Raw genomic sequence first — 130,734 nt, 5'->3', positions numbered from 1 at the left:
TTTTTTTTTTTTTTTTTTTAATTTAGATAGAAGACTGCTGTTTGGGTGATTCTCCTGAAAAGAGGAGTGATAAGAGACATTTAAGAAGCTAACAGCTATTCAAAAAAAATAAATAAATAAATAAAAAATAAAAAAGGACAAAAGCCAGATGAACAATGACAAGGTGGGGAATGCAGCCAACCTAATCCCTCTGAATCAACTACTCCCCTGGTTGAAAGACTCAACCATTTGTCCTTGTTGCAAAACCTGCTAAAAGTGATTTAACAGAAGAAACTTTTTAGACTCCGTGCAAACTAAGGGAAACTACTGCAATAAAAGGGCATTAAATCTTATTATGTGGTATTTTGAGGGRGAGGATTTGGGGAATGAACAAGATAATTTGGGGACTGGCAGGATTAGAAATGCTTGGGAAGGAAACCGATGAAACAACAAAACATGATTTTCACAGTCCTGAGATGACTGGCAAAATTGGGATTAGGAAAGGTTTCCTCTGTGCATGTAACTGCTCCTGAGGATCCCTGTATTCTGCTCCGTAGTCATACTGKTTTCATCAGGCCACTCTTCCAAGTGGACCGTCTTTCCTGCATCATTTCAGAGAATTAGGAAGCCATAAGAGAACATGTTTACTTTGGTTACTTTGGACTAAATGGTCTGCAGAGGTCCTTTCCAAAGTCATCCAGTCTATGATCCTATGACTGTAACTGCATGTTCAGAATCAGGATYGCGGAAATGGAGGGATCAAGAGGTATCAGAGATGAACAAACAGCAAATAAGCATCAGAAAATGAAAAGAAGGCATAGACATAGAAGGCTGGACATATATAAGCTGCCTCTAGTCAGTGTGCTTGTCTGGACAAATTCTGTACCCAATCACCACATTTTGTATTCTTTGTAAACTATTTCTAATTAGTTCATGTGTAAATGTGCTCTCTATTTTGTGTGCATTTATGTGTGATCTACCAGCAAACGTCAAGTCTAACTAGCCAAACAATAGAGTGAAAGGTTTGGGGGCCAGAGACTCCTGGGGAGGGGGTGTTCTTTGTGTTTGATCCTTAGTAACCAGATTGGGTTATTCATGTTTATATGTTTATTCTGTGTTTATATGCGTGCTTTAAAGGACTGTCTGCTGCCTGTGTTAATCTATGTGTCTAGCCATGTCTGTACCATGCGTGTGCACGCCTTTTGCTTRTTTCTGCTCCACCATGCTCCTGGTAGGATATGAAATGGAGGTAAGCAGCCACTCAACTTCATCAGTCCAGGAAAGAATGAATGCTCTGGGACTTTTAGTCCTCCAGATTTGGCTGCCTTTAATATTTTCTGGGCAGATGAACTTGGCCGCTATCTGCATTCCAATACCTGTGTTTGACTCCAGCATCCAAGCACTGTGTTAGGGATGTTAAGAGCACATCACTGTTACCTTTAATATATGTTAAGGGACAGATTTTCCATTAATTTGTGTAACATCTTTTTAAGTCCCTACTAGGCTCAAGAAAAAAATTACAAACATTTGCTAAATTTTGGTAAATCTCAATCCCACATCAGCCTGCTGTTAAACAAATAGTAGAGTCCCAGCCTTTTCAGTGTCTCCTCATGAAGCATTTCTTCCATCCCATAATTATTGTCATCCAGTCCCACACTATAATTTGTTAAACTTGCTTATAGAAATTTGGTGGAATCCTCTCTGAAAGTGTGCATAAATATAAGCCAACAGTCATTTCACTGGTAGCAGTTCTTGCTAAACCTTTAGGAGCATTCTTTAAATTTCCATAGCACAGAGTGCCAAGGAAACAAGTTGCAGCTCTGGGCTTTTGAGCAGGCTAGGGTTTTTGAACCTATTTTAAYTTCGAACCCGTTTGGACATTTACTGGAGAAATTGCTTAATTAGAGAGCTAGCCATGGGGTGATGGTGACACTCAGTGGCCCTGCAGGAAAAGTGCACCTTCTGAGTTCATGAGCAAAACATTTTCCAAGTTATCAAGCCTAGAGTGGCAGGGAATGAACCTCATAGGCAGGTAAGTAAACAGCATTACTTAGCATGAGGATGAGTCTGCACTCTCCACCCTACAGATTGTTATAGCGCAAGCGTGTAAATGGACATCTATGCATCTGCATTTGCATTTGGTTTCTTATAAAGCATGGCTTACATGTGTGAGTCATAGAGTATCTGGACATACAGGTAGCTCAGCACAAGCATTTTCTACCTACTACAATTGCTTTAAGGTAAGATTAATGATAAAGGACTGACCGAATCCATCTTCCTGTATGGGGCTGTTGAGATGAGTCAGGAAACCAGTTTGATTGCTCCTGACAAAACTGGCTTCCTGCAAGGTGTGGACTAGCTGTCAGTTTCCACCACACCTCCTGCTAGCACTGACCAAGCTGGCCTATCACCAGCTTCAGCAGGAAAAAAATGGACAGGAAATATTCCTAGGAGCCCCAGGGTTTATTGCCATTATGTCCTGTCTCTGAGCAAGAAGGTTTATCTGACTGTACTAGCATCTACCACTTCTAGTACTCATTCCTGACCTCTGCAACTTCACGTTTCACACAAATTTGAAGATACCATCATGTCCTCCTTCCCTTCTCTGCATTCTCTTTCTTCTAAGAATGATCCTAGTATGAATCAACACTTCTGCGATGACAGGACTTCTCCATGTTTGCCATCTGAGAAAGGAGAAAGGCTTAAACATCTCCTCACCTTTGTTTCTGCTCCCTCAGCATACAGACTGATGCATGCCAGATAGCCTCTGATCCCTGCAGTGAGTGGGGTGTTAGAAAACATAAGAGGGAGATTAGAATGCTTTGTCTATGTATAAGGAGCCAATACCAGGCATCAGTTACCTGCAATACCCTGAAGGCGCCTTTCTCCTCCCCATCCCCCTCTAAAATGTGAACTGCATCAAAAAAGAAAATCAGATCAACAAACAAGAAAATAATACATAGCAATCTACATTCCAGAGCTACTGGGTCTGGCCAGTAAGACAGCGTGAACTACTTTGACTATCAACACGAGAGAGTCATTTTAATGGTCTGACCCACTGWTTAGCATGGGAAAAGGCTCATGTGAGAAACAATCTGACAAACTGGACAACTCGGTCACAGATGTCGGACATTTCTGAGCCTCAGGAAAGAAATCTCTTTGGGTGTCAAAGATAAACCACAGCCCATAACTTTTATCCTTAAATTAAAACAAACTAGCTGAAGAAGGAGAACACATGCGTGCTTAAGAAACACTTATTTATCTCTTGTCTTGACTGAGAAGTGAGACAGACATCTTGATGCAACTAGTTGAGCTCAGTAGAAAACTAAACTCTAGAAGAAGATAAAGACTAGGACTAAGATAGAGACTAGCAAGTCATTGCATGTGGGTCTACAGGTATGCTTGGTGTGCATAGAGGCCAAGCAGATCATGAGACAGATGAATGGAAATCCACATGATTCTCAGTGATAGCTATAGAGTAAGCCTATTATTGCCCTACACTTACTAGAGAAAAACCTAGGTCACCTCAAAAGAGGGGAGGAACACTTGGAACAAATCTGAGCTTTGGTCCAATATTGTCCATCATTCACAGATAACACCAAACGTTACTATTCCAACTTACAGGCCTATAACATCACATTTCTTTTCTGTTTGGGGAACTAAATCAGAAAAATAAGAGATTCACAACACCTTGCTCTGTCTCCAAACAAACAGCACACTGTTTGAATGTATGATAAAAGTCATGAAAGCGTGAATGTATGATAAAAGTCATGAAAGCAGACACATGTCCAAGCTTTTAGGAGAGTTAACAACTGAGGGAGCCAGAAAAATAAAGTGACCAGGATCTTCAGAGATCTGGAGAGGTTTCAGATGCTATAATCTTCAGAAACAAAAGGGGAGATGTTATCATTCATTCACAGCTTAGCATTTTAGGTTTCCATGGCTGTACAAGAAGCTCAACTTTCAAGTAGATATGTACCTGAATATTCTAYTAGGATTAGAAATGGAGAGTTTTCTAAGCATAAGTAGTTATTTAGAGTACCAGGACAYAGGTAACTCATCCATCCTGTATCCTAATCTCTCTTTGCATGAGGACTCCATTCAGTTTTCCATGTGACCATTTTGAAGACTTTCTGAAAACCTAGGGAACTGATCTCTCCTGTACTCATCAGAAACAGAGCAACCTTCCAATCCTATTTGCACACTGCTGGCACTTGTCCTAATAAAACATAGTCTGCATTTTTTTTTTTATGAGTACTTCATCATCTTCACTCCCATTCCTTATAAAAACTCTCTTTTTCATATATAGATTACAGTATGCTATGTACTTGTAAGATCAGCTCCATAATATGTTCAGAATCCTTTTGGGACCATCTCATGTGTTTCCTTTACCATCCACTTCCCAACTCAAACCAAAAAGCTCGTAGAAGCTTTATTATTATTTTTGCGGAATATATATTTTTGGTATTTAAAATGCCTGTTAGATGCCTTTTGGATTGTGTTCTCCAGGAGTTACTTTTGCAGTCTGAAGCTGCAAAACTTTTCAAGAAGTTTTGCTTTCCCCATTGCTTCCAGGCTGTCTGGACAATCAAGACTTGCATAGGTGTTGTTGTGAGGTCATGGGAGGAAGTCTCCTGGCCACCTAACTGCTACTCATACTCTAATTTACATATAGCCAAGGTCMCCTTCTTGTACTGCAGTGAGCAGAGCCAGGCAGGCTTCCGATTGCCGACCTAGCACATAGACTAGCTGCTTATTGAATCTCCTAACATTTACTTCAAGAGACAAAGACCACCTTCACTGCTAAAGTAAACTTTTTTTCTTAAGAAAGCTTGCTGCAGGTTAGCTCTTTTTCAATGCTTTTCCTTCTCAGCTTCCTCAGCTCAGCTCTTATCACTTAAACAGCTGAACAATATCCAGTCCTTCTGATGTAAAACCACAGTCCAGGAACATCTGTTTGTAGTCTCATTTCACACACTGCAATCTCTTTCCAACCTAAATACCCAGGGAGGGCACCTTGCAGGGARGGCCACTCTTTTGTGGTCCACTTTTGCTCCCTTATCCTGTTCTGTCTGTGGGCAGAGCAACACAGAGGAATATCTAATACTTCCCAGGATGTCTTGGGAAGTGGCAACAACATTAAAGTAAGTTTGCTTGGAGACCTCTTTCAATTTCCTCATGTCTTTGATCCTTGGAACTAAGTCTTTTTTTTCTCCCTGTCCTCTTGGAAAGTGCAAGGAACAATCTTTGCCCATTTTCTGGACAGACGCTACAGGTGGTCAGAGCAAAATCAGATTTCTTGTCCTCCTTCAAGCTGTGTGGATCAAGCAAAAATCTGTTGAACAGGTACCCATCTGTCAAAAAACCCYGATCACATGATCTACTTTATTTTATATTCTCCTTTTAATCTTTTTTTTTTCCTCCCCTAAGTTTTCCCATTTAGAAGCATCATCACTTTCCAAATAAAAAGACCACCTTGTTCACTTTTTTTTCCCCCATTGGTTCTGGTCCTGTTGATTTCATACCCTGCTTTTATGGTATGGCTGCCCTGGTAATTTCTCCCTGTTCTCCCTTCTCTCTTGAAGTWGCACCAATATTTTTGTTAACTAATGTCCTTTCTTTTTCATGTACTCCCTTGCTAATGGCACTGTCTATTCCTATGGGCCATCTGCATATACTCAACTCTGATATTGTAAYATGTTGCATCCTGAAATTCCTCAGATTCTTATCTTGTGAGCAGTGATACAGGAAAGGATTAGCTGTCTGACTGAATGCTTTAACAAAAGGGAAGTGAGTATTGCCAAGTATAAACAAGCACAACTGCTGAGACTGTTGAATGACCCATTCCAAAGGCCTGGGCATGGGTAGCTGAAATAGGAAAAATTAATCATATTCATGAGAAGTGAGGAACATGGTCACATAGGTCACAATTCTAAGGAGGAGATTATGGGCTTTAACCGAAATGGAAAGTCATAGATTAACAAAACAAAGACAAATCCACATCCAAGCCCATTTTTCAGACCAATGCTGGCATTAAGACCACCATGTCTGGACCACAGGATAAACTCCACACAGCACAGCCCTCCTGGTAAAAAATATACTTCCTTTCCAGCACTTTTCTAGACCCACTCCTATACTGTTTCTAACCTTTCTCCGTGTGTTGACTCTAACCCAAGGACTAACCCTAACCCAAGCAGTAAGCCTAGCCCAAGGGCTAAGTTTAAATTATTTTTCAGTCCAATGGTGACACTAAGGACTTCATTCCTGGACCACRGCAGAAATCACTAACAGTACAGTGCACTTGCCAACACACACATTCTCTTGTCAGACTTTTTCAAAACCACTCCAATGTAGCCTCCAGTTTTTCACTTTCTCAAAATTCCAGTGCTTATGCTAAAACATTTTTCAGGCTAATGTTGACATTAAGACTCCCATGTCTGGTCCACAACAGAAACTCCACACAATACAGCTCTTCTGATGACACATGCCATACCCAGCCAGCCCTTTTCCAGACCCATTGCTACGGAGTCTCTCTCCGTTCTTTTTTTCCTAACCAGACCCTTAGCCAAAGCCAAAGCCTAGAAGAAAGCCAAAACCCAGTGCAAAGCCTAACACTAGGCCTAACATGTCCCTAACCTTTCTCTTGCCCCAAACCCTAACCCTACCTGTAAATAATTTCTAGCCTTTCCCTTTCTCCAAGCCATAATCCTATCCCTAACCTGACACTAATGTTTCTATTTCTCAAAACCCTAACCCTAATTTATCTACAGCCTTCCTTTTTTTTTTTCTATCCCTAAGCCACTGTTAACCCATTATGGGAGCATGCCCAGTGTGTGGAGTCAATAAGCACAATGAGTTGGCATCCATATAAGGGTCATTATTTAATTCTGCACAGAATCAAATGCTTGGTGAACCTATGCAAAAGAAGTACACTCAAAAGAGTTATCTTGTTCTATTTATTTTGAGTTGATTATGCACATTTCTACTTTTTAGTGCACAATTAGTTAGATGGTTTTATATTTTCTTGTCTATATAATTATGCACATTAGATAGGTTCCAGCATTTCAGGTACTGGGGAAACACTCATTATCATATCCATAGACGTGTATTTTACTATGTCAGTGAAGCTTAAACAGGCCTAGATTACTTTGGGTTGTTTGCTGCTCAGTTCTGCTTTGTCTCTGGGAATATGCAGTCCTTGTCTCCTGTATGCATTACTAGGTGGCATGTTTTGCTTTTTTATCTCAAAGCTGCACAATTTCCAGGCTTTCCYTTTCTCAAAACCCTGATGACCAACCAATAACCTCTACCATGGAAAAAGGCTCAGAGGAGGTGGACAAAGGGTGAGGTGAAACTAGGAAATACAACATATTAATCACACCTATTATACAGAGAAGTTAACACATAGGGCACTAGARGATGTTAGATAAGCAGGTGTATCTGTTGAATGGATTAACTGGTGTAAGCTTTTCTTTCTTTCTGAGGAAACAAGTGGCTCCCTGAGATTAGCCAGACCAATATGAGGAAAGTGTATTATATGGCTCAGCCCAGCACAGGGTATATAACCTGAACAATTAAGTAGTCTCTAGAATTTCTCTTTCCCCAACAGCAGAGCCAAACCCAAACCATTTCTACCCTTTCTCTTTTGCCCAGCCCCAGTGCAAAATCCAACCACAATGCTTAGTCCAACCTGAACACCAAGCCCAACCAAACTCCATCCTTCCTATCTTCCTCCAACTTCAAAGCCAAGCCCAACTGCATTGCAAAGGCCAACCCATCTTTCAGACCACGTCAAAGGCAACCTCAATCCTTCTCTCTCCTTTCTCTTTTGGCCAATCCCAGAGTCAGGGTCCTAGAACCACACCAAATCATCATCCTGTGTTGTTTTTCACTCCAAGAGAACATGGGACCGTGTAAACATGATGATCATGATGATTGGTTGATGATTGCGCTTGCCCTTAGCAAAGACCAAAGAGTCTGGGTGGTGGGCTTTATTGTCCCTGCTGAGTGAGTGGGTTGAAATAGATGATCTCTAGAGAGATTACCTCTCAGCTTCAACCATTCCGTGATTCTGTGACTTTGACATCTGTCATGACCCTACTGAGGCCCTTTTCATTTCTCGCCTTCTGACACAAGAGGTACCTCAGGAGCTGCCGAGCAGAGGTGGTCTTTGTGATCTGCAATTTGAACCTCTATTACCTCTTCAGTGTTGCTGGGGAAAGACAGGGGCAAACAGAGCCACTGCTCACAGGAGGATGGAGGGCACAGGGACACCTGTGTACCTCCTAGACATTTTGTGATGTACTCTGTGAGAACAGTGCTGACTCTCCTCACTCTTAGGGCTTTAAGGAGAAGGGCAGTGGGTTCATCTGACTCCTAAAGTAGTTTTTCCTTTCCTAAGAATCACAAATCACTTTTCTCCAGTGACCTGCCTACCARTAATGTGTCTCACATGATGCTGGGACACCAACTCCTATATGTGCTGGCTGTGGAAGGCCTCAGCATTTATTACTGAATAACTTAAAGGAGAAGGGACCTCAGGAGATCTCTAGACCAAATGCCTGCTCAGAGTYGTCAGCTATGAAATCAGACTAGGTTGCTCAGGGCTTTCTCCAGTCAGTTTTTGAAAGCCTCCAAGGATGGAGATTGCACAAGTTCTCTAAGCAGCCTGTTCCAATGTTTGACTGACCTCATAGTGAAGAAGTATAACACTATACCCAGACTGAATCTCTCATTTCACATGTGTTCTCTCACCACCCTATCCTTATAGGTACTGGAAGGCTTCTATCAGGTTCCCCACAAAGATTCCCTTTTCCAGGCTAAACAAGTCTGTTTTCTTCACTCTCTCTTCATAGAGCAAATGCTTTAATCCCCCTGAATGTCTTGGTGTGCCTCTGCTGAACTCAGTCCAGTTTATCATCTCTCTTGTACTAGAGATGTGTTTCAAAACTGCACAGTGTTCTAGATGAGACCTAAGGAGCAATGAGTAGACGAGGATAATAGCTTTCCTTGATCAACTGACTATAGGGCAACTGCTGGCTCATGWTCGACTTTCTGTCTACTAAGACTGCCAAGGTCTTTACAGCACTCAGAGGACAGATGTCCTTCTCAGCATGTTCCACATGTGAGAGAACTGGTATTATAAGGTGATGACATACCACAGTCTTTTACACAAGTCTTAGTCTACTTTATTATTCATGGTATTTGCATGTGATCTTCATCTATTAGCATTCTGAGGTTGTCTTAGCTAGCTGCTTTATCCAGTTATGCAGGGCAGATATACTGCAGAAGCTGTGAGGGTATCAGTATTCAATTTGTCATGTTATCAGGAAAGTGCTCTAGTCTTTCTTTGATAATGTTTGGCAGATTTATTTTTAAAGCAATAGACACTGAAGTAAAGTCCTGTAATACTTGATCTAATGTCAGTGAAATTCAAACCTGAGATGTACAGGATCATGCCCTTGTTGGGTTTCTTTAAAAAATATAATTCTCCCTTCATATAAGAAATGGAAATTAAAAAGAGGCGACCTGAGACGTACAGAATCTGGGTAATATGTTGTTTTGGTCTTGTGGCTTCCTGTCATAAGGCACTGTTTCACAGTCCTTATCTCTGTGGAAGAACTGATGAAGTATTTCTCCCTCAGCATTCCCTTGCTTTTTCTGCTCCTCCTTTGTGATAGTAAGACGGTTCATGGGGTTCGTATAGTGAACGAAAGCAAGGCTTGTCACAGATCTGTGATTACATAGGGTTAAAAATGCCTTTTTGTGTTTGGTTAATGATAATCTGTGTTATTAGCACAATTGAGAGGATAGCCCAGTGATGAGACTTCAATAGGAGAAGAATACTAACCTGATAGAAAGACCAAACCCAAAAAGTTTTTTTTTCTCTCCCTCTTTCAGCCAACGAATTCTGTGCAGATTTCATTAGCAGCCACGTGACTAGATGCTTTTCATGTTCCACATACTTTATTTCACTTAATTCCAGACTACTGCATATCAAATCAGGTTTCACATAGAAACAATGCCCATAGGTCAAATGAAGCACGGTGTATCTAACAGAGAAGAAGCACGTATAGCAGGATGGAAAGCCGAGACACTGAAGGTTTCCTTACAGAAGCAGGAAGCTCAGATTATTGGTTCCAGGGAGTAAGGATCTTTCATTTAGACATCTACAGAAAGAAATAACAAGAAAAAGGAATAGTGCATGATGAATTTTTAGGAACAAATCTAAAGGTCAGGATGAGTAGCAACATCTTTTGTGATCCATGTGATCATCTGCAGTTGCACTCAGATTTGGGATGCTGTGCAGACTGCACAGCTGAGAAGCATATGGAAATGGAATAAAAACAGACCCTGTTGTATTTCCATGCTATGAACAAGTCTTGGTCTGTATTGTGATCACACTGGGGTTAGAAACAGTGGCCATGATTGTAGTTCAAACTGCAGGCCTGCAAGGCTCTACAGCACATGGTGGAACTAAATACATAGCAGAGGTAGGCTGCCTTGCTGCTTACAGGCCAAAGAACTGTGCAAACTGCCCCATCCTTTCCTTTGTTTTAGATGTTCCCACCCTGCAGGTTCATTGACACTGACCTGAACTGCAAGGGGAGAAGTATTCTTTCGCTGTGCGGTCATCTGTAAGGAAGGAAAAAAGAATGGGAGGTGAGTTGAAAACTACATAGTAGATTAGTACCAAGCTTCTTCTCCTTTAACCAACTTTAATCCCATTTTCTTCAATTTTAAATGTCTAGATTGTGATTGTAGGGACAGAAATATGTCTACAGTGGGTCAGGTCAGAGGTTCATCTTCCCAACATGTCTGCACTACAGCTGTCTGAACCCTCATACAGATAGAATGTCCTGCAATTAAATATCTTTTAATTCAAGGACATTTCTTTAAATAGAAAACATTTTAGGTTTTTTTTTTAACTAAGAATTAGTATTTTTATGTCAGATGATTTTAAAAATATATGTACTGAACTCAAACATTTCTTGTAAAAGATGGTATAGCAAAGAGAATATTAGGTAACAGTATTTAGATATGTAAAGGCTGCTGTTTTTTTGTTTGTTTGTTATTATGTGTTCCCATGCTTCCCCAAAGGGTAATTGCCAGAGAATTAAGAATTCTCCACTTTTTGATATGGGATGAAGAAACAAAACAAGAAAACAATTAAGTATAAAACATGTAGGCCTGTGGTGCACTGTCTAGATCTCCAGTGATTTTTTTTTTCCATTTTGTTATCAAATTCTCATTTTGTTATCAAATTCTTTTCTAATAACTGCGAATATTGCATTTGTTATTTTGGCTGATATTGAGCACCGAATCATCTGAGAAAGCCCAACAATGACTTCAAAGTCTCTCTCTGTGGGATAATAGCTCATTTAGAGCTTTAAAGGGTAAGAAATTGTTTTCCTATTATCCTCTGGGGTATGAAAACATCCAACAGATGGTAGGATCACATTATACCTGAAAAGCATAAAACTAAATTCTTCCATCTGACGGATCCAGGTGGCAGTATGTAATTTGATTCTAAATAAATGCAGAAATATTTTCAAGAGAGCCGAGGAGCTGGAGAAGATGCAATAAATTGACAGAGAAGCTTATTTTCTACAGAGATCTGGCTTGAAGCTAAAACAGTCATTTTGAACACATCACAAAACACTCTCAGTGCCAGGTGGTTTTGTCTCATGAAAGATTTAGGAACAGAAAACAAGTGATTCTGTAATTTGTAGGTAGAAGATTTTGTACATAGAGAATTCAAGCCTGGAGCTGTAGAAGGAGGTTTACTGGAGTCAACTTTCAGTTTACTGACTTTAAAAAAGGAGTACTTTTTAACTGAAAAAAAAAAGGGCAGAGTTTTGTCTGAGTGAATTAAAGGAACGATAGTGGCTCTGCCTACACCAGTTAACTCCCACCTGGCTTATAGTAGTCATAGACATGCACTGTGGCTGGTTTCAGGTTCTGAACTTCAATATCTTGTTCCACTGAGATGGTGAGCTTCACAGAACTCTTATTCAACTGGAGAAAACAGAAGCAAGCAGAAATGTATTGGCCTCCTCAAAGTCACTGATATTCCAGCTTTATTCTCTCTGTGCCAAAAATTTTCTTCTCTACTTCTTCAAGTCCCTCCACCCTCCTCTTTTGCCAAGATTTTAGCTTGCCTCACCAGCCTAAAGCTTTTTATATCTGATCTCTAAGAGCCCCAGTGCAAAGTACTGTTGTTGCTACTCTTTGAATGGGCAGATTCTATGGTCTTCCTCTTACCTCTTCCAAGTAGACTGTGACTTYGTCTGGTTTTATCTCTGTCTTTTTCACCAGGGATATCTCTTCCAGCTATAGACAAGAGAAGAACATGAGTTTGCATTAGCTCATCAGCCTTGTTGTTTGACACAGAGATAGTTGTTTTTAAGTTCACTGTTGCATTCAATGAGACAGTGGTCAGGCTCAATGACCCTAGTTAAGGGAGGGCCTGCAAGGTGGGCACTGAGTTTTGTTATAAGTGCACAAAGTGCTAGAAAAAAAATATCAAATTAGGAACAAATTTCCTTGAGCCTCATTCCTGCTTTTGGCACATGTAGCAGAGGACAGCATATTTATTAGAAATATATGCASATATTCCTAGCTATCTCATGGCTCACTGGAGATTTTCATCAAACATATCTACGGGATTCAACACTGCCTAATAGAGTWTCCCTACAAATAGCACAGCCAACATCTAAGGATACCCCAAGTAGTTCTGACTAGGTGTTTTTCAGCTCCTCTCTAATCTCTTAACTCACTATTAAATACAGAAAAAAGTGCCCAGCCAATTCTTTTCCAAGGAAAAGCTCCTTCACAAGGAAAGCTGCCTTGTGAAATAGTCCAGTAGTACATTCACACTTGCTTAATTTAGTTATCTGAACCCACCACCTTCCTGTAGCTGCCATTCTTCACCAAGATTTCATAGTAAGTTGGATATCTATGACGAGCTACATCTGCAACATAAATCTTTACACCTTTAAGGAAGGACAGAGGAAAGGGTCTCTTACTGTTTTGACCGAACTCTTCATAGGAATGAACCCTGACAACATCTCCACTTCCACCAGGGCCATGTTACTGGTCTCACGCTCACCAACATAACTGAAAAAAAAAAAAAAAAAAGATAGGAAAGGAGCACATTTGATGTAGAAGACATCACAGCATTTCTGTAAGACAGTGGTGAATGTTTCCAAACTCCAAACTGCTTTAYACAGATGTAGAAGTTCAACAGATCTCTTTGGGAGATGTGGAAAAGGAGAGAGTGTGTCTTTGTTACCACAAATGGGGAAGTCTATTCTCTGCTGCTGGCTCCCACATCTTTCAAATGAAGAAAGAGACCAAGGGACTGTCCCATACCTGACAGACACGTGGATGTCAAGTTGTTTTCTAGCACTACCACAATCCCTTGGCACTGTTTCCACATCCAGGACAAACGCCTCTCTTGCTTTTGATGGTGGGGTGTTGTAGTACAGAGTGGTCTGGTGGAGGAGAGCATATAGTTAAGTRCCCCAGAACATGTCTCTATGAGCTAAAGGGCTATTTGAGCCTCCAGCTTTCAACAAGTTAGCTGTCAGTGGCTAACATAGAAGGCTCCAGGTGTGTTTTCTGTTCAGATCTGTAGTAGCTAGTAAATAGGGTCAGATATATCACCCAAATGTAATTCTCAGCCTAGGCAGTCTGTGATCCAAAGTTTGAACCAGCACAGTTGGATGACATTTGCCTCAATTTTATGAAGAAAATTATTATTAATGTGTGAGAGAGTGCATTAGCTAAAACCCTCTCTACTGAGTAGAAAGAAGGAATATAATTGTTAACATGGTCTAGGACTCAAGAGGAAAAACATTAAGTAAAGAAAAGAAAGAGCAGGGAATCAGAAGAGGACCACTCAGCAAGAGGGAGGATCATTCCATTCCAGGGAGGATCATTCCATTCCAAGGATCAGCAGAGGCCAGCCTTCCACCATCTGTCTAGTGACTGACAACCTGAGCAGCAGAGACTCACCAGATCTTTTCACATTCACTGACAATATTCAACTGTCAAGTAGCATGTTAGTCCTAGCTGCTTTCTTCATGCATTAGCAATAAATATTTTTTATTTCTTGCCGTCTATACACTGTTTGTGAACTCCCTGTGAACTTGGTAAGGAAAAGGGGAGATTTACACAGGGAGTGACTTGACTCCACATTTTTTTTGCCGTATGAATGGTTCACAAGCATGCCTCTATCAAAGTTGCCAGAAAAATAAGATGGCTTCTCCAAATAGCTCAATGGAGAYGGCTTCTCCAAATAGCTCAATTATATTGATGTACTGGGAGGGGAAAATCCTGATACTACATCACTCTTCATCTCTGCATAAGACAACAACCCAAGGAATATCATGGCATAAAAAATTTACAATCCTAAACTCCAGAAACAGTGACATCACTAAAACATGCTAGATGTAGAAGCAGGTGCTGTTCTGTATCTGATCTGCCTTTAGATTTACTGATCTCTTAACAGCGCTTGTCTCTGTAATATAGGACCAGCAAAGCTGAAACATTTCTGAGAAGATACCATGGATGCTAGCACAAAAACCATGTCAGCAGAGTATACAASAGCTTGCTCAGGCTTGACAGGATTCTACTCAGAAAGCCAAATCCTACTGAGAATTTGACAGTATGGTGCCTATTTAGAGTCAAATCCTCACTTGAGGAATGAAGGGTGAAACCCTATAGCTTTGTGCTATGTAAACTTACCTGTACATAAACGCATCCACTCCCAGTTGCCTGCACCATGTACACCCCCGGGACTGCAAGGAGAGGTGCCTGATGCAGAACAAATTTGTTGTTCTTGTGCACGTGGAACTCCAGTGGAGAAGTATCCTTGCCCTTCACCATCACTTTTACATCTCTGGTCTCATGAGGAATCAGGGCTGCATACTGAGCCAGGGCCTGCAGGCTAACAACTGTGTCCTGAATACAAAGAGAAAGTCACTTTGCTGTAAGCAAGGGGTACAAGATACAGCACACTAAGTCAGGTAGTATATAAAGAACCTTGGCCCAGATTCCCATTCCAGCACAAGACAAGCAGGGTCCATGCACAGGCAAGAGGGGGATATCTGGCAAAGATGGTTTCTGAGCTTTGGGGCTACCAATCTCAGAAACCGATAGATKSCATATATACCACCAAACAAGGATTYCCCCATGGCTTTCCCTACATAAGCAAGGATCATGTACCTCTCTACTCTAGATCTGAAGTAACATTGCACAAGCAAGGCACACAGTATCTCTGTCCTTCTCCAATACTTTTCCCCAGCTTGTTACCTGGGTGGAAGCAAAGCCCCCAAAGGCATTTCTTTGTCCGCTGAGCCAGTGCACAAGCTTGCTCATTGTGGTTTCATTAACTGTCGCATCTGGTTTGGAGACATGAGCTAGGAGGGTGTAGGCTACTATCTCAATCATAGAGGAAGAAGATTCTCTGCCACTTGAGTGTGATGACAACAGCGCTGCTGATGGAGGGAGGAACAAGCAGAAGAGAAGAATATTAGCTAGCTTGTGAACATTATCTCATCCTGCCCTGCCACCCCTACASGGCAGGCAGTTTGCTTTACACTATYAGAAATGGCTGTGCCTTTCTGGGGCATCTCAAAGTGCAGGAGTCAAACCYGCCTGTTGTTGTGCTCTGAAAGGCCAACCGAATATGTTATGCTCTACTTTTTCTAAAGAGTACATGCAGAGAAATCCAGGCGGCAGATGTGGCCCCAAATCCTCAACAAAATCCAGGAAATAGTGGCCCCAAATCCTCATCAAAATCCAGGAAATAGTTGGCTCCGAACAGAGACTATTTGCTTAAAGTATAGCTGTAGCTGCATTCAGTTCTGTGTATGTCGAAAGCTATTCCATTTTTGTGGTGACAATGATGAACTATTTTTCATTCCCTTCAACCCAGCCTAGCTTAAGGAAGCCACACTTATCTTTTTCTTCTCTGCCTTCAGGAACTGTTTCTTCGGTGACATTCCACGAGGAAGAGCTTATGCTCCTGGATTGTTACTGCACCTTTTAAGTTCATTAAGTGGTCTAGCTTGGATTTGAGATCCTAGGGATACTTTAGGATTCTGGTGCGAAAAGACAACTACTCAGTGCTCACTTGTAGTTTCMCAGATACTGGATACACTTGAATCTCTTTAGAGGCTTTACTGTAGCAAGAGCAGCACTTAGACAAAATTCAAGTGAGAAGTTAGGTTAACTGTGCAGTATAAACATCTTCTGGAACTGTACATTTGTTGAAACCTGTAATACTTCTAAATTCAAAGTCAATTTTCAGAACTTTTTGAAAATAAAGAATCACAAAATTACTCATTTGCATAAAAACAACATAAAGACCTTAGAATTTAGCTCTCTATGGACTAGTATTACCTCACTATGTTTATCACAACAGAAGGTTTTTGCAGGGCACATTTGTTATCTATTACTTCCAAGGTGATATAAGCAGATTTTTTTTTTCTCATGAAGTCATAGAAGTTCTCGGAGATGCATCCACAGATGACCTACAGATTATCCCTGATTCTCTAAGAAGTGCCATATTTGTTTTTGGGATCCAACTGTAACATCATTAACAAAGTCAGCAGAATCCCAGCCACCAGGCCAGGGAAGATAGGCATTGTCTCTGGGCAACAGAAGATAATCCTCTCAAACTAAGATTCTTTACCAAGCAAACTATCTGCAGCTGGTTGTTGCACTCACATTCTCACACACATTAGGCAGAACACAGACACATTTAGATGTACATGACTACAACTTTCTCTCACAACTCCATTTCTCTTGCCAAGTCATCAGTAACTATACCAAYGGAAGCAAGAGCCAAGGAAACATGTCCCCTGAATCACAGGCACTTTGTGTTGTCCCATGCCCTAGATTCTCAGGGTGACATTTTTGAAACTGCTTAGAGAGTTAGAAGCATTGGTCTACCTGGTCAGTGGGGCTGGTTTCATACCATGCACACTTCCTCAACAGCAGCTATAGTATATGCATCACTACTCCCTCCTGTTTGCCCACCAGCCACCCCATGAAGTCAGCTTGGCAGCCTGTGTAACTATACAGTGGACTATAGTGGTAACTGATCTAGCTGAAAAACAGCTCTAGATCTTTTTGTTTCCTCTGTGAGGTCTCTTTGAATGAATTGCTGAGGAATGATGAGGGCAATATTTGGATCAAACTCTTTCATAACTCCATACAATGTTTTGACCACAAGGATTAAACATCAATCACTTGCTCCAGAAATCTTCTCCTGGGCCACAGAAAAAAATATCATTGAAACCAGAGACTTTCCACAAATCATTGTTTTCTGTCCCAAAAGCCAATTTAATAAAAGTTAAACTTCCCAACCCACTCTAACTAAAACCTAACAAAGTCAGGCCTTAAACACAGTCATTTCTAGAACCCAAAAATCTTCTTAAAAGCAACAACCTACCAGTTTCCTTCTCTAGATAATCAAGAAGCTGCTGTCTCATTTCCATATTCTTGGTCAATGTGAAGACATAAGCCATCAAGGCCTTGACATAAAGGCTGGTCTCATTAAGTGATGCATCTTTGAGGCAACGTAAAGCATTATCCAGCATGGTGTCCTGCAAAAGAAATACACACTCAGTGAGTTTCCCTTGACCACTTTTCACTGTGAAAATATATTCACAGTAATCAGTTATCTAAGCTGCAGTCTGAATGTATTTCAGTGCTAGCATCTCTCTAATGACTGCAGAGCATGAAGTAGAGCAGACAAAATTCCACTGTGGGTTGAGAATAAACAGATCACAAGATAGTTCATTGGGGTAAAGTGTTGTCACTACACTGGGGAAGCCCAGGAAGGTCTGATAACAGGCTGGCTCAGAATTGTTAAAACCATATACTACAGGTCTAYGCTTCAAAGCGGACACAACATTGTTTTCAAACCTGTACTAATAAGTCAGGGATATCAGTCTATCAATACTAAAACAATGCACCTTCTGATTGAAGATCACTRTTTTTATTTCAGGTCTGAAAAGGGAGGCTGCATAAGTGAAATCTTGTCAGGGGGAGTTGTTYTTGTATCAATTGGTTTAATGAAAGCTATTAAATCTCTCAGAAATCCCTGAATCACTGTCAGAGACAATTGTTTCTCATGAGATCAGTGGAAAATGGGAGATTCTSTAGGTTGCTGTAGGTCAGGTGATTTATATTAAGAACTCATTACCCACACAGATCTAAAATTTCCTTTTGAACATATCATACTTGTGTGGGACATGACAGAACCTTTCATTAACTCAGTTCAGGCACTCCTTGAAAGCACAGACCCAGAGAAGAAGAATGGGGAAAACATGCTCATAAGCCATGCAAAAGTTCAAATGCAACTTACATTCTTCTCCAGATGGAGCTCCAGAAGTGCAGCAGTGATATAGGCTGTTAATGAGAGTGAATCATCCACACCCCCCTGCAAGGCAGAGAGACATCAGACAGGGACTAAAACAATTCCTTGTCTGCAAACAGTGTTGACTGTCATTTTATAAGCACTAAAACTACCAAAGGAAAGTGCTACCTTTGAAAGTACAGTAGCTTACCACTAGCAATTCTTGGGCATGTGAGGATTACAGGAAAGTGCTCCAGGCTCACTGTCTGAATATCACAAAAGCTTGGTCTCACGSACAGTATCACGGCTCTTTGCATGCAGCCTCAACTTATATGCTCATAAAAGGGCATGAACTGTGGGCTTAACTGTGTTAAGCTGTGTATTTTACTAAAGATGTTACAATTAGAAAGATTATTAAAGCTTTTATGATACAGAATTACATACAAGAAAATTTAAATTTATATACAAATCTGCTGAATGTGAGAAGCCACAAGTTAACTTGGGTAAAGAGGTTTCAAGGAGCCTTTTCACCCATCAAAGGATATTTGTTCTCAGGGGATCCCATTTGCTAGCTCAGACATCAGACAGTCTGTTTTAAATGAGGCAGTGTCTTAAATGAGAGGGAATTCAACTGAAATGCTAGGAAGCACCATTCACACTTAATAGCGGAAACTTCCCAGAGTGTAACAGGGGACCAAATCCTGCTCCAAAACCTGTTTCAAARAACACCTCTCTGGAAGTGAAGAGACAGTTATGACTTCAGATAGTTTCATGGTAGAGCACATAAACAGGCCTGGAGAGTCTGTATTCTGGGTGATAAGGCCTAAAAGGTAGAATCCAGACAGGRTATTCTAGATAAACACTGGAAAATAAAGTTGCTTCTTCCTCTGCTCCTAAGGCACCATGCCACAATTGGCYATGGTCCTGTTTGGCTACAGAGATCTCAAAGAAGATCTAGCAGAGATTAAAATTTGATGTAGACAAAAGGCCTGTTGTTTTAGGCTATGTTCTTTCCTTCTGCTCTGGGAAGCTGCCTTGACTGTGCTGGGCCAGGGAGACACTGCTCTCTGTTACTGTGCACAGTGKAAGAAACTGAGGCAGCAGCTCTCTCCACACATAGTGTTCCTGCCACACCTTCAGCTGTGGCCAGGAGTCCTACCTTCAAGTCGTTGTTGAAGAGCTTTCCTACACTCTGGAAACAGCCACTGGGCAGCTGGTGCTTCTGCAGCCAGAGCAGAGCATCCTGCACATGACGCTGGTTGATGTAAATGTGAGAACTGGCCTGCCCAAATGACCTAGCTACAAAAGCTGTCAGCCTGTGGACAGAGCACAGAGGAATTCCATGTCACTATGAGGAAAAGAAACAGGAAGTACAATAAGTTTGGGGTGAAAACACCAACTCTGGTCACTCACCATGTGTTGCCCTGGGTGTCAGTCTTCCCAAAAGCACTGTAGGAGCCATCATGATGTTTGTAAAGCAGCTGACGCTGGTAACCTATGATAGGTACAAGGACACAATGCAGTATATAGACTGTAGCTTTTCAAGATGCATCTTTGCTGTGTGAAGAAGACTCTACAGCAAGAGACTTCACCAGGTCCTACAATGCATCCCACAGCATCAGAGTAACAAGGAACAGTTGTGCAGAACCACTGAAGTGCACTGCATCATTGCTTTGCATTSTTAGAGCCATTATGTGAGTGTCCTAGCGCTTTCACAGAATGGTTATACTTGGCCTTTTCAGTTCCCTCAGGAACCCTCATTGGCACCTATGCTGTGAATAAAAAGAACTGTAAGGGTGAAGAGGAAGGTTTTTCCTGGGGAGGACAAATATGAAATCCTGTTTATATGAGGTTTTTTTTTTTTTTTTCAGTAATTCAGGTGGTGTTGGAAGTTAGGAAGATGCTTTATATGGGACACAGAAATTGAGAAGGCCCTGTCTTTAAGCTCTGAGGCAGAATGTTGCCTGTATCTGTTTTCCTCCTTCTTCCGCATGGTCTCACTGTTCACTCTTGCCATCCTTCTGCTAGCATTCATTTTAATAGACTCCTTTCTGTCCACTTATAGTACAGGAAAGAAAAAGAGGAAGAGGGGGAGAAAATTGCCAGTTGTCATGTTTTGTGTGGAGAAGGCTTCTAAGTATGTGGAATAGCAGAATAAGGAGTCTGCTGGAATGTCAAGTGTACTGCAAAATGAGAGACAAGCAATAGCACTATATTAAATTCAGAATATATTTGGGCAGAACTGATGTGCTCCAAAATTACTGTCCTAAAACATAAAGAAACATCAAGATACCAAATTCCTATCCGTTCCCTAAGGATCACACTTTATTCCAATTAGTATCAGCTGATGCCTTGAAAACAAGAGACTTCTCTCTGCCTCTGACAAGGGAACAAGCCAAGTCAGAAGACAGTTATAACAGAAATTTTTAATTATCCACACCCCTTCTCAGAAAAGGAGGCTTAAGGCCTCAATAAATAGACAGAAATCTTGCTTTCTAAAAAAAAAAAAAAAATCCTTCCTTGATATATAATTCTATCATTCTTTGTGATATTTTCCTCTTTCACAGCTCTGCCGGTGCTCTCTACTTACAATTTATAGCACCTTACTTTTTTTTCAGGMAGAAAAAAAGGACAGTATTTACCTGTTTTCAGGAATTCCAGGGCTTGATCTTCAATTTCTGGCACCAAGTGTTTTATCTTCTTCAAGTACTGGAGTATAAAGATGTTTGGTGCAAACTTTACCATRTTCTGTTCCCCACATCCAAAGGGCATTTCAAGTAGCTGGTCTAAGTTTTGAAGTGCTGGGCCCATGATATCCCCTTAAGTTTAAGATGGGGGTTGGGGAAGATGAGAGAAAGGAAAAGAACAGGCATTGAGCAGTATTAAACAAAAGGACAATAAAACAATTTTAAACACTATGGGATCTGGAAAAAAAGCCCACTATTCATGAAACTGGGTTGATTTAATATCTCTGCCCTAGATTTCTTCTAACCCTTTCTGTATCAGCCCAGCACCAAAAGGGAAGACTGCATAGTTCTRGGATTAGGGTAGGAATGTGGTGCTTGAAGGAATCTGAAGAGGATTAAGAGAACCATCATTTCTGAAACAGTATTAAGGAGAGGAAGAATTATAGAGGCAAACTAGGTGGAAACCAGGAGAGAAGCTTTTGGTTTCATTAGGTGGATGGCAGTGACAGTCATCAGAGAAGACACCTGTTTTTTACCTTCTCCAGCCACATGGAGATTACCCAGCATCAATCCTCATGAGAGGAATTACTTGTGAAAAAGATGATTAATATACATTTTAGAGGCTCATATCACTCGCATCAAATTTTATATAGTGGAGAAATTGGGTWGATGCAACATTAAAGCCAAAACATTGTGAAAGCTGTTGCAACAGGAGCCCAAGAATAAGGAAAACCTTTCTCACCAATCACAGAGAAAGTGGCTCTGCCAGATCCCTCCAATACTTCTTCAGGCAGAGTCAGGGAGAATTCTTGAGAGACTGTGTTCTCTAAGGAAGACAAAATACATAGATTTATTCCTATCACACACAAGAATAACATCCAGAGGAGGTTGGGATGGCTCTATTGGTATGCACAGTGTGACATTGAAATATAGCAGCCCAGACTCTGCAAACAAATGCTTAAATACAGGAGTATTCAAGAAGTAGAAGACAGACATAAAAACAAACTATAGTTTGTATAATAAAAGCAAGTTTGGTGCCAATAATGCTCTCTGACCAATCCTCTCCACCTGTGGGTATTTGCAGTCTTCTTGCCCYTTCCACCCTTCTCTCATGATGGACTGCAGTTAAAGATTTATGTCACATACCTGTAGCACAAAGAAAGGCATTCTGTGTGTTCTCTTGAAGGACACCTCCTGGCTGCATTTGAAAAAAAGAATTGTTCAATGAAGGAAGAGAGAAAAGGAAATAAGCATCCATAAGCAAGCCTGTCTGTTTCCAAGATGAAGGGGCTAAGTTTTCTCTTAACATCTTGCTAACTGCCTTGAGGGACAACCCGCTGCTCTCAAGAATTCTCCACCACAAGGTCCAACTAACCTTGACGAGGAGGGGTTTTATCACTGTGTCCATTTCTCCTCGCAAAGGTGTCACAGTAATCCTATTACCACACAGGTTGTGTGCATCTTGTGCCACACTACTCACAGTGACATTCACTTTGCCTGCAGGGAACACAGAGGCACATTGAGGCACATTGCCAAGCAGTTAGAGCAGAGATCTGGATATGCAGGAAAGGGGAACAGACACATAGGGACAGGCAAGTTCTACCCCCCTCCCACTAACTGCCGTATATCCCTTTGTCCAACTTTGTACAAGCTCACCCAGTTTGGTAGCTGTCACATCCCACACAAAGGTTTTTGCCTCATTGGCACAGAGGCAGCTGGTGAACTGGCAGTCTGAACAGGGAAGCACCTCTAGTTCTGGGGTCTCTGTGAGGGTGGTGTGAACCTGAGTGTGGTGGGGTATACAAACATATTGGTATAGCGTTAGTACAAGGCAGCGTCCAAAGAAGCAAATTCCATGGGTCATAAAGTGTGAAACTGCTTTCTGGACCAGATGGGCTCCTTAGAAGCTCACAGATCTTTCTGGTCTCAGCTTCTTGATATGACACAGACTGGTGGTTGGGGGAATACTTGCCTGTATGCAAGTCTTTAGGTAGTTGAAGACAGTAGCTTTTAGGCTGAAGGACTCCCCTTGTACCACAGAGTATGGCAGTGTCAGATCCACAAAGAAAGGCTGGAATACTGTAAGAGAGGTCAGAGCAGACAGCCCAAAGCCAGTCTCAGCAACACAGAAGGTGTTGGCATTCCATTCAGTAATAGTGTCAGGTACAATTACTTGGAGTGATGCTTTCCCTTCCTCACTATAGAAGGAGAAGAGAGAGAAAAGTATTTTCCCAAAAACGCTCAGAAATCTCAAGGAATCTCTGTGATAGAAGCCAGAGGCTTCTACTCACCCAACTGAGACCAGATCCCAAATCCAAGTCTCTGGGAAATACGTCCGCGGTTTTGGCTTCTCTGTGTTATCAGTCTGAAGCACATGGTTATTATAAAAAGCAGTACTGTCTGCAGAAAAGCAAATGATATATCAAAAAATAGCATATATAGTTACAGGGGAAATTAGTTCTTTCATTCACAGGCAATGTGAAAAAAACATAAATGTTTTGTGCCATAAAAGAAGAGCCTTCAGGATTAGCTTTTCAAAGAAAGTCTGATACAGAATATGCGTCTTTGTGGGACTCAGCCTTAAGGCAGCTTTAGGAGTTAGGTAACTCCTACTTTTTAGGAGTAAGGCAGCTTTAGGAGTTAGATGAAGCATAGTATGAAGCTCGGTTTTGACATATCTATCAAGTTTGTTCTGGGTCTAAGAAGAAGAAACATATTCGAATGGAAGTGTATTTCTTTAAGTAACGTGTAAAAGCAGCAGCAGAGCATACTACATTTTGTAGGAACACTGCACAGTCCAAGGACAGCCAATGATGCACAGAGACTAGAGCATTTATCTACAATTTACAAAATGAGAACTTTGAACTGGACAAAGGTTATCTTCCTTTTACACACTCACAAACAAGAAATACAGCAGGATGGCAGTTAGCTATTTCAGCAGCAGAACGGACATTTCAGTCAAGGAGATGGCCATATCTATTACTTACTAGCAAATCCGTGTTTTTTCAAATATGCCCTTCTCTGAAACCCTGGTTGCATACAGGAAACTGGCTTCTTGATTTTCATGTTGGTTAATATTTTCATGCGCAATAGCTGAGAAAACAGTGAAGAGAATAAATGAATGATGAATAGAAGGGAACAAGGAATGTTGAAAAAAATCTCACAAAACAAGTATTAATCAGTGGTCTGGTGCAACTGAAACTCTTTAAAGTGCTGTTTGTTTGTATACATACATATAGATTCACATGCTCAGATTCTGAGCAGGGTGTAAGGAGTGGAAATCAATTTCTGATGAATACCACGGCCAATTCTTATCTGTCATAAAAGTAAATTCCAACCATTTCTGTTCCTCATATGTCTGATATGTGACTCCAACAATGAGTTGGAGTCAGATGCTGTACCTCTCATGAAAAACTTAGGGAAAAACAAGTTTTAAATATATGCACAAATTTAGAACAGAGAGATCTGACATTGGTCACATAGAACTATGTGTTCTTACACAAGTTACTACACAGTCTTGACTTAGAAAACTGATAAGAAACTAGGTCACTACTTTATTTGGATTTTACTTTCATTTGAATGAAAATTCATGCTTCCTAAGGGTAGAAATATTCTGCTGAATGCCATGTCATGTGTTTGCCCTGAGGAGAGAATTCATCATCACAGAGTTTGGTCCTATGCACTTTTTGCCATGATTTTATAGTCTGCTCATCACTGAGAACTCTTCTACTTTCCTAAAGTATCACGACCTTCCATGGAGAGTCATGGAGGATGTACATATGTGTACACTTAGACTTGCTATTTGATGTACAGTCATCTGTCACAGGTTAACAAATAAACAATACAGATACACTGGAATCTCTTTCAGAGATCCAAGCATCCAACTTATTCTAGGAGTGAGAACTTAGAAGACACCAGAGTACCGTGCCTTTGTAGGGGAAGCAGGATCTGTGACAGGGTATTTATAAGGTAAAGTCCCATCAGAATGAGAAGCCCATGTGAGTCAGCATCCATTTGGGATTGCTTTCAGAGTATTTCAGAGTAATATTTTTAAGTGTTTTTATTTATGTATGGTTCTTTATGGAGCATCCTGTCAGGAACAGCACCTCTTGGTTTAACTTCACAGCTGGGCTCTTATCTTTTTTACAGCTATCATGACTATTAGTGTATTGGTTATTTTGTCATTAGTCTTGACAGTTAGCTATAAAACCAAGTTGTGTGAAGGGCTTTTTATTAAAACCATTGGAGAAGTAAGAGCAGACTCAATGAAACACAGACTGAAGAAGTCTACAAATATAATAAACCAAATAGAGATCAGTTAAAGTAAGGTGCTCCAGTCTTACTGGGGCATTCTTGCCAGCTGCCCTTTGTAGACACTATAGCGTAAACTAAGAGTTTATGCTTAAACCTGATTTTAAAAAACTTACTTACTTAAAACCTTACTTAAACTTAGAGTTTATACTTTAGACTCATCGCAGGTCTTTCTCTAATCGAGGAGTTTGCACTATGTTTACTCTGAAATTCCATCCGTCCACAGAGTGCTCAAACAAGTGTGACCGCACTGGAGAAGAACAAGGCAGAAAGGACCTGTAGCAGGGAGTCATGGCAGCTGAAGTTTGCTGGGAGGAAATTCTTTTAAGTATTTAGGATGGCATCTTGACAATCACTGGCTCAGAAAAATCTTGTTGCATGTGTAGAGACTCACCTTAAATAGATTAAAGACATCAGCATCACTTTGGTACCAGGGTGCTGCCATCCAGATCTTTTTATTTTGAGGACTAGATTGCAGATTTAGGCAAGGGTATGCCTCAAAGTCTTCCAAGTGATAAGGAAACCCTCTTGTTCCAATTATAAAGCTGTCATCAAAAAATTTTCCATACAGCTGCAATGGAAAAACAGAGATCATTGTAAGGAACTGGCTAAGAAGCATGTGTATGRATGAATAATTTGGATTGTAGACCTCTATTATACTTCATAATTTTTCACAGTTATACTTTATAAAGCTTTACAGTTGAAGGAGTTGTTATTACCAGCCCAGCTTATGCTAAAGAACTTAAAACCCAAAGAGTGAACATAAATGAGAAGTTTTCAGTCTATAGACTTTAGTCTGTGTCAGTTCAGTTTGAACACATTCACTTATTTAATGTGTACTACTTTATACCTGTTGTTAGATGATTTAAGAAGTTTCATGTGAGACATACGCATACGTATTACCTGTAGAACAGATTTTGGAATTGTGTCAGGATTTTGAAGTCTTATAGTTATTTTTTTCTAACTAAAATATCTTAAATTTAAGGCTTCTGAAGGGCCTTCGAAGTACACAGATGTTTAATGCAATGAACCTCTCTAGATTATCAGTATGCACCTGCATGCCAACAAGATCCTATCRCTTTTCACCAACCACTGTGTGCCTCCTGGGGACACAGTGAGTTCAGTCCTCTCTGGCTATGCTTTCCTAAAGAATTTCCTAAAGCAGCTATTCAGGTGCTCAGTGTGATCTGTGACATAGATACAATGCAGCAGTGTTTGGGGCAGGGGTGCAGAAAGACTTTACTAGGACAAACCACTTTTCAAGACTTGGCTTCATTGCCCTGTGAAAGACAGGAGAGCAGAGAGGCCTGTGGATATGAAGGATGCTATTAAGGAGTCTGACTCAGTGCAGAAACTCTTTAAAGCTYCTGTCTTCACCCACTCATGCAGTGCAGCACCTACCTGTCTCCAGGCAGAGGCACATAGTGCAGGGCAGATACACGACAAGACATGAGCACCACATATCTGCTCAGGGGTGGCAAAAGACTGGGAAATAACAGGGTAGCCACATCGTAACACTGCAGCATTGTCCTGGGATGGACTCTGGTCTTTCTCCTGTCAGGAGCCTCCTGCCAAGGGAGACAGAAGGCAGGCAGAGAGTAGGGTGTGAGTCATGGCAAGCTGCACTTACAGTAGCTGCTGTAAGGGTATTGTTCTTCAAAAGGAGTACACTCTTGTCAACAGCTTGGACAGAGCACAGGGATCCTGGTGCAGCCTTGAGGTCCAGAGTGACTTTTGACCTTGGGACTTCCTCCTTATGTAAGAAGTTCAGTGTCACCTACAAAATGAGACAAGATYGGGGCTTAACACTGGGGAGTGGAAGGCTGAAATTCATAGGTATCTAGGCAGCTGAGGGAGAGTCTAAGGTAGAGTTAGAGAGTAAGGTAGGGAAAAATGTTAGGATGCTGAAACAGCCCCTTATGGGAAGATAATTGGGATTACTATGCATACAGCCCAGCCAGAATTCCCTTACCATGATACAGCCTCATTTATCTAATTGGGGGCTATCACAGGTAGATAGACGGATAGGATTCCCCTTCCCATTATGGATAGTGTTTAAAAAGAGTTCAACAGAATTCAAGGTGCCTGATCTACTCCCTGGGAAAGGACTGTCACTCAGCAATGGGGAGGACAGAACTAGAAATTTATGAAGGAAGGAGATTACTGTGTATTTGTCTTGGCATGTGTCCAGAATACACTTATTGGCTGAGGATAAGGTAAAGCAGATCTTTTATCTAAGATGTTATCATATTCTTTCTCCACATTCACTGTGTTTTGTATTTCCACTCTCACCTTGTGTCTGAAGCACTTTTCAACTTCAAACCCTTCCACATCGGCTATAACTTCTCCATCTGAGAAGACTGCATATACTAGAAGCTTGATGTTAGGCAGAAAGTCATAACCAACAGTCAAAGTCAATGAGAAAGAACCCTTTAAACCTGCATAAAATAACAGCAGGAAAGAGGACAGAGAAAGCATTCATTGCAATTTACAGCATACAGAATCATCTCTCTGGGGCAGGACACTCAGGAAGAATCAAAAGAAGGAATTCAGTAATTTCTACCTTCAGTAGGTAGTACCTTCAGTATCTTTTCTACCTTCAGTAATTTCTACCTAAGATTAACAATAACCCCAGGACACTGGACATCTCTTTGGCTCAAAGTTGGCAAAAGAGGAATCTCTTTCCTATTGCACCTTAGACAAGTAGACAAACTACAACAAATTTTATATCTTCTAAAATGTACAAGCCAGCAGTCAAATCATAAGGTTGAGTTTCAAACTAATTAGGCAGGAGAAGGGCATTTGCCCAGGTGTCTCCTGAACTGATCTGAATGAAGGCTGTGCTGGTCTAATGAGGTGGACCACCACAAATTTCAATAGCTCCTGCCTCTGAATAAGAATAACATTGAGCCCTTGTCACTGGATAGCAATCACACTTCTGAGATGTGTTACAGTGCACTTCAGTTCTACTTACTTTCATGCTGGAGAACTGGCACTTGCTTCTCTCCACTGAAAAGAATCCTGCCTTTTGCTATCACCTGAAGAGCAAGAAGAAGTGTCATTCAAGGAAATGAACTCTGCAAGCACAATGAATGGGTAAGAAACATGAGAAGAAAGAAGAAAGTTTGTGACAGATGTTGTCACATGGCAGGGCATGACATAAAGTACTCTCTAGCCAGAGATGGTGATAGCACAGCTGGGAAGGGACCTTAGAAGTAACTGCAAGGCAATAAGAAGTGGCCACTTACAAAGCCAAAGACATATCTGAATCTACAGCTAGCTTAAGTGCCACAGAAGCACAGAAGCACAGAAGCTTAGAAGGTACAATACTTTTTGCCCTTACAAAAAAAAGAGCCCAATTCAGCAAGCCAGATACTCATAACCTCTCAACGAGGTTACAGACACTCTCTTCCATTAGACTTCTCTCTTTGAAAGTGGGCTTCATCAACACATGTTTATGTATCCCTGCTGTGCATCTAGGTCCTGGGAAACTTCAGGCTCTTTCCTGGACAGATACAGGACAGGGAAGTGCAGCTGCTCGAGAAATATTCTCTGAGTCCATCCAGATAGAAGTCAGGGGCACATGTGTAGGGCAGAAAGCAGACTAGCCATCCAGTGTCACCCATGTGAACATACTAGAAACTAGGGTTAGGTACCTAGGTACTAGGGTAACCATTCGGTAGCTATCTGTCTTCCAAGTTTAACTCATGGCATTCCTAACAAAACAAGGCAGCTGGAAACTAGAAGGACAAGGAGATGGGGAATAGAAAGTCAAGACAGGGGCAGAACAGAACTCACAAACTGATTTCCACTGGCCTGAGGGTAGTTTACCCTTTACCATGAGTATCTGTGAGCTATTGTGAAAAGGATAAAATATCAATGAGCAGAATCTTGCCCTCAGATTCATCTGTCTTCTGTGCTCACCAGGTAGTAGAAATCCACACGATCTTCCTCAGAGCTGAGTTTATTCTKGTCAAGGATATAATCCACTTGCACCTCCTGCTCTTGATCACAGAGAAATATGTCATTCCTGCCTTGGATCTCCAGGAAACTGTTGCTCTCGGAGTAGAAAGGTTTCAACCAGTATAAGCTTTCCACTCTTTCTCTTCTTGAGTCAAAATTATTCTTCTCAGTGTCATTTGCAATTAAGTAGCTACCCTTCAAAACATAAAAGCATAATTAAACCATCAGTATCAAGTGACAAGGGAGCTTGCGTATTTTGTGTTTGCTGAAAAGACTAAGTCATTACAAGAGCTGCTAGTCAGAACATATATCTACATGTTTAAAAAGTTCTTTTGTTTAAATAGTACTTTAAAGGCAATAATACTTTCTCTACTGAAGCTTTAGCGAAAGTCTAAATCTAGTACATTCATCTCTAATCCCATTTTGTCTCCACTCTTTTTCCATGGAAACACACCCCACAMCAGACTTCAAACTTCTACCATGTAAACAGCATCCATATTTTCAATCTGCACTTCTTGTTGGATGTCGTGAAGATGAGCAATAGCAAATAATCTTTTGCCTAGTGAAGTTCTGTTTCTTTGCAGTGACTTTAGGGCTCCGTGGACAATAACCATGGGCCTGGGAACACACTGGAGCCTGTTCCCAGGCTCCCTATGGATGGGAAACTACATACCAGACTACACATCCTCTAATCATAAAATCTAACCCAATCCAAATTAAGGACCACCTTTCTGGATAGTATTAAGTCTCTAAAGAAAACAGCTGGAGCACCTGTTACAGTCTGTGGGGAACTGGATGACAATAGGAGATCATATTGCTCAGGCATGAATTCAGTATCAGTTGCTAGAGTGCAGATAGTGGGTGAACTACCAGACTGGCAACAAAAATTTTCAGGTATAAGATTATAAATTTGGATGACCAGAAGACAAGTACTTCCAGAACTGGTCTGATCTCATTCCTCATTCTCTCCTTACTTTATTCTCTTTTTTATGTGGCCCATGCTCACCTTCAAAGAAACCATCGTGCTGTTCCAACTGGTGGTATCCAGTGAGAAGTGGACTTCCCCTTTATCATCTGTAAGGAATGACAGCTGGGTCTCCTCATCATTGATGTCAACTGTTAAGTAGACTGTTTCATTTATGAGAGGAGAGTGACCACTATGGCAGTACATCTGCAGAGAAAGGAAAGTTAATGCCCTCTTCTGCTGTACTCCTAGTGCCTGGCATCCTGGGAGATATATAAATTGACTAATTTCCTGGAGACAAAGTTTAAATGCCAGTGCTTAATACTGATTTGTTCTATCATTAGGTTTCCTAAGTCCTTTCAGCTTTCAGATGTTGTGGATCCAAGTGAAAATTGAATAAATACACAAGAACATGAGTGCAGAGCAGTTCAAAATCAGAAAAAAGGGTGATACAACTAAATGTCATACACATGCTAGGGAAAAAAAAAAGGTAATTTCTGTGGATCCTGAGATGTTTCTTGAACAATGCTTCAGATTCCCTGAAGATTAGAAATAATCTTGTCTCTCCAGCAACTTAACTCCTTCTGTTCTCTGCTCTCCCCCATGCTGGGATTAGCACTGGCCTAGGTAGACAGGTTTCTAATCCTAGCACAGCACTCTTAGCATAACCCAAAGTACTTAGGTCAGGAACGACAGCCAATGAATGGACATAGAAGGCTTCAGTGATTTCTGCCAAGTTGTCTGAGCATTTGAACAACTGTCTAAATCATTTCCCAACTCCCACCTCATATCCCATATGCCTTCAATCACATAGACTAGTTGCAGGAACTAATCTTGGCAGAAGCCTTCAGATACAGCAGCTGTCTCTAGAATTCCTGTCCACATAAGTTATAGTTAAGTGAAGAAGAATTTTCTTCTCAAGGAGGTTTCATTCACAGTTGCTGGGTATCAGCGTATCATTGTTTACTTTCCTTAACACCACTGTTTTCTGCTAACAGAAGGTTAGACCTATAATGTATTCTCAGCAGATCAGGGACCAAAGTGTATTACCTTCCCTGCGTATGGTAGTCCACGTTTGTAGAATGGGTGGAGACTGATAAACTCTATAGTCTTCGTTCTTGTAAGAATAGGAATTTTAGCCACATTACTACTCTTTATTCCTGGATGGAGAGACAAAAAAAGCTGTCAAAAACTAGCAGTGCTCTTAGGGAAGTCTAAAATGAGAAGATCCTTATGCACTATTTAGAGCATCTAAATTGAGGAGAGATACTTTTTGAGGAGACATACTTTTAAGGTATAATTTCTCCAATTTGAGCTCTCCAGTTCACAACAGGATGCATTATAGAACATGGGTCCTATAAGTAACTATTTCTCTTTATGGTAGATTAAGAGAAACTAGATGACTGCCAACTTATAGTCAGTTACATATCCGGTCCTCCTAAAAATGACCTGAAGGACCACACTTACACTGTCTTACTTTGAAAAAGTAGATGGCAAGTTAAAGGTAGCTACGCACACATTAACACTAAAGCTGAAAACTTGCTTCCTTATAGTTAGAGTTGGAGCACACTAAAAGGGAACAGCTTGGGATTCTGGACAATAGAATTATACATATGCAGTACTGCCTCAATCTTAGGAAAGGAGATGACAAGAGACACTGTGCATAGGGACTTCCTCTCAGAGTGCTATACTAAAATTAACAAGGACTGCAATAGTTTGTTGCAACTCGCTGAGAGACATATAAATGCACAGGCAAACATTATAATGACCTCTTCCTGCTATCTGAGATGGAGCAGGGAGACAATTAGGAAATATAGTAATAATACGTGGRAGAGGAGGAGATACTAGAACAYTGTCAGGAGAGACGACTGGAACTTTCAAGCTACATTTCCAAAAGGAATTTAATTGCCACAGAGAGGCCAGAAACAAATATGTATACGTATACGCATACGTATACGTGTACGTGTACGTGTACGTGTATGTGTATGTATAAAAAAAAGAAGAAATTGACTGCAAAGACAGGAACTTTCCACATATCCTCCAGTACCTGTTCCATCTTCCTCCATTTCTCCTTTCACAGAAATATAGCTGTCAGATTCAGTTAATTCCAGAGTCTTTGACTTCATTGTAAAAGTAGCACAGCCATTCTTGTTTGCTTGGAGAAATACCTTTGAACAGAGCAAGAAGGAGCATTTTCTGGCAGATGTTAGATAAAAGTTTTTCCAAATACTTTTGCAAGGTCAAAAGCCTACTTCTGCAGAAACCTATAAGATGCATCTAAAGTATCTGAGAAAGGGTTTGGGGCTTAACCACAAAAATGTAATGAATACAAATGTTCTGAAAGTGTAGCCAGTACCGGACACACTCTCATCCAGGACACTAGCAAGCTTAAAATGATGCATAAACTGTGTGGTTGCTGCAGTGAACAGTAAGCCATAAAGAACAACTGATGCTCTGATATCCTTATTCACTGGTGAGAGAAGTTACATGACTGAACAGACCAGTGATCTTATTCTATACAATATGATACCCTTGGGAAAGGTACTGGCCACCACTACTTATACAGAGCTTGCCCCTTCTTTTGAAATACTGCATTAGATATGGCACTATGCACTAGATAGGATACTATGACAGTCAGAACAGTAACTGGAGCAGTAGAGTTTCAGAAGAGGAATGAACAGTCTAACCAGGTCTATCAAGTGGGAAGATATCTGACTAAGCAGATTGATGCATACCAGAGGTGCATCCAGGCAGATTAAATGTACAGCAGGTGTTATTTTCTACCCTTCTGTTTGGTCACCTACCGAGCTACTCTGCTGCATCTTCTCAGAAGAACTTGAAGTTTCTTCTCCAGAATGTGAACTCGGAGCAAAAGAAACGCTTATATTCCCCTGAGCAGGCTTCCCATAGGTGTATCTGTGTTGAAGGGGAGAAACATCCAGCTGAAGATGAATYACTTGAGCAGAATGAGTAAACAATGAGACCAGACCATCTCCCTAACCAGGAGGATGTGAAGCCTGGGAGAACTCTGTACTTTGTTAGCTCAGAAACTTCAGCTTCTCCCTTGATGTCACTTCACCTCCTCAGGCTATCACCCCAACTGTTCCCTTTACGCAGAATCCTTAGTGTCCTTCAGCCACACAATAAATGTCCAAGGTACAAAAAGAAGCGAGTTCCACAGGTCTGGCTTCCCAGCCATTGGGTACATCATACCTGAATGCCGCTTCTCTGCTATCCACAATCTAGAAGTGATCGTGGAGCCAAAGGAAAGAGATCCCAATGGAATCATGTACTCACTTGCCACAGACCTTCACCTGAAATTCCTCATCCACTGCAGTAATGAAAGGAGGGTGCTCAAGCTTCATTTCAAATTTTATCAGTTCTGCAGATAGAAGCATTGAAGGGGGAAGGATAGGACTATAGTGAGCATGACAGTGATTGGAAGTTCTGTTATAGTTGCAGTTCAGATGAAATGAAGACAATAACGTCCCAGTTGCCCATCATCATGGTGTAATAGAAGTTACTGCCTTTGTCTCCACCTCCTTCTATTTGTTGCTACAGTTCCTCATGCAGCTGCTTCCTACTGGCACTCAGCCAAGCATAATCATTTTAAAGAGCACAGAGTTTTCTCCTAATCCACGTTACCACAACTGAACTGGGACAAGGTGTGTTGCCAGTTCCCGTTACGGGAGCTGACAGAGCAGATAGTAAATTTAGCCTAGAAGAGGATGACAATGAGCAGCAGAAAATGCTCATCGCAGGACCCAGCTACAGCTAGAACAAGATGTCAGACCACAACTTCACCATTGTACTCTACACACCTGGAAAAAAATCAGCCCAATATCAGATGTGTACACAGAGCCCACATTTCCCCAATCTCTGTTTCCCCAGGACATAGGGTCTGACAAACATGGTCAGATCACCCTGCTCTCTTCTCCAGCTATTCAAGCTGCTTTTCCCTTCTCTCCCTCTTCCAAGTCTCACCATATTCTTCAACTCTAAAGCTTTTTTCAGTCCTGCCTTGCACTGAGATGCTATACTCCCCAATGGCTGCTTCAGAGGCCAAGGGAAAGGACAAATCCACGATGCCATGTCTTGGCTTAACATTCTGCCACTCAGCAATACGATTATATTCAGGATCCTGTTTGAAAAAAAAAAAAAAGAAAAAGCATGCAGAGCCACCAAGGGGAGACCTGGTAGGTCCAGCCACATTCAGGCACAAACCAGGGCTCACCCTGTGAGTGCCCCAGCAGAGAGGATGCCAGAGCACCAGGGGAGATTCATTTCTGTGTGCCCCTCTCCACCTCCCCGCCAGCTTTATTCTTCTAGGAAAAATGTGAAGCCTGCAAAGGATATTCAAGCTACCAGGGAAGTAATAATACAAGGACACTGTTGGAAGGAGAAGCATCTGTTTCATCTACAGAGCACTTTGCCTTCTCCTTTGTGCTCTGTGGAGGTAAGATGTTGGGCAAAGGWGCACTTCTGCTCTACCTCTGTACTGTGTCCTGACTGACCAAGGAGAAAACATTTTAGCTATCTTATTTCTGTAGATATATTTGTGGTACAGTTCAGTCCAGGACTGAAAAGGCATAGGAGAAGAGAAAGAGGTCTCCCTGCAGTCAGGTGTTAGGTCTTTATCACTTACCTCCAGCCATATCTTGGAGTACTGTAAAGAAAAAAGAGAAAAGAGAGAGAGAGAGAGAACTTCAGTGCTGTACATGTACAAAGCAAAATGGCATCCAGGTAGCTCAGTATTAATAACACTATCTGGCATGGGCCTTCGGTCAGAAAATTCTGCCCTATCCAGACTCCATAACAGGTCTCCTCCCTCTAAACTATCTTTTACTGTAGTCTTTCTCCAAGACACCGATAGATGAGTGGTTTCCTTTCAGAAATCATTTGTTCTTGTAGTTTAATGGGAATGCAGGGAGTCATGTTGAGGCTCCTTCTTGTTGAAAAGCACATGGTGATACTCACTATATTTTTAATGACGTTAAGGTCATCATCAATGTTAACAATTCGAAACTTCACTGCAGAGGAAAAGAAGAGAATAGTAAAATATTCTGGCTGCAACACACCATTACATAAGTCTGCTTCTCCTTTTTTTGTACTCCAGTGTCTTTTTCTCTCTTTGCCCTGAGGAATTCAGGTTTTTCCTCAACAGCTCTCTTCAAACACAGTTTTATTTGTGTGGAAGATTTATACACAGTGTGAGACTGTAGAAACTCACTGCCTCTACTTGCAAAGATTATTCTGATGGGTAAAACAGTGGATTGTATCTGCATGCAGCCTATTTATATGGTGACACCTGTGCAGTACAGACTTTATCTCTCTGTTCAGCTCAAGCACACTAAAGCCATTGCTTATGCCAWGATTTTAGGTGTTCCTCAAACACAAGCAATAGTCTTCAAAAAATGATGAGATTGCCCATTGTCCTGGCTTTTCTTTTAGGTCTTATTTGAGATACTTTACTAAAACAAGACCCAAGAGCAGCATTGTAGGCAATTGGTGCGGCTCATAAGGGTACATCCTGACTCATACCATTCCTGGAAATGCCTGCTAACAAAAATTTGCTTTCTTCCAGTTGAAAYGAGCTTCGCTTGCTGCACTTCATGAAATATTCATCTCAGATGTGGCTGTTACCCTGACCATTCCCTCTATATTTCAATATGGCACCTCTTTGCCCTACCTGTTTCTCCAGGTTTGTAGAAGGCCTTGTCTGTCTCCACCAGAATTACATTCTTCTTTGGCTTTATCAGCACTTTCTTGCCACCTTCAAAAAGCACACTGTCCCCGCTGCGGATCAGGGCATGCACAAAAACCACCTCCTCTGGCTGTCGGATGAAAAATTTAATGGTGTCTGAGGCTGTAAGTAAYTTGATGGGGAAAGGGAGGCACCCCTCCTGATAAATTAGGGCAGTGCTAGGAGGCTGAGTGTTCCTTTGCTCCAATGTTTGTTGCTATATTCCCAAAACAGCATTCAAAAACGCTCCCCTCCAACCTTCCTCATCTCCATTCCCTTTCTTTGATTTATTTCATTACTTTCCCTAGTCATATTCTTCTCTATGATCTCCCAAATCCTCTTTCTCCTTCTTTCCGTTTTTCCTTGTTGTGTTTGCCTTTTTCCACATTTCCCTCTCCCTTTTGCTATTTTCTCCATACTATATTTCCACCACTTAACATTGTTTTGACATAAGAGAGGCTGAAGACCTTTGGTTTGTAAGAAAGAGATCAAAGAAAARTGTCTTACATGTGAAGTGGAATCGTCCGTTTCCTTGGGAATGAACTCTGGGATCTGGATTGTTTGGGATAAGGAAATAGAAAACAAATTTATTAGGCTATTTGAATCTTATCCTARATATGAGAGACAGAATCACTGTTAAACAGCCCCCAAACTTTAGAGTCCAAACTCCACTGCATGATCCTGTTTCTTATCCAGTTGGCATTATAAGGAGAAGAAGCAGCCACCTTCTGTCTGTGATTCATGAACATAAGAGTGATGCATCTGATGTGATTCTTCTACTCAGAGAAATAAAAGATTTTTGGTCAAATCAAGGAAAACAGTAAGAAAGTCAGACCTGGACCAAGGTAGCAAAGGGAAATGAGATTCTGATCAGATGAAAACTGTGTACATCTCAGTATCAGAAAGATATTAAGAGATTCTATATATAAGTAGGGAGCTGCAAAAAGCTGAAGTGTAGCTCTACTACAGAAAACAACCTATCACCCAGACACTCATCTCACCTGGAGAAAGGTACTTCACTTCTTTGCTAACTGCAGACTTCCCTGAGTTTCCAGAGCCAGGACTGGCTCCCTCCTAAGGCTTGGCACTGAAAATGTAGTTTATGATTTTCTGGTTGATGCAAGAACAAAAAGTGACTACAGTTTCTTCTTGAGTTGTGCTGAATCTGAAATGCTAGTGGGGCACTAACATGTATAAAAGTCTGCAAGAATGACACAGAGATTTAGCACAGTGCTGATAAAGACAAAACTTTGGAGAGTCTCAGTATCAGGCACATCTCCATGGCTCTCCAAAGATGTAGCTAAAGTTGCTGTAGTTATGTAGTCTCATGTAGTAGTCTCAGTAATGGTTAGCTTAGCTAACTACAGCAAGAACAGGACACCCAGGAAATATCCAGGATGCCTAGGTGAAATCCAGTTCATTATGGGTTCAGCACCAACACCATCCAACATAGTTAAAGTTAGGTCAATAGCTAAGCAAGCTGTAACTACATCTTGCACTACAAATAAAGCTTAAGCATTAGAACCAATCTCTCAGCTGGAGGGTCAGACCTCTGAGGAAATAAGAATGAAAAGTATTCCATAAGCAGTGCTCTATGATATATAAACATTTGCATGGACTAATCAYGGATAACAGAATAGAAAGGCATTTTCTTTCCAGCATGTTTTAAATAGGATAAAATGGTCTAACAAAGATGAAAAGACCAAGCTCTCATCTGCACAGGGAAGTATTTCTTACTTTGCTAGGTTATAGGACACAGCCACATTTTGCTTTGCATGGGTAAGAGAATACACTTATATTGTCTGCAGACTCTTACTAATGTCAGCATGTCAAGGCAGTGAAGGATGGTGTGCCTGGAGATGTGCTGGCCTTCTGTCTGAAGTGAAGGTAAGAGCATTCTCTGCCAAATCAGCAATCACAGCTACACTCACCTGGAAGCCGATGCACTCAAAAGTGCCTGGCTTCTCCACATTCTGTTCCACTAGTGTGTGATTCTGGTCTTCCCTCTCCAAGGTGACAGTCAGGGAGACAGCCTCAGGGAGAGACCTGAGGTGGATACAGAGTTTCTCTTCTTGGGAATGGTGAATGACAGCAGGAAACACCACCATATATTGACTAGAAGAAAGAAGGAGACATTCAACGATAATTCAGATTCTGACGTAGGGAGGCCAGAATCCATCTCTGCTGCACTCATGAAAATGTAGACCTAGGATTAGAGAGGTCTGGAGGCCTACAGTAAAGGAACTGTAGGGCAGCTCCCTTTGCACTTCAGGAAGAAGTATCATACTCCATGAAAACCAGTGGACTCCAATCATATGCTTGCAACTACCCTTACATCAACCAGAATCAAGCTGCCTGGTGTAGGATTACAAGTACAGCAACAGTAGTTAGACTGCTGTGTGAAAAATGAGGACAAAGACTTAAAGACTGAGGCATAAGACTTGAACTCCACCACTACCACAACCAAATTTCAGCTCATYATTAGCAAGACACAAAATGAAGAAAAAAAAACAACACACACAAACACACACAAAATGTTGCTTATGTAGCTTTTCAGTGTTAGTCCTGCACCATGGTCCTTATCTGCAGTGGTGCTGAACACTCACAGATCTAACTGAACACAATAAGAGCTGTTTCTGCTCAGCCTGCCCAGAGAAAAAGGCCATTTGTCTCTACATTGCTAAACGATGCAGCATTTCACCACCACACCCTTCAATGATAACCCCTTCTATCAAGCCCACCAAGATCAAAAGAAGAAAATCTCACGGTTCCAAGGTTGCTGCAGCCGTGGCTGGGAATAGGGTCAGAGCTAAAAGGAGCACTTGTGCTCCCATTTCTTGGGCTGGGACAGAGAGCTGACARGATCCGCATAAGAGCAGAGAACAGACTGTACTGAGTCCAAAGAGTGGGGAGAGTTGCAGTATGGAGACTGCATCTTTCCTAGGCTAATGACATTAACTAATATTTACTTACTTCCAATAACAACAGAGTAAAGGCCACACAGCACAGTTCTTCATCCACATCCAAACTTAGGTAGCTGTTGAATTTCCATAAAACTATGCACAAGCTCTTATCCTCTGTTTGAAGAAGGCATCTTTAGTACTCTATCTGTACATCATTAGTAATACTTCCTTCATTCAAATTTTAATTGAAGTTGGAGTCAAAATCTTTCAATGCATGTCCATTTCCTTTCTACTTTTCTAGCCCCACCACATCTGGACCCTCCTCATTACAGAACCTTCTCCATAGGCTGCTTCTGTCTATCCAGCATCACTTTTCCCTCATTGCTCTACTGTAAAACCTTTGCACATAAACCAAGACATTTTAAGGTCCAAGACACCCACACATTTCAGGAAATCTCTACAATCCCCATGCCATGCACCCTMGTTGTCCAATCCTCTGCCAGCTTCATCCAGCAATAAGGTATTTCTACCTCACCACAACCACCAATCTCTTCCAGAATTCATCTAGTCACTGCAAYCTTGCATTTCATTTTCCTGGGTGGCAGCAACTGCAGCTCATATGAACATTGTTTGGACATATTTGCCCTCCATTTATGACCTTATTTGACGGTGTGCATCCTCACCTTGCCCTGGTTTCAGCTATGTTTTTACAGAGCATAGCCAAAAGTACACAAGATAGAAGGGATTTTTTTTGTCTGCCCTCTTTTCTCCCGGCTGAAGCAATACTCTGGATTTGCTTTGGCATAGATTCTACATGTGCTCGACATCCACTCTCTTAAAGCAGAATRTGATGAAACAAGAATACACTAGCCTTTAACCTAGCACCAAAATGCTGATAATGTGCAAGTTTAAAGCACTGCATGTCACTGATCTGTGAACATATTTAATTCTCTGAAATCAACAGATTTTTGAGTTAAAGCCTAAACTAGAGGGAGAAAAAAACAATCAGACTTCTGTCTGATTTCAGAAACATTACTCAGACTGTGCATCTTTGAATGGTCAGGCAGATGCGAGTTAAATGTGAACAAAAGGACAAAAAATATACACTAATACGCTCAACTTCTTTCCAGGCTGAAGTGAGAACATGGTCAGAACTATGTTGGAAGCTCCAGGATTGTTTGTAAGAAGGCTGCAAGGCAGGAATGAATTTTTAGTAAGAAGTAAATAATACATACAATAAAATTTCAATCCAGTGACATCATAAAGAAAGAATTTGGTCAAGGATGTTTCTAAGATATACCAGTAAAGAAGCTCCTGATGATGATTGAAATTTCTTTTACCATTTCTTTTGCATAGGAGCGCAWTAACTTAGCACACCTGCTGCCACCAACTGTGCTGCATAAGAGAAGAAGGCAGAGTAAATWCCTCTCAGAAAAGCAGGAGCAAACTTCACTAGGCCTTATGGCAAGTGGTTCTTGTGCTTGGGCAAATAAAAATTGTCTCCACCCCTTCTCTCCGCCCACATAGCAGCTCCAGCCATGCACAGTTTGAATTCCATCTTCTTGGTTTTGAAGCCAAAAGAGGGACAGATACCCTATCAAGGCAGGAACTGCATAGTCCTTTAGGTCTGGAAGACGGAGAGAGGGAAGAAAGAAAGCAGCAGAAGCAGGGGTGAAAGGAGGACAAAAAGGGGGCTCATCTTTCTGTGGAGGGATCTGACCTGCAATCAGCTATGTGGAGCCGCACTCTCCTCTGGAGCAGCATCCTCCTCCTGCCTGGAGTGGTTGGAATACCTGCAATGCTGTAAGAACCTTGGTTGCTTCACATCTGCATGCTGGTTTAGGGGGAATCATCAGGGTAGACAGTGACAGAAACAGGTAAAAAGTTCTGAGACAAGAGATATTTCTAGAGGGGCATCACTGTTCGTATGCCAAAGGTTTTATTTCTACTTCATATGACCCTGCTTGCCTACCCTGCAAAGCTCCTTGGCTCTTTTTCTAGTACCTTGGGCTTAGATCATGTATTTTTGCAARGATTCAGGTCAGATAAGCCCTGCCAAATTTCTCCATTCGTTTAATTCTGACCTGCCAACATTTGCATGCATGTCTAGTTTTAAGTCTAGTTTTAAAAACTTGTGTAGTCTAGTCTAGTAGTCTTTTCCTCTTCGGTATGTTGTATAGGCTGATACAGCTCACTCTCAGATAAGGATTTACTGCTGTCCGTTTCTTAAAATTTCCTTAGGACAGCTAGAAGAAGCTTTGTTTTGTGATAATACTGATTGCTTTGATATATGGTCTGTGTGATAATGCTTTCTCTAACTTCYTCAAAAAGTAATCTAGCCTGGATCTTGGGATCCCTGAAAGATAGCCTTGGAGATGATGTCTCATACTTTTATATCTCATAAGACAAAAGCAAGGGTGAATTATAAGAATTGGAAAATGTGTAAGACAGTTTTCCAGAGTAGAGAGGGCACCAAGAGATCTTTAGAAGCARTGGAGATCTTGGAAATTCAAGCAGTGAGTCTATAGTGCACCTTATGGCCCTATGGCAGGGAGAAGGTTCTATGAGATATCCTAAGAAAATTCAAAACATCATTAACATCTCTTGTTAGTTCCCCTTGTACTAGCARTAGACAAGGTGCTCGAGGCAGCTTGACAGGCTTTAAATGTGACCACCCTCAAGACTCCTGCCCAAGCAGATTTGACTCTACCAGAGTGTTGAGCTCCAGCAAAGAATTGCCAATAATTCATCTCCTTGTCTCCAAGTGTTCTGATCATTCTTGGTCCTGCCTACAAAAGTTGTCACTAGCTGACTGTCTACCATCAATAGGCAGGAGGAATCAGTGCTAAGTCTTTTGGGGGTATTCAAACCCCCAGAACCTCTGTTTCCACCAAAGCCAAGGGCAAAAATGAATTTCATTTGCTACCAATGCTGTTTACATTGTCAAGCCTGCTGGGTTGTGTGTTTTCTCCTGATGCAGGAAGAATTGGAAACTGCCATGAATAGGCCTCCATATGGTAAGGTCCAGTAATTACATCTGTGTGAAGAACACAGAGAGACAAAAATCTGGATGAAAGAGAGGATACTAAAGTCTGACCTGCAAACACATTTTGATGACCTGTAGAAGCCAGCTGCTTCTTGAATGTCGGCTCCTCTTTAATCCTAGCTGCTGCTGTACTTTATAATGTGATGTGACAGGATAAAAACAGTATCTTTGTGTTATCTGTGTTCACAGCTATGCTAGTAGCCACAGACATGTGAGATGTGAATTGAGAGAAAAAGTAYATCAGGAGTTGAAGAGCAGGTATTCATGAGACTTTGTGTGCAGGATGTGAAGCTATGACAGTGGGACTCATACAATGTGTGGCATTGGCCATGAGGTCAAGAATAGCTCATAAGACAGAAAGCGGATAATCAGGCAAGTAAGCTGCTACTGAGACATACTGTGTTGCAGTGAAATGGCCAAAGTTTCAGGAAACTTGCAGTGTAATCCAAGCCTTGCTGTGGGCCTCTTTTGTGACATGAGGAAGCCTTTTCACCTTACGCCAAGCTTATTTTATTTCCTCCGCTTTAYCTTGATATTCAGTCTTAAGATCAGTGGCTGTCTCTTACCGTATGTGAATGGAGCATGTAGCACAGACTTAGTGGTCATGATGTAGTACTCAGGGATGGGAAGAGCAGTGTAATCTGGTCTCACTGGTATCATGATACTGCAATGGTAGGACCAGAAGTCTTATTATCAATTATCTAAATCTCATGCTCAAAATCAATCCTCCTAAACATCAGCTTCACTTGGGGTCTTTTACTTTTTGTAGGAATTATGCTGTGGCAATACCGTCTCAGCTCTACTACCCCTTCTCAGAGAAAGTGTGCCTCCAGCTCAGCAGAAAAGAAGCAGTCCCAATCAATGTGAGAGTAATCTTGCAAAGCAAAGCTGAGAACAAGACTCTGATCCTGCAGTCTATCTCTCAGCTCACCTTCTTTCATTGCACAAGCTTCCAGGTGAGGAGATGATTCTCAAGAGCTGTCAGCAGGGTGAATACCATATGAGTTCTGATGTTGCTGGACAGGAAAGACAAGGATTGTGCCTTCCCTTGGGCAATGAATCTTCTCCTTCAGTATATATATAGCACTGACAATGCCCTTCCTGCTCTGGACCTTATTAATATTTTGCTCTTCTGGATTATTTTGAAAAATTTTGAAAATTGTTCTGAGATCTTTCAGGGCAAGTAAAAGAGCAATATAGAGTCTGTATCAAAATCATTATTTGAAAAGCCTGTGGATCCAAGATCCTGAATGATGGTTTATTTACAACTATGCCTGCAGGTCCCTCCTCCTGTTGGAAACCCATATGAAGTGGCTTTTATTGTCATCACATTCCTAGAAGCCAACTCAGAGTTTCAGAAGAAACAGAAAGTCCTAATCAAGCATGTAGAAAAGAAGACTTTTATCCAGACAGACAAACCCGTGTACAAACCTGGACAGATTGGTACGGATAGAATTCCATGTCTTATTAGAAAGATGGTCAGACCACAACAGATTGGGTAGCCRCTATCTCTTGGAGCAGGCAGCTGAGTGGTGTCTGCTCTGCAAGGAAGACAGGCCACAGCCTTCATCTCCCTCTGCCATTCCAGGTTGTGCATGTTTTGAAAGATTTGGGGACATTTCCCACATATGCCTGTAYGGCACATGTTTTCCCCAGTACTATTCATGCTCAGACAGCATGCCAGTGTGAACAGGGTTTGTGTGTTTTGGCTGACCTATGAGAAAAGACTCACAAAATAATGTTGCATTCCTGAGAGCTCTTGCAGATACAGAGTATGTGACTGCCCTAAATCCTTCTGTCCCACAGACTGTCTGCCTAAAAAGATCATTGACCTGCAGACTTCATCACCACTCTAATGCAGTTCAGAATGCCACAGGGCAATCTGAACAAATGCCACAATTTTTATGGCACAAAAATTATGCCACRAATATTTTCCCTGTGTCTCTCCATCATCCCTGCTGGCATGACTCTCCATCATCTCTGCTGGCAAGAGTGATGGCCCTATTTCAGGTCCAATGTCTGTAAAATGTGCTATTTCTCACCAGCACAGTCAACCTTCCCAAACCTCACATTACCACTCCATCCCCTCTTTTCTAGAAGGGATGAGATCTCATAGTAGATCTTTGAACACAGGGCCAAGAGTCACTGGCTCTGAATTCTGTCCACATCTTCTGAAGGAAGCAACCTGGCACATGTTTCTTAGGAATCCATCTCTATTATTATTAATGGGCTTGATTTGATTTCAAATCATCCTGTTTTTCTTTTGCTCTGTAGTTAAGTTGAGAACCGTAACCTTGGATCAGAACTTTATTGCCAGCAGTGAACCGGTAAGTCAAGAGGGGCAAAATCTTGGTAAGTCTGAAAATGGCATGGTCTGACTCCAAGAGTTCTGGATCCATTCTTGGCACAGTCAGAAGGCCATCTGTTGACACTTAATTTCAGTCTTATTTGGAGTGTTTACAAACAACATTGGGCATCTCCTGCTACACAGATACTGCTCACAATGCTGGGGCAGCACCTGTGAATTGTTTAGGGAAGATTCATGGGTGTCTGGGAGACAAAAAAAATAGGGATGCAAATGGTAATTTACATGAAATCATCTTACCAATAATTTTGTTATTTCTTYCTCACAGCATCTCCAGGTGGAAATGAAGGTAAATATCTACTTTTTAAGAAAGTAGTGATCTCCTTTTGCTTTGGGGAAAGCAAAGGGTTGGAGATAGTGGTGGGGAGAAATAGATGCAGAAGGCTATTTACTTCAGAATGAATGAGAAAAGCCCTTGCCTTCTTGCCCTTCTTTCCATTAATGTCCGCACAAGTTTTGTAGTTCAGTGTTAGGATATCTATAAAATATCTCTATTTTATAGATATCCTCTATCTCTATTTTATAGATATCCTGAGATTTCTATAAAATAGAGGTTTCTACAATAAATGTTACCTCTCCACCAAATTTACTGAAGGGGCACAGCATTAATCCCTTGAGGCTGCAAACTGGAGATTTGTGAATACCTTAGGCAGTTCTTTAAAAACATTCTTATATTAAACATATAGAAAATAAAAGTTTGAGCATTTATGTTGTGGCCACAAAGCTAGGGAAACTTCCCAAAACAGCTCTGGTTATTTTTTCCCCTCATAATCTCTTAGTTTGCTTTTAAGATTATAGGTAAAATATACACTTCAGTCATTTGAACTGAGGAAACGTGCCCAAAAGCTGTGAAGGGTTTGTAAAACCCCACATAGCAGAGTCTCAGTTCAAATTTGTTAAGGCACATTTGCCCACTACATCCACCAAGCAATCAATACAGAAATAAGTTTCTCAGACACCTAATGAAATGCTTTATGCTAGTTTATACAAATGTAGTACAAGGATCCATCTTCACTGTTTCAGGCAATAATTCTCATTTATTTTAGAAGTTTTATAAAGTGCCCATTTATTTCCAAGAACCAGCAGTTAGGAGAACACTGTCCACCAAAGACTGAGCATCACAATCAATAATGTCTCCAAATGCCCCTGCAGTCTCACACTCCTTGCTCAGCATCCTCAAGTCTTTGTATCCTGGCCTTACAGTCATCCTGCACAAACTGCTAAATCCATTTCCACAGACCTTCTAATGGATTTAAGATACCAGATAACACTGTAATCACTTTAAAGTTTCTTATGCCTTAGAAAGTATGTGCTGTCAGGACTGACCCTATCTACATTGACCCAGGAGCAATGCCAGCTCAAATCACCACAGGATCACAGAATTATAGAATCTTTAAAGTTGGAAGGGAACCTTAGAGATCATCCAGTACAAATATCTTTATATATCTTTACATCCAGATCTGAAAGATACTGAGGTCCCTCTTGCAGATGGACCACTTGGACTATCAGCAGTTGGTACATCTTAGTGAGACAGGCAGGCAGCAAATCAGGGCTTTGCAGCAATCAGTGGGATGATGGTTTYAGCCAGAGAACAATAATATGATAGACTGACTTTGAGGATCACAAAGAAAGGGAAAAGCTGGAACCCACCCAAGCATTACAGCTGTACCATAGACTTAGGCTTTCAGAAAAAGAGAATATAGACTTAGATCCTTAGAGTCCTTGGAAATAACCACTCTCCACTACTGCCCATGCAGGACCCCAAAGGAAACCAAATCGCACAATGGCTGAATGCTACTCCTGTGGGAGGCATTGTGGATCTGTCCTTCCCTTTGTCTGCGGAAGCACCAGTTGGAGAATACATTATCAAAACATCTGACCACACTCATGCCTTCAGGGTAGAGGAATATGGTAAGCATCTTAGTAAGCAACAGCAGCAAAGACACATTCCTTCCAGACTTGTCCCCCCACACACACATAGAGATAAACAGGCCTTGCCACTGTGAAGAGCTGTGCTAACTATGCYAGTGACTGATATGTCCAGCTACCTGCCAGTAGGTTTAATCATTGACTTTCAGTCTGACCCTAGTTTTCTCCTGTCATTTGTCCTGAGGAAGGATTGGGGCACTGTCCCACAGCTGTGACCGGTGAAAGGAACCCTCCTGTCTGGGCTAGCAGTGCATTCCTACCAGGCTTTATTCTGTTTGTGTCAGAATGAGGGAATGAAGGGAGAGTTTCCTTTTCTGTGAACACTCATCTGGAGAAGATGGAACAAATTAGTTCTCTCTCTCTTCACTGTGTTWTATTTCTCTTACTTTCTCACAGTGCTACCCAAGTTCAGTGTCTCTATCCAGATGCCTCAAGTGGTCACCATCTTGGAGGATAACTTCCGTCTCCAAGTTTGTGGCATGTGAGTGGACTTACCTAGGCAGAAAGTGCATTCTAACTGGTTTGGAAACTGCATAGTTATTAATAATTGAGCTCAAAATGATCTCTGCTAAGCCTTCCCCTCCTTAAAATCTGGTACTTTAGTATACAGCACTAAGGAATTCTCTTGGACTTCCATCTTTCTCCCTCTTCTGTCTCTTGCTTGTCTATGAGCCTGACAGTGTGACTATGGACTTCCTCAATGTGGGATGTGCCCTACAGCACTGTACCTCTGCTGAGATCAGTGCCACTGTGGAGGAAATAGCCATTTCAATTGATAGCCAGCACAGTGTTCCCTARCAGTGAACGGTGGGACAGGGATTGAGTTGGAAAGGACCAACTACTGCCTAGTACCTCACCTGATGAACTTACTGCAGTTTCTTGGCCTCTGCTGAGCTCATAATCCATGAGGATATTGTAGGCTGCAGGAGTGCTTGACTGTAAATCACAATATAAGACTGATGTTGCTTACCTTTGGGTTGCTGTTTATGTATGTTTAAGCCTCTCTACCATGTTTGAYAGGTACACGTATAAGAAACCAGTCCAAGGTAGTGTGAAGGTTGTGGTGTGCCGTAAAGATGTTCGATACAATTGGAAATTTTCCAGAGCCAAGCACAATATTTGTAGGAATTACATAGGCCAGGTGAGTACATGGGACATCCACTCCTGCTTAAGAAAGGAGAAAGGCCAAAGAGAGAGAAAAGCTGTGATGGAAAAAGTGGAATAGGCATCAGCTATAGAATCGGGCCTCTCAGCTCAGAGACAAATTACTGATATGTCYTTAGCACCCTCATGTGGCAACCTTAACTCAGTTCAGGAATTTTGCTAAGTTTTGCACTCTAATCCTCAAAAGTAGGGAAATTAGTAGGCAAGCTAACCCCTGGAGATTTGCCTACAAAACAGATATTGTGACATGGCAATACAAATGCAGACACTGATCATGTAACTGGCTTCCACTGAACGCTTTTTTGCGGTAGCAGCTTTTCAGCTGGTATAAACACCTGTCTGTTGATTCTCAGAAATTCTGGAGAGACAGAAATTACTTCTTCCTCCTAGGTATACAATTTCAGCTCAACACAAACTTTAGTCATTCATCTTTGTGATTGAATAAATGCTTCTATATTTGTTCATGGTCCCAGGGAGAAATAATGACTCATTTGCACTACTGGGTCATGAATAACTGTTGAAAGATGAGATATGAGCTTATGAAATAGCATCTCCTATTAGTGATGGCTCCATAGAGAAGATCTATATGTTATGCCAGTATAGGAGCTGCTTCTTTAACTTAGATGTCTTTAGTCCTCGACTTGTAGGTTTTGGCCTTGATATGCATTGCAGAAGGGATTAGTGCATCCATAATTGGTTAACAGATACAATTTTACATCCCCAGACAAACAAGGATGGCTGCTTTGTCGCTGAGGTGAATAATAAGGTCTACCACCAGAAGCATGATGATAATTATGATTTCAACCTGGAGRCTGTGGCATTTATAAAAGAAAGTGGAACAGGTAATAGCTTTTCCCACACTTAGTGGACCTTTTTTTTTTCTTTATATTCCTAATCATATCTTGCTGTGGATTTTCCCTGAGCACACTGTGATGGTACAAACATTCTGATCTACCCTACCATCAAGGTCTAACTCAATATAGGCAACATGAGCTCTTCCAGTTACAGAACAGGCTTTATCGATATGCTTGCTCTTTAGCAATATGTTCTGACGAGTCCTGCTTTGACAGTCACCTTGCTTCAGCAGAGAAGGACTAGAGCTGCTGTTCCTCACAGTAGAAACAGAGAGTGCACAGTGCACAGAGTTGGGCAGGCCGGAATCTTTTGTTTTTAAACCATACTTTGGAAATGTCCTTTGGAATGAAGAGACACTGAGAGCAACCACAGAAAACCCAGGCCCTGGTTGTGCACCATTTAATAAATAGCACCTTGTCAAATTTATCTGCACATCCCAGACATGGAACAAGGCCACTTGTTCAGAGCTACTGTTAAATATCTCATCTTGTGAGGTTTCCCTTTCTCCAAGAAAGCATAAGCTGTTTCTTGCAAGAAAATGTTTTCTAGCCCTTTGCTGAAAGCAGTGAGACACATATATTTGGCAAACAACTGCAGTTGTTTCAGATGGGTACCACATGCAGAAACATCAGACCATAAGCTGACATGGATGAAGTGAGGAAAAATATTGCCTTTTAGTGACTTTGGAGTGAGAATGGGAGGAGAATGGATGTGGGCAATTTTGAGAGAGAACATTTTCAACCAATGCAGAGCATTGGGGACTGTTTGGCAGGAATCTCATGGTAGACTTCTGTCATTCTGGCAGCTCTGAAGATACAAGACATATTGCCAACTGTATAAGCTAAGTGACTCTTAAAGTTACACCGAAAAGCCCTATGAGTAATAGACCACTCCTTACTTCAGTCCATCCAATCCTGCTGCCTTTGATCAGAAAATGATTCCCATTTGTGTATTGTGTCTCTTCCTTTTTTTACCCAGGTGTGGAGTATAACACCACTGAAAACTGCAAGGTGACCTTTGATATCACGACTCTCCGATTTTGGGGGACAAGCTATTACTATCAGCAAGGAGCCCCCTTCTATGGAAATGTAAGTAAACGGACAGAAACATGAGAAGTCCAGCAAATGGTCTAAAATAGGTGGCAGGAACATAAATACTACGGAGTCCATTTGTTCTGAGCTACRAAAACCTGATATCACAGATCTCTACCCCAATCTCTCCTTTGATATCTCTACCACAAAAAAATCCAAAGAGGAAATACATGACTTTGCCAGCTAATATGGCTGCTGCATAAATGGGGAGAGGCTGGAGAACTTAGGGGCCCAGAGAGTCCTTTTAGARTAAGAGGAATTGGAACTGCTATGGGAGGTAGATTTTCAATTCTGAGGCCTCCAATTCTGTTTTCTACCTTGCTAAAGCTGGAACTCAAAAGTGCTGATGAGACCCCCCTGAAGAACAAGAAGGTGATTCTCACAGTCTCCTATGGTGACAGGAAGCAGACCAAGACCTACGTTACAGATGACAGTGGGATGTCTTCTTTCACCCTGGATACTTCTGCCTGGGACAACAGCAGCAAAGTCATTCTACAGGTTAAGATCATTTTGCATTATATCAACACTATGGCATAAGATGTAGAAGTTGCCAAGGATGTAAGGAACAGAAGAAAGAAGGAAGAATCATAGAATCAGAGAATCCTTAAGGTTGGAAGGGACCTTTGGAGATCATCTAGTCCAAACCTCCTGCACATGCAGGTCACTTAGAGCATGGGGCACAGGGCTGTGTCTAAGCAGGTTTAGAAGATCTCCAGCGAAGGAAATTCCACAACCATTCTTGGCAACCTATTCCAGGGCTTTATCATTCTCACTGTTAAGAAATTTTTCCTTAAGTTCCTGTGGAACTTTTGGTGCTTCAGTTTGTGGCCGTTTCCACTGAAAAGAGGCCGCCCCCTCCTCCTCACTGCCTCCCTTGAGGTATTTATAGACATTGATCAGGTCCCCCCTCAGCCTTCTCTTCACCAGGCTGAACAGACCCAGCTCTCTCAGCCTTTGCTCACAGGGCAGATGTTCCAGGCCCCTGATCATCCTGGTAGCCCTGCGCTGGACTCTCTCCAKCAGCTCCACATCCCTCTTGTACTGGGGAGCCCAGAACTGGATATAGTCTCCAGATGTGGCCTCACCAGGGCTGTGTATAGGGGGACAATCCCCTCCCTCGACCTGCTGGAGACATTCTTCTTAATGCACCCCAGGATCCCATTGGCCTTCTTGGCCACCAGGGMGCTCTGCTGCCTCATGGTCATCTTGTTGTCCAAAGTCTAATAAGTCTAATAAGTCTAATAAGTCTAATAAGAAAAGAGTTGTTGTAAGTCAATCTGAAGCAAAGCAAGAACAGAGTGGAATTCAATACAGATGTCATCTACAGGAAGCTGACCAATATAAACTCTACCTCTGCTTTCCCATGTAACTATGAAAAAGGCTCACTTTCCTGCTTTTAGGGGTAGGTTTCTAATAACTTACTACCTGTCTTATCTAAACTTCAAGTCAATTGTGCACTTCAAGACAAGCCTTTCTTTGTCAAGATACATACAGTATTTTATACGATGRATCTTGATCTTGTTGTAATTCCCCAAGATGCTGATAACAGTCTCTGTGCAGATAGCATATAAGTTAAAAATGGGCAGTTACTGATCTTCAGTTGTCCCCTACCACATCTACCATAGATCAAAGTAACTGTTGAGGGAAATACAGTCTAACTGAAATATAATCTGAGTGGAATAACAGTGAAATACATTATCATGGCAGATCTCTGCCCAGACTTTCATTATCTGAATGAGACAGAAGTAAAAGATTCATGGGGTTTGATCCAGGGATGAAGAACCTTGTGCATACTCATGATCTGCCATGCTTTTGTGGTAGCAGCAGCATTGCAGAAGTTCAGAATTTAAGCCCAAGTCGTAGTGGTACATGGTTCTGTCCCACTTATGTGCTAGTTATCCCAAGGCCTGCCAGGTCYGGGTGGATAATATTAGGCTCCAAGAAACAGGATGAGTTTTTTCAACACTGAAATAGACACTACCCCAAAAGAGTTCAGAGTATGCTGTGCAGTTGTTTTCACCTGATGGTTTCAGCTTGGGGAGAATGGTAAGACATCTTCAGATACTGAGTAACCTTTTCTGTATTACAGGCAAAGACACATTCCRAGGAGTTAAGTGGTCAAAATGTGAGAGCGTCTTATGGCACTGCATCACTCACACTGAAGGCTTTCTACTCCTCCAGCCACAGCTCTGTGAAGATACAACCAGTGCAGGCAACGCTGCCCTGTGGGGATGTGCAGMGGGTCACTGTGCATTATCGCATTCTGGCCACAGAGCTGGGGGATGGGGCTGTCAAAGCAGAGTTCTATCACCTGGTGAGTGCAGGTTGGCATGAGCAACCAGCTCTCCATCAGGTCTGTGTCACCACTGTGCTTTTTTGCTAGCAGAGACATACAGCGGTATGTATCAACCCCTCACTCTGTTCCACTTCAGGTTTTGGCCAGAGGATCGCTTGTACATCATGGCCAAACAACTGTACTTCTTGATCCACCACTGGGTAAGAATAGCTAAATGCCAAGGAACAGATTAAAGACCCAATAGGAAAGCCCTTCAGGCGTAAATGGGGAAGGCATGAACAGATCCGAGACTGACAGAAAACAAAAGACTGAAAAATTCAAGAGGAAGTGGCAAAAATGTCACCTTTCCTCTGCCTTTTATTTTCTCTATAATTTTCTGATCAAAATTCTGACAATTCTGATAGAATTGTCAAAGTTTATCTGATGAGTATAAATTACAGGAGTCCTCCAAAGAAACATCCTGTGTCTGTTTCGAAAATTCAGAAGGGAAGTCACTCTCTCCTCCAAAGGCACACTTTTATCAAAGCGCCTTGTAATATAAGGTATCTGTTATCAAATGGCATTAATTTACAGCCTGGTCTAGCTGTGGCCTTCCCAGGAGCAAGGCAGAAGAGTTTTTATCCAAGTAACTGTGTAGAACTATTGTAGAGAATGAGTATGTTCCAGGTAAAATCCTTGGAGACAGACTTCCTTGCATATYCCTATATATTCTCTATTTTTCCATCTCTTTCCAGCTCAGTATAGCGGGACTTTCAGTGTATCTCTGCCCATTGACATCATTTCACCAATGGCTGCCCTCTTTGTTTATATCCCCTTCCCTGAGGGCCAAGTGGCAGCTGATAGCTTCAGACTGAAAGTCTCCAAGTGCTTCAGGAACCATGTAAGTAGTACACAAAATGTTAGGGGTAGATGGATTGGAGCAAAGCTCATCAATTGTAAACTGCCAATGAGTGTCCAGCAGAATGTAATACCCATAGTCCCCCATCTCCTTTATCTCTCCATGTCTTGAGACCCTCCTTTTTGTGCTATTTCAGGTGAAGCTTGGCTTCTCGGACACAGTGGCTCTCCCAGGATCAGCCGTTCATCTCCATTTACAGGCTGCACCAGGCTCCCTGTGTAGCATCCGTGCTGTAGACCAGAGTGTCCTTCTCCTGAGGCCAGCAGCTGAGTTATCCAGGGACAGTGTGAGTCACTCGAGTGCTGAGCTCTGCTGACTTTATATTTAATTTTTTTGAGAATCTAGTTGTGGGCTCTGGATAAGCAGGCACAGTGAATATGTTAATAAATAATTGCATGGGAACAGAATATGGCTTCATAAGAAATAAATGGAGGACAYAAACCTTCAGTCCAATATCTCAATCCATATTGAGGGATCTAATAAAATAACTCTCCATTACCCCCAATACAGCCCAAAGTCCTTCCTTGTTAAACTTAGAGCACTTTGCCACAATGGCAACCAAACGGCAAGAAACTTCCAACTCCTGAACCAATCCATTACAGTACTCTGAAATAAAAATTATGTTAGAAGAAATGCCCAGGGTGTGATAGGTTTCATTTCTCATCTCAACTCACATGAACCAGCCAGTCCTTCTGATCACAGACTGAACAAGAAACAAAGCCTTGGTAGTTGAAGACCACTTATGCTCTAGATTTGTATGTAATTTGGTGAGAGGACTCTTGAAATGTCTCTTGGCAGTCACTTGCTCGTGTGATGTGCTCTGAGTCAGACAAGATGCTCCCATAAGCAGGAAGGGTCTCCTCTCAGTTTGTGTTAAAGGTTAAGTCTGTGAACTTAGTATGGTCACAGCTGGATACCTGTTCCCTAAAGGGATTTGTGTTCATCTCTAGTTCATTTAGTGCTATGCAGCTGAAAACTGTAGGGGCTCTCCATGAAGCTCAAAAACATGTAGAACTGGGCTTTTGTTGCAGGCACAATCTGAGCTATACTTCTGCAATCATAGAGAATCTCTGCATAGAAATTTAAAACTTTCTCGCTCACACAATAACCTGTATTGTTTTGATTCTCTGCCTACAGGTGTACAATATGTTCAGCTATCCTCAAGAGTACCCCAGTGTCATCACAGACTCTTACAGTGACTATTGTACTATCCAGAAGAGTTCGGAAACCATCACGTCCCCTCAAACCACTCTTCCATCAGGAGCAGTGTACAACAGCTATTCTTACGCAGTTTCCCAACCAGACGTTTACGAACTTCTGAAGGTAAACCTAATTTCTATAAACCTTGAAATATCAGAGCTAAGTCCTTTAGAACCCCAGAGCAACTTTACATATCATCTTTTTTTTTTTTTTTTTGGCTGAGCTTCTGAAATTAGAGATCTTTGACACACTATGCTAAATTCCCATTGATAAGGCAGGTCCCTACATCACAGCTCCCCACTTCTGCCAAACTCTACACATCCAGACTTTCTAGAAGTTGGAAGGAAAGTGTCAATATGAGTCAGAGAAGACTGGAAGCTGAAAAAGCAGCTGAGAAAGGGAGAGGAATAAGAGAAAGGATGAGGAAAACAGGGATGGGTAAAGAGGTCAAAGAGGACTAAAATAAGAACAAGTCTATACTAGAGCTGGGAAAAAACTATGTTCACAGAGTAATGACTTTGTGTTTGTTCATCCACATSTGTTTGCACATGTGTCCCCCACAACCCTGACAGTAGAGATTCACCTTTCATCTGAGGAGCCAGAGCCTGGACTCTGGGAGTGATTCCTCATACTCTCCCTATGAAGCTCTTCAGTGAGTCAGAAGTACAAAAACATGCTTAAATGYTAGAAGGCTGAGACAGATAAACCCTCAGACATGTTGCATCTTCCACTGAGCTCTGCCTTATTTTCTTCCTTTTTTTTTCACCAGAATTCAGGTCTAACATTCTTAACCAACCTTGAAATCAAGTCTCCGATTGAGTGCCACACCCAGACTACTTTCTACTACGACTACATGTGTACATCTTGATTTATCCTGTTTCCTTGAAAATCGTGGGTAACATACAGACTGCACAAGGGCAGCCACACATGCAGTGTACTGAGGAACTGGGGTTGGCTTTCAGAGATGAGTAGAAGCTTGCACAGGAGTTGTGCATAGGAAGAGGGGAAAGGTCCTGGCAGTGTGAATGCRTGGTTCAGTGGAGGGGTGGAGGGTTGACTGCATAGAAAGAACATACTTGGAACCTTCTGCTGGCAGATAAGAAGATAATTTCATCTGGGGGATCATGGAAATGAGACAACCATCACAAAAAAAAAAATAGAGTATCTGTTTCAAAGAYCGAGAAAGGTTTTGCTGAAAGCAAGAGAATCAGACAATACTGGCACATAGGGTTATCTAGGCCTTTCTGCAGGGTCTGAARGAACAAGAAATGTTTGTGAATATGTTGAGTTCCTCCTGGAGAAGCATATGCATGTGGTTGAGATCCACTTGCTCAGCTGGGAATGTTGGGGGCTTCTTGAAGAGGACAAAAATTGTGCATGGGATCAAAGCAGGAGTGGGAGGGATGGGCAGTTGAGATTTTCCCATCTGATATCTATCCTGATCTCAAAGATACTCTGTATTTGAATGAATGCTTATATTCCCAATAGCTTATGATGAGCTGGCAAACTCAGACAACTTGGATACAGAGATAGATGTTGCTGTTGAAGCTCCTGAGTTAGACCATGTTGAGCTGGGCAGCGAGGCAGGGCAAGTACGTACCTGGTTTCCAGAGACATTCATCTGGAGTCTGGTCGCCATCAAGTGAGTAATAACAGATTATGATCCCACATGAATCCGAACCTTCTGCCATCCGAATCTGAGAGGGAATGGACATAAGCAGAGCCAGGGCACTTTGCCTCTGTGCCCAAGGAGAGAATTAAAATTCTAAAGAAATAGATAAGGACAATGGAGGTTTAGTTCATTTCCTGGCTCTGAGATTTTTCAAATGGTCTTGGACAACTTAAAATCACAGAATACTGTAGGATGGAAGGGACCTCCAGAGTTCTCTAGCTTAACATCCTGCACAAGATGATTAGATCACACTGCTGTAGTCAATTTCTAAATATCCCCCACAATGGAGATTCCACAGACTCTCTGGTCACCTGTTCCACTGTTCTTATCTTGAGTAAGAATTTCCCCTGTTCAAAATTGTGTCTCTCATCCTATCACTATGCGCCTCTGACTTTATTATCTCTACACCCTCCTGTAAGGTAGCTTTAAAGAACTATAAGGTCTACGCTTACCTTTCACTCTTACAGCTAAAAAAAAGAAACAAACAAACAAACAAAAAACCATACAGTTATTTCATCCTCTACTTTTACATCACATACTCTAACTCACTGACCATCTCAATAGCCCTCCACTGGAATCATTCCAGTATGTCAGTGTCTTGCTTGTAATGAGGGGTACAGTTCTCCAGATGTAGCCCTATAAGGGAGAAACAGAAGGGAAGGACACTTACCTTTAACCTGCTGGCTGCCAAGGGCACACARCTGATTCACACTTAGCTTATCCACCAGGACCCTTTTCCTGCAAAGTTGCTTTCTAGGCATTTGGTGCCTAACCTGTATTGTTGTGTGTTGTATCAGCCACTTCTGTTCCCCTCAGTTAGGTATAATCTGATAACTTGGTGGGGATGCACGCTAACACTTCTTCCAGATCATCAATAAAAGCTGTTAAACTGTATCAGATGGATTATCAATCCCTGAGAGATGCCACAGTTAAGCAGCCACCAACTGGACTTTGTTTCACTGAGCACTACCCTCTGAGCTCAATGATCTAGTCAATTTGCCATTCTCTTTATCATTCACTTATACAGTTCACATTTCACTAACTTGGGTATAAGGATTGACACTACGTCAAAGACCTTATTATAGTCAAGTTATGTAACAACCACAGCTCTCCCCTTATTTACACAGCAAATTATCACAACTTTCTTTGTTCTCCGATATATCAATTTTCTTCATCTGTAAATGGGATATAAGTAATTCAAAATCAACAAGAAGAATCCTTGTTTTTTTTTTTTTTTTTAATATTGTCATTTTAAAATGCATTTATCCAGCCTTTTTCCTCCCATGAATTACCAAGACATCCYCACAAATAACTCAGGAGAAATCTTCACAGGAATGGGGATTACCCCTTCCTCTCTGTTTTGTCCTCAGTGATTCAGGGTCTGCCGAGCTACCTGTCACAGTACCTGACACTATCACAGACTGGAAAGCCATGGCTTTCTGCACCTCGGACAGCCATGGTTTGGGAATCTCAGAAACTATCAGCTTGCAGAGCTTCAAGCCCTTCTTTGTGGAACTCACCTTGCCGTACTCTGTCTTCCGGGGAGAGTCATTCCCCCTCAAAACCAAACTCTTCAGTTACATGGAGCATTGCATGGTGGTAAGTAGCTTCCCACAGCATGGGCGTTGGGCAGAGGGGTGTATGATAACATTACTTACTTCACTGATGGAGGCCCAGACAAGGGTCTGACCCCTCAGAAAGTGGGTAAAAGACACCAAGGACACTCTTTACAAAAGTTCCATGTAGAGCCATCTCTCTCCAGATTATCTTTTCCTATAGGCTCAACCATACTGTGGCAGAACCTCACAGGATTATGAAGGCCATGGTGGCCCACTSGTATAGTAACAGTGCCATTGTCTTGTTTACCATGGGACTCTGGGGTTGATTGWCCTGAACTCCCTTTTTCTTTTTCATCTCTAGCTCCAGCTTAGCCTAATGGACTCTGGAGATTTTGAATTTGTGCACACAAATATCAGTTTCWCTACTTGTCTCTGCCCTGATTCAGCAAAAACATTCTTCTGGGATGTGAAAGCAACAAAACTAGGTAAGAGAGACAAAGTAGGGACAGGGTCTAAGACAGGAGTGGGAAATAGTGGCAGAGCTGTTTGAGATGTCTAGACCTGGAGTGGAAGGGAAGGTGGCCTACTACACAAAGTATGAACAACTGACCTTAGGCTGAGCAAACTGAAATGTTGCCATGGTGTGCAATCTGGTCTTTCTATGTTTTGCTGTTTAGGGGAGGTAAATTTCACTGTCACTGCTGAAGCGATTCAACAGGAAGATATTTGCACTCAGAGTGCAGCTTTTGTGCCAGAGACCGGAGGGAAGGATACAGTTGTTAAACATCTGCTGGTGAAGGTCAGAGTCTGTTCCATGTTCCTAGAGGAATCAGTACTTTCTCAGACTCAAAGAAACCCAATGAAATGGCTCTTAGAGAGTTCACCAGTAGGGTAAATATTTCTCRAAGAATCTAGTAGAGAAGTGATTCTGCAAGTGAAGCTGTGTTGGGGCATGTGCTGAAGAMAGTAGCTCAGGCCATGCTCTGAGACCCAGAGCTATCAGAATTGCTTGCTATCAGGGCCTTGGGGATGGTGTCAGTATAGAAATTTAGAAACCTGTTTCCCAGCAATAATTTACAAGTAACAGATATCCATGCTGCCTACGTGAGGTCCTTTGCAGGACATCCTATGACAAAGGTGTTGGGTACCCAGCTAACGTCTCCCTTCTGAGCTGACTAGCCTTCTTCCCACCAGGCAGAGGGACTGTTGGAAGAAAAGACTCACACATCCTTTCTGTGCCCAAAAGGTAAGTGTGGGTACTCCAGAGAGAATGGTCCCTGGGCCTGTGTATGTGCATGGATCCAGAAGACCAAAAAGAAGCAGTGTCATCTTCAAATATCTCCAGTCTGGAGGGGCATGGTAACATCTCATGTCTGGAGGGGAATGGAAAGGAGAAAACTGGGGACCTTGGAGCATTCTTAGGAAGTTTGTTAAGAGGCAATTAGGTTGAATGGGATGCCATTCAACTCCCTCCAGTATCTCAACCTCCTGACAGCACCAAGCCACTGTGTAACCACATAAAGTCACACATCTGTGGATGGCCTGATCACTGTGTCATCCTATCAATCATATGAATTCTAACTTCAGTTCCATGACCAGGTGATCCCAACCCTGTTTATGCTTTCACTATAGCATGTCTGTGTGTTTTCCATCTCCCTCGCCTATTTTTGTACTGATGCTTTTTCCATTTGCAGGAACTTCTGTTTCACAGACAATCACCTTCACTATGCCAGAGAATATGGTCCCTGGGTCAGCAAGAGCTCACATTCTTTTCTTAGGTGAGCTCTAGGAGATCTTGGAAATTAAGATTTTTCCCTGCAGGATGCTTTTCTTCTATTACCACCACCGTATCTTCTGTAGTAAAGTGAGTAACAAAAAGAATTTTATACAGTGAGATGTAATGCAGGGCTCCTAGGACTTCCAGGAAAGCATGCCATTCCATCCTCTTTTATACAAGTGACACTGTGACATATGGATTTGTAACTTCGCCCAGCCAAGGGCAAGATAGGAGGAGTACCACATCAATACTTCTACCAGCCTGTTCCTTTGACCACTTAGTTCTACAATGCCACAGGCTTGTTGACATTAATGTCTCTCCAGTGTGAGGTGAACTGAACGCCAYGTTAGTGTGTTATTTGGAGAATTAGTGGCTACAGAAGTTTTTTGTATGCTAAAACATGTAAAGCTCTCTAAACCATGAATCTGTCACCCAGGAGACATTTTGGGAACAGCACTTAGCAACACAGACAAACTCCTCCAAATGTCCAGTGGCTGTGGAGAACAGAACATGGTTCATTTTGCTCCTAATGTCTTCATCACAAGATACCTTGAACAGACAGGACAACTGACTCCAGAAATCAAACAGAAAGCAGTTGGCTACCTGGAAAGTGGTAAGATGATTTCTGTTCATGCTGGATTATTAAATGGTAATGTTCACTAAGCTGGGTTGTTATATGGACATGTAAGCAGAAACCTTGGTGCTGAGTATTCAGTTTCAGCATTTCAACTGAAACTCACCTGCTGATGAAATTCATCATTTCACCTGATGAAATTCATCATTTATTCAGTGAAATTCCCTGATATTTTTGGAATTACAATGGTGTAATCAGGCTTCTGTGTCTCCACTAAAGAATGGTAAAATATATCCCTCTGAAAGCCCTTTGTTGAGTTTTCATAGACAATACTATCTCTAACTATCACATACTTATTGGAGGGAAGGGTTGTCACCTCGAGAATGTGGCTGACAAAATATCTTCACTGTCTCCTACCTCTTTCCACAGGATATCAGCAGCAACTCTTGTATAAGCACACAGATGGCTCATATAGTGCCTTTGGGGAAGGAAGCGAGCCAGGGAACACATGGTAAGCAGAGATCTCCAGAAACAGTTGCAGGAAGCATCTGGATCTGGTTGTGCTCAAGCAGACCTAGATTCTGGCAACTGGGGATTCTGAGTGAGTCTGGAGATGTGAAGTTATTTCGAACAGAAACCACTCCTGAGCATTTCAGAAGAGAACCACATCAATGAACTGATTTGGGGTAACCTTGTTTGAACATTTGTGCTTGGGCACAATTGAGCATCTACCTCTGAAGACTTAGCTTCAATTTTTTGTTCTTCCCAAGATTTGCAGGGTGCATTGTTTACAGCGAAAGAGAGATTTCTATATGAGAGAGGTTGAATGAGCAACCTGAATGTTAAATATCAGTCCTTCTGGTTTTACATCATATACAGGCATCATGTTGGGATCGACAGAGATCCGGGAGGATTTTTCTCTCTCTCTTAAATATTCTCTTGCTACAAAGGGAAAAATCTGATCTTCAGCTACAGACTTCAAGACTATCTATCTCATGGCTATTGCTTYCAGTTCATCCCATTGCTAAAGGCCTTGGGCTGCTGGTATTTCTACAGGGATGAGGTAGCAGAATATTCATACTTCTGTCCCCCTGACTATCAGTGCTCATTCAGTCTGTTTTTCTTCTCTCCTCCTTGGCTCTAGGCTGACTGCTCTTGTCCTCAAGACATTTAGCCAAGCCCAGGACTTCATCCACATAGATAAGCAAAATATACAGGATGCTGCCTTTGCCCTGATAAAAAGTCAGACAACTTCTGGCTGCTTCCAGAGTGTGGGGAAGCTCTTCAACAATGGCCTAATGGTATGGTATGTTTTGGCTGCTCATTAGGCACAAAGCCTCCCTTGGATTATGTTCAGGGTTGTGATCAGTCATGGTGCTGCTTCTTCAGGTTGTGGATGATGGAGGTTTGCATTTGATGATACCCATATGCAAACTGCACCAATGCACTCAAATCCAAACACACTCCTTAAAACCAAAAATGCTTTCAAGCTCTCCATTATTCCTTGATTAGTAGCTTTAGTTTCCTTTCCTATTAATGAGTTGCCTTTTCTTCCTTCACTCTGGGCCCCCACTGTATAGAGAACAAATGAGATTGATGGCAGCCCCTTGAGAGATTCACCTTTCCAGGAGTGCGACATACACACTCAGAAACAGAACACTTGTACGTGTGCAGGCCACTGACAAAAGCAGAACCATTAACGGTTCGCCATACAGACAAGTGTCTTGATTTTCCAAGTGTAAAGAAGAGTATTTTTTTACTTTACCCCACAAAAGCTGTTTTTCTCTTTGCTCCTCCACACCTTGCACTATCCCAGCTCTCAAGTGAGAGGGCCTTCTTCTTCCTTAGAAGAAGGAAAGGATCAGCACTGTTGTCTATGCAGACTTGGAATCAACTTAGAAACCAAGAGGCACTGGAAAATTCTCTCTCCTCACGGCAGCTCTCCTCTGTTTTCTGATGACTGCAGGGTGCAGTAGAGGAAGGACTGGGGCTGAGCTCAGTGATCATCACAGCTCTCATACATTCAGGGATGCCACGTTCTGTGAGTATCAATAGCAGGGATATGCTGTATGCATAACCTCTTGACAGACAAGTATATTTAAGGTCTGCCTATGTTCATATATATAGCGACCATTTTTTTTTCCATGTGTGTCTTGTCTCTATCCCCACTCCTCTGTACATATTCTTCCCTCAGACACCTTGCCAGCAATTGGTGTGCTTTCATTTGTATCCTAGGACCCAGTTTTGCGGAAAGCTCTGAAATGTATTAAAGACTTGGTCAATGCGGATACTGGCAGTTCAAACCTCTACAGCCTAGCACTAGCTGCAAATGCCTTTGCAGCAGCAGGTGATAAGGCAATGATGCAGAAAATCCTCAAAAGATTGGATAAGTCAGCCATAAAATCAGGTACCAGAGTCTGTGAGGTGGGAGTGAGGGACATGGGCAGAATTGTGTGGAGACCATGTAACTGCAGGGCAGGAATGGGGAACACTATCAGAGCTGTGTGGGGAGCCCGATGCTACAATATTCTGTTTGCCACGCTGACACAGGCTGTATCCATAACATGAGACAGACTTGCTTTAAGAATGGTCTATCAATCCTAGTCTCCCAAACTAGGGGCACTTCATGGATAGTCCTTCCTAGCCTGCAGTTGTTTCATTATTAGCAAAAGCAAGATGTGGAGCATAAGAAGGAAGATAAGCATCTTATTTTGTCCCAATATACTTGTTCACTCAATATCTAAGCACTGGGGTTGAGGAGGATTCTAAGGTCTTTAGATAAAGCTACATACCCCATAAGTTTTCCCATTCTACCCCTAGATGACCAAATGTTCTGGAGTCAACAGTCCAAAAAGGAAGAGGAGTCCCTAGACTGGTATCAGACATCATCTGTTGATGTGGAATTGACATCTAGTATCCTCATGGCTCACCTTTCAAAGTCAAGTCTGTCTTCAGATGACATCAGAAAAGCATCCCAGATTGTGTCTTGGCTCACCAAGCAGCAAAATCCCTATGGAGGCTTTGCTTCAACTCAGGTAATTCACTGGAGCCATTAGCAGCAAAGAAACTGCTCTCAGCTGGGGCATGTGAGAACAGGTTCTAGAAAAGTCTGCCTGTAGGGGTTAAAAGGGGTGAATCCAAATACTTGAGCTCTTCTGAGCTACTTCCATACTAGAGAATCCAAGGGGAAAGTTCACCTCTGGCTTTGGGCTGTAGCTCTAGTACAAGGAAGGGAAAAGCTAAGGAGTAGACATGCATAGGAATCAAGAACACTATTTTATTTGATGTTTATCTTTTCCCTCAGGATACGGTGGTTGCCTTAGAAGCCCTAGCCCTGTATGCAACCAAGACTTTTAGCAAAGAGGGCCCTGATCTTCAGGCTTCTCTTTCCTCTAAAGGCTTCAGCCAAAACATCCAGATAAACAACACCAATCGGCTCCTTCTACAGACAGTGGAGCTGGCAACCATTCACAGAGAGTACCATGTGCGCGTACAGGGCCATGGGTGTCTCTTCCTGCAGGTAAGCCCAGACCGGGAAGCAAGATCTGCCTGGGAAAAAGCCCTGCAAAATCAGGGAAGCTCTCACTTTGTTCTTTAGTCAGGACTGAAAATAGACTGTAGTGACTTACAGAAATGCAGGGCCTCAGGGCTGATAGGAGTRGCTGGGATTCAATGGAAAAGGCACAGTAGTTTCCTGTTTGAAGTTTGGACTGTCTCCACCTAGTCAGAGCTGTACTTCTCCTCTAAGAATCCAGGTAATAACAATCAGGAACAGTTCAATAGCACAATCTCTCCTTCCAACAGATCATTTTCTTTTATGACAGTTGAAGGCAGCAAACAACATCCCAATCCTAGGTAAGGATATTTGACAGCAAACAGCTGCTATTTTTTTGCCAACTAGCTTCTTTCTGTCTCTCCTGATAGGCCATCCTGAGGTACAACATACCTCCCCAGAGAAACAACCTCACTTTTGCGCTGTCTGTGCAGACAGAATGCACCTTGCCCAATGCCACCCAGTTTCCTGTCACTGTCCACGCACGGTAGGAGACACTCAACTGTCCTTTCCTTCCCCTACACTGAAAGGTTTTTTGGCCTGCAGTAGCTTCTAGATGGCCAGGATTCCCCTTTCCTCGTGAGATCCAAGTGCTAAGACTTCCTTGTTCTTTTAATTAGACTCTCCTCAGCTGGGGGAAAGGAACTAGGCCCTGTAGGGATAGTTTAGGTCTATTCTCTTCATTGCATAGGTTCTCCCAAGGTCTACAGATCTCACCTCCTTACTTAATGAGGTCTTAAAACACTAGTGTTGTGAAACTCTTCTGGGAATGATTGCTGACCTCATGTCAAAGTCTTCCCTTCCCTACTCCTGTCTGGTCGTCCCATCAGCCTCCTCTGCTTTTTTTTCTGCCTCATTTAGGCCAGAACTGCCAAAATAACAAGCAGAAAATATGATATTTCCAGCTCTGTGTAGAGGCTGCCCTGTCCATAAACCTTTTAAGGATTCCTCTTGGCTTAGCATAGCTGAGAGAGATCAGGGAAGACAAAGAAATCATTACAGTGCAGAAACAGATATGTTTATAGGACGAGCACTGAAAGGTGGATCCCTCCACCTTAGTGGCAAAGATGAGCTGGAGTATCTGTGGAGATCATATCAAAGTAATATTAGTGCTGTTCCTTGGTTTCCTGTTGCAGATATACAGGAAACCGTGTGTCCACCAACATGGTCCTGATCCAAATGGAACTGCTTTCTGGATACAGCCCTGTGGCAGATTCCCTGGAAGAGGTGAGATTGTAAATTTGCTTCCATCTGGGGTGGAAATGGTGACAGATGCCCATGCTGCAGCATTGTAAGCAATCATGCAAGATTGTAAGCATGTTTGGGAAYATTCTTGTGGGCAGGACCTCTTCCCAAGAGGTCTTTATAGTTGACCCTTCAGGGCCACAGGAGGTCTTCACTTTGTCTTGCTCAACCTCAAGCTTTTGTTTGGTCCCATGAAAATTTTGTCCAGGCACTCACAAGCACAAATTCCCCTGACTATTTCTGCTTTCTGATAGACTGTTTCTGACGGGGTGTTTTATCTATTTTTAGCTAAAGAAAATGCCTTTAGTGAAGAAAGTTGAAAGTGAAGCTGACCGAGTTATTCTCTATCTGGATGAAGTGAGTGAATTTAGATTAATCTGATCATTATGAGGATCATGAGTTTGCAGGTTATTTTTTTAGGGTACTCTTGTATATCTTGATCCATGTGTATTTTAAGTAGTACTATTGTTGACTGCATGTAAGCTGTGTAAATGTAGTAGAAAGCATCCAAGATTGCTCATGGAGTTTGCTAGGCTTACTCAACATTAAACCAGATGGTTTTAAGAGCAGCAATACTCACACAGCCTCATTAGTCAATAGATTAGCAACTGCTTAGTCTTTCACTATCCACGTGTAGAGCTCAACAATACTAGGAACAAGAGCTTTCATGAATTTGAAAACCTCTGAATTTCCAAGGAGAACTTCCACATTTCTCTGGGATGTGGCTCTTCATCCCCACTTGCATATAAGCTGAGCTACRTTAACTTCATAGTGAACTAGTTATTTTAGTGTTGACTGTATTACACTTGCAGAAGAGCTGTTTTTGGTGTATCTACAGCACATAGCAGAAAGGCAGTATGGAGAAAGATTAGGCTGCCCAAAAGCACAAAACAGAACCCACTGAATATCAGCTCAAATAATAGCCATCCAACAGATGTTCATCTGCACCTTGTATTTGTCTAGCCTAGCAGGCTCTGTGAGATCACAGAATAAGAGCTGATCTAACGTGACTTTACAGGAACAAATAGCAACTGAGGCYTGATGCAGAAAAGGAAGCCCCGCACAAAGGAATTCAGAGCAGAAATAAAGGGGAATGTGGGATGTGTTGGGAACACTAGTACTACATTTAGATACCTAATGCTCATTGATTCTATCACTTCGATATCTCTTGTGAACTAAATTTATTGCCTGCAAGTGAGATATGATCATGGAGTTTGAGGTAAAAGATATCTCTGAGATGGAATGAAAGGCAGAACGGATTTGCCACAGTGATGAAGCCTTCACAGAAGCCTGTGTGAAAACAGATTGAAGGGATTGTCTTAAAAGACTTTGGTCTGGCATTAATCTTTGCATCTGTTGGCTTTAGCTGACTCGCCAGCCTCAGATCTACACCTTGTTGGTGCAGCAGAACACACAGGTCAAGGACCTTAAGCCTGCTAACATCAAGGTCTATGATTACTACATGCCAGGTGAGCTCGGAAATCTCAAAAATGTAACACTGGAAGGAACTTTCTGAAATTGTCTGGTCCATCTCTGACATATTAATTTAACCTCCCTTTAAAAATTCTTTAGTGATTCACCTTCTTTGGCTTTAAAATTGTGAATCCTCTTTCCCCCAAAACTTGCAAGTTTGAAGCTAGTATGTGGCTTCACTTAGTATCTAACTCTTCCAACTGGAGGGGAGCCAGAAGTTCCAAGCTGTGCTTTTGKACATTCATTTTGTGAGGGGATAGCTTAGAATAATGACAGTGACAATAATTTGGGTTTTCTGTGGTCCCTAATGGGAGGAAAAGCTAAAAATGTGTCAGGGATTTTTATTTTTTCAGAAAGTGAGGAATACCATAACAGTGCTTGTTAGGACATATGGCTTCCAAAGTTTACAGATGTGTGAATCCAGGCTAACTGCAGAGCAGAAACTTTAACATGTACAAGTGATTTCAGGTGTCACAGTGGCAGTAGTCTTGTCATGTAAACAGAGAGCACACCTCTCCCAGAAGCACAGGTACAATGTTGGTTTGCTTTAGTGATTTTTTGGTGGGTATATTTCAATGGCACTTTTTTTTCTCTCCTCTTACAGAAGAAACTACAGTGATGAGCTACAGTGCCCCTTGCAACTAAGGTGAGGGTTCAACACGTCTTTTGCCATCACGGAGCATGATTCTGAAGTTGATGGAGAGGAAGGGAGATGCAGGCTAGGATCCTTGGTCAAGAAACTTTCCACATGGCAGGTTGAGAGTATGAAGTGATTAGTGGAACTAAGAGTGGTTTCCTGTATCCCAGTGGTTAAAACAAGGGAAAGAGAAAACTGCACTTAAAGGGTTGAGGTGCTCATGAGCTCATGACAGAGTTGGGGGTGTGCTACAGAAAATAAAGGCTGCCTATCCTAAGTCATGCCACTAATGCTACCATTGTGGATTGATTACGCTTTCCTCTAGTCAATACAGTTCTTATATGTGTCATTTCCCCTGCAGTTCCAGAGCCTTCCAGCCCTCTGCATGCAATAATTCACGTACACCTTCATAGCAGAATCCTGATTCCTTTTCATTCCTAGGTCTTTTGGAGTCCCAGCCTGTCTTGTGGTTCTTGCCAGGAAATTAGCACCTGTCCCATTCTGTTTCCAAGCTGGGCAAAGTCACAGCTTGATCTCTGAGTGCCTGGTCTTGTCCGAGGTCTGATATATCCACATTCTTCCTTGTCTGCAGTCCATGAGCTGCAGAAAAACACCCGGTTCATGAGGAACCAGGCACTATATGTGCCACTAATACGTGAAACAATCTCTCCATTTCTTAGATGAAAGACATTGTTGGGGATACCCTGTGGTTGTGGGCAATAAGCATGTATGCAACATTTAAGCATGTATTTAACACTGATACCTTCAGTGGGATATGCACAGCCCAACTCTAAAATGCCTACCATCTATCTTGGTGGAGATTCTGCTTTAGACTTCGCACGTGGCGCAGAAACATAGGCTAAGGGGCCGATTAGGAAAAACCCTATCCCTGATGACTTGACAGTTCTGATTGGTCATGAAGAACACAAAGTTCCTATTCATTAGTTGTAATACTTCAAGCTTCTTGTCCCTTGTTGTCTCCACAGGAACAGGGACAGACCCATCCTCTGGAACCTTTATACCACAGTCCTTTTTCATYTATGCTGCAGCCACCATGTGGAGATGAGATGTGAAGAAAGGAAATGTTTGAAATCGCCTSCTGATCAGTTAGTTTCCTAATGGCTCAGACGGTACCTGACACTTTATCAAAAGTCAGGAGACTCAGATAATCTGGCTGAATGATTATCTAGGCATAATGTTTTTCTCCAAAATCAGGAAAATCATGTTTAAGAGTACCCAGGAAAAATCATCAGCTCAGTTTTGTGTGCCCATACAAGGGTAAAACTCTTCCCTTCCAACAGACTTGCACAGGAGGAGGTGGAGCATATACCAAAGCAGATTTGCTGCTAGGAGAAAGTGGTCATCACACAGCCTGAGCTGAGGCAAGGGAATCCTGTCAACCACTCCTTTGGCCAACTGCATTTTAGATGTATCTACTAAGTGCAATTGGCAAGGAGCTATTGCTGAGAAGGCATGAGGACTTATAGTCTCAATGGAGTTATATTACTGTTCGGAGACRGTCTCAAAGCAGAGTTAAAGGCAAGGGAGCTTGGAGAAAGAGTGTGGGAGATGCATCTTTCACAGCACGTTCAATTGCATCTTGTTCCCAAAGCTGCAGAGGACATTGCATGGAGTGCTAGGAAAATAACATATGAAGTCCATAGAAAAGCAGTAGAGTAGCTTCAAAATTTGTACATTAGAAACAGTAGAAATGGGCTGGCTCTGTAGTTCATCAACAACTGGCACAATGACAGCAGGGTCAGGGTGATGCTTATTTTAATTCCTCTTCTCAGGCATACCCAGATACATAACCCTTCCCCGCTTCTGCCTGCCCACCTTGAGGTTTCCACAACGTAGACACAGATAATGGATTGTGGTGATCCCAAAGTCCAACCACTGAGCCACAAGGTGACATATGTTCAAGTTTAATGTGGGCAGCATCCCAGATGGGGCATCCCTTCTATTCAGTGCCCAACCTGGAAAGTAAGGCAAAGGCAAGAGTCACCAGCTGGCAGCTTCCCTCCTGTTCTTGATCACAACTGTGGGAACTTGGGCTTTCCTTTCTGAGGAGCCATGTGGGACTGTGGAGGACATAAGCTAGGACAAACAAGAATGGAATGACTCATTCCCTCCCATGCCTATCACTGTGAAGCAAACTTCGTGTTTGCTGATAGTGTAGCTGGCTACCTAGGCAGGTCCCCAGGCAGTACTCTCTCCAAAGGATGTGACAGGATGCAGCACTTGCTGTGTGAAGATTCGGTTTTATCCTTTCAGAAAGGACTTCTCCATATTTTTCCTGGCTTCAAGCTAATAAAAACATGTCACCCCCTTTTTGACAGCTGAGCATGTCACCCAACAAGACAAATATTACATCTTCTCAGGTGCAACTTGCTTCTTTGGCTTCCCGAATCACCAGTCTCCTATCCTGCAATGAATGTACAGGTGTAAAGAAGTGGGGTACCATCTAAGTCTGAGGCCACTTGTTAGCACAGGYGATTGTAGCTCTGTATTCTCATTTCATATAAGATGGCTACTAGGTTCAGCCATTCCTTCTTCACTCCCATTTAGACAGAGGCTGTGCCTGTCTGTTACCCACTAGAGCCTTTCAGCTTCCTTTCTGACTGCAAAAGAGATTGAAGACTAGCTGCACACATCCAGCCACAGGTAAACTGACAGTTACTCATTCTTGCTGGATATATGCTCTCCAATAATAATAATAATAATAATAATAATAATAATAATAATAATAATAATAATAATCCTTATTCCTGCCTTTGAATGCCTGCATGACTGAAAGGCATTCCCTCCCTCCCTCTCAAGACCCATCATTTCCCAACACCAATGTTCTATCACAGTTTGTCACAGGTACCTGCTGCCTACTTCAACTGCACACAGCATTGTAGTCAGCCAAGGCTCGCTCCTCTGCGAAAAGAAATAAGGAAGAGAGTTACACACACATACATGTGCACAGAGAAGAATGCACAATGTATTTTCTCAGCCAAAAGTTTAAGAATCCAGCTCTCAGCTTGAGAGTAATCTGCAACCAACCTGGCTGGTAGTAATCATAGACTTTGATGTTGGCTGGTTTCAGGTTCTTCATCTCAATTATTTGTTCCAGTTGCAGAATGAAAGTCTGAGATTCATCACTGAGCTTGTGCAGGGGGATATAAATTAGCAAGGTAAATTATATATGCATCTTCATCTTTCCTGCACTAAATCTCTCTAAGCCATTATAAATTCTAAATTTTAGAAACTGATGTATGTTAGCAATAGAAAATGCTAATCAAAAAAAAATTTAATTAGGCAAGGGTCCTCTACATACCTTTCTAACATTGTTCTTGCCCATTGCTAGCCCAGCCTCAGGCTTCCCGCACAGCTCCTGTCCCCTGGCTTCTTGTTCTCACCATGCTCAACCTAATGCTCTTGTTCCCATTTACCTTTTCCAGATAAATGTAGACCACATCAGCTTTTACTTCTATTTTCTTAATGATGGTTTTGCGCTGCAGCTGAAACAGGAAACAGCAACATAAAGAAATTTATAAGCTCTTTCCTTAGGGCTTCCTGTTGGACTGAAGAGGAAGTGTGTCTTTCTGCACCTTTCTGTGCACAAAGGTTTTACCGGTCATGTCTTTGGTAGTTCATTCTCAAATATCCCTCATGAACCTCATCTCAAGGATGAACTATGACGTTCCCGCTATGTTTCAGAAGAGTGTCTCACTCTAGGAACAGGTGGCCATACGGATAAAATACAGAGTGATACGCTGGTCAGCAGACAGGTATAGGCACCAGTAAAAGCTGTGATTATCATATAGCATTGTCTGCCAGACTGCTCTTAAAGACCTGCCTGGAGGTTGTGCAAATAATTCAGCTTTCAGTTTCAGCACTAAAATAAAAAAAAATTGGCCTGAATTAAAAGCATTCTTCTCTTAGAACTGCTGATAAACAAATCCTGAACAAATCAGCACACCAGAATGCACATCTTTCTGTCCCAAGGCGTTAATAGCGACAGTGGGAGGACCCAAACCATCCCTCAACCTCCACAGTCCACCCTGGTGGGCCCTGCAGAGAAATGAGAGACGTTGCTTCAATGACAGCACTAAAAGGGCTCATGTTAATAGTTGCCTCACAGCCTGAAATAGGCAGTTCCCAATAGCAGTAAGCAGTGTCACCCATCTACTACAGTTCTCCTTTTCTGATTTCAGGCTCCTTACCAGCATCCTTGATCCTGGTGTCAGGATGAAGCCAGACAGCAGGGAGACCTCCACAATCACCATGTTAGAAGTGACTCTGCTCCCAACATAGCTGAAGAAGATCAAAATGTCAGAGAGTCCTTTCCAGTTCCCACTTCCYTCTACCATTATATGCTGTGTGCAGAACCCTGAGCCATGTAGCCCAACCAGGACCAGGGCTAAGACAGGACYGTTCACTCTCACAGGAGGTAGCCAGAATCTTTGCTTCACCACCCTTTCCACCTGCCAAATTCACCTTCCAGCCTGTCTGCCCCACTGTACAGTCCCTCCWTTGCAACCTTTAGGTTTTCCCAAGTGCCTTGCCCTGTTAGAGCTGTSAGCTTGCTGGAGAAGTGTATGATCCTTGGAGTCACCTGACAAGGATACGGATGGTGAGGACACGCATACTGGCCTGGCTACAGTTGGTCAGCTGTGTGTTGACACGCAGAGTGAAGGTTGTGGTAGTTCGTGGGGGAGGCTCATGGTACCTCAGCACTGTCTGCAGGGTAAGCATCAAAAGTGGAAATGACAGGTTGTATATGAGATGAGGAGAAGAGGAATAATCCTCTCTCCTCCTAACGCTTTACCTGAGCAAAGACACAACTGCTGCCATGGGCCTGCACCAAGAAATCCCCCGGTATTTCTGCCAGTTCTGCCTGCTGCAACAGTAGCCGTTTCTGGCGGGTGACTTGGAATGTCTTCCCAAGGCCCCTTTTGGACTTTACCCTCACAAGTGCTTGGCCAGATGTGCTGAATGTCCTTGCTGCATATTTTGCCAAGGCTTGCAGGGCAACAACTGTGTCCTAGAGATTAGAGAGACAGTCACCTCTGTGAGGATCAACTCTGTAAAGCCAAATCTAAAGGGGAATTCTCTCAAGAGAATTAATTCTGCCAACTTCAGGTGCAACAGGATATAAATACAGCTGGAGTTATTTGTTACCTGGGTGGAAGCAAAGCCCCCATAGGCATTTTGCTGCTGRATCAGCCATGCCACAATACTGCTTGCAATTGCCATGTCACCTGCATGCACTCGTGGTTTTGAGAGATAGGCCAGGAGCACATAGGCTGTTAATTCTATGTCCACTGACTGAGTCCTAGGCCAGAAGTCTGTGGAAGGTGGGGAGCTTGGTTTGGGACTCCAATGAATTTGTCCTCCTGGGGAAAAAAAAAAAAAAAAAAAAAAAAGGCATGCAGTCCATGCAGAGAGCATGAAAATTTGAATTCTAGAAATAGGAAAGAAGAAATACAGGGTTTTCATGGTTCCTTCAACTTATATCCTTGACTCAGGCCAGGCTTGCTTTGTTCAATTTATTCTCCAGGGTTTCACCCAGTCCTAGCTCACAGGTTTTGAACTCCTCCCTCAGGAGGATCCTGAAATCTTCCAAGCTGAGGAAACTTGCTAGTAAGTCACTTTCACAGCATGCTCAATAACACATTGTACCTGCAGTCACACAATGCAGCTACTGCACAAATACAAGGGCATCAGGTGCAGTATTTTCCTCTCAAGCCTTTTGCATAGGTTAACATACTCCAGGTTTGGCCATCTTAGGTGCAGTTGGGGTATCTTGCTTGGATACATTACACCAAATTCCAGCAGGTGAAGGAGAGGCCCTAGCCGAACAAGTAGTCAGCACCTGATTTGATGGCCTGCTCTTCCAACTTATACAGCAACTCCTGGGTTGTCTCATAGTCTCCAGACAAGGCAAAGGCATAGGCCAGGACAGCTTCTGTGTAGATGTTGGTGATATTGTGAACTGCTTTCTGCAGACAACTGAAGGTATTCTGCATCAGCTTGCCCTGCATTGGAAGACACACATTCCAAGCTTACGCAGCAGCAAAATGTAGGCAGGCTGTATAACTTCATGGGGCTTATTCGAGGTGTTTGTTATGAGAAACCTTGGAAGAGAATGCACCCAAGAGCGTATTTTTTGCTGTTGTTGCTGGTATATTATGAGAGARTACGGACAAAACAGCGGGTGTTATTGGGACATCATGAAAGAATACAGGCAAAACAGCAACACCGGCTGAAGCTGAAAATAAGGACCAGCGTATCTTCAGGAACTGACGGAAACAGAGCAGTAGAAGCAAAACAGGGCCTTCTGAGCCAAAATGAGGCCATATATGGATGTGAGTTACTAGAGGTCATTGAATGGACATGGAGAGACAACCACCAGGTCAAAAGACCAAAGGAGACAGAGGACGCATGCATGTGACGGTGGGTTATATTGTAATTAGTTCCAGGAAATAGAATGAATATGTATGATCATTCCTAGGATTTAATGCATACATAGATAATAGAGAAATACAAGTTTTAGCAAACACCCCCAAGGGCATGCACAATAGGTGGAGCTATCCCCCGTGCATCCAGCGCTGCAATAAAGTGAATGCCTGCTTCTTAATACTACATTGGTGTTAAGAGGTTTATTCCCAGTTTTTGGTAACACAGGGAGCCAGACTACATGTTGTCGATGTAGCTCCAGAGAAACCCACTAAACTAAAGACTTTCTATTGATAAAAGAGGGAGTGCAGCATGATGAAAAAAGCTGTGACTGTTCCTTAATCAACCTCTATTACTCTGTGAGAGTGTTGTATCATTTTGAGGAGTTAGTTCAGCAGTTTGACCAAACATTTACTATCTCACAGCAATGACCTACCTAGACCTGAGGAATGCCACCATTATGAGCTTCTTCCCTGTAAACTGTCCAGGTGTAGGAAAGGAAAACAGGAGATAAGGAAGTGTACTCACCTTAAGTGGCTGATCCAGTTCCAACAGTGCTGCAGCAACATATGCCGCTAAGGAGATTTCATCATTCACACCACCCTGTGAAGAGAATCAGTCACCAGAGATGTGGGATTCCAGCCTAATACAGACATATCAGAGCATCTGGAGATGCTTAAAAGGGGGTCTGTGAGACTATTTTAGGTACATTCTTCCAGACCAACCTGGGATCTAAAGCACATACTACTATTTAAGTGGTGTTTCAAGAGCTCTGAAGTGGCTCCTTATAAGAACTGCTCCRGCCAGCCCCCACTCCCTGCCCCTGCCCTGTCTTCTATAGGGTTGGTTACATGGATCACAGGATTTTCCAGGATCCCCTGTTTTCCCCATAATCCTTTGTTGCCCCAACATCCAGCCTGCCAATCCCCAGGTCTGCTGCCTGGCTTGACTCTCCTTTACCTTCAGAGAAGAATGAAAAAAACTCCCTTTGGTGGCAAAGCATCCACTGGGGAGCTGGTTTTGCTCTAGCCAATGCAAGGCATCCTGGACATTCTTGTCATCTATGTAGATGTATTTCCTGGCTTGTCCAAAACTCTTGACCACAAATGCTGTCAGCCTAGGAAGAAGATGATTTGTGAGAGAAAGACAAACACACTGGGACAAAGTCAAAGCTTCTCCCATGTTTCTTCCTGAAGTTAACATTGGCCTAGAGGTGMTAAGTGGGGACTAGGGATGCTTAGAGTAGATTTCAGACAGAAAGCTAATCTAAATGTAGAAAAGGACCCTGAGAACCTAGTAGCTCTTCTCCATCAGCCATGTTCCACTAGCGCTTCATGAACTAGTACTTCATCCAATCATTTCACCATCTCTCTCAAAAACTTAAAATTTTAAATTATTTCAGGATTTACAATTGTCTTCCTTCCTTTCTTTTCTTTATTACTCCCAGCCCAGATATCACAGGGCCAAGCCAGCTAATACAAATATTTCAGACTCTCCCAAACAACTCCTTCTCTAGGGAGATGATTTCTATTGTTCTTCCCTTATCTTTCCCCAGTCAATACAAACATCTCTTGGCTAACAGAACACCAATAGCTGAATCCAGTGTTCTGTGTGGAGCAGCAACATGGCCAGAGAGAGAAATAAAAAGACCTCCCACCTCTATGAAATGACATCTAAATATTCCACATTCCCAGATTCTCTGCTGGCCTGCCTCACTCATAGTCTAAGTGGCTCTTCTTCGATCTCTCTCTATGACAGAGTTCCTGAGAGGCCTCATTCAAAAGAAAGAACACAAATCCTATGAGCTGTTCCCAGACACATGAGCTGGTCTGGCCCAGACAGAATAAATCAGGAGCAAGAGATGTTTCCAGTGCTTACCAAGTGTTCCCTTCCCTATCTTGAGGCCCAAAAACGCTGTAAGATCCATCTCTATGCCTATAAAGAAGCTGCATCTGGTACCCTGGGGAGATGGGAATAGTGATTAATGTAGCACAGTAAAATGGAGGGGGCCAATACTGAGAGAGAGAGAGTATGGTTAGAGATTATTAGTAGGGTGAATACAAGGAAAGGCAGAGGAGCAAGGCAGGTCTGTTCTACTTGCCATTGTGCAGGAAGCCCACTGCCCTCTCCCTGATCTCTGGGGTCAGCTGCCTTGTCTTCTCCAGGTACTGCAGCACATAGACAGTGGGGGCAAACTGCACCATGTTCTGCTCTCCACAGCCATAGGGCATTTGCACCAGGTGGTCTAGGTTCTGCAGTGCTATCCCCATCAGGTCACCTATGCAAGGGTGTAAGAAACAAAGCAAGTCTAAGCATGATTTAAATTGCTCCTCAGCTACACACTGGATATTAGTGCTTTATTTCTGCATGGGAGGAATATAATGGAATGCAGAAGAAAGGAGAAAACCACAAAGTGCAGGACGGAGAGCTGTGACTGTTCTGCCTCTTTCCAGCCTAGGGGGAGTGATACAGGATGGTCATTGTATGGAGTTCCTGAGGAAATTTCCTTTAATAGCATTTGTCTTCCAGAGGGTTCCTACCATAACAAGTAATATTTGTAGATGACTCTGAACAGATGACTCTGTTCAGATGAAATAGAAGAACTTAGGAGAAGGTTGAGCATGAAATGCTGTGAAGTCTGTTCAGCATGACCATGTGTCAAGGATCAAAATGTCAGTAAGACAATGGTGGTGCTAGTCATGTGGTGTGAAGCTGGCCTCCCCCAGACAGAAAAGCTTTGTAGTCTCATCCCTCGTTTGGGCCTTGTTGCACAATATCCACAGCCATTTATGCGAGGCCTAGCTTCATATCCATTCTGGCTTGGGGACAAATGAGTACAATACAGACAAGTGGACTGAAGTCCTACTTCAAAGAATCTGAATCTGCAGCTTCTCCAAAGAATCCTTTTAGTAATACTGAAGTGGATTTCTTCTCTCTGAGAGCTTCTATTACATCAGTGAAACTTAACAGATAAATAGTTATGATCTTTGTTGATTGCACACAGAGCTAGTCAAACTCATGAAATCCCAGTTAAACCTTGGCTTAGAATCTCTATTCCAAAGTCCTAGACAGAAAAATGTGTATTCAGCTTCCCCCGCAGATTTCTTTCCCATTAACGCCTAATTGCTAATCCAAAAATCTGCTGTTGGCAAATCTTGCATGGGATAGAAACGTGTATCTTCTCTTTTGACCAGTCACATGTCAAGTAGCCCCTGACATCATCACCGAGTCAAGAAATCTTCATCTTTAACAGAAGTTACTGAGTTAACAGAAGTTAACAGAAATGACTTACCTAAGATGGAAATGGAAGCCTTTGCAGATCCCTTTACTAYATTAGCAGGGAGGTGAAGGGATACAGGGTCTTCAGCTATGTTTCCTGATAACCACAGAGGAGAGAAGTTGGATGAAATAAACAAGCCAAATGCATCGAGCGACAATGCTAACACAGGCAAATAGGATTCTACCTACATCCCATTTCCCTACATCCCAGTTCAGGCCAGGCCCTAAAGTTTGCCCCTGGCATCATATCGAGCTCCATTGCTTAGAAATAACATGAGAGATAGTGGCCAGTCTGAGGGCTCACCAAACTATTAGGTCACATTTGATCTTCACTCTATAGGGGGACCTCTTAGAGAGATCTGCAGTGTTACAGGACAGGTAGGAGGTGCTCTTCCTGGTGACAGCCAAGGCCTAGACTAGTACCAGGGATTGCATTATGGAAAGGAGACTGTGGAGCAGGAGATCTCTACCTATACTCAGTGGTAAATTCAATAGAACATCAAGTAGAGAAGTAATATTTTTTATCCTTTTTGTGTGAAATTTTCTTTGTGAAAGCCCATTTGAAAGGCATTCACTCATGAGTCCTCCCCACCCTTTCTCCCGCTCCGCCATTCATCCCTACTCTCATGTCTTGTGATTTCAGACTGCAGCACCCATCCAAGCTGCCTACAAACCTCCTCTCGGGCACAGCAGGGAGTTGTAAGTTTTCTCCACTAGCATGCCTTCTGGCTGCACAGGAACATGAACATGGGACAGGAAAAACAAGATTAGACACAAATTTGCCAAGAAGCAGCAAAATTTCACAGTAATTTCAGGTCTAAATTCACTAGTTACTGGCCAAGCTATCAGAGATTCCGTCCTCATCACCTTTGGCAGAGCTATACTGAAACTGTCTTCTGTACTGTTCAAGAAAGAGCAAGCCTAAGGAAGGTGGTCTTCTTGTTGGTTTACATACACTCACACATATGGATGATTGAGCAATGAAAAGTGTAGGCAGTGGTACAAATATGACATATAAGTGCAGCTGAAGAAACAGTACTATATGAAGGGAAAAGGCTTGGCTAGATCCTGGACAGCGCACAGCAAACTGACTCAAAACCTTGCTCACAGAATCATTGAAGTTGGATGGTACCTTTGGAGATGATCTAGTACCACCCCGTCCCGCACAAGCAGGATCACCTAGACCACACTGCATGAGATCATCTCCAGGTAGGCTTTGAATATCTTCAGAGAAGAAGACTCTAGGCAACCTGTTCCAGTGGTCTGTCAGCCTCATAGCCAAGAAGTTTTTCTTCAGATTCCTATGTTTCAGTTTGTAGCCATTGCCCCTTGTCCTATCACTGGTCACCACTGAAAACAATCTGGCCTCATCCTCTTGATATTCATATATATTGATAAGATCTCCTTTAAATCTTCTCTAGGCTAAACAGGCCCAGCTTTCTCAGCATCTCCTCATGTGAGAGCTGCTCCCCTAACCATCTCCATAGCCCTACACTGAACTCTCTCCAATAGTTCTGTGTCCCTTTTATATTGGGGAGCCTAGTAATATGCTAGTGGTGGCCATAAGGGGAGGAGAAAAAAAAAAAGTAGCCCAGCTCAGCTCTTTGTGGAGGCCACTCGTACTCATGGGAAGAAGCAAATTTGCTCTCATACTGACCTGAACCAGCAAATGTTTGACCACAGTGTGCTTTCGCCTCATGGTCGATGGCAAGGGCTTCTTGTCCCCACAGCGTGATGTGGCATCCAGTACCTCAATCCTGACTGTGATGTTCAGAGTTCCTGACAAATAAATTAACACAGACTGTTTCTTAAGCCTCTGGCCAAATAGAGTACATTTGCTTTAGCTGACAGTGATCTCATGCTTCAGGAAGTTGGTCTTCATAGCCTTAGTGGTTTGACAAGTAAGTGTGAACCAGCCTGTGCTGATGGTTTATCCAGGCACCCTAAGCATGAGGGAATTTGATAGTGCTTCAGAAAAAAAAAAAAATGTTGAAAAAATTCAGCAAAATGCTTCAGTGACTCTGGTTCGATACATGTGATGGTAACACCAGAGGGGTCAGCAGTCCCTTGGTCCCTGATGTACCCTTCCCATCCCACTTACTGCGCAGCAGCAGACATATACACCAGTRTAGTCCTTCCTCAACTAGGATTTACAGCTCCCTCCCTTCCAGGATTTAGTTCCTTCCCTCTCTGATGATCCTGCCCAAGGTAGGAGAAAGAAAGCAGTTCTGGTGGTCCAGGGTCTTAAACCACTAGCAGCATACTTTGGTATTCAGAGAAGACAAGGTCATGTCAATTTCAATGGACCTTCCACTCCCTCTCTCCCTTGAGTTTTAGGACTTTGCATGACCACATCCATTTTTGCTGCCATACCAAGATGGATTGCTGTCACATTCCACATGAAGATCTTAGACTCCTCCACACAAAAGCATTCTCTGTCTCTGCATGTCCTGCACTGCTCCACCTGGAAGTCTAGGGATTTAGCAAGGCCCACATGGATCTGAGGGAGTGACAGATACAGGTGAGTAAATGGGCAGCCCAGGAGAGAGAACTTGCCACATGTGCTTGTAAAACTGGAGGGCATGAGAGGTCTGTACCATACACTGTTTCCTGTATATCACCATTACACACCTGTATGCACTGCTGCAGGTAGTTAAACACAGTAGCCTTTAGTGTGAAGGTCTCTCCTTGGATCACAGAATCTGGCAATGTCACATCCACAAAGAAGGGCTGGACAGTCTTGAGGCTTGTGATGGGGGCAAGGCCAAAGCCTCTCCCAGCCAAACAGAACATTGTGCCTTTCCACTCAGCAACAGTATCGGGCACTGTGACTAGGACACCCCTGCTGCCGTTGGAGCTGAGAAAAAGAAGGTACTAGCGTGAAACAATTCAGTATACCCCACTGCAATAGGAAGGGCTCATGGCCCCAAGTATGAGGAACTAGGTAGGTCCTTAGAGTCAGGTAAACCTCTGGTCTCTCACCAATCGCCTGTCTCCATTAATTAGGTGTGGAGGAGAGAAGATCAGATACTGTATCAGACTTTCATTCCAATGACTCAGAGCAAGGCAGCTCTTAGTAATCTGTTCCCTAAAGCCATATATCCTCCTAAAATGCTTTCAATTGTATTGTTTCCGTGAGCAAGACACTGCCTCAGCGCCCAACTCTACACTCAGTCAACAACAGTATATCCTGGAAATCAGCAGGACATCTTCCCTGGGTTTCATTGCTCCCAATCCAAGCACAGTGACAACAGAGGTGACATATTTAGCTAATATTCTTGCCAAATTGGAAGCTAGTAGAGTGCATTCTGGTGTGATAGAGTATTTGATGGCTTGATCTTGAACTAAAGGAGCATTAATCTCTTTTAAGCATGTGGAAACTTGAGTCCTGCTCCACGGTGTTTATCAGTCCTTCATTCTGATCCACTATAAATGTGGGGAATAATCTGCACTCAGATACAGAGTTCTCTTTACACCTATGGGTGACTTTCATTCTAATACTACTATTTACTATTGCTATACTAATACATTSATTCCAGTCTTTCTGTACACCTTATAGTCTGGCATCACTCACCCAATAGAAAACAGACTCCAGATCCAAGTTTCAGGGAAATATTCGTGAAGTCTACCTGGAATTATGGATTGAGGTTGCTCCGCAGTGACTCTTTGCTCTTCTGTGGAAGGCCCCCCTGAAAGACAGAGTAATGATTCTCATCAGAGTAGGACAGATGAAACCTGTGCCTAATAATGGGGCAGGTGGCAGAGCAAACAGTGGTTAGAGACCTGGAAAGAGTCTGATATGGGAATACACAAATGACTGAGCTGAATTTATGAAAAAATGAAAATAGGAAAGAAACGGCTGTAGTAGGAGAACCAGCTTGCAGTGAGCTGGCCACTCACTGCACTCAGTGGGCTCYGGAGGGTCCTTATACCCAACATTTGTGTGATTCTGGGAATAATAATACTCCCAATTGTTTTTCAGGAAAAAAAATCCCATCCATCTGTAAACCACAGTGATTTCAAAATCAGCAGTCACGTGAGTCATTTTGGTATAATTTCTGACTGAGACACAAAGTAAGAAGACACTGTAAACCACAGTGATTTCAAAATCAGCAGTCATGTGAGTCATTTTGGTATAATTTCTGACTGAGACACAAAGTAAGAAGACAAAGTAAGTCTCACATGGCAAGAAACAGAAGTCAGGCCTCAGCACAGCCTGGGGTTTAATCACTGAGAAACATTCCCCTCAAGATCTTGCCAATGCTTGGGTTTTTCTGGGTCAGGAAAGGGAAAACCATCCTTTAACATCAGGGACCATCTAAGCAGTGACATGCTGCACAGTCTTTTTATCATCAATCATTTCTGTGGAGGGCTGATGGACCTAGCAGCTATGTTTTGATAGCAGTATCCATTACTGTTGAGAGTGACAACCATCACCACTGACAAAGCACAGAAATTAGAGGGTTCTTCCACTCAAGCAACCTCAGTTTCCAGAAGCTGAACAGACTGAAAGCGTGACTTACCCATGGTGGGCTTTCTATCTGCTCGGAGAATGCACTTAGCTGGTTTCTTGATTTCAAGGTTTGAGAATATTTTCAGACCCATGTTCTGTTAGAAAAAAAAGAGGGCAGGGAAGAAGAAATGCAGTTGTGAGTGAGGAAGAGCAGCCACTGCTCTTCAAAATGCCTTTGAAGACAAGTACTGCTAGCATATCCAGGTGCCTGGGCAGTCCTGAGCAGCACTGGTCCAAACAACCTCTCTGATCCTCTCTTTCTTTGGAAAGGAACTAAATTTCCTCTCTTCTGGGGGCCAGATGGATATCCTTGCTCTTCTCAAGGAAGCACAGAGAAGACAGGTGTCAGTGGCCTTTCCTCCTCCATCCCTCATGCAGATTGGAGGGAAAAGATGGATGAAATTGGTTCTTTGGAGTTATACAAAAGAGCAATGGGAAGCACATCCCTTCATTCTGCTACTGGGACTGACACATGGGTTGTATACAAACACAGGTGCTGTCCTTGTGCTGAGAGTGCAAGCAAACGTAAGAATCCTGATTTACTCCCACAGCAACGCACTGATTGTGTGCTCACTCCAGCCCCACCAGATAGCAGAGCCCCCTTGGATAGGTCTCCACTGCAAAATAATAGAGGACTAAGTCAGATTCCCAAGCCCAAGGCTAAATGGTGTTGCCTGGCTTGTGTCCACATAGTTTAAAGCTTGCCCTTTCTAAAGGAGATCTGTCCTCAAGGCATCTACTTGGAAGAATCCAATATAGCATGCAAGAGAGCATGCTAACAACTAATTGATATAATTAGTGGTCTATTGCTTGGGATCACTCTCTGCATCTTCTTCTTTTTTTTTTTTTCTTTAACAATGTAAACACACACATCAGGAGTAAGTGCCCAGTACTTCATTCCCTGACCTAAAATGTTGGTCTCTGCTGGTCCAGAATTTCATTGTCTTGTTTTCTGTCTCATTGGAGTGGTGAATGCCTATACATGTTCTCATACCCATAATGGGATTATACTTATCTTGAGACAGCACAGCTAGATAAGGACAAAGAACAGGGGTTGCTTGGGGAAGGCGATGTTTTCTCAGACTGTTTAAGGAGAAAAATATCTCAAGTATTCATCATTTCCAGAGCTCTGGGAAAAGTCAGAGATAATTACCCAGAAAAGATTAAAAATATCAGGCTGACTGGAATGCTGTGATTTTCCTTGCAGAAGAGGTGACATGGATTGAGACCGAATGCAGTGATTTGAATACTCTTCTACTTGGGTAGGATATCCATGCCGGTAGATATCAGGGAATAAACCATATATCTAGGGAAACTCACAGACAAGGAAGAATTAAGCAGGTGAACATATATCTCGAGATGCTTCCCTTGACCATTTCCCCACATAGATAAACATATATCCCGTCTATTCCTCTATGTAGACTCCCCTTCCTACATCCATCCATTCCTTCACTCAGAGACCCCCCCCCTCATCTGTTAGCTTCAAACTCGTCTTACAATAGCCATGCTCCTCTCTCCAGCTGATAACATCAGTCTTGATATTTTTTTTTGTCTTTTTTTTTTTTTTTTTTTGCCTGGTTGCAGAAACACTCACCATTTGGCTTGTCAGCTCTCTCTCTGGCCTCGTGACAAACCTTCTTTCATTTACTACCTGTACTGCACAGATGGAGCCAGGACTTGCCTGCAGCTGGAGTTGCACTGTTGATCCTGGGTAGATTTCTTTAACTGAGAAATTCACCTTCACCTTAAGCAACATATCAATAAAGCAAATGAGAAAAATGAGGGGAGATGGCATGAGAGACATACAGCACAGATGTGGTAAGGCAGAAAGAGGGAGACTATGGTTAATTCTTCCCTGCTCAACCATTTCTAGAAATAGAAGACATTACTAAATGGAAATTCTCCCTATTCCTGGGTACCATGCTCTAGACAACCTCTTCTCTTCTCCCTACTTGTTTCTGTAAAATATTTGGGACTCTTTTCCACAGGCCTGCTGACTCTTCTGTGGCAGCTCTTTCCCAGCCATAGGTATAAGTCTCACCTGGTTTTCAAAGCATAAGTCAACATCAAATTGGATGCTGTCGGCTGTCACCCCTCCATTGGGGAAGATGGCATACACCACTAAGGAAGGTGATGGGGTGAAGTCAGCAGTGAAGGTCAGAGGGATGGAGAACGAACCCTTCAACACTGAGGAGGGAAAGACAAAGTGTTTTCATCACTGCCTCACTAAGATTTCCTTCTAGCCTCTTTCTTTTTTTTTCTGTTTTACAATCCCATACTATCAAATAAACACTTTATATTGCTGTTTCCTCTGGTTACTCTTTCCCTCCAGTCTGTAAGCCCACATGCACCATCACTCCACAGTTCTTCCCCAGTCTCTCTTTCCTTTATTGTTTCCCTCACTCCATCTTTCCACCCTCTCCCAATGGATACAATTGCTCCCCTGGTCTCTTTCCATCCTATTCTTTGACTGCCCATGGTCTATAACTTAAGAGAATTCCAGAGAAAGCTGAGTAACTTTCATTGTCCCAACAGTCCTCAAAGGTCATCCATGAAAACAGGTCACTGAAGACTTACTGTTCAGCCTCCCAATCTGGACACTCCTCTGTCCCCTGACAACAATTCCAGCCTTGCCAGTGACCTGAGGGAGGAGGGACATCAGGTGAGCAAACTGTTGAGGTCACCAGAGTGCAGCAAGGATCACCCTGTCAGCAAATTGCATTCTTATGCAAATAAAAAAAATGAACTGTGGGTTCAATCTAACTCCACACATAGAGTCTGGCAGACTTTCAGACTTTATAATCTGGGAGAAGATGTAATACATCAGATTCTGATCTGTCCCGTCAGGACAACAGATAGGTAACGGTCTCCCTAGAGAAAAGGGAAAGAGAGATATAAGGCATTTCACTCCTATTAGGCAGGTTTTAAGAGATTGGAAGCCTTTTCTACTAATCAGTGTTTGATAATTAGTATAAAAACAGTCCTACAGGTAGGAAAAGCAGTCCTCTTTTCCAGAGGGAAAAAAGAGTCTGTGAATATACAGTATGTTCCCAGGTCCCACTGCCACAAAGGCTATGGGGCCAATGGACTGCAGAGACAAAATTATCCTCCCACTCATGGAGTTGACTCAGGCTCCCTCAATACAAGTATCAAGATGGCTGAGGTGTCCATTTAGACTCACCAAGTTCTCCAAGAACAGGTTTGTATTGTATATCTCCCCAAGAATGATCTAAATTGCACCCTCACATTTCATTAGGAGTTTGTCCTCTCTATGCTGCATTTCCCCTGTGTTTTCTGTAACCATCACTCACATAATATGCAAAGCCTATGCGGCTGGTATCTTCTCCCAGGTCATCTCGATTGAGTGTGAATGTCACCTGGACGCTGTGCTTCACCCCACAGGGCAGTGTTCCTGTGAGTGGCTGTATGTCCAGGAAGCTCTTCGTTGTGATGTGGAAGGGTTGCAGCTGATGGTAAGCACTCGTGTAATTGATGCTAGTTTTTCGGGATGTGTGCATAATATCCTCTAGCTTGAACCTTCCCTGGGAGGGCACCAGAGACAGAAGTCAAGAAAGAAGAGTTTTTTCCTTCATTGCTTTGTTAGATCCTGGCAGTGCTGTGTAGGCAATCCAGAGCTAAACTGTCAAGGGGACTACAGGACAGGAGTAGGGGGAACTGGCAGAGCTTCAGGGTTCTAAGGCCTTCATTTCCATGTATGTAGAGGTTGGATTTACCTCCAAAGAGACTGAGGAGCTGTTCCAGGCAGATGTATCCAGGTTGAATGATGCTCTTCCACTGCCATCCGTGATATATACTTTGATGATTCGACGTCTCATGAACCTTATCACAAGATAAACTTTTTTGTTTTTCATACCATTTCCAAGGTGATCCAGAAGCTTAATCTGGTGACAGCAGAGAAGGGCAAAAAAGTCAAAGTCAGATGTTCTTCCTCTATCCTACCTAAAACCTTCCCCCTCTGACAAACACAGACGTTAGCTTCAGTTTGGTCCCCAGGAAAGCAGGGGCCCATAAAGCTGTTTCATCTCTAAAACTAAACTGAGAGAGGCTGAACACTGTCTCCTCTCAAAGGTGTGTGTAGCTAACCATGAGAATTCAGGTCCTAGCAACAGCAAAAATATACCCACAAGATCACTTATTGCTCCCAGCAAAAGCCTTAGGTGAAATTATATCAGGAATTCTGAAGTGCTGCAATTGGAGCTATACTGCTCCACTGTGCTGTCAAGTAAACTGAAATATGGTAGCTCTGCAACAAAGTCTTAGAATGGGGAAATATACCCCTGTTTCTGTCTGATGGTTTTAAGTCAGACATTGTGTGGGTCAACAAAATTTACTAGACACTAAATGAATGTTCAAATTAAGGACTAGGGAGGAAGTAATGGAATAATCACCTTCCCTCTGTAGGGTATTCCAGGGATGTAGTAGACATTTGGTGTCTCAAACACAGCCCTTGCAGTTGTCCTGGAGACAGGTATTTGTCTGGAGGCGTTGATTTGCACCCCTGTTGGAATGTGGGGTATATGGTAAGCAAGGTCAGACTACTCCACCTTAGCTTAATTTCACTTTGTTATTCTCAGACCCTGTAATTGGAGAGCCTCAAACTTCTTTCCGGATGTCAGCACCCTTTAGAGGCTGTTCCTATAGCGGCTCTTGCTTCAGGTAACATGTTTTCAAGTCCTGCTGTGACCTCGCTCACCAGTCCCAGATATACCTCATCTGCCTGCTGCTGGTAGAGTTATTCTATGGGCACAGCAAGTTCCCTGAACAAGAGCATTTGCCGTGTCCTGTGATGGTCTTTCTCATCCTTGCACTTTCTCTGCATGATATGATCATAAGCTGACTACCCCAGTACCTGTGCCAGCCTCCAGAAGATAAGCCTCTGCATAGAGCTTGCTGTCCTCCTCACTGTGTGCCAGGTTAAAGACTGTTGTGCTTACAGAGGTGGTGAAACAGCCCTTGCTCACTGTCTGCAAGGGAAAGTAGTAGATGTTATTTGAAGCTGTTGAAAAGAGATTGTGTTATACATACATCATATTAGTCATACTGTTGTAACTGTTGATTGCAATAGGCTATAATGTAGCCCCAGAGCCTAGTCTTAGCTTGATTTAGGAGGCTGCAATTAGCAATAGAATTCTTTTTTTCCTATGTGTTAAAGACTCATTGTCTGTCTTCCCTCCCGGATACATATAAATCTTATATTATGTGTGTGCATGTATACAAATATATATATTCTATATATATATATTTCAATATATATTGAAAAACATTTTATCCCTATATATATAAAGATATATATAAAATATAATTCATATTGCATAAGTATAAAACAAATCATATATCACACAATGTTGTTGACTTTCTAGCTTCCATAAAAATTTGAAAACCTCATTAACTGGATCACAGAGCAAATATAGGTGTATTTTAAGAATTCTTCAGAATGAGAACTGCAGATATCAAGTGAATATTCAAAACAACTAATCACCTCCAGACGTAGAAGATTATAAATCACCCTAAGAGGTCATAATAACAAATCATAAAGGATAAAATCATAAAAAGGATTGTAGAAGTGAAAAGCCCCACTATGAAATACTTGCTTTTTATGGATAGAGAGACAGAAACATGATATAAAAAATGACAGTGTGATCTGGCTGTACAATTAACCATGTCTCCACCACACATTAGAATTTTGGGGCAGCTACACCTTAACAAGGTATTTTTACACCTGTGAAAGCTCTGTTAATTGTTGCTTCTTACACCGTATCAATTCACAGCTAGTTTTGCTTCTTTCCAGATAAAACATAACTTTAGGATTTTTTTTCCCTGTGGAATTCCTCTTTTCCACTCTCTCACTGCAAACAAAATTTAAAAAAGAACTTTTAGGGTAAAGGTTTGTCAGATGGTCTGGGCAACATAAATTGCATTAATTGAATAAATCAATATTAATTGAATAAATCAATTAATGAATAAGCTACAGATATGCTATGGAAGCTGGCAAACCTCAGCTAAATATCCCACAATAAATAACTGGGTTGAAGTTTATTCTGTTTCTCTAATCCCTTGACACTTTCTTTGTGGTGCTCCTCCACTTACCCTGTATCTTCCAGAATCTTACTCACCAGTCCCCTATAGTCCCTACAGATATCTTTGCTGGCATTTTGAGGACGCCTCCTCACTTTCTGGCACAATGTGACATACATGGTCCCTTGCACTGCTTTCCCATAGTGGTACCTGCAAGGAAAACACCAGAGGAACAACCAAGCAGAGCAAAACTGAGAAGTATAATTTTTTGTTGTGCTGTGTCCGTTGCTTACTAACTGCATTGATATTTTTATCAGGAAGGCCACCTGTGAGTAGCACTCACAAATGAAATTACAACACACTGTACTTGGGGAGTTCAATAGCACAGTCCCACATCCAGCAGAGGGAGAAACAAAGCACCAACAGGAGTTTTGCGTGTTTGCCCACCAGACACACTGATACAGCTTCATTATTCTCCCTGATAGTGTTACTCTTAGCAGATCCTACTCAAGGCCTCTGCCCTCACAGTGGAAACACTCCATCCATCCCCCAAAGAAGAAGCCATATTTCACTGCTRCGCTGAGTCCTTGGTCACTGTCATTCAGGAGACAGTGAGGCCAGCAGAGCTAGGATGGAATTAATGCTCTAAGGTCTGAGGAGCTATGACTTATTGGAACACAAGTTCTCCATGTGACAGTTAACAGGTCTTTTTAATAGCAGAAGTTTCTATATCACTGCAGAAGTAACTGCTGGAGCTCTAGGTACATCAGTCAAACCCACAGCTTCCTTCCCCTGTTTGTAGGGGATTGGCTACCCATATTAAAAGCCAGCTCTGATGTGCTGGAGCTGTGTTATCTGGCAGCAAGATCTGTGAGAAGCCTCATCAGGGGCTCTCCCACTTCACTATATTTAAGCTCCAGACTTTCAGCTATGCTGTAGATAAATCTTTGCCAGTCTATGTACTTCACTGATCCTCACACTGACTCACTGACTTGACTTCCTGGGTTAACTCAGGCTTGTCTTATCATTAAGGAGTCATCTGGTGATCTTGATTCTTCTCTAAGCTTAGTTTTTATAATCAGGCCTGCTCCACTTTCCTTGTGCAGGTAGTGTAGGAATGCAGCATTTTAACTGAGAACATTTCTCCTGCCTGCCTTGATGTCACGTTTGACTGTCATTTGGCCTTCTCTTAAGGAGTAATTTGTCTTTACTGATCCCTAGTAGTATTGGCCAGGAAGTGGCAGGAAGACACAAATGGCCCACCCTGAGCATGAGGAGTGCCATACCATTTCATACTAAAGCTTCAAAAATCTGTTTTTAAATGTTAAATGAGAAATGTTAATGAGAAATGTTGTCATTATAGCAACAAAGAGGCAGCAAAAGTTTCCAGACAATGCAGCCCAAAACAGGGTTCAGTTTAGACCCTTTCTTTTTTTGTCCAGAAAATGCTTCCTAGGTCATTCATCTTTACTTTTTAATGCTTGTAACTTCTGAGGTCATCTTCCTTCATACCCTCATCTACTCAGTTTTTGCTTATGGTTACAAAACTAAAGGAACCCACCCACTAGTTCCAAGAAGGTAATAAATTTGGCAGCATGTAAGGAAGAAGGAATATCTTAACCTTCCAAAGACAACATGGGTTCCTGTTCCTTTACTTCAGCAGATCAATCCAGTATCAGATATGCATTTTACTAAACCTAAAGTTATTCAAGGCCAGCATATGGCTTCCAGATCAGGGTATCTCTTATCCAAGATGTCTCCCTGTAGCTAGGTGGTATGTATCTGTCAAGGGCAGCTCATATACCTCTTCCGCAAGGAAGAACATGACAGTGTGACCACAGATGTGATTCTTCAAAAGAACCACTTGTATTTGGCTCCCCTTGAGTAAGTTCTACTTCTTCATGTGTTCATGAGAGGAGATGTGACACACAAGGTTTTGATGAACTTTTCCTTTACCACTGCATATCCTCCTCACCTGCCACAAACACGCAGTAGGAAAGTTTTATCTGAGGTGTAAATCTGAGCTGGTCTCTCGAAGAAAACATCAAATTTTGGCAACTCTGGAAACAAAAATTACCGGGTTACTCCATCAAAGGCATTAGTATACTTAGACATGAGATCAAGAAAGGAACAAATGCATTCACTCAAGACTGTAGTCCCTTGAATGAATATGCTAATGAGATAAAACCTAGAAGCAAAAAATAGAGAAAGAGAAAATACTCTTTGTTCACTGCCATATGAGCAATGTCACAGAAGTCCTTAGTAAATTCTCACTTTGTACCAGCCTAGTTGTTACTACATGCTTTCTTCTGCATGCTTTCTTCCCGTACAATCTCCCTTGTCTATATTTCTGATATTGTCCACTAGTGAACTGCTCATTCCTACCTGCAAGGTAGTTGAACCTATTCTGTTATATAGATACAACTTTTTTTCTACTCAATTCTTTGTCCTCCGTACTCCCTCTTACCATATTCCTCCACTTGAAATGTACTGGACACCTTTGGGTTCATGACATTGATGGTGTAAGTCCCCAAGGAGAGTTCAGGAGCTAACTGGAAAGAGAGATCTGCAATGCCCTGTTTTGGTCTCACATCCAGCCATTGGCCAATTTGGTTTCGGTTTGGGTCCTGCAGTCAGAGGGAAGGAAATAAACGACAGTTATTAGCAACTTCTGCTAATCTGAATCCAGAGCTCACAGGATTCAATGAGTTTCAGAGATTTCAAAATTTCACAGATTCCTACTGATTTTGCTCCTGAAACTCTGAAGAGATTTGAATCACCGTGTACACATACTGAGGTGAACCAAGCACATCCCTTTTCACATCAAGAATTACTCTTCTTTATATTGTCATCTAAAAAGAAACTATGAAAGATCTTGAATTTTAAGTGCTTTAGGCTTATTTGAGGATAAAAATTTGTTTCTAGAAATATTTGGATGGATATTTATATCTACGTATACACACAGATGTATACATACATCTAAGTAACATATTACTAAAAATAGTAACATATTTTGTAAGAAAACTGCATCTGTACCCGTCATGTTCCTTATATCATTTGAGGATTTTGATACACCCACCTGTATTTCCACCACCGAATACTGCAATGCAAACAGAATGGAGTGTTAGAAACTGTCATGATATAGCAATCCTACATATAACCTTATCATACACAACTCATGTGCTGTGACAATACTGCCTGTCCCCAAAACTACAAAACAAAGAGATTGATTCTACAGAAACCAGGATGATGGCTTTGAAATAATAAATAAATAAAAACATAAAAATTGGTGCTGTTCTTTTTTTTTTTTCTTTCTGCAGTCTGCATTTTTAGCATGGACTTTGATTGACATTTTCAGGCTTTACCATATGGTTATAAAAGTTAGAATACATTTTTTTWAAAAATTAAAAAAGTATAGCGCTGCATAAACACCATCATTCCAAAACAATGAGTAATGAAGCACCAGTTTTGTAATCCCAGTAGTTAGCCTTATCTGCAAGGAGACTACACCCTATACTATTCTTTAAATTTCCTGGGCTAGAAAATGAGGTTTAGAGATATGAATTACTGCTGTGTATGGCTGACAGTAGTGGGGGCAGAAAACAAAATATACTTCATTTGCCTTTCTAGGATTATTAATTTTGTTTTTGCACTGTCATCATTGCTGCTATCAGATAGGAAGCAACAGTGGTTAAGGGCTTGGGATTTGGGAGAGTTAGGCACACATAGGCAGGGAAATGGAGAATGTTACTGGTCTGTAAATAGAAGACCATTTTTAAATCACATTATTCATCATTTTAAGCTTTCATACAAGTTATTATAGGCAACTCTGTATTGAAACAAACAAACAAATAAAAATGCAGATTAACTTTTTTCCTAACTGCAATACCAAGCCAGTTCTAAGAACAAAACAAGCAACTGAATAGCACCGTTTTTATCTCCAAGCAATCTACTTTACAAATTATATATTATGGTTCTAATGCTGCAATATTGTTTGATAAATCACTACTTTTTTTATTTTTATCACCACATGTCATTACTACACATCATTAACATAATGCTAATTTTCTTACATTTACAAACAGATATAAAATATCTATGGTCAAATATCATAAACCATCTTAGCAATTGTGGACATGGAAGAAAATAAATTGTTTAAGCTAAACACATTCATACTCTGGCAAATAACAAGATTATTACCATGATATCTAACTAACGTAGAGGATGTACCTTGTCTGTCGGGGAGGAAAGTGAATTTGTGAYCCTAGACCCTCATCAGGAGCTCCACAAAGAGGAAATTAATTCAATTCAGTCTAGGASGATTTATTTTAATTCCCTGTCCTTTCAGGGGACTGGGAGTTTCTGTGTGTACCTTTTAGTGTTTAGTCATGCCATGAATTCCTGTTGGCATGGAATTTAATTAATTAATTAAAAAACAATTCAATTGTTTCAGGACAGAGGAGTTTGAAATATCTATAGTTATTGGCTGAGGGTATAATWGCTTTCCTTGTAAGAAAACTACTCATAGAGTTTTCTGGCTAACATATATGCAAACCTTTGTCAACTAAAGCCATTTCTCATTTCTCTTGCATGGGAAAAATCAGAGGCTGCTGGCAGGAGGCCAGTATAATTTGAGTATATTACTTTCTATCTTTTCTCTTTTTACAAATAAGTTGCATGAATAATACTTCTCATATCAATTAATTGCTATTGAAATTTTGCAGATAGCTCGTAGATCACTTCAGAATATCCTGTCACCTTTAGATAAAATGCACTGCACAAAAAGCTGGGCTTTTCAGAGTTGCAGGAAAAGAGCTTTGGTTCTGGCTAAGTTTCCATTCAGTTTGTCTAGTAATTATGTCTGCATCCTGCAGATTCCTCAAAATCTCTGCTGGCTTTTTGCACTCAGTAAATGGGTGCTATTATTTTAACTTAATTCAGTAAGGGGGTGAGTGTCTACTACCTTGCATATTACAAAGACTCCGACTGTCTCAATGTTCACAGCTTGGAATTGGCAGAGGAGACAGAATTGAAATAGGAAATCTGGAAAATTCCTCATATCCACTCATATGGGCTTTACCTTGCTGTTAACAGGAACAAAATCTTCAGTCAATGTCACTATTCGAAATTTCACTGAAGGAGAAAATTGAAGAAAAGAGCACATTCTAAAGATAAACTACATTCAGAAATGGGCCCGCTTTGTACTTACGGCACCCTGAAAAACAAAGCTCCCCGTCAGCTCTGCTAGCATCCCCCAGGCCTATCCTCTAGAACCCATTTTATCATATGTTTAGCCTTGCACACAGCTGTCTTCTCTCCCTACATGCAGAAAAACGTAATGTTCTTGTCTCACTTTTTGATTGTCTCTTCCCACCTAGAACTGTTGGCACCTATGAGCAACTTAGGCAGTTGTTTAGAGCCATAGACCAAAAAAGGAGGACAAAAGAGTCCTACTTCTGTCCTCACCTGTGCCACAAGCCTGGAAATCTGGAGAGGGTACTGCCAGAAGAAAGATGGGAGCATGCAGTATTTTTTCATGCTGGGTCTCCTGATAGCAAAAGCAATCAATACCTTGGCTTTAGAGACCTCCCACAGCTGCACAGCAGCAGACTTAACATTTGTGATCTCCCTTATAGGCTAAACCCTGAGTTGCCCTTATGTTTCCTTCATCTGCAGGCTAGTCTTACTCAGCCCTGATGAGTTTAAGACTGTTCATTCTTCAGGGCCAGTTCTGCCCCTACAGCTTTTGAGGCTAACATTCAGCCAGTCTCCTCCTTCACATAAAACATGATGAAATGATGAATATCTGTTCATCACCCCAGCATCCCAGGAGGTAGCATGGGCCTCAGTCATCCATGGCTTCCCTTTCCATCCCCACAGGTATAATGTGGCACAAAACACTCAGCACTTTCCTCAAGGAAAAGACTGGAACAAATTCCAGACAGGTCAAAGTAGGAGAACTGTTAAGCATGCCCCAGGTAGAGCGCATACCTGTCTGTCCTGGTTTATAAATGTGTTTATCCAACTGGATGAATGTGCTTGTGCCAGCCCTGCGGATCAGGACTTTCTTCTCTTCTTTGGCACTGAAATAGTGGCCATTGGAGATGTGCAGCTGTATGGTGACCACCTCTTGTGAACCTGAAGGTTGGGGAACCTAGAACAGGAGAGAGGAGTTACCAAGTTAACAGGAAATAGCTCTTCTCATCACTCCTTCTGCACTGTGAGGCCATTTCCTTCCCCACTGTACTCTAAAGGCTACCTCCAAGGGCTGTGTATATGGAAGGAGGCATTAGTTACAGGGCAGAGTTACAGGGGCATCAGGGGCAGGCCTTAGAGAAGTGGAAGAGGGAGCCTGTTCTGTTGTGCTTGCCCTGTTCACATAGCCACTGTTATAATCTGCATGGATTGAGCTGGGGAAGACTATGACCAAGGGAAAAAGAAGTCAGTGCTTCTGAGAAATCTGTTTTCTGGCTAGTTTCAGGACTGCACGTGTTATGGAGACTAAAATTCACTTTTATTCGTCATGACATGCCAAGGTAAAAGAGTTCAGGGGGCTGACAGATTTAAAAGCCCTATGCTCAGCCTCTGTGGACACACTTCCATGTCCTTCCTAGACCTCCAGCATATTTTAAAGTAATTAAAGAGAGTCTTGGAGAGAATCACGTTGAGGGGAGGCTATCTATCTGAAACGTGAGGCCTTGTTCTTCTCCAAGTGAAGCATTCAAGCTGTTTGGTACACAAATGCACCCCTTACTTTATTTCTCTGGTGAGTGGAGTCACAACTGCAAGCTGCAGCTGCTTGCCAAGAATGACCCTGACCTGAAATCTGGAGCACTCAAAGATCCAGTGGTTCCGGACAACCTTGCGGAAGAGGCTGAGGCTGTTAGATGGCTGCACAAGAGTTAAGGACACACGAATAGGCTTTTCCACCCCACGGAGGTCCAAACACACCCTCTGGGAAGAGGGGAAGGGCAGCTCCGCTGGAAGGATGATCAGATACTTCCTGCAGTGGGGAAACAAAACATCACATTCTAGGAGTAGTATCACTCTTTTTGTAGGACAAATTCGATGGTGATGGGGAATGAAGAAGCAGAGGAACTTACCACTTCTTTGTGGTCAAGTACAACTGCTCTGCTGGCATAAGAGGAACAGATTAACAATGAGAATGTGAACTAATCATAGTGCCAGTGCCATAGTGCCAGTGCCAATCATAGTGCCAGTGGAAGGCATATGGTAAATTTGGGAGAATCTCTTGGGACATATATGAGAAACACTTACAGTAGTGAGTAGTGCCTGTAGTGCAGTTGGGTCTTGGGTGGTCTGCAGCCCATGCTGAGCATCATGCCCAAGTTAAAGCCAACTACAGAGCTATGGTTACAGCAGCGACTGAGATCAAGACATGTCATTACACAGAGTGTGTCGGGATGACACACTTTCTTTATGACAAATTACACTGTAAAAATCATTTCTTTGGGGGAGAGAAATTACCTCCACCATCTTGCTGGAGGAAAGGGTGAGAGAGGAAATGCATGAGCAGTTCTGACCTCTCACAAGTCAAGTTACAGTGCTTTCTGCATTATCCTTAGTTTATTCCCCTTGTCTGCTGAAAACTCTGGGAATGAAGAGGCTCTCTGGAAGTCCACTTTCCTAGAAGGCTAGCACTTAGGTTCCCCCTGTATTTTGATGGCAGACTCACTGAAGTACCACACTGTAAGACCTAACAGCCAACAAAAGTTTCCGAAGACAGAGCATGGAGAAAAGCTTATCCCTTCTACTCTCCCTGCACCTTTTCTTCTATGGGGGCAGGAACCACTGTTCCAGTGTTCCAGGGCATTACTGCAGACCAACATCTTGGAAAAGCCAGGGAAGGACATGCCTCTTTACACTGAGACCTGACTCTGCATAGGCATCCCAGGAAGAGATCTCACTGTCCACACAGTCCCCATCACCCAAATATCAAACTTTGGAGGCTGGTCCTTGGCAATAGACAGAGGTCCTTGGCAGCAGACTCTTGCTTAAGCAGGTGGCTCGTGCTTAAGCACTCCCAGCCCTCCACCCTTTTTCATTTGCCCTTGTCTTTATCCTACACCTTTCCCTTCATCTTGCCTTAACAGGAGTCTCTCACTCTTCTTGTTCCCACTGTCAGTCCTTACCCTGTCTTTGTACTGCAGAGATATTCGTGGGACAGGTTACCTCCTTCAGGAGGATGCTGTGTTCATGATAGACCTGCATGCATGCTGCAAGCCATCCCAAGTCCATCCCTTCTAGCAGGGTCTCATTATCTCTTCCTGCCACTTGGCCCCTCCCTCAGCATCAGAATTATGAATCAATAGATCTTGAAATGTCACTTACGGTTGTGCCACTGTCTCCATGGCATAAAGCAGGCAGCTCAGGAGAAAGGGAGTCCACATTTTCAGCGGAGAAACCCTGGAAGGCAGATGTTTCTTAAAATCAGATCAAGAGAGAGAAAGGTGGAGTGCTTGCTTCTTCCAAGGTCACCAAGCTACCTGTTGTCATGGCCCAGGGAACAAACAAGAAGTCCAAAAGTTTCCTTTCTTCTGCCTTGTTCTCGTGTTTATAATGCTCCAGGCACAGGGCTGTACCATTAGTGATGTTCCGCAACCAATCCAAGCATTTTTGGACTCCAGCCTCAATGCTCTCCTCAGCCCTCCTCCTCGCCATGGATTAACTAGAATCATTCAGACAAATTAGCTTTTAATTTTACTAAACTTGTTTCCTGGTCAGTGTACTGACCCTTCTCCTTCTCCCACTTGCAGCCTTCATCCCATTGTTTTGCTTTAAAATGGATTGTCTCACAGACTCTTGGCAAGTGAACTCAACTGGACCTCACAATGAAGTCTGGTGGTCACACTGTCCCCAAATTTTTGAGTCTGTAGCTCCTTAGAGAGATTTTAATCTTCAGTGATAGAGCTGGCTTTGTACAAAATAAGTATATATATAGAGAAGGTGCCTCCCAAAATAGTCCAAAACTCATTTTTTGATAATTCTGAAAGATAGGCAAAGGAAGGCAAAGTGCTCTGCTTTTTATGCTTTTCAATATCCCTCATCCAGGAGAACACAGAAAGCAGGAAGAGCTGGAATCCTCATCTTATCTCTTCTCTACATGCATTTTCATTTGAATAGGAAATCTAACAACTACAATTAACTCCTCCAGCCATGTAAGACATCCCTGTGTATTCTACTGTAAGGCCAATTACATACATACATACACTGAGGGAAAATGCAGACTGACCACTGGTCAGGTAGGTCAACAGCTGGAAAGCTTGAGTTCTGAAGTGTCTTCTTCATTTAGAAAGAGGGTATGGTTCTATCTCTAAATAATAGCAGCACACTCTATCTAATTTGGGAGTTATTTTCCATATGATTTTTTAGACTTGTTACTCTTGAGACTGCACTGAACATTTCTCTGATTTGTGCTAGCATACTTGACATGAACATCTGCTCCTGAAACTCTTCCTCGAGTAAGAAAACTCTTCCATTTTACTGTAACATCAGTTTCATATCAAAATACATCACTGATTTATCCTCAGGTACCGAACAGAGTCCTTAACTAATTTGGTCCTGGTATTATTCTCTTTCTCTTTCTGAAAGACTGATGCATGGAAAGCAAATTGGTTTTCTGGGGGGGCTTTTTTCCACATAGTGAGCAGACATAAATTGTATGTCTTTTTTTTTTTTTTTTTTTNTTTTTTTTTTTTTTTTTTTTTTTTCCCTGGGCTTTGTTCAGCTCTGAAATTCTGATGTCAATGGCTTTTTCTGAAAAGGTGAAAGCACACCTGGATAAACAAATGACCAGGAACGGGAGCGTGAACGTGAATCATTCTCTGTGGCACTGTGTTGCCCTTAATTTCTTTCCAGGGTTCTTAAAAAGTACAGGCAGTGCCTGCTGAACAGGCCTAGCTGACATTTGTTTGCCCACAGTAGATCCAAAACAGTCCCATGGTACAGGCTGGATCATTTATAACAATACATGAGCTCACAATGGCAAAGGCATTTAGAATACTGCCTCTTTCTCCACTGCGGTCATGAAAACATGATGGCCAGCTGCTCAAATACAAAAATATGAAAACTAGAAGAGGACCAGAAAGTAAGTGCCTTTTAGTGGGCTTCTTCACTCAATTAACCTGTGCGMAGGTACATTCTGCCTGGCCACTCACTCTATTGTGCTGCAATCTTCCACAACCTGTGGAGCCACTGTCACTAGYTCAAAGAATAGGCAAGAAGTCTGCAAGCAATTGAGGCTGGATTTGTGTCTGTCGAAGCAGAGTCCTTGCGAGTGAGGTCGGAGAGCTGACCCCAAGCTAAATGGAAGTGTACATATTACAAAGTCTGCAGGATGAATCACTTCAATCTCCCAATTTTATGAAGGGGAAAAATACGTTTGGTATTCAGCATCAACTTACTCCTGTTCTAGCTGGGGAGGAGGACATTTAGGCTAAAGAGAAATCTTTGAGTTTTGCACCAAAGTGTTATTTCTCTCTTTAAATTCTTTTCTCTGGAACACATGCACATTCCTCCAAATATTCTCTAGTAGCTAGTCACCACAGGTACTACAGTTTAAGGCATAGGAAGGATATTTTGAAAGAACCAGCAGAGTTATTTTAAAAATTAGCATATAAATTGCAATGGATACTGAGGCAAAATTGTCACTACATTCAAATTTTACACACTGTGTGTACACACATATGAATGGGGTTCTTTTAGTGTGAACTCTCCCTGAAATGAGCTGAGGTATCAGCTAACCCCTTGGTTCAACAAGGAACAGCTGGAATTCATGTGTGTACATGACCACTGCAGCAATTACTTTCTCCATAAATATCTATTTCAGAACATAAGGCCTTTTATCAGACCTCTTGCCTGTGCTTTGCTAAACTCTGCAAAACAATCAGAATGTTATGGCATTGGCAATGCTAAGTGACATAATCCTCTCCTTAAAAGCCCAAGGTTTACTAGTTATGCTCTATAAATATAAATATAAGTAGCAGTTGCACATCTGTTTGGTTCTGGAGGCTTTTTTGAATGTCAGCAAGGGCACTGATATGGCTAGAGTCAATGTCTGGGAGAGAAGGAAATCCGCAAGGGAAGTCGCAGAACTTTGCAAAGCAATTTTTAAAATGTTTCAGAGAAAGTGTAATCCTCAGGAAAATCCTGTTCTGCTGAGTTGAACTCTCCATTGTTTATGGACTGCTGAGGAAATGAAATGAAAACTCACTAAACAAAGGCACAGAAACAGGGAGAAAGTGACACTTGCAGTCAAGCCAACCTCACTGCAGCCAGTGAGGTTGTACAGTACAATACAGGACACCAGTAGCACTTACACGCTGAGCTCAATCTAGGCAGTCATTCTGGTCCTACTAACCTGCATATGAAACATGGAATTGGCTTTCAGCTGCCTTATGAGCAGATCTCTGTGGTATATATGGAGATTATTCACTCTTAACAAGAAGAAAATGCTTCTAGTTTTAATACCAAAACCACCACCACCAACAAAACTCACAATGCTTCTAGTTTTGCCTCAAGTTGTTGAGACTTTAGGATTACTCTGGAACCTTCTACTTGGAATTCAATTCTGTTGTCCAAAATCCCAATGTCAAAACCCCCAGAGATCCCAGCCACACGTTGAAGCATCATCCAAAGAACTTTCAGGGCTATGTCCAAATCTAGACCCCTCACTGTGTCCCCCATTCTTCCTCTGTCCCAGACTTTCTACTCCTAAGTCTTTGCTCACAGCTTTCACACTCTCACAGTCAGCTCTTGCAAGGTTCTGTGGAGGCTTGTCTGTTCCCCAAGCTGCCAGTCTTAAAAGATCCCAGACCATAAGCTGGAATCTCTCAAATCATGAGGTTTCATTTTTAAAAGTGGTGAAAGATGCTAAATTTTCATCTATTTTTGAATTGCCCTGTCAATATCCACAACCTCTGACAAAGAACCCATCCACTCTGTAACAGCTTAGAATGTGATATGGGGTCTGTCCTTGTATACCATTCTTGATTGACAGCTTACGTCAATCAAAACAAACTTATGTCAATCAAAACAAAAAAAAACCACATCCAAAAAAAAAAGTTCTCAAAACTCCTGTTTTTTTCCACCTCCTCTTTCAAGGTACCGCATGAAATAGTCTGGTAATAGGAGCTAATATAAGATGAGGTGAAGCATAAAGCTGACTGCTTTTTTGCATATGTGGCTGGAAAGAAGGATAGGGAGTAGATCTTGTTCCTAGAAAATGATGTTTTTCCCACCAGGTTGTGACATCTCTAATCCTCAAACAATTGCTCTGGTTCAGACATATGACACAAAACAAAAGCAGGATACATTTGGCTGAAAAATCCAAAAGCTAATAAATGAAACTCCTTCTATAAAAGTGCAGTGTATGTCACATTATTTTTCCTAATGCATTCACACAAACATTATTCAGACACTTGCACATCTGTGCATTTACCTCTATTTGATTTCTCTCCTTCACTATGCATTTGACATGGGAATTCTTACTGTATCTGGAGTTCTTTGTAACTCTTCAATTCAAATATTGCATATGATTATTTGAAAGCACAGGTGGGTTCAGCTGAACTACAAATCTCCCATTTCAACTCAGGTCTTCTGAGCTTTGCTTCATATCACTGTGTTTCACTCAAAGGGCAACACTTGTATGAACACTAAACAAGGGACAGGATGGAGCAGACAGGTCAAACTTGAATGATTTAGTCTCTTCCCTTGAGAAATAGCCCTGAGATAAGCACTAATTCAGAAGACTCTCAGGTATACTGTAGCTTTCTCCTTCCCAGCTCAGCTTAGGTTATTCTAGGCAATGGGGAGTCCCAGTTGCTACCTCAAAGATGTCTAAGGCATTTAGCAGCACACAGAAGCTTCAAAAGGGGTGATTGTTTTTCAGTCACTCAGCATCCAAGAGCAGGGGATGCTCAGGGAGAGCAGAAATAAAGTTCTGGGGGAGAGGTGAAGTAATTTCCATTTTCCCAGGAGTTGGGGTGAAGTTTCTCTATGCAGTTAGCATTACTATGTGCAGGTGTTAGTGCAAGGTGGAAAGAAGGAGTTCTCTGATGGCAGAGGAGAAAAGATCAAAAAGGCAACCCCAAACTCCCACTTTGGCTTTAACCTCTGCCCAGAAAACTTCTAGAAAGATACAGCCTCACAAAAGCTGCAGAAATTAGAATCACTCCCCTTACACTCTCTGTATTAGGACAGAAGCTAAACTTTGGAACATATGGCAGGGTGGATTCACTGTAATGCAAGCTACAGAGTCAGCCAATGCTTATGGCTTAGCCACATCCGTGCATGTGTGCTGGATGGTGATAGGTATTTCTCAGCAAGATCAGCCTCCAAGCAGGGCTATGGTCCACATCCTATACCAGTGACTGCACAATGCTGCTGGAGTAGAATTCAGGGCTGGGAGAAGTGAATGCCATGTGCATGCTTCACTTGTATTGTCTGTATATGAGTTTACCTCTGCATTCTCCTCCAAGGTAATACTTCTGTTATGGGGCCCAAACACATAACACAACCCAGAGTCATGATTCATATTTTATTTCTTTTCACAAGCAGGAAAATCCACAGATTAAAACAATCAGAATAAATCAGACACCTCAAAAAATCACAAAGAAATGTCTGTTAGGATGAGGAACGAGGCTTAGGCTGAGTTTAATCCTGAAATCCAGCTTGAGATGTGCCCCAGCACCAATACCCTAAGCCCACTGAGACATGACTTTCCAGGAGGCATGTTCCATCATCCCGGAAGCAACAATGCAGCAGATCTGGAGCCTGCTGCTGATCTGGGGGCATCTCCCACTATCGGGATTCCTGTAGGCTGAAACAGTTGGCAGTAAGAGAGCAGATTAGATGTTTGGAGAAATGAGGACAGAGAGAATCCCAGAGAGAAAACAATATGATCCAAATGACTAACGGCAATGTGAACACCTTGGGAGGCCCTGCCCTCCCAAAGGACTCTCAGGAGAATGTCTCTCTGGTTTGATCAAGTATCTTTGCTATATCACGGCCTCTCCCCAAAAGAGTGCAAACTCTTCCAGAACTGTGCAAACTGCCTATAAGCATTGTCACTCCTTTGGCAGACAGACCATGCACAGTCTTCCTGTGGAGAGTCCCCAGAAGAGCACATAACTTCTCACAGGAAGGACACGTGGCAATCACTTCATGTCTGGCCTACAGGGCAATCCAGCAAAGATGACATTAGGAAGTCCAGAAAACAGGGGCATAGAGTACAGTTACTGGAGGCCCAAGGAATTCCAATGCAGTCTTAGATGAAGGGAACATKCTGAATCAGAGATACACAGTATAACGCCTGAGGCAGGGAGAGATGGCTGGGTTTTGCATGAAATTTTGTGAGCTTGCTAGATCTGTAAATTGGTTAGGAAAGGGAACAGGGAAAAAAAAAAAAAAAAGCTAGGACTCACACCTACCTCAGTGACAGAAAACATTATAATCAGCCAGAGCCTGCTCCTCTGCAACAGGACAAGAGAAAGCCAAGTTACCCTTGCATGGATTCAAGTACCAGTTTCAACCCTAATGCCCCGTGGTTCCACACTCACCTGGATGGTAGTAGTCATAAACCCTGACATGTCCTGGCTTCAGGTTGGTCACTCCAATCTCCTGTTCTAGATGCAGGACATATGTCTCAGGCGTATGGGTCAGCTGGAGAAGAGCAAATGACAGTTCAGTTAAGAGCCATGTCCAGTATTCCTCATCTACCTTTGATCCTAAATAGGTAGTAACAATTTTGTGGAGTCAAAGATAGGACTTCAAGATAAATCTTGAATATCCTACAATCCCCTCTACTATCCCTGCCCTGGATTCTCCTCACAGTTCTGTTAATGTCCTCCACTCCTGTCCTGCAGCTTCTCTAGTGGCACACACATACCTTGTCCAAGTAGATGGCAACACCTGCTTGTGTTTCCTCAGTTCTTCTCACAAAATGCCAGTGCTGCAACTGGGATAGGAGAGCAGAGGAAGGAATTAACTTGAGTCTTTTAGAAAGGCAAGTTAGAGACATCCCAGCAAAGTCTGAATGGACAAGTTCTCATTCATTCATTTCCAGACTTACGTTGGGCTCTCAACCCTTCCAGGCTGAGCTTCTTGCAGGGCCACTCACCTTCTGCAAGACCTCAACACAGGAACATAGCCTAGACAGCTGTAAAGAATTTCCTGAGCCAGTTGAGCAAGAAGCATCACCATCCTTGAGCCACAAGGAAGGAGCTGACAATAAATGCTCTTATTTAGTTTTAGTGGCAGAGGGCAAGAAATAGTGAAATTGCTCAAAAGAGCCAGGCAATTCTGGCTACATAACCTCCCTCTCCCTTCGGGTATCGATGATCCCACTGACACCACATGATTATACTGCTTCCAGGCTTCTTACAGACGTCCTGGATTCTGGAGCCAAGATGAATCCAGAGAGCAGGGAGACCTCCACGATCACCATATTGGAAGTGGGTCTGCTCCCAGTGTATCTGGGGGAAAAAAACAAGTAATCAAGAGAGTCCCTCCCAGCTCCTCCTTCCCTCCACCACCATATCACATGTGCAGAGCTTTCATCAGGCAGCACAGCTAAGACCAAGGCCAAAGCAGCCACATTCCCTCTCACAAAGGCCAGAGGATGGCTGCACTGCTCTGTTCACCCCTAATCTGAAGTAATTCTACTCCTCACCCTATCAAGAACCAAACCACTTAGAAACTCCTCCCTAAACTCCTCCCTCTATCTTTCCTTCCCATCTCTTCCATCTGCCAAATTCACCCTCTAAACCTTCTGCCTGAAATGTCTGGTGCCTGCATTGTATCCAAGAAGCACTTCTGCAGTTCTCCAGCCATGCCCAGCCTTTCTTCCCAATCAGGGCTGTGTCTTTGAAGTCACCTGACATCGACATAGACAGTAACAGAGTATATATTATCCTTGGTGCAATTGACTGGCTTGGTTTTCACTCGCAAGGCAAAGGATGAGGAGGCCTGTGGGAAGAGCGTGTTGTACCTCAGTACCATCTGCAAGCAGAGTTTAAAAAAAAAAAAAAAAAAAGGAGAATAGGAGAATAAGACCTGGATAATAGGTTCTATATCACCTACTGTATCTCTTCATTGACTACTCTAATCCTTAAACTGTGGACCACAGCAATTACTAGAAAAAACATACACAAAAACCAGCACTATTACTTCTTGTGGTAGTACCACTAATACTTGTGGTAACATCACCACAAATAAAGACCACTCAAGATGGAAAACCTCCATGATCCTTCCAGCTGAGGTTCCTTTTCCTCTCTGTTATGCTTTAAACTCATCAGGCACAAAGCACTGGAACCGTTATGCAGGATTTCCATTCACTGACTGGAATGACTCTGGGAGCCATGGAATATCACATTTCTATTCACTATGTCTCAGAATCTCCCATTCCATGAAGTGCAAAGTGCAAAGGGCTGGAACTGAAGACTAATTAATGTACATTTCCTTGCATGCAATTGCAAGGGAGACTCTGATAAGATAATGAGCAATAGGTTGACATAGCACTGTCTGCCATGTACAGGGGCAACCTACCCGTGTAAAGACACAACAGCTACCATGGACCTGCACAGAGAACTTTCCTGGAATTTCTGTCAGTGCCATCTCCTGCACCAAAAGTCGGTTCTGATTGGAGATTTGGAACTTCTTCCCAAAGCCTCTTTGGGATTTCACGCTCACTTCTGCAACCCCTTTTGTGCTGTACGTCAGTGCTGCATACTTGGCCAAGGCCTGTAGAGCGACTACTGTGTCCTGAAGAAGAAGGAAAAATGCCATGTTTACACATTTGCCCTTTTAGGGATCTCCAGCTGGCAGACCCAAGACACTTAAACTAAGTCTCCTGAGGATCTCTCTGCCCAAGGACCTTTTCCTCAAAGCAYTCACAGTGTTAACAATCACATTTCCACAGATCTTGCAGAGATCCTTTCTCAAGCAGCACTGCCTTCCCTAAACCTGTGTTACCTGTGTTGAGGCAAACCCTCCATATGCATTCTGCTGCCTGTTGAGCCAGGCAACAATGCCAGATGCTGTAAGGAGATCAGCCCGTGTGACATTTGGCTTGGAGAGCAGAGCCAAGAGGACATAGGCTGTCAACTCCACATCTACAGAAAGTGGCTGTGACCAAGGGCTGGTGCTGGGTGTCTTGGATGGGGTCTGACTCCAATGGATCTGCCCATCTGAAAAAAGAAGAGATTGGATAACACTGAGGGCTGTCAGGAATTAAATGCTAAGGCCTAGAAGGCACACTGGCTAGGATGAACAAAATACACTGAGTAAATATCTCTTGGCTATATACCTCACTGAGTGCATCCCAATTCTATGTATGCAATATCTATTCTGCAATATCCAACACTTCATATTACATATTAAAGACCCATTTTTCAAAGTGATGACCAAAAATAATATGCCAATAATCTGCATACACAATAACTCCCAGACATCTTGCCCCCTCACTACCACGTTTGCCAGGCCTGACAGCTACCTGATAGTAGCTAGCTACACACTAGCAAGTCCTGAGGCTCAGGCACTACAGGAGGTGGGGTTGCTTGCCTGCTGCTCTGGCACTTTGAAATCCTGCATAAGAAACCTCACTTTTCTCAGGGCCTAACCTCCACTTCAGGAACCCTCAAAAGGCTAGAGATTTCAGATAAATCAGTGCCCACACCATAGTACTGCCAACAGGTAGCTTAAGTCTATAGACTGGTTTGTGAAACACTAGACAGAAATTAAGACCGAAGGTTAAGGTTACAGTCCTTTCAGTCTGTGTGGTCTGTGAGTGCAGCTGCAAAGAGAATGCCAAGGGAAGTGCAGGGCTGTGCCAAGACTCATCCTTCGCTGACCCATCCTTCGCATACTCACAAAAAAGGCTGGTGCTGGGAGACATTTGCCTGATATTATGACCAAGGCTCCTAAAGGCTAACTGTCCCTCCTGTAATGTTCACCGAGCACTGAGGCTCCATACCTTCTCTGATTGCCTTTCGGTCAAGTATAGCGAGTAGTTCTTGCATGTGATGAGTGTCCTTAGCCAGGGCGAAAGTGTAAGCCAGTAAGGCCTGTGTGTAAGTGCTGGTAATTTTGGGAAGAGAAGGAGTAATACAGCCCAGGGCTTTTTGCACCACGTTGCTCTACAGAGAAGACATACATTGACATTGGTCACAAAGATACCTGTACATGCATGTGGCAGGCAAACTCAAAGTATACAAGCAAAAGGATGTATTAGCATATGTTGGCATAGAAAGCGTCTTTAAAATTAAATTAAATCTTTAAAATTCAACTCTGCTTCTCAGTGGGGTCAAACCTACACTCTTCCCTTAATTTCATTGTTGCGCCACTAAGCAGTGTATCTGCAGCTCTATGCTGGAAGTGTTTGACAGAGATTCCTGGCTACCTCTTCTTACCTGGTCACAGGTTTCAGCAGTGCTGTCGGTGAAATTAACCCTCTTATTGCTCGAACATGATCCCACATCTTACTTTCCAGGTWACAATATAAAAAAAGCAAAAGTAAACATTCCAAATACTTTTATCTACTGTAATAACCAAGATTATTGTGTTCAACTTGCTTCTACAGTGCCTTACAAGGTCACTTGGATTTTCCAATTTCTTTGGAATATCAATACAGTTATCAGGGAGGAGCAAATGCACTGGTCTCAGCAGAGCTGTGTTCCAGCATTTAGCTACACTGTTCCAAGCATGAGCTAAAGGCTCAGAGGGGTTGCCTGACCCATATTTGTGCATCTCCATCATTTTGTGGTCGCCTTCTTCCAGTGGCCTCTTTTCAAGTACTGTGAGGATCAAACAGGTGCTACATTTAAAATTTATTCTTATACCTAACCTGCTGCTCATATCTTTCCCTTTTAGAAGGGAGAAAAGGTAATGTCTTTGTCACTTGGGTGCTTTCTAGACAATGACATAGTACTGCTGGGTACAGCCACTCATTCACAGAGATGCTTATTGTACCTACACATTAAGTAACAAACTAATTTATTTTTTCTTTGTTCACTTCTGGTAAAATTTAGCAGGATAGCTAAGCTAAACTTCCATCCTTAAAAAAGACACAGCACACCAATGTTCATATTCTGTAAATGACTAGAGCAAACAATGTATTAGAGCAAGTCTGTGGCATTTGTTCAGGGTCTACCTTATTATTCATTTCACTTCTTAAATCACTTAAATCACAGAAGGCTAAACAGCACTGGTCTTCATACAATTACCAAAATTCTAGAAAAAAATGTTGAAGTACCAACTATGATTCGCCAGCTATTAATATACATCTTATTACCTTGTCTAGAAATAGTCTGATATGCATTATTAGCCTTCTAGCTCCAGTATCTCCTGGTGAAATTAATATAAGGATTGACAGTGGCGCTCTAGTGGAATTCTTTTCACACTTAATGTACTCATCATGCTGTTAACAAGTCATGGTGTTCACAACTGTATATCGTAAAGAAGCATGTAGCTATCCTGTAAGCAGTCATGTACTAACTATGGAACTGTTTCTCTACAGCATGTAATTTTTTTCCCAGCCAATATAAGCAGTCCAGGTTGTCGCAAGGGATCAATTTCCATCATGAGGTGGGGGTGGAGTCTTCTTTGAGACTACCTTGATTTTTGTCATACAAAGMATGCCTGAATATTAATTTACTCAGGACCGTATAAAACTTCTCCAACCTTTTCCCAACATTTCAATGCCTAAATTACTTTCATGAATCTTTTAGGTATGTTTGTAGGAAAAAGCATGTTCTGTTCTGAACCATACTGAGCACATTAACTTTTGGAGGACATCCTCAAACTCTTTCTGAGGATTTTGATCACCAGAGATTGTGTATTCTTATAAAACTATTTATAATTCTACTAATGATACTTCCTGGGTGCAATAGGCATTATGTTTCCCATTTTATGTACTACTGATCTGCTCAGCGAATTCCTTCACTGAGGCCAAAATGAGCACTATAAAACATGTTTTAAATTGCTTGYCTGTCATTACTTATGACTATTTTTTCAGTCATGAACATTTTATCTAAAAACAATGGTCTTTACATATGCATTCAACTGAGTAACTGGTCACTTTCAGATCAACAATTTCTTTAACTTCTGCTGTAAAAACGTGTTCCTCACTCCATAATAATAATTCTTTCTGAGATAAAAATTCTTTTTCCAACTTCTCTGCAGCATGAGAAATTCTATGAAGTCTCCTACTTTAAGATAACTCAGGTTTTCTAGTATTACAAAGATCAGAAAAATGAAGCTTCTTCCTCTGTGGATTCACTCTGCACACTGCACTTCCACTGATTCGTCATGCAAACCGCTTTGAGGTTTTGAGGTCTCCTTTTCGGGATATTTCTCAGGAATCTGGGGTACAATCTGGTTTCTTCTCAGTCCCTGCTTTCCTTCTCAAATTACGAAACTGGTTTTAAAGATTTGTTACAAACTCTTCTTTCATTTTGATTTTGCACCACTGGGATGAAAGTCTTTGTCCTTCATTCTGCTGTGGAGCACAATAAATGTCAAATATTTGTGATTCAGTTTCATAAAAGCCTCCTCCTTTCAAGTCAACTCAGACTCAGACACTTCACAGAACCACCAAATCAAATAATTCAGGTTTGGAGGAATCTAAGGAAGTCTCAGGTCCAACCCCTTGCTCAGAACAGAGTCAGTTCTGAGATCACACAAGGTTGTTCAGAGATATATTCTGTTGAGTCTCAAAAACCTCCAAGAATGGAGATTGTTAAACATCTCTAGGTAACTTGTTCCAACATTTGATCGTCCTTTTTGATAAAAAGCAGGTGATCTAAAGGATGTCTATTGCAAGGAAGAAGGTTAATTTCCAACTGTCTCCCTTTCTTCTGTGCCCATTGCTTGCAACTATAATAAAAAGCACTATTCTTTTACTTACTCGTTATATTTTCAGAAAAAAATGCTTCTCAATTTTTTTACCAGTTTAGTTGATTAGATTTTTTTTTAATTTCCTGTATCATGGAGTCTAGTAATCAGTTGCGATCCTCAGCACTTGTAAGGGGTCTCTCTCATTATTATTTGGGTATGCAATTCTGATTTCTCTTAGTTCATAATATGTACCTCTCCATAGCACCTCTTTCCCAGACTTCCAGTGTCTGCTAAGTAAAACACATTAAAAATATTATTATGGCTATTTATTTGACTGCAGGAGCAATGACACCCCTGCTCCTGAAGAAATCATTGCTATCTGTGTATAGTGCTGTGTCTAGAGCATTGGGAAGCAAGGAACAGTTRATGAAGAAACAAGAATTAGCAAGGTCTGGAACACAGGCATGCTGTCTAGCCATGACCTCCTTCAGCCGTTAGTTACCTAACTCTTACCTTCTCTCCCCTGCCAACAACACCCTCCCCATGGGATAGTTGAGGTCTTTTTGTGAGAAATTATAAGTCCTTCCTTCCCTACCCCATTACTTTGTCCATGAGCCTCTCCAGGATGCTCTCACACAGGTCTCAGTATCCCACTGAGGCCTTCAGGATTCAGATCTGAAGGCAAGAGCATTGGGAAGAATATCAGTGTTTACCTTTGGTGTCTCTCCTCTCTCTAAGTATGCAGCAGTGATGTAGGCAGCCAAGGGGACTTCTCCATCCACACCTCCCTACATAAATATAAACATGCACAAACATCCAAAAAGCAGGCAAGGGCCATACAGAGGCCTGAAGATTTTCAGAAAGGGTCCCACCTTTTCCTGCCTTATTCACATGAAAAAGATTAAAAAAAAAAAAAAAAAACTAAAAAAAAGAACTGCTGGTACACTTAAGAAGAACTGCTTTAAATATGTCCTTGAAGGTGCTGTGGTCCCTACCTTCATGAATGTGTGGAAAAGTTGGCCCACATTTCTGAAGCATCCATTGGGAAGCTGATGGAGCTCCAGCCACTTGAGAGCAGCTTGGATGCCCCTGTTGTCCAGGAAGATGTATGGTTTGGCTTGGGCAAAGCATTTGACCACAAATGCAGTCAGCCTGGTTGGGGAGAGAAAAGAAAAAAAAAGGTATGTGAGCATATGAGTGGGAACACAAGCAGAATGAAATAGAATAAATGAGAAAGGGAGGGGGAAGAGAGGGAAGAAAAAGTGGAAAAAAAGAAAGAATCTACAGAGAAACTGAGAAAGAGGAAGCAAATTGCGGATTTGAAACTAATAGATGTTTTCTTTCTCACTGTAGTGTTATTTCTAATCTGCCTGTCCACTATCACCCTTCATGTCAAGGATTGTTGCACGTCCCTAGTGTGTCCTGGCATGTAAAGCATTTGAAACACTGAGTTCAATATGACTGAAAGGATTCAGTGCAGAAAGTTGCCCACCCTCCAGACTGTCAGATAGCAGATACTAGCAAAAAAGAACCCAGGGCTTACCAAGTATTACCATATTCATCCCTGGTACCAAATTCACTGTAGGAACCATCAGGGTGTTGATACTGCAGCTGTATCTGGTACCCTAGGAAGTAGAACAGGACTTTAGTACTCAAACCTCAGAATCGTATTTGCAATCAGATCACTAGGCAGGGAATTGAGGATGTTAACACTATGAGTGGTARAATACTCTTGGAGGAAGGGGATTATGCACCAGAGGATTATTTGTAGGGTGAACACAGGGGTAAAAGAGGAAGATGGGCCTGAAATCCTTGCCATTGCTCAGGAATCCTGCAGCTCTCTCCTTGATCTCTGGGGTCAGCTGTCTTGTCTTCTCCAAGTACTGCAGCACATAGACAATAGGGGCAAASAGCACCATGTTCTGTTCCCCACAGCCATGGGGCATCTGCACCAGGTGGTCCAGGTTCTGCAGGGCTGTCCCCATCAGGTCACCTGAAACAGATGATAGGTACCTTGAGCATCTGCTGGGCCAGGCAATCAGCTATTCACCTCCAGCAATTTGTAACCAGTCTCTAGCAGTACACCAGGTAGCACAGCCCCAGCACAGCAGAGCACAGGCAGCTCTGTCCAGTCCTCTGTGCCCTGCATATTGGATGTAGACATTCCTATTCTTCCAGGGAAAGCCATTAAAAAGAATGACCTCTCCTCTGTTACATGTTTTAGCCCACCTGGAACCAGGAAACACAGTTACATAAACGGGAGACAAAAGGCAGTGGGGCCTCAGAAATTGTTAGAAAGGGTTTAGGTGGTTTGGGTTAGGTCTTTCCTAGATATATTATCAGAACTGAATTCCTTACCAGTGACTGAGATGGTGGCTCTGACTGAACCTTCAATGACATTTAGAGGCAACATCAGGGACACAGATTCTTGTGCTGGATTCCCTGGTATCAGAAGGAGCAAGGGGTGTTAGCAGGACAGAAAGAAAGAAATTTTGATAAAAAGACCATTCAAAATCCCCAGAATATCTCTGTTCATGACTGTTTCATACTAACATCCCATTTTCCTGTCACAGCGTTTCCAAATCACCCCACAAACTCCRTCCCTTCTCACCCTCAGCTTCCTCTGTCCATCTCATTATGACTGCTCTGTTCTGCCAGTCTTCCTTCTCAAGAGGGTGAGAGGATCTTCTAGAAAAACTCTATGGCAAAAGCCACCTTCCTACTTTTCTCTAAATAAGTTACTGCATTTCATTTCAGAATTCAGTTGTAGTAATATGTCTTCTCTGATGTCCTAGTGCTCTCAAAATCTGCTACTTGTTCCACCATATACCATAAACTTCAAGACAGCAGCAGAAATCCAAAGTCACATCCACCAGCCTGGCCATGTTCAGTAGTCTGCGTTCATTTCCGCTGGCTACATTGGCCACAYTAGTATCAGGAATGTTTATATTTAAGGATTGGATCCCCCAGTTCTAATCAGGAGAAGCTCCTGGTGGCATCAGAACTAATGTATGCCTTTGACAAGCTTGAACAGTTTGACAGAGGAAAATATTCCCCGAAGTGGAAAGACCCAGGAGGTAGCTAGACAGGGAGAAAGTGGATGAGCACATTGAAAGGGGAAAATGATCTACCTTTTTTGGGACACAGGATGGAGCTGTGCACCTTCTCTACCAATACTCCTTCTGGCTGTTGGAGCATATAAAAGTAACATTAACAAGCAGATAGGATTACATGTGGATTAGAATTAGGTATGGAAAAAAAAAAAAACAGGTTCAGGCTCAATCACCAGACTGAGTAATACCACTGTCACATAAAACTAAAATTATTTTTAATTATTTATTTATTATTTTAATTAATTACTTATTTATTATTTTAATTAATTATTTAACTATTTTAATTCGAGATAAGAAAAAAACATGTATTTTCAGAATAACCTGAATTCTGAATGTATCTGAAATAGATGCTTTAAATTCTGTGGACGGCTGAAAAGGCTCAGCTGAGGATGGAAGACATGAAAGAGGGTATGTGTTTAAAATTTTCTATTTAGAAGCCTGACCACAAGCAGAAGAACAGAGTGGAGGGTAATTCCACACCTCCCACATCCATCAGCCCACATGGTTAAGCCCAGCTCAGGGCTTGAGTTTAATTACATGTCTTGAATAGCAAGGGGCAACTCCCAAAATTGACCTGCACAACATCTGGGGATTGTACAAAGCCCACTTGTAGATCTAKGTAAGAGAAGAGCCTGTCTGACCCGAACTAGAAGTAGTTTGGTGATTGTATCTTTCTGTCCTTGGACTGGGACAACTGGAATCTCTTTGCCACAGAGCTCTTCGGTGGCCACGGCCTCTGTGGTCAGGGTGAAGTTCATTAGCCCTGAAAATAAAGAAACACTTAGCACAGCAAGTGTCTTGCAAGAAAGCACTTTCAATTAGTACAAGTTAAGTCATCTGTTGGCCATGAAAAATTGGATCAGAGTCATATATTGCAGGAGGTTCTATACCTCTTCACACAGAGTTAGGGATGTTTAAGTTTTTAGGATGAATACAAACCCACAAGTTAACAAGACACACACCCCACTTGCTTCACTTCATGTCAGCTCTTACAAAGCATCTCCACCTTGGCCTCATCCCTGCCCAGCAGCACCACCCCAACTCCCTGTTATCCTCACCCAGTTGCTTAGCTGTGACACTCCACTGAAATGTCTTAGCTTCATTGGCACACAAGCAGCTGCTGTAGACAGTGTAGACACAGTCTTTGCATGGCTTCAGCTGAAAGCCTGTGGACTCCTCTAAGGTCACTTGRATCTGAAGTGGCAGCAGGGATGAGACAGTGATGAAACACTTATCACTTATCCTAAAACAGGCCATGGACCTTGGCCATTCCCTACCCACCTATACCCTGCTTTCCTTGCAGTACCTCTGACAGGGCTCACCTTCATGCATTGCTGCAAGTAGTTGAAGACTACAGCCTTCAACTTAAAGGTYTCCCACTGGATCACCGAAGACGGCAGTCTGAGATCCACGAGAAAGGGCTTGAAAACAAGCAGGCTGGAGGCTGGTGCAAGTCCAAAGCCATGATGTCCTGTACAGAACATTCCTGCCTTCCATTCTGTGACAGTGTCAGGAACAGTTACAGTGATATTCTTGTTCCCACTGGGACTGAGAAGTGGATAGTAACAGAAACTTTTAACAGAATCTCGTTGTATGCAGCAACAGGTGACCTGATCTGCCCTCTTCTCCCCCATATATCCAGTTTGCTAGCCTAATTCAGAACTTCACTGAAATTGTAGCCCTCGAGGCACAGGAAAAAACATCCGGGGACACGTCGTTCAGCTGAATTAGATGTACCAATACACACCATCCTACGAGCAGCTGAGGGGAGAAATATTTACAGGATCTATTTCAGATGTCCAATTTAGGCAGCTCATTTCCAGCCCTGCCTCAGGTGCTTATAGCAACAGAACAACAATTTGACAGGGGACTACAAGCCTGGAAGAACCCTCAGTTATTGTCATTATTTTCCATAGACATTACTTTCCCTTTGTACATCTAAAATGCTTTACAGCTGTCAGCAGTTTTATATTCTTGGTCTGGGGATGAAGAATTAGGAAATAGAAGAGCAACAGGACTGACAAGACCAGTAGAACTTAGAAGAAGGGACAGATCTAACCATTCACTTTTCTGTGAAATAATGACAAATTAAAGTCCAGTATGGAGACAGGGCAGAGACTTGGCAACTTCTCAAATCACGAGACTACCACACAATATGGTGGTCTATACATGGTGTGCTGCTACCACAACAGAAATTAAAGCAGCCCTCACTAAAGCTAATCATATTTATCTCCAATCATGACAGGCATTTACTTTCCCCTAAAGAAACTTAAAGAATTTGCCAGTCACATGAAATCAGTTACATGTTCAGTTGCTCAGATCTGGCTGGTGGACAAATTGTGTAGGAGATATCTTCTGGTAGCCAGTCAGTGAAAAGATAGATGTAGCYGGAATAACAAGGGAGGTGAGGAGGGCAGAAGTGGGGATGTCTCACATGTACAGCTGCCAAACAACAAATTCTCAAAGTTAGAAGTGACAAATCTCCAAAAATCCCTCCCCTGAAACTCAGTGGGAAATGACCGCCCAYAGCAGCGCTTTGCTCCCTCTCATCTGTGATTCACTACACACTCTCATAATTTTGAAAGCACCTGCTTCCTGTTCACGTGGGGAATCCTGGAGGTATAGGGAGCAGCAAGAAGGAAGGGAGGCAGAAATGCCAGATAGAAACTCCCTCTCTGGGGCAAAAAGTATGCACAAGCCATCTAGAATTCACCCCATGTTGCCCTGTCAGCATTTCATCTCATAACCCCTCCAAACTCAAGCGCTTTTTCTCCCTCACTGGTCCTGATCTTCTCCCTCAGGGAACCCTGTCCACTCACAGAAGTGTCAGCCTTTCAGGATAGAATTTGTGGTCCTGTGACAGGGTGCCAAATGGATCAGTTTCTCTTACATYCCAGGATACCTCCCATGTGCCCAATTTGAGAACTGCTAGCCCACGGGGCTACTATAAATTGACTACAAACAGTAAAACAAACCTTTACAGTAAAACAAAGCTTTTCCCTACACCACACCTACTTTCCTATAAACACATGCAGCCTGCTTCCATGAATGGATACTACTTCTGTATCATCATTGAACAAAAAAATATGCACAGGATGCAGGTATCAGCACTAATGAGAAACAGCCTAATAATAATCAGCTCCATGAGATGTGTTCTTAGGTGTCTTTCTCAGCATCTTATAGTCTAAACCTGTTGCATCTGCTACCAACTCACATCATGCTAACCTGCTTAGACTAGGCCTCTTTGCTCAGCTTACTTACCCCACAGAATACAAATCCCATATCCAAGTTTCTGGGATATATTTGTGAATTTTCTCCTCAGTCAGAGAAACAGGTGAATGCTTAGTGGGATGATGGGTAGTTGTTGTCAGATGCCCTGTTAGAAATAACAAAAACTCAGTTAACACAGGATCCTTGAGTCCTAGTTTAGAGCAGATGAGCACAGCTCAGGACACTCAGGCTTCAGGTCATCCAGTCAGCTTATAAGAAGCAATGTACTGGGACCTAAAGTGCTAGCCTAAAGTTTAAAATCATTTGCCTCATTTGATAGGACTCAGGTGCTTTGGAACTTGTGTTTGTAGGCACAATAGGAAGGGCAAGTGGTTGCCTCTAAAATGAGATTTGGGCAACTCTCTAACATTTCAGAGCTGGAAACCATTAGTTCCAGACAGCCTCATATTAATACTCAAGGTTTAGAGACATGAAATATTTTCCGTCTGTCATTTGCAAATAGAACAACTTCTGCTTGTTGTCTGAAATGCAGGAATTCTTTCACTGAAAGACGGAACACCCCATCTATAAGAAAGAACAGTTGGTAGATACTTACTCTTATATGCTCTATAAGACTGGGCAAACGTTAACATGGGCGCTGTTCCCTTCAGCATAGTAGTTGATTGAGTAGTTGGACACACTCTTGGTTTTTTGATATTGGTGTTGGACAGAATTTTCAACCCCATTTCCTATAGGGAAAAAAAAACAATAAAGGAATTGATGCACCAGAAGCTCATCTTTCCTTCTCTGCCCTCTATCCTATGGCTTCCTGTTCCCTTATGCAGTGAGGACTTAGCTGTACTTCTGGCTTGATCAATTATTCTGTGCTTCAGTTTAAGAAGGAAACATTCAGTTGCAAGCATTCAGAGTTGATTTATCATCTGTCCTGARACAACCAAATTTTTCTTTTCCAAACATAAGCCATCTAGGTACTAGGATGCCTAGGTACTAGCCATCTGCCTGCACAGTGCAATCCTACTACATAATTAAACCTGGGCAAGCCAAGTCCCTCAGTAAAACTGAATTAAATAAGAAATTACATCCTCTGTCATCCAACTAATGTGCAGTAGCCATGCAACCAGTTTGTTCTTGGTCAACAATTTCAAATAGCTTATTCAAGGAATAAGTGAATTATAAGTATCTAAAATAGACCTGTTCCCTACATTATATGTAATGCCATCCCTAGGATATTGGTAAAATTAAGGGATCACACATCTCTCAATTCATGGATTACCCCAGCCAATCAAGCATTATTACCCTGAATGCTGTAAACACATCAGCCTGATCAGAATCTGGGAATCCACACAAATCATCATCTTCAGACACTTGGTGAGGATACCCGGAGTTAAACACAGATGGGAACAGCCCATAGATCTGTGAAAACAAGAATCAGCAAACTACCAGTCAGTGCAAATAAAACCTAGTATTCCATTCCTCTAGCACATCCAAATCTGAATTGCTGCCAGCTGCCATATATGACAGCACGCCAGAAAGCCGACTCACAGTCATTCTTCTCTGGTTCTCCTTTGAGAGAGCCAGAATGGCCTGCTGAACTACTAAGCATGAGATCAAACAACAGAATCTGAATATGGATTTGCCACTGATGCACTGAGTGACCTTGAGCTTCTTTCCTAATACATGTCCTGTAATCCTCAATCCTGCCACAGCGAGAGCAATACTGATCCCTCTAGACAGTCTTCTGAGTTCTTTGGGAGATAAGTTCTGCACAGCTGCAATAGTTTGTCTCTCTCTCTGCATCTTCATGGAAGATCTCTCCATCTATCATGCAAGTAGAAGAAATCAGAGAAGTCACTCACCATGGAGCTGCTGAGCTCTTTTTCTGGCTTTAGTTGAAGAACACTCTGATCCACAGCCCTGACAGCACATATGGATCCAGGAGTTGCCGAAAGTTGGAGATTGACCTCTGAATTAGGAAGGGTCTCAGACTTTGAGAAGCTCAGCTCTACCTGGAGGGGAAAAACATATTAATGAGACAGGTAGAACATGAGTGAGAGCTCTGCTGTCAGCCACTTCCTGAGCAGGGAGAGGTCCTACATGAAGAAGGCTTCCAAGGACCCACAGACTTCTAAGGACCCCCAGGAATATATAAGAAAACATAGTCTGGAGTTTAGGCTGGAGTTCTGGAAGGAAGAATGACACATCACATGAAAGACAGAGAGAGAAACAACTATCATCAGTGCAATGCAGCTAACAATACTGGAGATATTATTGTGTCAGAACACAAAACTTCCTCTGCCAACTAAACCAGCCAGCCATCCCCACAGCCTTCTTTCTGTTCCTATTGGGGTCAAAAAAAAAAAAAAAAAAAAAAAAAAAGCCTAGTCTTTCTCTCAAGTGAGTTTTTCAGTTTGGTCTCAGTTTCCTGAAGCACTTTTTGTTCATGTTTGAATATGGCTGTCCATGGCAGATGCACAGATGTGCAGCAAGGCTGATCTCAGTCCTCAGAAGCCAGTGTTTGGAATGCAAGGCACAGCCAAGGAAGTAGATTCATAGAAATTTCACAATGACCACAAAACTACTTCTTCCATCAGCAATTCACAACTGACTGTCCAGCATCAAATACCAGCAAGTTCAAACGCCTGCTAAGGCAAGAGAGCAGCCCTTAGCTCTCCCAAACTCACAGTTGCAGGTTACACTAATGCATTAAGTGTGTTGGGTTGTGATCCTACTGGCTTGTACTTGCTATACAAGCCTACAAAGATGCATACATGCAAAAATTCTCTGCATCTCCCAACAGCCCCCCAAAAATGTTCACCACATGCTTGCTCCACACATTACAGCATCCTTCAACATTCACATAATGMAGTCTACCAGACACAGTGCTCCACACGGTATAAGCCACACAGGGCTAAACATATTAAGTATTTTTCACAGTCTCTTCATTGATTGCAGTACATTGATCGCGTACATTTAGTCATATCCTCAGACACGACTCTTACCTTATTTCTGAAACACACGGAGACACTGAAGACAGCAGAATCTGCAATGATTTTTCCATTAGGAAACATGGCATAAACCACAAGTTTTGGAGCTGGGGCATAGATCGAGTTGAAGGTAAGAGGGATGGAAAAGACGCCTTTCAGCACTAGATGGAAGGAGGAGAGAAGAAGAGAAATAAGCAGTTTTGTTAATAGAAATGGACTCTAATCAGCTTTTGCCATCATTATGTATATGCCTATTTAAAATCCTTTCCTCAGGTCTTTTAGATCCAAGGAGATTTCTGGAGATCACTGAAAAAAATCAGCAAGTCTCTGGACCTTCTATTCAAGATCAACAGAAGGAACAGAAAGAACAGAAGGATCTTGCTGGTTCTATTCACTACCTGAAGGAGATCAAACAGCTACTTGGAGTTTTAGCTTAGATGTACAAAGCATGAAAGTCTTGGAAATAATTCAGAGCCTCCCATCACCAAAAATGTCCTATCTTATCACTAAATAAAATGGTCTTTTTTGTCCCAAAGCACTTTTACATAAAGAAAGGACAGATGGAGAAGCAGAAGACAGTGAGTCAAGACTCATCAAGATGATCAACTACTCAAACTACTCCTAACTACTCAAAGGTTATTTGGAAGCACAACTGCAAATCAAAGGAGGAAGGTTTTGAAAGAGGGTAAGTCTGTAGCTTCACGTTCCTTGCAGAAGCAACAAAAGGAGATTTCTTTGAAAATAAAGGCAACAGAGGTTGAATAGAGGTTGAGAAATGCTGAGCATTGACTTCTCATTGACAAGCAAAAGGCTACAGAAAGAATAAAAGTTAGAAACACAAGATGCTCTGATGCAATACAAAAAGGAGAAGCCATTTCAATATTGCAAAAAAGCTTATACCATGTATCCAAGTAAGTGGGGGAATCACAGAACAGTGAGTGCACTTACTTCTTGGCAGCCCAACCCAAATGGTCTTCTGACCTGTGTGGACTATCCCTCCCTTCCCCATGACCTAGGGAAAAAGAGAGAAAGAGAAGGGAATGAGAGTCATACAGTCTTTAAAATCACTATCCAGAACAAACTGTTCCTGAATTTGGAGATTAATGGTGGGAAGACAGAGGAGATACAGAGGTTATCTCATTTTCAGACAGCAGAGGAAGCTTAGGAGATCAAGGGACTAGGACATAAAGACATTTTAAAAGGCACTAAATCTCGTATAAGCAAAAGTCCTATGGAGTGACAGATGATCTTTATGAGAAGTTCATCACATAGTCCAGGTCCTATTAAGAGTAGCCCACATAGAGACTGAAGTAAAACTTGTAATAAATGGATTTGACATCTGCCATCTTGGTTCTGAAGGACTGAATACACCTTTTGAGGTCTCTTGGCTACTGAAGGACTTTGTTAAACATAGAGCTGGGATCCACTGGCAGAGAGCAATAAGTATGAAGCTGAGTGCTAATGCATATGCATAATAGCTTGCCTGCATACGAGGACTAGTATCTAAAACATTTGTATTCATCTGGCATCAACCCCCCAGGGGAGACAAATAGCTGTTCAGGCGTTGAATGTTCCCCAGATAGTTAAAGCTTTTGTACCTATGAATATCCCTGGTATACCATTCCTACTAGGGTAGATGGATGCAGCTGCAGCAGCAACAAATACCACTTGGGGAAGGAAAGATAAGGCACACATCTGCTGTGGACCTGTGCAGGGCCCAGGAGAAGGGAGCTACCTTTCCTCCTATATTTACAGCCATACGATCAAAACCAGAATCCAGCCCCATGATGGCTGAGAATGGGCTTTCTTTCCTGATTTAAGACAAATTTATTGAGCAGCTTGAAGCTGTAGAGATAATACTCTCGTATCTTATGCTGACCCACCAGCACTTCCCAGAAACTCACAAAGTAGGAGAAAATGACACGTTTGGGCCCATGTTCCAGGTCTTCCTGGTAAATTCTGAAGTCCACCTCAACACTCCGCTTTTTACCACAGGGTATCATTTCAGGCACACGGACAATAGTGAGGAAACTCCTGCTGGTGCTGTAGAATGGATGTATGGAATGAGTAGCTTTCCGGTAATTCAAATCAACTGTCCCAAGCTTTCTATCAGAATCTGAATGCAGAACGCTTGCCTGGGGAGATTAAAAAACAAACAAACAAACAAACAAACAAAAAAACCCCACAGTTACAGAATAAAACATTTCTGATGGGGAATGAGAACCAAGATCAGATATTCCTAGCCTGCAGATGACCCTACTTAAGGCTTGGTAGGAAGCTTAGGGCACGCCTGAGCAACCTGAGCAGCCATCACACAGGTCTCTGTGTGAAGAGCTCACGAGTAGTGCAACTAGGATCAGAAGGAGCCAAGGTCCAGAACATGCTCAGGTGTTTCAGGTTTGAATTATGGTCCTTCAAGAGGGCAAAGTGGAGAAGTCAACAGGGCAGTAACTAGCTCCAAGATGCTTGCTTATCCCTGCCTTGCACAATCAGTGAGACAGACTTTTCTTCACCCACCTCCAAGGAGGCTGAGGTACTGTTCCAAGCAGTTGTGTTCAGGCTAAATGAAACTGTCCCAGAGTCCCCAGTGATGTACTCTTGCTGAAACCACTGCTCACCATAGTTTCCTATGAGGAGAACTTTTTTGTTCTTCAGTGACTTGCCTTGATAATCAGTGACTTTAATCTGAGAACAGATGAGGAAAGAGAGGAGCCCAAAAGGGTCTAATCAGTGGCTGGAATATCTTACTTGCCCAAGTCAATAGCAGCATTTCCCAGGTTAGCAAGGTCATCCTTCCAGAACTAACAACCCCTCCAGAATTAACATTGTTACTGATTACCTGTTATATTTAATTTATGTTACTCTGTTAATTCACCTGTATGATCCAGGTGTGATGAAATTCCTATACTCATGAAACAAATCCACCTCTCCGAAGCAAAAGGCCTCCCAGCTACTGAAATTCCAAATGATTGGTGTTTTTATACCACACTTATGTATACCCATAACATCAACTCTACCAAAGCTTATTTGGCAAATGACATCTTGAGAGAACAAACAGTGTCATTTTTGATGATGCATGATTTTTTTCTGTGAGTCATGGCCTCCCAAGGTTTTTGATGGAGGTAGAGCACAAGAAGACGTTGTTTGATAATGGTCATTGTGAACACATTGTCCATTCTCTCTTCTCCAAAGGACTGTAGCTGAGAATTACCTTCCCCCTGTACATGTCTCCAGCATGGTAGTAAGAATTCATATCCTCAAACAAGGTCATCCCACCAATCTTGGATATGAGTAATTTGTGGGAAGCATTGACCTGTATCTCTAAGTAAAAGCAAACAGACAGAAATGTAAGAGAGGGAGTGAGGAAACCAGGCACACTCAGCAATTATCTTGCAAAAAGACTCACTGATAATAATACTGTTCATGTTTGACTGGACACACATTGAATATCAGAGAGATTGATTTGCCCAAGCTCTGGGTATCTGGTGCTCCTCCCAGTTGCTTCTAGACCTTAGAAAGGTCCCTAAATTTTACTGCATGAAACGGGACCACAGGCATTCAGAGCAAGCGGGTCGTGCCTTCAGGCACCAGTGGCTCTGTCCATATCTTCATTAGATTGCAGGCCTCGGTGTGCTTAGAGAGACAGGCTTAGAGCCCTTCCAAGTGTGAAGTTCTCTGGTGTTCCTGATAATATCTTTGCATCTTTATATGCTTTTTCTAAGACTCTAGAGACATTTCCAGTTACCTGAGCCATTTTCCACAAGTGAAGCCTCTACATGTATGCTATCCTGGTAGTGCCAGAAGTCTTGGCTAAAGGAAGACAGAGTCACATTTGTGAAAAAGCATCCCATCTTGTCTGTCTGAAAATAGAGAGAGAAAGGAAATAAAGTCTGCACAAGGCAATTATGTTAGAAATTATCCAAAGGTGAGAGAAACAGCATGAAATTCCTGTTCACAAAGCGTTTGTCTACTCTGTAAAGGACCATGAAAAGCTAATCTGACTCAGAGAGATGCAGGAGGCGGCATTCCACTCTGAGAACTCCTCATGCTAATTCTTTTTTGCTTTTTCTGTGCTGTTTGACCATTCCAAGAAGACAGCACACCCAAAGAAACACAGTTCAGTGAAAAAAAAAAAAAAAAAGAAAAGAAAATACTATTCCTTGACACAATACTATTCCTTTTCCAGGGTATACACTATTACATCAGCTTACACGCAGGTCAGAGCAACTGCTTGTTTGAAGCAGCAGTTATTCCTTGAAGAAAGGGACTCTGCTGAAAAAGTAAATACTAGACCAAAGACATCAAGGTCCAGCTTCCCTCAAAAAATCAGGTAAGTGGTCAAACTAACAACCACAGCAGAGTTACACTGTGAAGTGTAACAGGAAATGGAAGTGTACTAGAAGTTACAGTTCTGTAGTTACAGGAAGTGTAACTAGAGAAAGGGAAAATCCTTGAGGATCAAAGATGCAAATCTCACACTCTAATAGCCTTATGCTATTTTGGGGATTAGCTGCTGTGTGAGGATGCTGGACCTTACCCTTCTCCACCAAGTGAATAACAAGAGTGAAGCTCTAAGCAGTTTGTATAGAATCTATGAAATTTTTGCCTTTGAGCAGAATAAGGTTCCTGAAATGTCACATGGGTTTTGGAGATGGGGATTGGTTACTGCCTTTTGTGAGCAACAGAGGAATCAGAACTGCCAAGATGTTGTCTCCAAGAGGGAAAGGCATCTTTGAAGAAGTGTGAGTTTTGCTCTGGTCCTGCGCTTCCAGATATTATTAAAAGTTAAATAAAATAATCTGCAACTCTATATGAAAATAACAGATGGCGGTCAGAAATGTAGAACAGACATGTGATACACACCAGGTCATAGTTGCCAAACAGTTACTAAGAGTCAGCACCAATAGGCTCCATGGCCAAGCAGCCAAAACTATGAGGCAACATCACTATTTTTTCAGCTGAAGCCACCAGCATTGTCTTGCCTCAGCCTGGGGTTTAGCATAAATGCCGCTGAATGGGATTCAGCTCCTGCTAAGCAGCTTACCTGGTTGTTGAATTCCTGACAGAGATCAGATTTTGAAGCATTGTACAAGAATGGGGCTGTTTTCTGACAAAGTCTCATATATACCATCCCCTGGACACCTTTCCCATAGGTATATCTGTTTGGGAGAGAAAAGAAAGGAAGAGACATTCACACACAGTGACCGAATGCAGGGTTCTCTCAGAGTTAGTTTGGATATATTGAGAAACAATTTCTTCATGGATATTCACAATCTAGCACAGTGGCAGCTGTTGAGCAAGTATAAGAGGCCTGAAGCATTAAACATGGTCAGGCTTGGACATTGCAATGACAGGAGAACTTCAAATTAAACATCATAGCTGGATGATAAGTTATGACTTCCAAGAGCTCCCTCAATGCCCTTTCCCATTATCTTTGTCTATCTGTTTAGGTCCATGGTAAGGTATCCAAGGGCTCTGTTCTCAGAAACAGGGGTACTGTGTGTGCTGACTAGATGCTGACTTAGCACAGAGTGCTACACTTTCAGTAAGCATCAGCTATCATACTCTCACAATACACTGGTGGTATTTGCTATAACTGCAAGCATGAGTGATTCAGAATATTCATTTACTGTTAAGGCTGTTAAGCCTAGTGCTACCCTTAGATTGTAGTTAGGGCGTTGACTTTTTTCCTTCTCTGTAGATTCCCCTAAAGCATAATCCAAAAAGACTTCCCTTCATTTCCCATAAATTTGTTCTACAGTGAGATGAATATCAAACATCTGCCATGTTCTACCCCCAAATATCTGCTTGTCAAAGAGTAAGCTGTTGCTTCATCTTGGACTTCTGAAATATTTTTAGAGTAGTGACATTACAGTAACAGAAGGATGCTCTCAAGAATGATCATGAATGATGTGATTCATCAGAGTGCTGAAACACCTACCTAGGGAGACTCTGGCCTCCTGTAAGTGACCGCTAGTAAAATTTCCCTGAAACCCACAGTTTCATATGACCAGTTGATACAATCAGCTTATGCTCAGGTTAAGGTGGAATTTAACAAAGGGCCCACATCTCCAAGAAGAATCCTCACCTGCCACAAACCCGGAGTGGAAAGGTTTTATCTAGTGCATAAATCTTAATTGGCCCCTCAAAGGACATGTCAAATTTTGGCAGCTCTGGAAGGAAGAGACAGAGGACTGTAAGGAAAAATGTCCATGAACAGTTAGTCCAGAGAATCAACATGAAGACAGACTGTGATGGAATGAGAGACAGGAATTAGAGGGAGAAGGTGGTAGTGAGAAGGGTAAATAAATCACAGAATCACAGAATATTCAAGGTTGGCAGGGACCTCTAGAGATCATCTAGTCCAACCTTCCTGCTCAAGCAGGGACACCCAGAGCATGTGGCACAGGGTGGCATCCAGGCGGGTTTTGAAGGCCTCCAGAGAAGGAGACTCCACAACCTCCCTGGGCAGCCTGTGCCAGGGCTCTGTCACCCTAACAGTGAAGAAGTTCCTCCTCATATGGAGACGGAACTTCTTGTGCTTCAGCTTGTGGCCATTACCCCTTGTCCTATCACTGGCCACCAATGAAAACAGCTTGTCCCCTTCTTCCCTACATTCTCCCTTCCTGAACTTATACATGTTAATCATATCCCCTCTCAGCCTTCTCTTCTCCAGAGAAAACAGGCCCAGTTCACTCAGTCTCTCCTCATACGAGAGATGTTCCATTCCCTTAATCATCTCAGTTGTTCTTCTCTGGACCCTCTTGAGAAGCTCCATGTCCTTCTTATATTGGCGAGAGGGAATGGAAGGTTGCTGTTGGCTATCTTASAGATTTGTGTGAAGTTCTTGGTTGATTGTCCCTTTCCAAAAATAAACTCAAGCATGTCCACGATACTCTGTTTCCTTCTGAGAAGAAATTAGTCTCCTGGTGCAGGTAATTAAGGGATGAAAGAGAGGTGGGATAGTACCGTGCTTATGACTTTCTTGAGAAGAAAATTCTTATAACCTTGTCTTGCCTGACACAAGGACTTGCAGAAGTCAACTGCATCAAAGCTCTAGGACCATGCACAGCACTCCTCCCACAGAATGATCCAAGGTTCAAAAGCAGTCACTCTTCTAAGCCTCAGCTTAGGCTCTTTTCTGTACTGCTTTTCTGTACTTGGGCTCTTTTGTTACTGCTCTTCCAATCTGCTCCTGGGATGGTTATCTTGGGATAACTATTCTGTTTTCTGGACCAAAGTATGAGTTCTTCTTTGGAACTCAGATACACTCTCCCCAACTCATACCATACTCCTGAACAGAGAAGCTGGCAAATGCCTTCCCCTTGGTTACGTTGATGACATATGTCCCCAGCAGAGGCTCATCAGTTAGCTGGAAAGACAGGTCTGCAATGCCATCTTGGGGCATCACATCCAGCCATTGTCCTATGCGGTTGTTCTTAGGGTCCTACATCCACAAAAAAGAATAAGAAATAATTTTGTCTCCATGTGCAATATAGTCTATGTTCAAGAAATGCTGAAGATAATGTAATGCTAGATTCTTCTCCTCACATTTGGTTTTCTGTCTACACTTCTTTAAATCTCATCTCTAGAAATGATCCTTTACAATTCTAACCTCTTACCACAAAGGTCTAAATGGATCTCATATCTATACTCTTGCAAGTCTGGAACATAATGTAATGTATTTTTTACAAAAGAAACAGAAGTTATAGGGAATATGTTATTTCAAGAAAACTTGAAGCTCTACCAGTCCAGTCACAGGTCTAGAATCTACCAGGATTATAATATAAATAGTACAATGAAATGGCTGCAATCAACATTAATATAACACTAGATTTCGGCATCACTCACCTGGATAAATAGGGAAAGCTGGGGAGGAAAAAGAAAAAAGGCAAAAATATTAGAAGAGATAAAAACATGTCTGCAATACACACAGCATAATCCACAGAACTTTGCCATCCTTCTGACATCTCTTATTCTAGGTGCTTTCCTCTGGACACTCATCAGCCCTGGCCCAGGGGTGGATGTGGGGGATAAGGAAAATTTGGAACTATGTCAGAGGAGCCAGAAAGAAAGRAAGTAGGATTTAAGCATGGAATAATGTAATCTCTTCTACAGACATCCAAGYCTGGCTTACCGAGTCATTGAGTCCAATGAAGTCCTCATCCAGAGTCAAAATACGAAATTTCACTGAGGTGAAGAAAATCAAGGAATATATTGAACTGACTGTATCAGATCTCAGTCTTTCCCTCAGAGCACAACTCTGCTCCATCTTTCTCCCCTGGTTCTATCTCCATTGTATACATGTATTTGCAGTAAAATCTAACACATTCACACATGTAGGCTTTGGACCATCTAAGATGTCTAATCACCACAAACTAGATGTCACAAACACAAAAGTATCACCGCACAAGAGACACTTTTTCAAAGTCTTCTGCTAGGACTGTTCATGAATCTCAAGCTACAGCAGTCTTTCCATGAAGTGTTATTAGCCCTCATAGTCTAGGCTATGGTTGCTCCCATCTATAGCTCTCACCTGTCTGCCCTGGATAATAGATGGGCTTGTCTGTCTGGATGAAAATGCCACTGCTTGCCTTGCGGATCAGGACCTTTTTCTTCTCCTTAACACTGACCTGTTGGCCTGTGATGGTCAGAATTACAGTGGCAATTTCCTCTGTGCCGTTAACTGGAGGTGCAACCTAAACAAACAGAGAAGAGCATGCAGCCCCCAAGTAATGTTCTGATGGTCACCCCCCAAGTAATGTTCTAATGTTCTGATGTTCCTTGGGCTGGAATTCATGGCAAGGTGGAAGTGGAAGARCTAACCAATCCCTCTTATTATGTCCCAAGATATCCTTTCAAACATCCAGACTCAGATTATTTTCAGCTCATACTCCGTCAACACTATACACTACACTGTAGCAGTGGACCCTGCAGGTCATGGACTCCATCCYTTTTATGACTGGCTCAGGACTTGCTCTGGGGACAAGGAGGTGACTGAAACCTTTGGTTCTCCAGACCTGATGAGGAAGATGGGCAGGTGCCAGAAAGGTGGGAGATGGTAGCACAGAAAACAGAAATTAGTCTGTAATATAGCCTCAAAAGCTAGACTTTCATGACTTACCAAACATGTACGAGCAAGAAAGCCATATTATAAGGCCAGAGCAAACCACAGGGTTTTCTTGTCTCCAGCAACTTCATCATAGAAAATGTACAATAGAAGGGTTATGGCTTACATAAGCTTGCCTTATCTTAGATCTCAGTTAAATTCTCACCAATGATGAATCAGTTCTAACAAGCACATTCATTCCTATCCAATTGCTTTTGTTGCTCTCTCTCTCCAGAAAGTCATGCAAGTCACCATTTCCCCAAGCTTTCCCCAAGCTCTAGCTGGGGAATTGTGCAAGGCCTTCATAGAAGAGCCAAAGCTACCTCACTTGGGCTGGAATACAGGAAAACGAAAAAGGTAGATTCTTTTTGTGTACACAAAATGATGGTAGTGTTTCACAAATGAAATTCAAAGTTAGATCCAAATAAGGACTTCAGTGTAGATAAGGGATGCTGTGCTTGGCTTGGTTGATAGGTACCACCCATCCTCCTCCTAGAAGACTCACTCCAAGGCAAAGTGGAGTCTGTCTGGGAGTATTTACAGTTCTTGAAGAGTGAATCAATAAGGGCATTTGCCTGGTATAACTCACCAAGAACTTARTGCACTTGAAGGTCTTCTCTTTCTGAATGGTTTCTTGCATTAACAAATCACGTCCTGTAGAGCGCTCCAGGRCCAGATTCACTCGAATCTTTGCTTCATAACAGGTAATATGAAGGCAGGCAACTTGGGTGGATGGGTAGCGGAGATCTGCAGGGATCACCACCAGGTAATGTCTGGGGCAGGGCAGAAGAAGACATCAGCAGTGACATTAACATGAAAACTCAAAGATGCAAAAGAGCTTCCCAGCTTCACAGTCGCCAGCAGCCCACCACTGGAGAATTCCTCACTGCTATGTAAAGACTTCAGTCAATATTCAAAAGCAARCAATCCCACTGAGAGGACTGCTTCACTGCTATTGAGAAATAGTTTCTGCATGATTACAGACCTATATTCTATTCAACTCTTTTACTTTATTCATCTCTGCAACTCCCCAAATTAATCTCTTGGTATCTGCAGTCTTCTGGTAGATTTGAACTCATAGCATCACAATCTAGATACCAGTGATGTGATTTGGCATGGAAACTAGAGAAACAAATATATCCGGGCCTAAGTTCTTACGTGGAAGCCTCCCTACTCCTTCCCCTCAAAAAACCTTCTATTTAAACTCACAGGAGTTGATCTAATGCAAGGCATGGAAAGGAAGGTAAGAGACTCAGCTGCCCTTTGAATTCACCAGAAATAGTAAGAAGTAGAATAGCTGGCTGCATGGAATATGACAGATCTACCTAGATTTAAGCCTTTATGAAGAGAACGAAAACAGTTGTTCAGCATCACTCACAGTTGGTGAAAAGCAGCTGCAAGGTGAGGCAGAAGGCTCAGGAGAATGGCTATCCACATCCTTGGAGGCTCTTTCTACCCAGCCTCCAATAGTCTTCTTTCTCTTAGATCACTGAGGCTGCTGTCTTGGGGGTAATTTCTTTCTAGGACAGCCTAAATGGACAGATGGAATAGGGGAGGAGCCAGCTTCTTCCCACCTCTTTCTCTCTCCTGACATTATCCTCAACAGCAGTATAGACAGGTATACTATGCCAAACATCCCATAACCAATAGAAGCCTGTCTGGCTGCCACCCACCAGTGGTTCAGAACATCCTCTTCCAAAAGGCTCCCATGGAGACATTTGACCACAAGAGCTTTTCATTAGGGAGAAAGCTTTTCATTAGGAAAGAAAAAAAAAAAAGAGAGAGAGAGAGAGAGAGAGAGAGAGAGAGAGAGAGAGAACTGCTCAGTGACCCAGGCCAGGTCCTGATCACCTGTCACTTGTGCCCCTTTGTTTCAGCTGGAAATATATTGCTGCTATTCGCTATTCAGTCAAAAGCATGCAGAAGGTAGTGCTGTTGTTCAGGACAGAGGGCTCAACAGCTCCACAAGATCACATTATGCATTTATAGCTCTCCCCTGGGATTTAGAGATCATGTTAGGCAAAAAACACTGAGAAGTTCCTTGTTTATGCACAGGGCAGCAGAATATCAATGCTGACCACCAGCCAATACCCACTAAGTAGTAAATGATGGTCCCAGTTCAACTTTTCCATCCCTGCACCCCAACACATACAAACTGAAACACTCCCTGGCTAAGAGAGCTCTCCTTCAACTCCCTGCTACATCTGCTAGCAACAGCAACACCTGCAAGAGGAGGGTCCCTCATTTCTTCRATGGTTTCAGGAACTGGATCAAGTTTTTTGCTCAGTTTTGAGTCTGAATGATCTAGGTTATTTTGAACATGAGCATCTATTTATAACTCATAAATTAAACACAGACTGTTCCCTAGCATTGAGGGAAACCTATACAGAAGGATAGACATTCATTCTAAAACATCTTGATCTCCAATCAGTATGCCCATGTGTAAACTGTCTGTTTTGCATGGTCCACAAATTTCATTAACACCTGATTCATGCCAGCRACTTCTGTGAGAGAGTATTAGTTAGCCCAGGCCGAAATGTGCTAGGGACTGTCCTAATAATATAGACAGCTAAGGCTGTACGTCTGAAAATATTTCCCAGCACCATGTAATGTAATAATGTTGATGTAGCTTAAACTTTCCATATAAAGTTCCTAACGTGATATTTCTCAAGCATGTGGTTGGGATTTTCAGCAAAATTGTATTCCAAGATGCTTCGGAATTTGWAAGTATTCCTGGGCTCCCTGTCCCCAAAGATCTCCATACCCATTTCCAGATGGATTTGACTGATCTCCATTTTACTTTCAACACTGGAAGAGAGCATCAAAAGAACCATACATTATAGTGTATATACTGTACACTATATATAATGTGGTTGGTGCTAGCACTGTCCTTGTCACCAGTGATTACTTCACTGCTCATTCTGGCCTCTGGGGTTTTTATCTGAGCTGATTTCAGAAATCAAATTTGAGTTGGTCTAAAGCAATGTTTGCTGTTAGGTCACTGGCCACTTTTTCTTTCAATAGACATTCTCCCTATTCCTCTCTCTTCCTGAAAGAGGGTTGTGCTAGTGAGAACTGCAGGGAATCATTTAAATTGCCACTTTGCCTAAAATCCAAGAGTTGCGCCCAGAAAGCAGACCTTGCCATAAATCAGTAAATCATAGCCACAAAGGTCCAGCTGCTGACAGACTTGTGAATGTCAGGAGCTGCACCTATCTGGGCTGACACTGGACAGAGCTCTCTGACCCCGTCCAACTGTGCTCCTCCTATCCTGTTTGCCCAGGTGTGTTCTCTATTCCTTGCTTGGCATAGACAAATCTAGCTCTTAGTTACAGGATTTGAAGGATCCCTTTTGAAGGCAGTGGCTGACAGCTGCACAGGTGTTACAGGTTTGAACACTCAGTATCTCTGAACTAACACTCAGTGTCTCTGAACTAGACAAAATGGAAGCAAGATTGAGCACAGTTTCTAGCTCTGTGGTTTCTTTCTGTAAAGGGACTAAAAGAGGTCTTTGTGATAAAAGTCCTCATACAAGAGACCCATAGGAAGGAAAAGATCTATCCCTCATGAAAAGAACCTGTTCAGCTAAAACAGAGGCAATAGTAGAGGATGACAGTGCAAGAACAGTTAGATTTCTGTTCTCTACAGAAGACTTGAAGCAAAAAATATATTAGAAGAAAAGGAGATATAGTATTATGACCAAGGTAGATCATAGATTATACTGTGGTAAAGAATCAGGGTCAGGAGCAACAGACCACTCCTATATGTTGATCTCCTTGAACGAAACAGAGAGACAAGAATATTAATGTTTCCTGAGAGGACAGAACGAGGAAAGAATGATGTCTCACTTTGGCGGGAGACTATGCAGAAAGGAAGACGACATCATTTTCTTTAAAGAATCACATCCATTACAGTTTCTGCACTTGGAGTGCAGAAAAAGTAAYTGAAGAAACAGAAACAGTCTTCATTCTTCTCTAGACAACTAACACCTCCTTCTAAAATGCCCAGGGCCTCCTGTTTGAAAGGCTATGTTAGAATCCACAGAGTTTGTAATACTTGCAGATGCTTCTGCCACCTACTCAGTATACATAACATAATGCAATGTCTTCAAAGTATGTCTCCATAATCCCAATGCAGAACACTGCCCCACTCTCTGTTGTTTTGACAAGCAGAATCTGTCCATTGCCCCAAAGCCAAGGAAGAAATTGCAAACGCACCTGCACAAACACAGCAAAAGGAGTAGGAACAGACTGGGTCAGAGAGTTTAAAGGTAGAATAGTGTATATTGTCCTGTGCCTCTGTCAATGCTTGGCTTCTATGCTGAGACCGTTCAAACAACACTTTAATTTTGGAGGTAAACCCAGAAATCTTTATTAGAATTAACCCCATATTCTGAAAACTTTGCCCAGGAAGTTAGTGTAAACTGTTAGGTTACAGGCTTACAATTCTCTAGCTCAACTGAACCTCGGGGACTCATGAAAGTATGCCCAAATTATTAACCTGTGTAAAGATTCAGAGTGAGTCTGGAAACCTTCAAGAAGAAGGGTTTTTTTTATTACTTTATTATATAATAGACAGAATTTTTCTGTTATTTTATTGATGAGCTAGTTTTCCCTTGATCCACATGAATTTGGCCACTGAATCATGGAGCCTTTCAGAGGCACAATCATGAATTCTCTGCATTCCTCAACCAAAGAGGTAAAATTCTTAAATCTCCAGAAAAGAAATCAGTAAAATTGGACACTGGAAATTTCAAACAGCTGTTGTGTGACACATACTGAGCCATAACTCAGCTGGCTAGTAGTAATCACAGACTCTGACCACTAACGACTTCAAGTTCTTAACTAGAACATCTTGGATTAAAACTTGAGTAAGTTTTACAAGAGTAAAGAGTTAAGTTTTAACTTAAGTT

At 42.2% G+C, this 130,734-nt stretch overlaps 4 protein-coding genes across 9 annotated transcripts; 1 reads left to right on the top strand and 3 right to left on the bottom strand.

Annotated features, from left to right (window-relative positions):
• Positions 1-9,953: 9,953 nt before the first annotated feature.
• On the bottom strand, positions 9,954-38,921 carry LOC112952033 (alpha-2-macroglobulin-like protein 1). Of its 2 annotated transcripts, none has more exons than XM_026044814.1 (37): positions 38,787-38,921; positions 37,952-38,135; positions 36,528-36,572; positions 35,967-36,111; positions 35,255-35,307; positions 34,923-34,943; positions 34,262-34,418; positions 33,575-33,659; positions 33,082-33,193; positions 32,325-32,445; positions 31,328-31,437; positions 30,320-30,484; positions 29,275-29,508; positions 28,325-28,388; positions 27,643-27,788; positions 26,981-27,127; positions 25,745-25,921; positions 24,027-24,132; positions 23,331-23,439; positions 23,012-23,237; positions 22,696-22,822; positions 22,415-22,536; positions 22,186-22,237; positions 21,782-21,865; positions 20,995-21,171; positions 19,766-19,847; positions 19,512-19,668; positions 18,362-18,436; positions 17,444-17,597; positions 15,298-15,482; positions 14,731-14,946; positions 13,354-13,475; positions 13,008-13,098; positions 12,244-12,312; positions 11,895-11,997; positions 10,573-10,614; positions 9,954-10,148 (listed from the first exon to the last, which is right to left on the bottom strand). In XM_026044814.1, the coding sequence occupies exons 1-37, from the start codon at positions 38,852-38,854 to the stop codon at positions 10,141-10,143; spliced, it is 4,341 nt and encodes a 1,446-aa protein (XP_025900599.1). In that variant the 5' UTR covers positions 38,855-38,921; the 3' UTR covers positions 9,954-10,140. The 2 variants fall into 2 exon arrangements, with proteins under 2 accessions (XP_025900599.1, XP_025900600.1); XM_026044815.1 differs by having other exon boundaries at positions 15,298-15,479.
• A 1,619-nt stretch (positions 38,922-40,540) lies between these two features.
• Positions 40,541-70,488, top strand: LOC112952032 (alpha-2-macroglobulin-like protein 1). 5 transcript variants are annotated; one of them, XM_026044811.1, is made up of 36 exons: positions 40,541-40,726; positions 42,739-42,925; positions 43,250-43,412; positions 44,244-44,296; positions 44,603-44,623; positions 46,092-46,245; positions 46,660-46,744; positions 47,284-47,404; positions 48,152-48,269; positions 49,261-49,370; positions 49,701-49,871; positions 51,463-51,687; positions 51,806-51,869; positions 52,404-52,549; positions 52,704-52,853; positions 53,705-53,890; positions 54,537-54,624; positions 55,256-55,409; positions 56,810-57,038; positions 57,360-57,483; positions 57,676-57,797; positions 58,193-58,244; positions 58,693-58,776; positions 59,212-59,388; positions 59,779-59,860; positions 60,494-60,650; positions 61,316-61,390; positions 61,585-61,756; positions 62,170-62,384; positions 62,654-62,869; positions 63,274-63,389; positions 64,039-64,129; positions 64,436-64,504; positions 65,514-65,616; positions 66,225-66,266; positions 70,460-70,484. In XM_026044811.1, exons 1-35 carry the CDS (start codon positions 40,656-40,658, stop codon positions 66,263-66,265), a joined length of 4,392 nt encoding a protein of 1,463 aa, XP_025900596.1. In that variant the 5' UTR covers positions 40,541-40,655; the 3' UTR covers position 66,266; positions 70,460-70,484. The 5 variants fall into 5 exon arrangements, with proteins under 5 accessions (XP_025900596.1, XP_025900594.1, XP_025900598.1 ...); XM_026044809.1 differs by lacking the exon at positions 70,460-70,484 and adding an exon at positions 67,244-67,576; XM_026044813.1 differs by lacking the exon at positions 65,514-65,616 and having other exon boundaries at positions 70,460-70,488.
• LOC112952035 (alpha-2-macroglobulin-like protein 1) lies at positions 69,025-94,943 on the bottom strand. The gene is made up of 35 exons (XM_026044816.1): positions 94,885-94,943; positions 93,352-93,535; positions 92,524-92,686; positions 91,613-91,665; positions 89,612-89,632; positions 89,000-89,159; positions 88,508-88,592; positions 86,631-86,742; positions 85,367-85,481; positions 84,906-85,015; positions 84,231-84,398; positions 83,808-84,038; positions 83,074-83,137; positions 82,538-82,683; positions 82,091-82,240; positions 81,650-81,802; positions 80,507-80,591; positions 79,558-79,672; positions 78,615-78,840; positions 78,357-78,483; positions 77,641-77,762; positions 76,658-76,712; positions 75,997-76,080; positions 74,806-74,982; positions 74,583-74,664; positions 73,665-73,821; positions 73,233-73,307; positions 72,121-72,283; positions 71,427-71,641; positions 71,074-71,289; positions 70,861-70,985; positions 70,469-70,559; positions 69,695-69,763; positions 69,306-69,408; positions 69,025-69,179 (listed from the first exon to the last, which is right to left on the bottom strand). Exons 1-35 carry the CDS (start codon positions 94,941-94,943, stop codon positions 69,139-69,141), a joined length of 4,302 nt encoding a protein of 1,433 aa, XP_025900601.1. The 3' UTR covers positions 69,025-69,138.
• A 5,187-nt stretch (positions 94,944-100,130) lies between these two features.
• Positions 100,131-127,259, bottom strand: LOC112952046 (alpha-2-macroglobulin-like protein 1). Its single transcript, XM_026044829.1, has 36 exons — positions 127,201-127,259; positions 126,412-126,595; positions 125,250-125,412; positions 124,851-124,903; positions 124,565-124,582; positions 124,001-124,160; positions 122,802-122,886; positions 121,758-121,872; positions 120,459-120,573; positions 119,925-120,034; positions 119,231-119,398; positions 118,618-118,848; positions 117,662-117,725; positions 116,729-116,874; positions 115,586-115,735; positions 115,026-115,142; positions 114,325-114,457; positions 113,760-113,874; positions 111,821-112,046; positions 111,557-111,692; positions 111,140-111,261; positions 110,517-110,571; positions 109,744-109,827; positions 109,202-109,378; positions 108,929-109,010; positions 108,381-108,537; positions 108,099-108,173; positions 104,525-104,687; positions 103,525-103,739; positions 103,099-103,314; positions 102,428-102,552; positions 101,936-102,026; positions 101,441-101,509; positions 101,112-101,214; positions 100,983-101,024; positions 100,131-100,372 (listed from the first exon to the last, which is right to left on the bottom strand). Exons 1-35 carry the CDS (start codon positions 127,257-127,259, stop codon positions 100,984-100,986), a joined length of 4,323 nt encoding a protein of 1,440 aa, XP_025900614.1. The 3' UTR covers positions 100,131-100,372; position 100,983.
• Between the last annotated feature and the right edge of the window lie 3,475 nt (positions 127,260-130,734).

This window comes from Nothoprocta perdicaria, unplaced genomic scaffold (genome assembly GCF_003342845.1).
Source record: "Nothoprocta perdicaria isolate Ctin4 unplaced genomic scaffold, notPer1 scaffold_386, whole genome shotgun sequence".
Lineage (NCBI taxonomy): Eukaryota > Metazoa > Chordata > Aves > Tinamiformes > Tinamidae > Nothoprocta > Nothoprocta perdicaria.
Note: the sequence above shows the minus strand (reverse complement) of the source record. Positions and strands in the feature narration are given on the sequence as shown.